The sequence below is a fragment of the Chelmon rostratus genome, chromosome 12, assembly GCF_017976325.1.
Source record: "Chelmon rostratus isolate fCheRos1 chromosome 12, fCheRos1.pri, whole genome shotgun sequence".
NCBI lineage: Eukaryota > Metazoa > Chordata > Actinopteri > Chaetodontiformes > Chaetodontidae > Chelmon > Chelmon rostratus.
The window spans coordinates 8,675,055-8,794,691 of record NC_055669.1 but is presented as its reverse complement, the minus strand read 5'-3'; the positions used below and the strand labels follow the sequence as shown (position 1 = coordinate 8,794,691).

At 42.0% G+C, this 119,637-nt stretch overlaps 14 protein-coding genes across 19 annotated transcripts; 4 read left to right on the top strand and 10 right to left on the bottom strand.

Moving 5' to 3' along the window:
• The first annotated feature begins 1,278 nt into the window (after window positions 1–1,278).
• Window positions 1,279–5,658, top strand: LOC121614728 (profilin-2-like). Of its 2 annotated transcripts, none has more exons than XM_041948757.1 (3): window positions 1,279–1,607; window positions 3,148–3,340; window positions 4,914–5,211. In XM_041948757.1, exons 1-3 carry the CDS (start codon window positions 1,479–1,481, stop codon window positions 5,009–5,011), a joined length of 420 nt encoding a protein of 139 aa, XP_041804691.1. In that variant the 5' UTR covers window positions 1,279–1,478; the 3' UTR covers window positions 5,012–5,211. The 2 variants fall into 2 exon arrangements, with proteins under 2 accessions (XP_041804691.1, XP_041804689.1); XM_041948755.1 differs by lacking the exon at window positions 4,914–5,211 and adding an exon at window positions 5,228–5,658 and having other exon boundaries at window positions 1,284–1,607.
• An 8,591-nt stretch (window positions 5,659–14,249) lies between these two features.
• Window positions 14,250–16,870, bottom strand: LOC121615503 (alpha-2-HS-glycoprotein-like). Its single transcript, XM_041949873.1, has 7 exons — window positions 16,673–16,870; window positions 15,883–15,993; window positions 15,645–15,726; window positions 15,369–15,523; window positions 15,163–15,258; window positions 14,878–14,949; window positions 14,250–14,756 (listed from the first exon to the last, which is right to left on the bottom strand). The coding sequence occupies exons 1-7, from the start codon at window positions 16,868–16,870 to the stop codon at window positions 14,250–14,252; spliced, it is 1,221 nt and encodes a 406-aa protein (XP_041805807.1).
• Window positions 16,871–18,357: 1,487 nt separating this feature from the next.
• Window positions 18,358–23,320, top strand: LOC121615351 (sentrin-specific protease 5-like). 3 transcript variants are annotated; one of them, XM_041949680.1, is made up of 10 exons: window positions 18,364–18,528; window positions 19,472–20,593; window positions 20,693–20,798; window positions 20,982–21,129; window positions 21,259–21,306; window positions 21,730–21,807; window positions 21,967–22,104; window positions 22,225–22,308; window positions 22,481–22,531; window positions 22,627–23,320. In XM_041949680.1, exons 2-10 carry the CDS (start codon window positions 19,777–19,779, stop codon window positions 22,741–22,743), a joined length of 1,587 nt encoding a protein of 528 aa, XP_041805614.1. In that variant the 5' UTR covers window positions 18,364–18,528; window positions 19,472–19,776; the 3' UTR covers window positions 22,744–23,320. The 3 variants fall into 3 exon arrangements, with proteins under 3 accessions (XP_041805613.1, XP_041805614.1, XP_041805612.1); XM_041949679.1 differs by having other exon boundaries at window positions 18,358–18,397; window positions 19,472–20,798; XM_041949678.1 differs by having other exon boundaries at window positions 19,472–20,798.
• A 705-nt stretch (window positions 23,321–24,025) lies between these two features.
• On the bottom strand, window positions 24,026–32,811 carry LOC121614849 (protein crumbs homolog 1-like). Its single transcript, XM_041948938.1, has 9 exons — window positions 32,800–32,811; window positions 30,394–30,517; window positions 29,546–30,259; window positions 27,443–27,993; window positions 27,144–27,309; window positions 25,586–26,504; window positions 25,429–25,470; window positions 25,212–25,334; window positions 24,026–24,278 (listed from the first exon to the last, which is right to left on the bottom strand). Exons 1-9 carry the CDS (start codon window positions 32,809–32,811, stop codon window positions 24,026–24,028), a joined length of 2,904 nt encoding a protein of 967 aa, XP_041804872.1.
• A 105-nt stretch (window positions 32,812–32,916) lies between these two features.
• zbtb41 (zinc finger and BTB domain containing 41) lies at window positions 32,917–39,918 on the top strand. Its single transcript, XM_041949380.1, has 11 exons — window positions 32,917–33,029; window positions 33,606–34,891; window positions 35,687–35,894; window positions 36,487–36,556; window positions 36,795–36,942; window positions 37,500–37,629; window positions 37,760–37,855; window positions 37,952–38,058; window positions 38,240–38,345; window positions 38,490–38,578; window positions 38,882–39,918. The coding sequence occupies exons 2-11, from the start codon at window positions 33,637–33,639 to the stop codon at window positions 39,514–39,516; spliced, it is 2,844 nt and encodes a 947-aa protein (XP_041805314.1). The 5' UTR covers window positions 32,917–33,029; window positions 33,606–33,636; the 3' UTR covers window positions 39,517–39,918.
• Window positions 39,919–41,462: 1,544 nt separating this feature from the next.
• Window positions 41,463–44,781, bottom strand: LOC121615577 (complement factor H-related protein 1-like). Its single transcript, XM_041949958.1, has 9 exons — window positions 44,683–44,781; window positions 44,405–44,596; window positions 43,438–43,617; window positions 43,167–43,358; window positions 42,761–42,817; window positions 42,379–42,540; window positions 42,126–42,296; window positions 41,688–41,713; window positions 41,463–41,516 (listed from the first exon to the last, which is right to left on the bottom strand). The coding sequence occupies exons 1-9, from the start codon at window positions 44,738–44,740 to the stop codon at window positions 41,505–41,507; spliced, it is 1,050 nt and encodes a 349-aa protein (XP_041805892.1). The 5' UTR covers window positions 44,741–44,781; the 3' UTR covers window positions 41,463–41,504.
• Window positions 44,782–47,814: 3,033 nt separating this feature from the next.
• LOC121614848 (coagulation factor XIII B chain-like) lies at window positions 47,815–54,245 on the bottom strand. The gene is made up of 6 exons (XM_041948937.1): window positions 54,147–54,245; window positions 53,869–54,060; window positions 49,564–49,620; window positions 48,812–48,973; window positions 48,630–48,712; window positions 47,815–47,829 (listed from the first exon to the last, which is right to left on the bottom strand). Exons 1-6 carry the CDS (start codon window positions 54,202–54,204, stop codon window positions 47,815–47,817), a joined length of 567 nt encoding a protein of 188 aa, XP_041804871.1. The 5' UTR covers window positions 54,205–54,245.
• Window positions 54,246–57,029: 2,784 nt separating this feature from the next.
• On the bottom strand, window positions 57,030–64,439 carry LOC121614847 (complement factor H-like). Its single transcript, XM_041948935.1, has 15 exons — window positions 64,340–64,439; window positions 64,055–64,246; window positions 63,502–63,681; window positions 63,116–63,307; window positions 62,344–62,442; window positions 59,961–60,055; window positions 59,739–59,853; window positions 59,553–59,651; window positions 59,353–59,451; window positions 59,214–59,249; window positions 58,930–58,986; window positions 58,180–58,341; window positions 57,919–58,080; window positions 57,339–57,364; window positions 57,030–57,187 (listed from the first exon to the last, which is right to left on the bottom strand). The coding sequence occupies exons 1-15, from the start codon at window positions 64,398–64,400 to the stop codon at window positions 57,155–57,157; spliced, it is 1,608 nt and encodes a 535-aa protein (XP_041804869.1). The 5' UTR covers window positions 64,401–64,439; the 3' UTR covers window positions 57,030–57,154.
• Window positions 64,440–67,644: 3,205 nt separating this feature from the next.
• Window positions 67,645–91,829, bottom strand: cdc73 (cell division cycle 73, Paf1/RNA polymerase II complex component, homolog (S. cerevisiae)). The gene is made up of 17 exons (XM_041948854.1): window positions 91,691–91,829; window positions 90,841–90,946; window positions 90,622–90,691; window positions 90,324–90,386; window positions 90,038–90,090; window positions 88,982–89,070; window positions 88,523–88,736; window positions 86,623–86,721; window positions 86,211–86,289; window positions 85,758–85,822; window positions 77,660–77,717; window positions 75,680–75,715; window positions 75,373–75,460; window positions 71,207–71,368; window positions 70,299–70,399; window positions 69,040–69,181; window positions 67,645–68,893 (listed from the first exon to the last, which is right to left on the bottom strand). Exons 1-17 carry the CDS (start codon window positions 91,819–91,821, stop codon window positions 68,857–68,859), a joined length of 1,593 nt encoding a protein of 530 aa, XP_041804788.1. The 5' UTR covers window positions 91,822–91,829; the 3' UTR covers window positions 67,645–68,856.
• On the top strand, window positions 80,835–84,884 carry LOC121614786 (beta-1,3-galactosyltransferase 2-like). The gene is made up of 3 exons (XM_041948855.1): window positions 80,835–81,787; window positions 83,203–83,270; window positions 83,351–84,884. Exon 3 carries the CDS (start codon window positions 83,425–83,427, stop codon window positions 84,685–84,687), a length of 1,263 nt encoding a protein of 420 aa, XP_041804789.1. The 5' UTR covers window positions 80,835–81,787; window positions 83,203–83,270; window positions 83,351–83,424; the 3' UTR covers window positions 84,688–84,884.
• Window positions 91,830–92,181: 352 nt separating the features above from the next.
• On the bottom strand, window positions 92,182–100,690 carry ro60 (Ro60, Y RNA binding protein). 2 transcript variants are annotated; one of them, XM_041949003.1, is made up of 9 exons: window positions 100,594–100,690; window positions 99,096–99,699; window positions 96,378–96,598; window positions 95,819–95,965; window positions 95,586–95,723; window positions 95,358–95,474; window positions 94,876–94,992; window positions 94,566–94,712; window positions 92,182–94,002 (listed from the first exon to the last, which is right to left on the bottom strand). In XM_041949003.1, the coding sequence occupies exons 2-9, from the start codon at window positions 99,679–99,681 to the stop codon at window positions 93,850–93,852; spliced, it is 1,626 nt and encodes a 541-aa protein (XP_041804937.1). In that variant the 5' UTR covers window positions 99,682–99,699; window positions 100,594–100,690; the 3' UTR covers window positions 92,182–93,849. The 2 variants fall into 2 exon arrangements, with proteins under 2 accessions (XP_041804937.1, XP_041804938.1); XM_041949004.1 differs by lacking the exon at window positions 100,594–100,690 and adding an exon at window positions 100,321–100,511.
• A 248-nt stretch (window positions 100,691–100,938) lies between these two features.
• On the bottom strand, window positions 100,939–104,186 carry LOC121615319 (regulator of G-protein signaling 21-like). The gene is made up of 5 exons (XM_041949630.1): window positions 103,934–104,186; window positions 103,745–103,813; window positions 103,571–103,632; window positions 102,826–102,992; window positions 100,939–102,498 (listed from the first exon to the last, which is right to left on the bottom strand). Exons 1-5 carry the CDS (start codon window positions 103,978–103,980, stop codon window positions 102,079–102,081), a joined length of 765 nt encoding a protein of 254 aa, XP_041805564.1. The 5' UTR covers window positions 103,981–104,186; the 3' UTR covers window positions 100,939–102,078.
• A 6,332-nt stretch (window positions 104,187–110,518) lies between these two features.
• On the bottom strand, window positions 110,519–111,846 carry LOC121615380 (regulator of G-protein signaling 13-like). Its single transcript, XM_041949717.1, has 5 exons — window positions 111,672–111,846; window positions 111,494–111,547; window positions 111,340–111,401; window positions 111,083–111,249; window positions 110,519–110,970 (listed from the first exon to the last, which is right to left on the bottom strand). Exons 1-5 carry the CDS (start codon window positions 111,752–111,754, stop codon window positions 110,785–110,787), a joined length of 552 nt encoding a protein of 183 aa, XP_041805651.1. The 5' UTR covers window positions 111,755–111,846; the 3' UTR covers window positions 110,519–110,784.
• A 5,359-nt stretch (window positions 111,847–117,205) lies between these two features.
• On the bottom strand, window positions 117,206–118,762 carry rgs1 (regulator of G protein signaling 1). 2 transcript variants are annotated; one of them, XM_041948794.1, is made up of 4 exons: window positions 118,697–118,762; window positions 118,286–118,365; window positions 118,041–118,207; window positions 117,206–117,790 (listed from the first exon to the last, which is right to left on the bottom strand). In XM_041948794.1, exons 1-4 carry the CDS (start codon window positions 118,705–118,707, stop codon window positions 117,614–117,616), a joined length of 435 nt encoding a protein of 144 aa, XP_041804728.1. In that variant the 5' UTR covers window positions 118,708–118,762; the 3' UTR covers window positions 117,206–117,613. The 2 variants fall into 2 exon arrangements, with proteins under 2 accessions (XP_041804728.1, XP_041804727.1); XM_041948793.1 differs by having other exon boundaries at window positions 118,286–118,370; window positions 118,598–118,730.
• Window positions 118,763–119,637: the final 875 nt, after the last annotated feature.

The following is a 119,637-nucleotide window of genomic DNA, read 5'->3' as shown; positions in this document are numbered from 1 at the left end:
TGTGTGCTTTAGCTCCATTTTACTGAATACTTCACTGAGTCTAAGGACAATGACAGAGCTGCACTAATGGCACAATGTCTTTGGTCAGGGATTCTGGGAAAATGACCATTTGTTTTCATGGCTTTATCTGACCTGAACAGAAGACATGATGCAGCCACTTGTCTTTTTAAGTAATCGGAGGGATCCTACGCTCTTGCGTGTGAGTGAGGTCATGGAAATCACTGGTTTGATCACTAGTTTTGACAGGATGGGCTTAGAGAGTGCTCTTGAGCAAGCCACCAACACTGCAACACTCCACTGTTGCACAAGATGAAATGGGACATGGAATAAGACAAACTACTTACATTTTGCTGATATTGTCTTAACTTCCTCATGGATTAGGGCCCAACAGAGCTATGTGGTTTGTGTAAAAATAATTAGAATATTGATAGCAAAAGTCAACCTTTTTTCATCTGACCTTACTAAAACTCAATATCTACTTTACACCGAAACTAGGATTGCAGATTTGAGAAAGATGAGATGAGCATAAAGCATTGTTTTTACACAGAAAAAGACCATTTTGCATGTTTTATATGTTACACTGCTATGCGTGATCAAATTTATATTCATTTTGTTTGTAACTCACATACCCAGTTATGCAGCAGTGTGGCGTTTTGGGTCAATTGGACCACAAACAGAACTAATGTGTAATTTTCTGCAGCTGACTTCTGAAACATTACTTCAAATCATATTTGTCAGCAGTTCTCATACAAGCAGAAAAAAATCAAGTATTAAGTTGATAAGACAGAATCACAGACAGAACTGGGTCTGCAGCAGTAACAGGGTTACTGCAGATTAAATTAAAATTATATTATACTTAAAATTTGGCAGTAGAAATTGTCTCATTAGTGAGTGAGGAACTTTCGGCGTTACTCTTTACGAAAAATGCAGCTCAGGTTTTGTTTTGATGAAAGTGAGAAGATCACTTTGGAGTTCATCATCCACACGCACCTCAGGGCATTTTGTTTCCCGCATGCACTGACGGTGACTGCTATCTCTGGCTAGGCTATCCAAACTGGCTGTCTGGCGGTCTCTTTCATAACTCCGACGACATCAAAATACATTCAATGAATGAAAGAATGACAAACTAAACGATTCGATCAGCAAATCCGCATTCGCCTCTGCGTGCACCCCGGCATTCCCTCAGACAGTTGACTCTTGGCTGAGCTGTTAAGTCCCTCTTTATTCCGCCGCCTGCTGCCATAAAAGCGCCGGGGAGCTCATTGTGCGGAGTGATCTGATACGGACTACACCCAGCCGCTGCCTCATTGCCCTGGCTTTCTTTGCTGCCCCAGCCTTGACGTTGGTTAACGTCGAAGTGCGGGTTAGATTGGAGACTCTAAATTCGTCCGTAGGATTTCTTCCGATTTGGCCGTCTCGTTTGGCAACCTCACTTCCAGACCTGTAGGGATTTTTAATATAGCGTCAATTTCTTGAATATGTCTTGGCAAAGCTACGTGGACAACCTGATGGCCGATGGCAGCTGTCAGGATAGCGCCATTGTTGGGTATAAGGACGCCAAATATGTTTGGGCAGCACATGCCGGTGGTACTTTTAACAATATCACGGTAAGAAGTCATAATTTGGTAGTGAGAGGTGAAAGCGTGGTTCCGTTTGACATTGTTGTTGTGTATCACCCACGCAGACGCTCAACAGACTGAATAGCGCTAAACCCGTTCCCCTCGCACTGTCTAAATGACTAGCAAGCTAGTGTCGTGCTAGCTTAGTGGGCTAGCTAGTTTATCAGTGGCCTGTCTCGGCTATTTCCTGCTAAGGAAACGTTGCGGGATTAGACCTCGTGTGGATCAGATAAGACTTTACTCATTGTGGCTTGCACGTACCAGCAAGACATGAGGCAATTATTTGCCGTGAACGAACACTGATGAAAATGTCAGGACACAGCAAAATGAACCCAACGCTGATTTAAAACCAGCGAGTAGACGGGTGTCTGACTTGAGAAAACGTGCATGCTTTTGTGTGCACGGCCGCTTTGATTAGCTAACGTTAAGCTGCTGCTTTGCCGGCTACCCGTGGTTAAAAAGGCAAACTGGCCGACGCTTGGTCAGCCTGTTATGAGGCTTCCTCATTATGAACGCGAACAATGTATCTGCACATTCATACACGGATATTTTTTGACGGGAATGACAATGTATTTTTTCTTTCTTAATTCATTGAGAGGGACGGCATGAGAGCCAGTCCGGTGAATGTACGTCACTTTACTTCCGCCACTCGCTGCAGGCAGGGACGGGATGAGAGATTGTGGTCCAAATATCAATAGATTTAAAGCTTTCCAACGACTATTCACAAACCTCCTCTCACTTAACACGAGGCTGGAGTTAATGTCACAGTTCAATATCCAGTACTGATGCCAGCATAGTTTTGGTGTTTCGAATAGGCCTCTAACTAGCATTAATTTCATTATCGATTGTCGTCTATTGTATGTCAGAAAAGAGTGAGATACTGTCAGAATAACTCCTGAGAGGCTGAGGATGTGTATTGATCTTACTTTGCACAACATATTCAGTTTACTGTCCTTTATATTACGACAGAAGCAGCAGATCCTCACCAACAAATTATTGGTGATATTGGAATTACTGGTTGATGTATAACTGATTATTGATTAAATTGTCAATTTTCTGTCAGATGGGTGATTTACAAATGGAGTAAGAAAGGAAATGAATTCCTCACAAAGTCAAAAAGCACCGGTTCTTTACAGTAGAAAAGTAAGAAAGCCTTTATTGCAATGGCAATATAAAGCCACACTATGCAGCCATGGAAAAAAGACCCTTTAACTTTTGTACATTAATGAAGCCTTGCCCTGACTTTTTGGGGCATTTACTTCCTTTCTTGTGGACATTGCATACCTGTGCATCAGGAGCACCTGCTCGTGTTACATTACTGTTAGATCCAAGAGGTGCTTCCAAGCATAATTAATATTGTCAAATTTAATATGTAGTAGTTAACAATTTAATGTGTACTAGTTAACATTGTCCCTTTTTAGACCTGGAGGAATTAAGCGACTCATTTAACTGAGAGTATATTTGTTGCACCCGTCTGAGGATCTGACTGACACTGCCCCAATCCTGTGGTTGTGTCTGTGTTTTTCAGTCTCAAGAAATTGATGTCCTTATTGGGAAGGACAGGGAGACCTTTTACACCAGCGGTCTCACTCTGGGCTCAAAGAAGTGTTCAGTCCTCAGAGACAGCCTCCAGGATGATGGGGACTGGACAATGGACATCAGGACAAAGAGCCAAGGAGGAGAGCCTACATACAATATCTCTGTGGGGAGAGCTGGAAAAGGTAAAAGTGTAGTTTCACTTCATCGCAAATATTAAAATGCTGCCTTTGTGGCTTAATATACCATAATGTTTTCTGTTATGAGAGCTGTCACACATTAGTTTTTTTTAAAGTTGTACCAACTAGGATAGGATAGCATCATCTGTCCTGGCCAAACTGTTGCTGGTTCCAGCTCCTTAAATATGAAAAATTGATTCTTTTGTTTATCAAACATGATCTTTGGATATTTTGGCTTTTTGGACTGTTGGTCAGACAAAACACGTAATTTGAAGACATTGCTATTTGTTATGCAGGGCATTTTTCACCATTTTATAACTTTATATAGACGAAAAGATTTAGAAAAAAAATCTGCAAATTGATTGATAATGATAATTGTTATGTGCAGCCTTATTGCCGGTGCATTTTCTATTGATTGACTAGCTGATTAGCCGTCTGTAATTTCAGCTCAAATTGCCAGAATTTACAATCTGCATGTAAGAAGTGCTCAAAAATAGTGTTTGTGCTATGATGCTCTCAGGCAAAGCTTTTAGATGCAGACTTGTAAGGATAAAATATTACATGTATTTGGTTATTAGTCTGAATTGAAAATTGTGAACCTCGTATATAAACCAGGGTTTGCCTACTCCAGTCTGTTTGCCTTTATGGTCCTCATTGTTGGATACTGCTCCAGTGTTTCTCACAGGTTGAGAATTTTCTCAGGTCTGTAGTCTTAAGACCTTTGGTAATTGGCTGCAAAATAGCAAAAAGCTGGAGTGCACTGCCAGATTTTGTGAGAAACACTGATTGCAATCAAACCAAAATCTGATTTCCTTCATTTTCCCAACACTGCCTTCTTTTCTATTAAGACTTTCACCTGTCATCCTTCTGCTTTGCATGTTGTACTCAATGGAGAGTAGTTAAAAGAGCACAGATTGTGTTACATATATTTAATTTTCACTGACAAGTGCAGTGAGATGCTGCAGTCCTAATACATAACCGTATGGAAGAAGGGGGTGCACCTTAGTTAGTCCCCGGCATGTATATTCATAGTCATGTTTTGATGTAGCAGAATGAGCCTGTCCCTTCTTCAGTGCTTTACCTCCTAACATTAAATGTTTTCTTTAAAATTTCCCCTGGCTCATTAGCGTTTTACATCTGGTTTGCTGGTAAAAGCAGAGGCCAGCAGGAGCTGTCCTGACTAATCAGTGCACTGATCTTCCTGCAGCTTATAATTGTTGCATTATGTACTGGAAATATTCAACCATGTGTTATGGATGGTCAGGGCTGTGTGGGGCCCACAAACTGCTCACCTTATCATTCAGTGACAATTCTGTATTTTAAGAAAAACAAGTCAGTAATAAATTACAATTTTTGGACACTGAATTAATTTTCCCATTTGTCACCACATTGTGTCAAGTGGTCAAATAACCTGGAAGTAAAATCACGTATTGCAGTCTGTGGTAGCAGAGAAACCCTGCAGACACAGCCCTGTATGACACACAGTTGAATACACTTGAAGTGACAATACTTGCCTGGAATGCCTTTCCTTCTCCTTTTCTTAACTGTCCCTTTTTTTTCCCTATCTCTTCTCTTTCAGTTTTGGTTCTTGTAATGGGCAAAGAAGGGGTCCATGGAGGCGGATTGAATAAGAAGGCTTACTCAATGGCAAAATACTTAAGGGATTCAGGGTTTTAATGTTTTCAAGCTCACTTAGATAAAATTGAGGGACAAAAAGAAGAGAAAAGAAATATTGCTGTTAAGATTTCTCCTGCAAGCAGTCAAATGTCTTGGAAACTTTTAATAGCAATGAAGAGTGGTAAGATACTGTGTCACCCTTGTTCCCCCCTTCATCCCGTAGGGGGGAGACTCTTCAATTTTGTTCATTTCTCTTTTTTTCCTTGTGTGCTCCAGTATTGGTTTTAGTCATGGGAAAGGAGGCGGTCCATGGTGGAAAGCTTAACCAGAAAGCACATAAAATGGCTGAATACCTGAGGAAGGCTGGATATTGAGCAACCTCTCCACCCATCCATCAGCTCACTCCCACTGCATTGTGTTGACACTACTTCCAGGATTAGATGGCATACAATGTTGCTTCCTCCCAGTCTACTTTTATACGCAGCCTTTTGTTTGCTCAACTCCCCCCACACTCCTTTTTTTTCTTGTTTTTTGTTTTTTGTTTTTTTTTTAATAAACCTTCCCCACTTTAACATTGTACTTCTCATGTTTATGGCACTACAGTAATGGCATGTTCCTTGAAATGTTTATTAACCAAAAGAGTGCAGCAAAAAAAAAAAAAAGATTGTGAATTGTAATAAAAGTGTAACACTAATTTGGAATAGAAAGTGGCTGATATTCCAAGGGGAAGTACACATGTAATGGTGGCGACAGTTTGTATTGTTATGCTTTGTGAGCATTAATAAAAGATGCCAGTTTTTTGTTTTTTTTTTCATCAGCATGTGGGCATTTAAAAGTTGCATGCATACCCTCTTTAGCATACAGATCCCAGCCCTATCCCCTCTCTCTACAGCATAATATTCCAGCCAAAACCATCTTCTCATCTGCCTCCATCTTCAAGCCCCCATTAAAGAAATGACAAATTCCCTCTGACAGAGTCCTGTATGTATCAATTTGTCACCATCAAGCACAGCTTCTTTTCCCCTCCATCACATGCTTTTGCTGTTGTACCTGAATGTGGTTTTAAAAGTTAATGATGTGGTGTTGGGCTGTTGTTTGAGTGTAGTGTAAGGTCAGCATTGCTGAGGTCTCAAGATATTGTCATGATATTTCACCACATCCAGGAGTCTCAGTGGACATTCCGCCTCTGTGACAGCTCAGTCATTTGTCAGTCAGCTTCTGCTATGTGCAAATTTCTGTAAATCACTACATGCTCATGTTTGTGAAGATATTTTTTTTTCCCTCCCCAAAGGACCAATTGTCAGTGTAAGAGGATTATCAGAATTACTTCATCTTATTCTGATTGATGATTGTTGGCATCACCTGTTGACTGTAAATCATTAAGACAACTTCAGATGACTGTAAAACATTTTACTGCTTCCTTAGACTTCAACACTACTTAAACTTTTCATCACTAATTGATTTGTTGCTAACTTCATATCCATTAACCGATGAAATGGAAATGTCATTTTACTACAGTATGAATGCATTTTGACTGTAAACTGAGGCTTGTTGGGCTCCAACACCTTGGAATTATTTGCCTTGTGCTTTAGTCATCAAAGGTGTATTCACAAATTGTCATAGTACGGTACTTAGAAGTATATATAAAAGAAAAAAAAAGATGCTGTGTACACTTAACATACTGAAAATGGTGTTGGTTGGAATAAGAACATTTGTAAGTTGTCTTGTGAAAATTTTCTGAGAATAGCTGTGTGTTCTGTGCCATAAAATCGATCTGATCTGTTGCTACTACAAGTTGGATTTTTATCTGCTGCCCCAGCAAGAAGTAACTTTTAATGGCACTTTCCTATGGGATATTTTGGCATCAGTAATCTCCAGACTTTGTGGAATATGTACAGAATTAAATGACAGAAAAATAAGTTTGCAATATGTTTTTTTTTTTAGTTGGAAATTCCTTCTGCCACAAAATCTGCTATTTCAAATGCCATGAATTGATGAGACCTGTTGTTTACAGACAGATCAAATAAAAGTTATTCCAACCAGAGGTAAAGCCAGTATGTCCTGTCTGTTGCCTTGTGAGTGCAAACTTGTATGCTGACTGATTCACAAGTTCGTAAGTGTAGTTTTAATTCAGGTATCCATTTGAAAGTTATTGTATTAGCATGATGTGCTACATTAGCAACAATACTGACTGATTTGCGCATGGATCTTGTACACTCAAACAGAAAAGCAGTACTCGGGCTATTCACTCTTAAACTAAGAGATTCTCTAATTGGAGAATGTAGTGTCAGGGGATGTAATCAGCTTCTCTCTCCCTGAATCCCAGAAATAACTAGCCTACCAAATTGTTTCTTTCCAGAAAGCTGGAGGAAAATCAACCACATTTTTAATGGGCTGCAGGCCGTCACTAATGAGAATTCATTGCTTTGAAGGGACTCTACCTACTCCAGTCGTGTCAGACAACTAATTTGTCAGGAACAGAAGCACATTTTCAGAAGTAGGTAGAAGGTTTCCCAGTTTCTCCCCTTTGTTTCCTCTATGTAGCTTCAAGGTAATTTCTCTGCCTCACACTATCACATGTATTCCATATCTGCTTATTGGAGCCACATGTTTAAACTGAGTGAAACATTAAAGCTGAACAATTCAAGTTTCTTACAGCTGCGCAATGGTTATGGTATAAATGTTATGTGCATCATTTTAGACACATTTTCCATATGACTTGCAAGGATGGCACACCCATGATAACAAGAAGAACCTTATCATATCATGCTTATGTATTTGTCCCATTTCTGCAACATGATTTGAGTGCCACTGCCTGAGGCCACGTGTCAGCCTCTCAGCTGGGGGCATTCTGGGCCACATATTGACGGCCCACTCTTAATTGCACCATTGGCAGCAGCTGCTGTGGTCAGGTGTTTGATGAGTTGTAATTAAGACCAAACTCTCACATGATCAGTCTTTAAAACCTCTTGTTCAGAGGGGAGTTCAGCATTTGCGGCATGCTGCTGAGGTGATCTGCCTGTGCAGTGCTTTTTCTTTGTTCTAATGGCGTGTAGAAAGAGAGGGGGCATTGAGATTTTATTATGTTTAGGATTGTTTTTGGTTGCTAGTTGCCATTGCACACAATTAACATTTAAGCTTAAGGCACTGGATAATTTGAGAAGAAACTCGACGCTTGGCTACCGTCGAGTTACAGGAAGTGAACTGCACCATGGAAGACTCTTAATCGGGCAAAATTCTCTGCAAGGTGCTCAACTCAAAGGAACCAAAGCCACAAAGAAATTGCTCGATGTTGATACAGATTACCAAGCAGACATAGGTATGTACAGTTACAATCTGTATTTCAAACCTGTACAAAATCCACAAAGTTGTTAATCCTGATTTTAACACTGTTTGACCTTTAGGCTTGTTACTGAATCTGTATGCACTGTTTGAACACTTGAATAATGATGGTGTACCTCTGAACATGATGCCTTATTTTGAAAAGGCTGGGGGCAGCCCAAAAAGCCTGAAGGCCATGGAGGTGACAATGCAGCAGTGGAACAACTCCTTAAAATGGAACCAAAGGTTGAATGTACAGGAGACTCCATGATGCTTCGAGTCCAAGATGCTGCTTCTACCCCAGGATCTCTATTCCTTGTGGACAGGGGTAAATTTTCAGTCTTTTGCATTTAAACACAATATTGGAAGCATGTGCAGGGTAGTTTCTTACAAGTGTGGTGTTTATCCTCTTTACTGTTAAATTTAATCTTTCAGGAAGTCGCCTGTCTCCTTTGCCTCTGTCCAAGTTGCCACCAAGCTGTGGTTACACCGTCAGGTCAACACGGAGAGATTTGCTCTTAGTTGCACCTTATGATGGTTGCTTTGTTGCTCATGAGGTGGGAGACTTTATTGTGAATTCATTGCATGCTGAATAATCTACACTTGTAACTTTATTCTTACTGGTTTCAGGAGGATAGCCATGTTCTCCCACTGCGTTGGCTGGGGTTGCCAGTGAGGATGTCATGTCCTTTGAGGCAGTCTTCACCTAACCCTCCAATGGTCACCTGCCATGCTGAGGGCATGGTGGTAAAACTGGAATGGACAATCTCTGTCGCTGAAATTAAAGTACATTGTAAGTTTTTGCCATTATCTCTATTTTCATGTCTTGTTTCAGGAAAGAAATGAATGAATGCTTAACATGTTTGCTGCACTCTGCTGTAGACATTAACTGTTAAACATGTGTAACCAATTGTTTAATGGCCATATAGATATATAATATAAAATCAGTTGTGAGGAAATTTTACTTCTGATTCTATAAAGCCTGAATTGCCCATAATTTCTCAATTGTTTTCTGAATGTTAAATGATGGGACTAAACTTCGATTACTGGAGAATTTGTACAGTGATGAAGGGTCTTATAGGCTTCCAGTCATGTGTTGATTAGCTCTCACCTTTCATAGTTGAAGGAGAAATACTTTGGCAGGAGGGTATAGTGTAGAAAGTTGTAACAGGCATCGACTGTAGGAATCTGTTTCAGGATTTAGTCTGTTTATAAAATTTTTTTCAAAGATGGCATATGGTTTGTTGCCATCATTCTTTGTTCGGGAACGGAAGACTGAGAATTTCTGTCATGGGACGTTGTCTTTGGCATTGATGTATTCCTTTTTACAGTGAATGGTAACTGGGAGCCTCTGATGAAAGCCTCACTTAGATGTGGGTTCAGTGTCGTTGTACATCCTGAAGGTGTGGTTATCTCTGTTCGTATGTATGCACCCTGCCTGGAGAAAAAGGTATGGCACAAATTTCTTGGGTTTAAGAAAAAATTGGTAACCAGAAGAGAAAAATGGGTAACCAGTTTTGTGTTCTAGGATGGAATGTACACCCTGGAATTGGCTGGAGATGGAGAAACTGCAATTTCCTGTCCATCACTGTCACCAGCTCAACCTGAACTCCCAAAAAACCCAGCAAGTAGTCCAAAACAAACTGAAACCACAAGCAGAGCGCCATACCCCTCGACCCCATCACATAACTCTGCTTCAACCCATGCTCCTGAACCTAAACCGAAAAATCCTGCACCATCTGCTGTTCCCCAGGTACCAGATTTTCCACAGAACCCAGAGGTGTCTAATGAGCAACCAAATAAGGGGCCAATGGATTTCTATCAGCCTCAGTTACCTTTCTTCCCTTTTTACCCCGATTTCTATTACCCTTACCCTGAAATTGCAGACCCTAAACCTACACCTGCTGTACAGCCAACCTCCCCTCTGATTAAGAAAAATGAACATTCCCAAACTGTTCCACCTGCAAAGCTGCCATTAACCCCTGAGGAACAAGTGCCCCAGCCATTTTACCCCTTGCCAACCCAGCCTGAAAAGGAACTGCCTCAACAGCCTCCAGCCACTCAACAGCTCGATAACAAAGAGGAACAACCTTTTTACCCTTACCGTTATCCTTTCTATGTTAAGCCACCTAACCCTGATGTCCCTCCTGCACCAAGGCCTGAACCAAAACCTTTACCTTCTACAGCTCCAGTTGTCAGAACTACAAAGGACCAAAGATGGAAACCTTCCTACCCTCTTCCAATTTATCCTCAACCAATTAAGCCTGAAACTCTCCCTACAGAGCCACCAGTAACTAAACCACCACCTAGTAAAGTGGAAGAACCTTTCCCTGCAATTCCACTTAACCACCCATTTCAGCCTTCACAGAAAATTGTAGAACCCTCTGCAAACCCGTCTGAGGGCCGAGAGCAGAAACCCCTTCATCTCCCTCCTTTTTATCCGTGGTACCAATGGCCACCACAGCCACCAGCATCTGAAGTTCCCCAAGTGCAACCTCCTTATCCACTGTATCCTGAAAACCCAGAAAAACCATTACCTGACCAGCCTGAGCTACCAAAGCCCCCAGTTTTTAAGGAACCGCAGGGACAAATGTACCAGCCATTCCACCTGTTCCCATATTTTCCTCAAGGTCCTTATGTGCCTATGCCACCCACACGCCAAACCCCTACACCAGCTCCAAAGGGCCAAGTTCAAACCCTCAGCACATTGCAACCTGAGGTATCTAAACCCAAAGCCCCTGAGAAATCACCTAGTAAACCAGGTCCAGAGAGCAAAGAGCCACCACGGCCCGAAGCCCCTCAAGGCCAAGTATACAATCCTTTCTATCCTAATCCTTTCAACCCTCAGCCAGAGCCTGAAAATCAACCAGCCATAAAGCCCACAGCTGTTCCAAAGCCTCCACAACCACCACGGTTTGAACCTCCACAGGGCCAAATGTACCAGCCATTCAACCCCTTCTACCCCCAGCCAGAGCCTGAAAATCCTCCAGCTGAGAAGACAACTGCTGCTCCTGTAGTAACTGAAATGCCTAACAAACATGTAAATAAACCATCTTACCCTCAATTATTCAAGCCACCAGGTGCTGGAACAAATGGTACAGGTTCCACTAAAAAGCCAGTCCAAACTGAACAGCCTTCAGCTCTCAAACCTCCAGATGGCCTGGTGCCTCACCACTTTAACCCATACTACTACTACATGAGGCCACCCCAGCACCCCAAGCCTGTAACAGTGCCCCCAACTACCAACATACAGCAACCACAACAGGTAACCGCTCCAGCCAGTGGTCAAACCTCCCCAGAATCTGCCATTTCACAGCCTAGTAATGGTGGTATAGTCAAAGTCCCTGAATTAGGCTCTTCGCCTGTGTATTGCCCTCAATTCTGCCCACCTGGATTTTCTAATTGCTGTCCACAAATTGCTTTTCATCAACATCTCCATCATATTGTACAGGCTGGGCCAGAAAGTAAATATGCACCTCCAGTATATCCAGGACTGCCATACCTGCCTTCAGTGGCATATCCTGGGTTTGCCAATGGCTTTGGTTCCACTCCTCCTCCTCCTCAAAAGCCAACTGAACCTGCCACAACTTCCTCTTCAGCACCAATTTCACCTCAGTCACTTCCATCTGGAAATGAAAAGCAGCCATATCTCCAGCCACCAGATGGCAACCCTGCTGCACTGCCTGAAAGTAATCCCAGCAAGCTGACAAATTCTTATCCAGTTTACCCTTTTGCACTTAATTCACTATATCATTGGCCATATCCTCCACAAAATGTGGATCTGCAAAATCTACCACAAAGGCAATCACCAACTCACTACAGTGTGCCCTCTAATACTCCACCTCCAGGGAATGAACCAGCAAATCCAGTGGTGCAATATGAGCCATATTCCATACAGCCTCCAAAGCAGCAAAATGACTTATCTGCTGGGGACATGAATAATCCCTCTAGTCCACAGCAGCCAGCAGCAAAGCCAAATAAACCCACAGCCAAGGAACTGCAGCCATCTAACACGCAATCTGGTGAATCTCAAACATATCCTGAAGTCCATAGTGAACTTAATCATTTTCTGGTCCCTTACTACATGCTTCAAGATGCTCAAGCGCCTATGCATAAAAAGTCTGCCCTTCCCAACCGCCCTGCACAACCAGTAGTGAGTGGCTCAAAGAAATCAGCTGGACATGACCAAACGGTGACTGCCTATTCTGAACCAAAGAGTTATGTGCTGCTACAGCATGGCCCACCAGGTAGAGAGGTCAACAGTTTCAGTGCACTGCCTTCCAGACACCTGGGTCATGATCCAAACTTGGCACAAAATCTTGCTAGGCATCATGGTAGCAGACACCAACATCCTCAGAATTTAAGGCCCTTGCAGGAAAAACCCCAACATCCCAAATGGCTGGGGAAAGGAATGTCCAGTCCCTTACCTGGTAATGTGAATTACATGCCAAGGCCTGATGATACATCAGAAAGTTTGCCGTTACCTTTCTCTGCTTCAGATGGACCTCATTTTGTGCCTTTGCCCCAGGATCCCTCTTTCAGTGTAACACATTTAAAGCCTGAATTCTTTGACCCATTCAAAAGCCTCTGGAAACACATGACACATCAAGGCTCCAGCCAAAAGATTCCAGCTCATGTTCTCGGAAATGCATTTCAACAATGGAGATCTGCAGCTGACCAAGTAAATGGTATGGTGTTTTATAATTTTAAACTTCTTAACCCAGTCTTTTAGACTAATGTGTGTGTCTCTTGCAGAACTGAACCAACCCATTCAGAGAGGAGGTGGAAATCTGAAGCAGAAATGAGTTTGCTTGAATGTGAATAAACAACTTGAAACCACTTACCAGCTTGTTATATCATTTAAATTTTTATTTCAATTTGTCTGAGGGTTAAATTTTGGGAGAGTGGGTAGGGAAAGTTACAAGTGGGCCTATGAGCAGCATGTTAGAAGTCCTTATCTTTTGTGATACAGGCAGTCAAGGACTACTTACAAAGTTGACAGTTGACTCAGTACTTGTTGGCATTATATCCACTGTTTAGAATCAACAGTGCATTGCCCTTGTTGAACTTATGTTTCTTGCTTATTTTGCTTTACCATGAACTGGTACTTCCTGAACATTGACCCATTCATGTAAATACATGAACTAGAATTTGCCCATTCATCAACAGTGGCCTCTAAGTACAGCCACCCAGAAACCTTCCGTTCTTGTTCCTAGAATCTCTTTTCAAAGTTTCTCAGTAATTCTAGTTTTTATTGATTAGTAAAATATTACCTGTTGTATATTTCCCCTTTTTAAATGTTTTTGAACTTTAGTTTTCATTTCACAGTGACTAAGTAAAAATTTGTTCATATAGCCTGTTAACTGCCTGACCTTTGGATATTAAAGGATATGAATATTTCAGATGTATCAAACATGGAGTTGTACAGGATAACAGTGTTTTTTTTTTAAGTTTTAGTGGAACTGTCAGTGTGTACACAGGAATGTCAATGGCATAAGCCAACAGAATTAGCAAACAAATTGTTTTGCAATCACCAAAAGATGGCATGAATGATTAAATGCATTTTGCTACCTGCTTTTCCTCAAAGTCCTGTGTAGAGGTTATTAGCCTTGTCAAACCTGTGAGGCCTTGGATAACTCAATTGACTGCTACAATTCAATGTACTAAAGTAGAGGTTTTTCAGTATAAGGATGCATGGTGACCATAAAGTAAGAGCAAAACAAGCTTTGACTTGAGAGATTTATTCAACATCAAATACAAATCTTGTCATTTTATATTTTACAGAGTTGTTTTGCAATGCACAATGCTTTTCTGTGATTCAGCAAATTCAAATAATGGATTATTGGTTGTTTGTAGGAAGTGTATTAGTGTTACATCTATGACGGGACATTTTCATTTATCAGTTAAAGTCACAAATTACTCTAATACCAATGCAGCTGAAGGGAGAAAGTATAGAGAGTCTGTGGGGCCTGAACACTTAGAAGAATCTGACCCTTCCTGGGCACACTGGCACAAGAGCAATAGGGTCTGTTTGAATCGCAGGGGTGTCAACCACTTCAGGAGCGAGTACAGCAGCTACATCTCTCTTCACCACAGCAACAGGCACCTCAGCACTGGCTGAGGCAAATGAGGCTGATACACTGTCAGCGGCTGGAGCAGGATCAGCAGCAGCGGCTGGAGCAGGATCAGCAGCAGCGGCTGGATCAGCAGCAGCGGCTGGATCAGCAGCAGCAGCTGGATCAGCAGCAGCAGCTGGATCAGCAGCGGCTGCAGCAGCATCAACCACTGCAGGGGCTACAGGTACAACTTCAGCTGACTCTGCTGATTCTGCAGACAGAAGGCCACTGAGGTGGGGGTCATGGTGAGCAGTCAGTTTGTGGTGTCTCAGACCATGCTTGTGTGACAGGCTGCTTGTTTGTACATGCACCACTGGTGGCACGACAGGAGCTGCAGCTGCAGTGCTGTTGGCATCTACAACAGGCATCTGAAAAGGTGTTCAAACCAACAGAGGATAAGGAAAAGTCATCAATAAAAATGTATAGTAAAGTTTGTGACTAATTTTTGCCATCAAGAATTATTTGAAGAAGTTAAATACAGTATTTTACCAGAGTGGAAAACATCCTGCAGTCCACTGAGTGATCAGCAGTCAAACCTCTGGCAGAACAAATCCCACGTACCTGGGAGAGAAAAAAGAAAAAACAGTTTGAAGAACAGTTTGAAGGGGAGCTTTGGGCTCTAGATTTGGCATTTGCCTTTCTTCTCAATCAAATTGCAATCACAGCTAGAAAGAGAAATGAAAGTGAATGTAATAAATGATTCCATGTTTAGAGAACAACTACTCCTCTGTTCTTTTTGTTTTGCGAAGCTAAACTGATGCTTTGTATACTTACAGCCATGGCATCATTCAGGGGCACACAGCCATCATCAGTGCAATTAGCCTCAACTACAACATATTCTGCCACATAGATTGGCCCGCCAGACACAACCTGAAACAAGGTATTGAGAAGTATCGATGTAATGACAGATACAATTTAAAACGTGCAGGTGCATTAAGTCAGGTGAAAGATTGAACTGAACAGATTATACTTTGGCCCACCTGGGATGACATCCTTCCAACCTCCAGAACCGTGTATGTTACGTCCACAGTCATGTTGTTGAAGGTTGCCAGAGAGGCATGGACAAAGTCCAGTGCTGTGGTGTCGTTTAGGGGAAGGAGGGTAGGACAGCCTAGGCACAGGTCCTCAGTTGACTCTGTATTTCATGAAGGGAAGACACATGCAGGTTGCTGTGTGTCGGCTGACACTTGTGCATGTTCTGAATGTATGTGTGTGTCTGTGTTCATACAGCCAAGAGAGGGATCTGAAAGATTTACCCTCTGTTTTACACTTGAATGCTGTGACAGTCAGAGCTCCGCCGACCTTCTTCAGCACCACATCACAGTCTCCCTCTACTGCCTGATCGGAGACAAAGAATCAGCTAAAATATCACAACAGTCAACCTGAACATTTTCCATTCTCATTATTATATAGGCTAAAATGATCATCATTTTTACATTTCGTTGAAATCCTGTAAATCACTTATGAGAGTGTGCTAGTGGCGTGCAGTCTTACTGTCAGTGCTTTGGGTCTGACTGTGCAGTTGGCAATAGGTGTGGGGTCCAACACATGACAGTCTGTCTCCAGCAGGTCAACTTCCAGGACATACGTGTTGTCTCCATCAGGCTGTGGACAGGTAAAATGAAACATCTTTTCTTTTTCTGATGCATCAGAAAATTATTTGAAGTAAGTCTGCAATGTGTTGACTGATGGCCACATGAACAGAAGCCCCTAAAGTGAAACGTTCCAGATGAACATGCATATGTAATTTGAGATGAGACTGAAAAGTAGAGCAAAGGAAATGTTGATTTTTGTTTGTGCAAATGTTTGCTTGAAGAGGCGCCATACAGCGGTTTGGGTGCATGAAAAAGAAGGAAAGAAAGAACAAGAAAGAATATATACAATTTAAGATGCGCAAGGATTAAGGAAGGTAAAGCATCATCCTCACCAAAATGTGCTACTTTATATGTATATGTGATTTTCTGGTTAGTTTCCAGAATGTTTACCCAAACCAAAAGTTTTTGTACTATTATTTGATGTGTTTTCCCCATTTTCATTATTCAGTGTTGTATCTACATCATACTCATACAAAGTTAGGCATTCATATCACAGTTCATAGTTTAATCTTCCAGGTTATCTGATCCTGCTATCTAATGGTCAAAAGTAAAAAAAAATGTGATGAGTAAGTTATGTTCTGCACCCAATGTTCTTGCCTCAAAGCTGAAAAACAGGAGAGGAATAGCAGTATCCATCTGTATAAACGTCTTTGCCTGTAACTGCATAAACTCTACACCTGCTGACTTACCTTAGTAAAGACCTTGATGTCCTCAATCCTGTTCAGTGCATACTTGTAGCCGTGGGCATGCTGGGCATTGAGGTAATCCTGAGCCACCAGAGCAGCCTCCTCTGCCTCAGGGGAGTCGCACTCAGGACGTAGCACGCTGACCTGAGCCCATACACCCGCCAGTAGTACCAGAACCACAGTGATGCCCAGGAGATTCATTGCTGTGAGAGATGTGCACGCAAGAGGTATCAGAGCAGTGGAGCAGATGAGGGCAAGAAGAAGAGGCAGAACTCATGCAGCCTGGGGTGTATATATCTCGTACTTCAAACCGGAAAACAGAGCCAAGTTAAACACTGTGATCATCCCTCCTGACTCCTGCGTCACATGTGGGTTGAACTGCACTCTGTTTTAGGATTGCTGCCAAAACAAACGTAAGCTGACAAAGTCTGGTGTGGGATGAGTGGTCTCCAGTTTAAATGAGTGATGGGTCACTGTTTTATGGTGAGACATCGAGAAACATCTCCACTGTCTGTGAGTTTCGTTTGATAGCTGTGCCCAGATTTGGCACGAACGTTTCCTGAATTGAATATCATAGAAAATGTGTAAGGAGCTTCATGTTCAAACACTCATATTGTGTAAGCAGCTGTGCCTCTCCGCTGAGGTCAGAGCGAGCATTCAGCTACAGCTGCAGGGCCCCACAGCCAGCAGGGGTTCAGTGACTTGCTCAATGACACTTCAGCAAAGAGGACATTTGCCAACAGGGGGGACATAGTTGAGGGACAGAGACACTCACTGCTGCCGCCCCCATATTTGCTCTGTACTAAACCATCTGCACAATACACTAGAGTCGCTCCAGGTCAGCACCAGGCTACAAACAGAGACACTGATGAGATAATTCCTAGTAAAAAGATGGAACCAATAACGCACTGACAAACAGTACTCACTTATCCACTTTTATTGTCTTTGTTTTTTTGGTTTACTTTTCTGTTTTTCACATCCCACTGCAAAAAACCTGAAGTACTGAGCCACCTGAAACGGTTGTTTTGAATTCATTTCAATCCCCACATGTCCTGGTTGCTAGTACTGTGTGGTTTTGCAGACATTTCAAAAATGTTCATCAGTGGAAGAATGTAACTCAATTAAGTAATTGGTGATTTTGATTTTTTCAAAAAACTGAAGGATTAAGTGTTTCAAAGGTTGAGGAAATTCTCCTACTTCTTAAACAAAATAAACTATTCAACCCCCCTTTGATCAGCTGTAAAATACTTCATCACAAAGCTGAAAACAGGGCTGCTTTTCTAACCTCATAAAAGTTGTTTTTTTTATAGCTTAACCTTAAACATCTACAGTTGCAGCAGTAATATTAATCCAAAAACAACCTGTATGATTGTAAAACGCTGACAGGGATCATTTTACGGCACAATGACTGCTTTTGCTGTGGACACCTAAGTACATTTTGTTGACAATATTTACATTCTTTTATTTAAGTGTGGATTTGAATGCAGGATTTTTACTTGTAGTGGAGTATTTTGTTCTATCTATGTATATATATATCTTATGACATATATCTATCTATCTGTCATAAGATGAAAAAACTCTTTCAGAGAAAACAAGTGTTTCCATCCGAAACATCCACACGTCTTTCTGGATAAAATCTGATTGGTCGGCGCAAGAGTGACGCATTTCATACGCGACTGTCAGTATGGATTGGATTGTGTACATGATGCTAAGCGAAATGGGCTGCAGGTAAAAGGGTTAAACAGCGAAACGTTTTGTCTTAAATAAGAAGTACATTAATTAGCAGGAGGTAGACATGGTAGACCTTCATCAGACAATAGTTCATCCCAAAGTTTCAACGAGACAGCGTGGCAGAAACGGTAAGGCAGAGAGCCCATGGCTACCTTCAGTTGTGTCAGCAAACCTGGCTATGCTAGCTAATTTTGCTAGGGTCGTCGCTTAGAAACACGTGTCAAGAAGAAATCCTGCCAAACTGTAATGTGTGTGTCTCAAAGCCTGGGGGAAATCAGATTTTAATGCTCGTTAACGTGTCTGCGTGCGCCATGGCGTGTTGCACATGCTGGAACATAGTAAGGTCTTAAACTGCAAAGTAAAGCTGTGACAAGTTTTGTATGGTTTGATATTCTCTGTGTCTTACAGCTAAAAATGATGCTTACATGTTAAAGCGTTTGTGAAAACAGATGTTGCTAAGTCATGTGTGCACACTGACTTAAACTGATTGCATTGGTGGAAGCAGTATTCACATCTTTCACTTACTTAGCAATAGTAATATAACAGTATGAAATACTTTGTTACAAGTAAAAGTACCACAATCAAACCCTAACTGAAGTGAAATTGATCTAAAATGTACCAAAGTATCTAAAGTAAAAGTATGTATGCAGCAGTGCTGCAGAATGGTTCCTTTCAGTGTTATATTACCATTTATAATGTTAGTATATTATTACTGATGAGTTGATATGTTAGCATCATTCTACTGTTGCAGTTGATAGAAAGAGAGCTGATTGTAACTTCTCTATGATATGTATGTGTGTTCGGTACCGCAAAGGAGTTTAAGTTTGAATTAGAAATTGGAAATATTGGATTAAAGTAGAAATATCTTAAAATTACTCTCCAGAACTTGGGTGATTGTACTGCCTAGGTAATTGGAGTATTGCCCAGCCACAACCTTCATGCATAACAATGAAAACTGATCAAAATCCAGCAAAAAACAAGTCTATTTTTTGTGTGTACCTTTTTTAAAAGCAAGATGAAAACGAATAGGAGCATTGTGTATCATAACAAATCCATTCTGTATTGTGGCAGATGTTCGGACTGCACATTTCTCTACTGAGGAAGCCGCCAGAAGCAGAAGCACATACGAGGACAGCTGAGTAAGATATGAGAACCCTGTCAAGGTGTAGGCGAGCCTGCAGGTACATCAGCACCCTACACTATTATTCACCTTTCCACTGAAGGTCTATGCTGGCTCAGCAGGTAGCATCTGACCTGGAGTTTGAAGGGAAAGTTCAATCTGAAACAGTCTTTAGAGACAGTGGACCATGGCCTGGAAAGTGTGTATCTCTCTGTCATAAAGAAGACAATAAAATCCACATTCAGCACTGCTGCATATGAGCTTTCTGACTCATAACCACAACTCCATGCTCTCATGTGACCCTCCATCACTCACTCTTAATCGCTGCAAGATGCACCGAACACAGAGCCACCGGCGCAAAGCAAAATACCTCAAGACAAAAAAAGGATTCATGTCTTCAATCAACGGAGTTTCTCATCTGTCCAGGCGAGCCAAGAGACGCTTGCATTGTAAATTACAGCTTTGGATGTGGAGGAAGCGGAGAGAGAAATGCCGCTTTTGGACATTGAGAGCAAAGAAACGAGCATGCGGGATCAACTCCAGCTCCTGCATCAGTGTAAAGACACAATCCCAGAAAAATAAAAGCAAAGCTCGTTCACCTCTTGGATATGATTTTGGAGGTTCAGAGGACACGCTTGGGAGGCAGAACTGCCTGCTGAAGCTGGGGGACTCTGTCAGCCCGTCAGAAACGTTCATTGCCTCCAGTTCCTCGCAGAACCCGGTCACAGCCACAAATGTTTCTGCAGGTAACATCACCATGACAACGGCGATGGTGCCGTCACAAAAAACAGACACTTTGGTCCAGCTTAGTGAAATTACAGACTCCTTCAAACATTCTCACACTGTTGAACCCCTGTTGAGTACAGACAGTGATGCAGGTGGGTTAACTTCTCATTTTAAAGAACCGAGGACACTTACACGAGCACAAACGCTTGAGGTTGATAACCCATCAGGACACTTAACCACTGTCCCTCGAGGTGAGGACAGGGCTGCAAACGGAGATACTGATGAGAGGAGTGAAGCGTCTTCTCAAGATGATGCCAGACTTAAAGTACTGACGAAAGACATCCATGGTAAAACCTTTTTCACTTCTTCACTATTTTTACTGCTGTGTTTTTCCCAGCTGTTTCAGATTGCTTGTGCATTGCTTGCATGTTTCCTTGTTTCTCTAGAATTTCTTGAGGACTTCTACAGAATATATGGAAGTTTCATCCCACTACAAAAGAGCGATGTGTTGACACACCTGAAGAGGAGGTTTAACTCTGATTTCAGTGACAGGTAAATCTTTTTTTAGAAATCCAAATCCGACTGTCACTGTGAATCTCTGTTTGCATATTTAAAGCCTCTTGATTCAACAGCAGTATGTTTTAGTTGTAAGTTTTTGAAGTGTTTATAGGTGGAGCATTCGGAGTTATAGTTTTATTCCCGGACTAATTGTATTTTGCTTTCCTACCTCTGCAGGAAAGATCTAATCTTCCCAGAAGTTACCAAATACCGAACTGCCATCATTCAGAAACCTGTTCCCTCCTTCCAGGTGGTCTACAAGAAACACACACTGACACTGGACGATTTGTCTACACTGGCGGATCAGAACTGGCTCAATGACCAGGTTGTCATTTAACACAGCATGAACTTCAGTTCTTCGTGCAGATTTCTGAGTGGAGAGATTCATGTGATGAGCAAAACCTGCATGTCTATGCTAAATGTAACTGGCATATTTGGTTTGTTTCGGCTCCAGGTCATGAACATGTATGGAGAATTGATAATGGAATCTGCCCATCACAAGGTAATCTTAAATGCTGTGTAGACAGCAAGAGTAGCATGTTTTCTTTTCTTATTATAATTGGAACACCTGATGGGTGAAGTTGTTACCTAGCAGGGTTATTGAAATATTGTCAGTAATTAAAGGAATAGTTTGACATTTTCATTGACATTGTGGGAGATTTTCCCTAAATGTCAAACTGTTCCTTTAATTAATCATGACACTTGCCTATAATCTAGACTTTATCTCAATCAGAGAATTGTCCTATTTTGTTGTATCTAAACAGTACTTGAAGAACTTTAAGACAGCACCATGTTGAAAGTGCTATCAGGCCCAGGTCTATTTCTTTAAAGCTTACCCATTCTGGTTAGAATAAATTATACTAAATTATTTTATTTTCATTTTATTTATTTATTTTTTTTAATCTAACTTTGTCTCTACTCTTAGGTCCATTTTCTCAACAGCTTCTTCCACAGGCAGCTCATGACTAAAGGATATGATGGTGTTAAGAGATGGACAAAGCAGGTTAGGACTAAGATGAAAGTGGTTTGATCATTTATCAGTGTTTATGATATAGATTGCTGCTGTCAGGCACAGATTTGGAAAAAGAAACACATGATCAACTGACTTTAGAAATGAAGAGAAAGCAGAGTGAGAAGCTTTAACCTGGTCTTTCTTGTACAGGTGGATTTGTTTTCTAAGAGTTTGCTTTTGGTGCCCATCCACTTGGAGGTTCACTGGTGTCTGGTGACCGCTGACATTGTTAAAAAGAAGATCTGCCTTTACGACTCTCAAGGGAATGCACTCCGGAAGGTAGCAAGGGTAACTAAAGATTTTCATGTTTTTTTTTTTTTTCCCCCACTCTAATACATGTTTCAGCTGCTTTTCCTGGAATACGTTTTTGTAACTGTGTTTTTCTTCTGCATGCTTTGCTGATAACAGAACATCCTGAAATACTTGATGACAGAAGCGAAGGAGAAGAAGCAGACAGCTTTTGAAAATGACTGGGCTGTGTCGTTCGATGAGGTATGGACTGTTGATGGCGCTGCCTGTAATGACACAAAACAAAAACTAAAGGCATAAAGGAACAAAACAGATCAGAAAGAGGCCATATTGGGGCAGAAAGCGTCATCTGCTGGAGTTTCACCTGACACACTCACTGACATGATGTCTTGTCTCCCCCTGCTGTCCTTCACAGAAAATCCCACAACAGACCAACGAAAATGACTGTGGAGTTTTTGTCTTGGAGGTACCGACATGCTTTTCAAGCCTGATACTTTAAACATTATAGTCTGTGATTGTTTCAGCTGTTCACTATTTACATATTAACGCTTGTCTTTACAGTATTCCAGATGCCTTGCCCTGGGAAAAGCTCTGCAGTTTTCACAGAAGGACATACCAAAGATACGCAAGCGGATCTATAAAGAGCTCTGTGATTGTAAGCTCCATGAGCGGGACTGACCATATTCAACATGTGCTGCTTTTGCTGTTTAGGGTAGGAAATGAGCAATCCACACTTTCTCACACTGTCTCTGTGTAGGGCTGGATTAGCTGTAACAGCCTTACAGCACTGTGTGAGTGAGTACATATGGCTGGCCCCAGTAAGAGAGTATCAGTCTTCTACCAGGTGCACTGTGCATACTAAATCATAATCCTTCTACTGTTACTGTATTTATGCGACCAATATTTAATCAGGCATGCTACTTGATAAAAGGGAAGAGCTTGTCTTGTAGTTTACACATCTACAGTGCACCAACAGAGCCTTACTCAATGATCGGAACAGATCTAATCTGTCACGGCCCACGTCTGTGTTTAGGTGCTGCTTATTTTCTGTTAACATATCTGTTCACCTTATTTGCACATTTGAAGTCTCATTTTGCATTGTTTGACGTTTGTTTGCATCATAGTTTACCTGTCAACGCCAGAACACTTAATAGAAGCTATGTGAATTTGTATTTTGTGAACTGGAATCAGTTATTTTTGTTTGTTAAATGAAAAAAAGAAAGTACATGAAGTTTTAAATAAAAGCAGTTTCCAAACATTTCACCAAGTTTATTATCTGTTTTCATTGTACAGATCAGGTACTGTATATACTGCAGAATAGCCTTCATCAATTTATATTAGGTGCATACACTTCTGTATTTATAAATACACAACTTCCTAGCCATTGACTTATTAATATTGAGAAGATTATAACTGTATGTCCCTGAACAGTTATAAAACATACACTGGTCAGAGAGCAGCACTCCAGATAAGAAGTGGAAATTTAAGGCACAGGACAAACTCTAATGTATGATTTTCAGTGTGAAAACCAGATAAAATGCATTCATATACTGTAATAAATATGGTGTAATATTCATTACCAAACATATCTGTTCACAACAGAAACATTTCTATGAATGATCTTGCCAGTACAGTGAAATGAATGAAATACAGTTTCATACAAAATGTATATTCATTACAGCTGTTCCCTGTCTCGTCTGTTCTAGTGAACTCACTCCTTTGTGGAGCTGAGATCAGAAAAACTTTCATGGGTGTAAAAAAACCCCCCCAAAAATTACAGATGTGGCTATCTTCCTTTAGGTATAAAGCATCACAGACCAGCTGAATTGTTGTGTGCATGTTAATAATAACACATTACATCATTTTTTACATTTGCTACATCTGCTCAAATGTAATCCAGTGCGACCCTCTATCCTGACCAAATGTAGTCCAGTTTGACATTTGATGGATCAGGAGGGGCCTAATCGTTCACGTGGAATCCCCACTCAATTTCTGGCTCGTCGTCGAGGCGTATGACAAGGTAGGACACCAGCTGGAAGAGGTTCTGCCACAGGCCCAAGAAGAGGTACAAGTAGAAGTCGCTCACATCAATTTGGCAGTGTATTCCTGAGTAATTCATATCACACACACACTCGAAACTGTTCACGTAGTTGACGCAGAAGCCTCCGTTCATGCACGGGTCCGAGGCACATTCATCCACATCCTTCTCACACCTGGAAGGAAAAATAAGGACAGGAGAATGATAGAGCAAAAACAAAAAAAAGCACCGTGTTAATTTTTGGAAAGTTAGGGCTGGCTTTGGCACTGAACAGTCCCAAATAAACTGACAGAGCCAATGTGTGACACTAAGCTTTTATATCCCTTACAGGTGCACTGCGGCACCTGTGAGGACTATTCTAGCAGCTGTGAATGAAGAGATGTGGATTTATTCTATGCATGTCTCACAAAGTATTGGAATGTTGTGCAAAGTAAAATCCAAATAGAGAACTTGAACTGCAGTAATTTTTGGCCACTGGGGCGTTTATTTGCATATCTAGCAGGCACACAGCAACATTATCATTCATTTGGAGTTGCCTGATCAATGTAAGGCCAATATTCACTCTTTTTAACTCTATTTTTTGTCTCCACCAACTCTTGCAAAAATATCTTGTTCTTTAGCTGCTAAATGCTTCACTGTGTTCACCAGCTACTTGATAACTTCATCTGTTTGCAGTTTGGTGGTGGACAGGTAGTGTACAGTGGGCTTTCTAGAGCTTGCATTTTACAAAAAGCTCCCTGCTAAAAACAACACTGATGAGACTGAATCAGAACAGTCGAGTCAAAGGCTGTAAAGTCAAAACAAACAGCTGAAAGACACTAAAACTAAACTAAAACAGAGAAAAACTACAAAGTGATTATTTTTTTGTAGGTTTGTCAGTTCAAATAACAGCTTCATGAAGCCATTCGAGCTATTCACAAATCCATTTAATGGCAATTATGCTATATCAAAACATAAAATTATTTCAATGCATTTGGTTTAAAAAAAACCCCCTAAAAATGCAGATCGAGTGACCCTCATTAGGTGCTGCCACCGCCCACCCCAGGCTTGAGAGACCTTGGGGTCACAAACTACGGGTCCAACAGGATTAAATATCATTATGTCCTACCACTGTCCTGTGAAACCAGGCAGACAGTAACAGGTGTTGTTTGCTTCAGAGCAGTTCCCTCCATTAAAGCAGCTGTAGTTCCATCTTGTGCCAACGCATCTTGATACAGGCAACTGAGGAAGTCTAAACAGACAAAAGAACACAAGAAATGTCAATGCCTTCCTGTTCGGTACTGGTGGATTTAATCATTTTCAGCTTTTTGTGTGAAAGCACTTACGGATTGGTTTCAATGTACCAAGGGATTTCAGGAATCTTCTCACTGTGAAAGACCAGTTTGTAAATCAGTACAACTCAGAGCTTGCTGAGCTATTTTAGATGTATGCGGCTGTAAGTTTGGTGTCACAGAGATATTAAGAAACTGTGGAAGAACTCACTCGCAGTATTGGCCTGTCAGGTTCTGAGGGCAGAGGCACGTGTAGCTCTCGAAACCTTTGAGGCACGTGGCGCCGTTGCTGCAATTGCTGTTTTCACACATATCAACTTCAACCTCGCACTGTTCGCCGCCGTAGCCCAGCTCACACACACACTGGAATCCTCCCGGCAGGTTGGTGCAGTTTCCGTAGATGCAGGGGCTGGAGACGCAGGTGTCTGCTGACTCTTGACACAGTGGCCCTGTCCACTCGGAGGGACATGCACAGTGGTGTAAGTCAAACAGGTCTACACACACACCCTTGTTCTTACAAGGGTTGCGTGCACACACACTCGCTCCCCAACAGCCGTACTGTGGGGCAGCGTTGCTGTTTATCCTCTCAAACATCTCCTCCTGAGGTCTGGGGAGGTTCAGCTCTGTGTCGTGGTGGAAAGGGAGAGGAAGGCCTCCAATCTCCACCAGGCCCAGACAGCCAGACAGCTTCACTCCAGCGTCCAGGCTCAGTCCCCCCAGGAAGATGTCTGCTCCCTCCCTGAGAAAATCCAGGTCCCCCGCAGCTGTTTCGGACACGCTTAGCTTGTCCTTGCCTTCACCCACAGCCATGATCCACCTGGAGGTCGGCAGTGTCTGGTTCTCCATGCTGAGCTCCACAGAGTGCCACTCTCCATCACTGACTGGACCCTGGCTTTGAACTGTCACCTTATGGGAATCCTCGTTAGCGCCAGCTTGGAGCTCCATGACCAAATGAGAGTCCAGGAGGGAGACGATGAGGTAGTCTGAGTCCTTTTGTGCATGCAGTATGGTGGCAGCGGACTGTCTTGTGCGGAAGCTGAGGGAGACACTGCTGAGGTTGCGCTTAATCTTCCCATTGCTCCGGTAGTGCAAAATGTTGCTTTCGACCCGAAATGTCACGTTAGACAAACCTGGAGGAGAGAGATGGAAGAGACTTAATGAGATCTGCAAACAAAACAGTGGAGAAAGGGCTTCAAAAATGTCTCAGCGATAGCCCAAAGAGTAAAGGAAGAGAGGGGAAAAGAGGCAGTTGAAGTGATAAAACATGATGTGCTGAAAATGTGTGCAAATACAAGCACTCGATGACACGAAAAACACAGAAAAGCCTTGGACAGGCTGCTGCTCTGGATAAATGGCGCCCCTCCTTGTGAACATGTGACATCTCCAGGAAGACTTGTCATCATAAACCTCCACAGGCATGTGGCGGTAGACTTAATCTGACCGGGGATTACCACGTCTTAGATGAATCCTGTGTGGGATCCCTGCCTCAACTCTGTTCCCTCCTGTAATCAGCCACACTGTAATTAATCAGTGCCTGCACCAGTGATTGTCCTGAGGGGACCGCTCATTGCACACAGTCCCTTCAGTGGATACAAACCAAGATCAAAAATGGGCTAGTATAATAAAAGGCTTACACATGTACTACGACTACCTGTCAGTTACAGTAACAGCAATGTGGCGATATACTATGCTCCTGTTCCTTGGAGAGTCCCTGAGACGCTTTTTCCCACGCTCATGTATTTGTCAGGCCTTCATCCCAGGACACTCACACTCAAAGCCCTGAGAGCCGGGTTGACAGACCGCAGTGGCAGGACAGGGAGACAGCTCACACCATTTCACCTCCTCACAGCGCTGCCCCGCGGTGTTCGGGGGGCAGTTACAGATGAAATCGTCCCACATGGAGTAACACACTCCCCCGTTGAGACAGGGGTTGACCTAATGAAGAGAAAACAGCCCTAATCAATCAAGCCCGGCATCTTGTCAGTTCTACAATGTCCTAAGAAGTCAAAGCGTGCGACTAGCTCATTAAAGATGATAATATGAACGTGACAGTGTCGATATGACTCACAGCACAGGCATTGTCACTGCTGCATCCCTGTGCAACATTGACGAGTTGCTCCAGGCTGTAAGATTCCACCAGAGTTGCAATGGGATAGAACTGCAGCCGCTTGCTGTTAATCCTCAGATCCTGGACACATCCCTTAAAGTAGCCACCAAACGACGCAGAGGCCCTCGAGTCTGGCAGCCCCCCAACGAAGACCAGATCCCCAGGATGGGCCTGGATGGGCCTAATGTGCATAGAGCCCTGGCTCTGGGCTGACTGGAACAGGAAGGTTTCCATTGCTTCCAGCTTCACGGTCACCAGATGGAAATGGCCGTCACTGACCGCGCCCCGACCAAGAAGGGTCTCGAAGTTGTTGACCTGAACTTTGACCCTGCCCTCTTCCAGCCACAGGCGGAGGTACTGGCTGGTGCTGTTGGCCAGGATGAGGAGCAGGCCGCTGGACTGTCTGGTGCGAACGAACATGGATATAGTCACAGCATCACCTGGGTCATCGTCCAATGAGAAGACAGCATAACTCTCAAGGTCTTTGCTTCCAAATCTTGCAGTGATGTACTCTGCGTGGGTACAGAGAAGACAGAGTAAAACATGACGTGCCGAAAAAACAACGTCCTGACGGCATAGTAGGTCAGTTTGGGAAATAGCCCTTTGTGTTATTTCTTAGCTGGGAGTGGTAGCTTCCAGGCATCTCCACTTGTTGCCTGGCAACTGTTCTGAGCCAAGAACTCATCTGACACACAACCCCCTGTAAACTGGCAGACTGTCATTTTCACACTTTTTGTACAGATTAAACAAATGAGATGGAATATGGTAATAATTAAGTATTTAGTTTCCTAGCTTGCTACTGACTGTGGCTATTTAACAGACAGATATGATAGCAGGACTGTATTGATCTTCTCATCTATTCCTCCACTATAAAGTGAGTATTTTTTCCAAAAGGTCAAACAATTCAAGTGAATAAAACATTTGATTGCACTGTTATCAGTGTTACGGACCATAAGATATTAATAACTTAATAAAAGCTTGTTTTGACAGACAGGTGAGGTTATGGACTGCGTGCTCTCTGTTCCTTGAAAAGCAAGAAGCTGCTGAGGACACCAGCCAACCAAAATGCCTCTGCGTGGCGTGACTCCGTAAGACTCCATGGCTGTCCGAGTCAAGGCACAGGTGAGCTGCTGAAACCCACGTTTTCTTAATCCTTGGCCCAGGTGTTGCTGAATGTCTCCTAATTGCATAACTCTGCGCTATTTCTACCAGGACTGTAAGCTCCTTTCACGTCTGCTGACTGACTTCATCATCCTGCAGGGCGTCTCTCTTTATAGCTAACCACTGAGATTTCTGCAGCGACACGACTGAGGTTGAACTTGACTCGACCTGTGGGATTTAGTGGCGTTTAGCAGTGAGGTTGTAGATTGAAACCAGCTGATGTCCGCTCGCTCAACCCCTCTCCTACGGTTGCCGCAAAAAACATTAGCTCTCTAGAGCCAGTTTTTGGTTTGTCTGTTCTGGGATATTGTAGAAACATGGCGGACAAGAGGACAGAGCTCATTCTAAGGCAACAATTCTTATTTTCAGGTGATTAAACACTAATTAACACATAAGAATGAATATTATGTTCAATTTATGCCAATAGATCCCCCTAAATCCTTCACACTGGACCTTTAATGAAAGAAAAAAACACACATAACATTTAAAAGTCAGTCAAAACATTTCTAGATATGTTCGTACAGTAAAGGATTCTGTTTTATGTAAATCTAATCCTGTTAAAACAGATCACGCCAATGAGACCTACACTCTGAGAACAGTATGCCAGTCAAACACATCAAAAACCAGTTTCATGATGCTCGGGTTACTCTCCTGTCATAGTCCCACAAACTGAACGTGTTAGAGGGGCCAAATGTGGTGATGCCTCCTCAGAGCAAAAAAAAGAAAGTTAAGCTGCTATTTTGAGATGTAACTTAAGGGTGCTTAAGTGGTTGTGGTTAATGGAGGCTCAGCCTTTTTTGAAGGAAAGATGCAAAAAGGAAGAAAAGATTCAGAGAATTTCATTTCAATAAATTTGAAATGACATACAGTGGTGTTTACAGTGTGTGTGTGTGTACATCTCACCCTCTGCACAGTTGCTCCCCTCGTGTGGCCTGTGGCACTCACACATGTAGCTCCTCCAGCCCTGGCTCACGCAGCGCCCTCGGTTCTGGCACGGGCTTTCATCGCACTTGTCTTTGTCGCTGCACCCCGCTGTGATGTTTGCCCGGGCGTCTGAATCTTCTGGCACTGCAACAGGCAACACCAGATGTGAGTCCACAAACACATCCCTGAAGCAGCCCAGAAAAGCTGGCGGGTGGTCCGCGTCATCCGCTGCTCTGCCCAAACCCCAGTCGCCCCCGACCGCTCCAATGAAGAGGCTTTGACGGACTGTTCCCGGCTTGGGCAGAGCAGAGGCTTGCTCGAGCAGCTGGACTTCAGCGCTGGAGTCTCTGGTGCAGCTTCCTTCGGCGCAGAGCAGCCTGATGAGACTGACCACACCGCCCAGCGACGCTTCCACTGTGTGCCACCTATTGTTGGACAAGTACTCTGGCAGCTCCTGGACCAGCGTGCTGGAGCCTTGACCCCTCAGGCTGCGGAGGCAGAGATGCCCATCCATCAGCTCAATGCTGAGGAGCAGGTCATCCACTCTGCGCTGCAAGAGGGTGCCCACCGGTCTTGCTGACCTGAAGCTGAATGTCACATTAAGAGGAGCCTCTGGGTCTAGAAGCTGAGTCTCTATGTACATGTAACCTCTGGACTCAAATGAGAAGACGGTGGGAGTCTGGCATTCAGGGCCTGTGAAGCCAGCAAGGCAGATGCATGTGTACGTGTGCTGATTATTGATAAGTAAGGGAGAGCATATTCCTCCATTCTCGCACTGGTGGTCATCGCAGCCTGAAAGTGCAGTTGTGCAGGTCTCTCCCCCGTACAGGCGCCCATTTTGGCTTTGTTGGGAGCAAAGGCATCTGAAACCTTCGCTGTGGCTCTCACACACGCCACCGTTTTGGCATGGCTGCTGTTCACATCCATTGATGTCCTCATCGGAGAAAGCACCTGCAGAGACAAATACAAACCAATATTACCTCTTAACACAATCAAAAATCAAACTATATGCACATTTTAAACCCATGTGTCTCAGCACAATTCACAAATGTGTGTGTGGGAGTAAAGTAACACACAAAATAAGGATGAGAAAGAACAACAGCAAAAAGAAAACTATACAAAAGCAGTAATAATTGCTTTATTTATGATTTAGAAAGAATCTATTTTTAAAGCAACTCTAAAAATGCATGTTGTGCATGCACTTTACACTTGTTAGACACCTCAGCCACACAATATTTCCAAATATTACTATGATCAGGCAAGATGACAATCAGAAAAACTTGCTAAATATTACCTTATTTAAACAACACATCTGTTGCTCTTCTGCCGAAAAGATATGATAAACATTTACAAATAATATTCACGGCCACAACATATATACTATATCCCAACATTACCTGCATAAAGCAACCATAACATCCACACATGCACGCTGAGTCTCAACATGGTCCTTAACAAGTCCTCCAGATCACTAGATTTTCCACAGTATCTTCATTTTAGGTCAAAGACAGGTGGGGAATACTTGTGTGTGCTGCTCCATGTTCAGCTCCACTCCTCCTCTGCATGTATGAAATGCTTGGCGCGCTGCAAGCCAGATAGGAGGGATTAAGCTAATGCACTTAAAATGTCTTACACATTAAACGTGTTGGAGAAGGGAGGGGTTCATCCAGGAAGCTAACGTGGGCAACTGCAAACATTTTCTTTAGACAGAACTGTGATGCGCTCTTATGTAAGTGACAGCCAAGGTCCACTGAAAACAATGAGATGTGAGGGCTTTGGAACAGACGGTGAGTCTTACCTGAGCCTGAAATTCAGTTTCTCTTTATCACAACTTTAGTCTCCTGTGGAGGGAAATACTCCCCCAATTTCACTGCACGTACAGACCCCGAAACGCGGACATAAACATGTAAAATGCACGTGTGCACATGCATGCACACATGTCCAGAGCATGTGCTCAGTTGAGTACTATTTGGCTGCAGCAGTTGTCTGGACCGAGGCCCAGCCTTTGACAGAAGTAACCTTAGGCCAGTGGTTCTAATCTGGGCAGTATCGCTCTCATTAAAACGATTGACGACGCCATCACAAGTCATTTCTCTGAAGAGCCCTAAGAACATTCAGTCTGCTCATTAGTAATACTAGTGGCTTTACTGTTTGTTGCTCAACTCAGGTTTTACAATGGCGCCTAAAGTATGTTATATAAAAATTAAAAACAACTTTCAAATATTTCATTCTGTTAGACTATCTGTTTATTTTGGAAATATATTCATGTATGCAAATATAACCAGTCTATTTGCACACATATTAAAATAAATAGAGATACTCTTATAAGTAACATTGAGTTATGTAAATGACCAGTGGTGTAAAGTCCCGCACTCAAAATCTTACTCAAGTAAAAGTAGGTAAGTACTATGAAAAAAATGTATGTAGTGTTTAAAAGTAAATGTAGCCAAAATTGACTCTGCCAGTGTATATTATACCACTGAATTATCCACAGGCCATCACTTTGATGATAACTCAAATCAGTCATAGAGTACCAGAAACAGTCCTTGTGCAATAACCCTGTAGCACTAAAACATCCACTCACCTAAAAATGAGAAATTATGCATTTCTTACAGTATAAATAAAATGTACACATGCATATACTGTACATAACCACCCATTTCATGTATATAAAGTAATTTAATATATAGTTCCTTTGCAGTATCTGTATTTCTTCATCACCTACAGAAAACTTATAGACACTGTATGCTGCTGATCATTTGTATATATATTCAAATATATTCAACTATTTTTAATTCTATGTTTAGTTTTACCTTTGTTCAGCTTTGTTGTCTTTTTTCTCAGCTGTATGCCTGTTTATGTCTTTTCAATAAATTAAGTAAATGATAGCAAACCTGTGTCAAATTCAGTGGAGTAATCGTATAAAGTAGCATACATTTAAAATACTTGATTAATGCACAAGTACCTCAGAACTGTAGAGTCCAATACTTTAATAAATGTATTTGGTCGCTTTCCACCACAGTTAAAGACAAAGTTAGTAAATTGGTTGGCAGCAGTTAATCAAAATATGCTATTATCTTTCAGACTACATTACCCATGATGCAGTACGGCGTGAACCCTCGCGTGAACCTAATGTCAGACACCAAATCTTCCTCATTGTATTCATGGTAGACTCTTCGTACGTTACATACAAAATTAACTAACGAAGGTATTAATGTTCGCATTTTTCTCACCATTTTCTTCATTTTTACGTGTGTTTGCGCCTCCAAACAAACGCTGCAGAGGACAAAAGCTGAAGCAGCCAATCAGCGAGCGGTTTGTTACGGTGTCCGACATTTGTGGTAGGATAGGAAGGTGGGGCGTTAGAGAGACTCAGGAAATAATTTGTTATCCGTTTATTTTCCACATAACTCGTATCAGCAGCAACGTACAGTGCTCTGTAAACGCGGCCCGTGTCTGTAAGGTAAGATTTATTTTTAAAAGACGTCCCTATATAAGCGTTAATGCCCGGGGTAGCAGTAAGGGTCGTTTGTCAACACTCTCCTCGGAGGGGGGCCCGCCTGTCAGACTGATAACATAACGTTAGGGGTCCTTGAGGTGGAGAGCGAATGTACCAATGCAGCCGTGTTGACCGTTAATAATTCAGGATAGCAGTACGGTGCTAGCTTAATTTCACATTTCCGTGAGGCCTGGGTTGTCATTTGAGCGCACTGTTCATAACAACTGGTTGTTCTCTCTGCTTTGCGTTAATAAATGGGTTAAATATACCTCAAACGTTAGCAAAAAGACGTTATTGTGCATCTTTTCATGCACACTTTGCGCATTTCTGATAACTTTCCACCACAATGCCCCCTTCAGGTCAGCTTCATGCTGTTAATACCATTGTTGTGTTGTTAAATCAGGTACATTTACATGCTAAGCAATTTGAATAGCCTCTTGAAAATCACAGTCCTATCAAGTCTTACTCAGACCCGTAGCTTGGCAGAGTTAGCACTCATGTGATCAATCTCATTACTGTTTCTATTCCTCTGGTTTTCAGGAGCTTTCATGGTAGCCCAACAGATGCACAAATGAAGAAAAAGCCCTGTAATCCTCTGCGTCCCAAACGCAGCAGGCAGGTCAGTGCCAGCAATGAATGTGCTACAGAGCCAGGCACTGCCCTGGGCTCCAACGCCCCACCAAACCCTGAAACCGCCTCAGAATCAACCTCACAAATCAGGCACCTGGCTATGTCACAGCACAGTCACAACCTCCTCAAGTTTTTGAACGAGGACCGGATCCGACAGAGGTTCTGTGATGTGTCGGTGTCTGTGGGTGGGAAGGCCTACAGTGCCCACAAGGTGGTGTTGGCCCACGGGAGCAGCTACTTCCACGCTGAGCTGTCCAAGAACCCTGCTGCAACGCATGTGACTCTGGACCATGTTGAGGACTCAGTTTTCCAGCACCTGCTTGGCTTTTTGTACACCTCTGAGTGTGTTGTCACGGAGACGGACCTCCCAGCTCTAGCTGAAGCGGCCCGATTCCTGGACATGATGGATATACTAAAGCTCCTGTATGAAGAAGGGGACGGCAACCCAGTATGTGTGATCCAGGCGCAAGATGAGATAAGAGGGTCTCCTGAAGTGGAAATGGCCTCCAGTGACTCACCAGTAGGGGACACAGACGTCCAGAGCCCATCTGATGTTCAGTGCACCATGTGCAGTCGCCAGTTTAGCACTGAAAACTCCCTGCAGATCCACTTGGCTGAGAGCCACACTGATGTACAGCAAGAAACCTCAGCTGAGAAGGGGAAGACGGTAGGTCAGACGACTGCTACCACACGGAGATCAGCTCGCAGGAGGAGGGCACCCACCAAGTATCAGAGAGACAATGAGGAGTACGCTATCAACACTCCTGGGGAAAAACAAAGGACTGTATCACCAAGAGAGCAAGATGAAGAGAGAGGGGAAGAAGCAGGAAAGAAGGTGTTCATGGAAAACCAAGCACCAAAAAGTGATGTAAAGGAGACATGTAAACCGGCACAGGGGGGAGATGTAGTGGAGGAAGAGGAGGAGGAGGAAGAGGAGGGAGACGTGAGTGAGGACGTGGTTGCTCAGAGGAAAGTTGTTGAAGTTTGCGCAGCAGACAGGGGTGCAGGTCATCAGGGTTCAGGTGTAGAAGGGGTGGAGCAACAGGCTGTTCGAGAGACGGAGGTGCATGTACCAGCAGCAGGAAGCTCCACGCAGAGTCCAGTGTACCCTGAGGGTCTGGCTCCAGTCATCATACAGACCTCCAGCAAGAAGACCCTCAAGTGCCCCAAATGTGACAAGACCTTTGACCGTGCAGGTGGTAACCATGGAGATTATTATTGTTCTCATGAGTCTCATCATTAATGGTTTCTCTTGTAAAGCAGTATTTGTGGTGGTGGTAGTCAGCTTACCATACCAGACAGATGTTAAACACAAGAATCATCTTTATATCTGTTTTTATTTACTTTTACTAAAATGATTAACTCTATCTCACATGGTTGCTGCAACTAACCATTATTTTTTTTTATTGATTAATTTGTTGATAATTTTTTTTCAATTAACTGATTCATGGTTTGGTCTATAAAATGTCAAAGAATAGTGGAAAAAAAATAGCTTTCTTAATTGAACCAACACTCCAAAATCCAATGATAATCATTTTACAATGATGTGAAATAGGGAAAAAAAACAGCAAATTCTCACATCTGAGAAGCTGGAACAAGCAAATGTTTTAAATTTTTGCATGATAAACGACACTTAATTATAAGAATTGTTGTTTAGTTTTCTACCTGTTCTCCCTTTTCTGTGTTAGAGATAAGGTAAAAGCTAAGCATTTAAATGGCAAATTTGTCTTTGTTGCGTCACTTGTTGCCACTGCCGGAAGCTCTCTCTAAAAGCTGTGGTTGTGGTTGTGTTTGTGTTGGAAGGGTAGAGGCTCGCCTCTTGTTTTGTCCTATTCAGAAACACAGCAGGTCTCAACCTGATGGACACCCCGTGTAAAATTCAGTTGTCACAGGTGCAACAGGGCACTCTTTATTGACAGTAATTATATAAATGTCCAAAATGTGTTACTGTTGCAATATATTCACTGATCCTTCTTTCTTACATTTAATAGGGAAGTATGAGAGTCACACCAGAGTGCACACAGGAGAGAAACCGTTCCAGTGCGACATCTGTCTTCAGCGCTACTCCACGAAGTCTAACTTGACCGTACACAAGAAGAAACACGCCAGCGATGCTCCCTTCCAGAAGAAGGAGCACAAATGCCCCTTCTGTAGCAAACTCCATGCCAGCAAGAAAACCCTGGCCAAGCATGTGAGGAGGTGAGACACAGCAGCAGTCCAGTCTCTGCAGTGTTCTGGTTATCAAGTTTACCTCGATGTATACCATCTTTGTTTAGCATGCTTGCACTTGTTAATTAGTACTAAACATAAATTACAGCTGAAACTAATGAGAATGCAAGTTTTTAAGGTATTTGGCCATAAGAAAGAATTGGACAAATTAAAATTTGATGTTATGATAGCGCCACATCAAAAGTTAAGGAATCAGCAGAGTTATTACAATAATCCTGAGGGGAACATGGATGTGTTCCAAATTTCATGGCTATCTGTCCAGTAGTTGCTGGGATGTTTCATTCTTGACCCTAGTGATCGACTGGCTGAAATTGGCATCTCTAGAGTAATGCTGTTAGCATGGCTAAAAATCTGTGTATTATTGGCTGTAGTGTAGGTATAAAAATGATGGCAATGTGAATTAAAGGGAGGATTCTGATGAAATTTAGAAATATACTTTATGACTGTATTGTGATTTCTAAGATGATTTTCTAGAGCTAACATTCCACTACATTTCCATGATGGCTGTGGTTGCTACAGTCAAATTATATGATGATGTCATGTATCTTCACTGTCTTGCCAGATTTCATCCAGACCACATTCAAGAGTTTCTTACCAAGAGGAAGAGGAAGAGTGAAGGCTGGAAATGTGCTGTAAGAATAACTTTCGGTCATATAATGTTGATCATTTTTTACCTGATAATGCAAGCTGAGAACAAACCACAGATTTTTTTAAAATATGACCATGAATGTATGTGGACTGTTCAAATATGTACTCACATACAGATAAGATGATGAATGAATGCATTTTAGTATAGATAAGTGTGCACTGTGTTTAAAAGCAGTTTTTTTAGATTTTAACAGTCTGCAACCTTTGGATTTTCTGAACCAGATTTGTCTGAAGACCTTCACCCGCAGACCTCATCTGCAGGAGCACATGATCCTGCACACCCAAGACCGCCCTTTTAAATGCTCCTTCTGTGACGAATACTTCAAGTCCAGGTTTGCCAGGCTGAAGCACCAAGAAAAGTACCACTTAGGTGAGGAATATATAGTGAAAATTATAGCTGCTGTACAGCAGTGAGTCAGTGTCAGGGAGGAGGAAGACAAATGAGAAATGTAGGAGGGTCCATCAGAAGAGCTGACCAACCAAACCGAAATTAACATTGAACCTTGAAATCATGTATCTCTAATCCACACAGCACAATGCCTGAGTAGATATTAGCATGTTTGTTCTGCATCACCCAGGGCTCGAACCTGCAACCACAGACACCAAGGGTGGGCCATGATCCAGATAGAATTCAACATACTGTCAATAACACTGAGACACAATTCTGAAATTTACCTTGACATCAGCATTTTGTCACTTATTCTCAGGTTAAGAATAAACCTTTTCCCCTGCTTATGGCCAAGTTTTTAACAATTAACTATTAAAACAGACAATTTAGAAGATAAAATGCAGTGCAGTGTTTTTGCATCTGTCCATCCTGTATTGAAATGCAAAGCTGATATCTGGTAATGAAGTACAGTAGTCAGTAGTCTGTAGCAATCGATGCATTTGATGAATGATGAATGATGTATCCTTTCTCTCTTTCAGGTCCTTTTCCCTGTGAGATTTGTGGCCGACAGTTTAATGACACAGGCAACAGAAAGAGGCACATTGAGTGCACGCATGGAGGCAAAAGAAAGTGGACCTGCTTTGTTTGTGGGAAATCAGTAAGGGAAAGGTACATCTCTTCGTCCCTAAGCTTTCCTCACATTTTCCTCGTTACCGCAATTCTTATTTTGGCATGCTGAGCTGCAAAAACTCCTGTCCAACCCTGTGCTGCCTTATTGAGAGTGTTTTTGTTCTTATAGGACAACCTTGAGAGAGCACCTGAGGATCCACAGTGGGGAGAAACCTCACCTCTGTAGTATCTGTGGCCAAAGTTTCCGCCATGGCAGCTCCTACAGGTGAGATTTGAACAACATGTAACTTTCAAGCTCCCAGTTTTATTGGCTGTGTCATTTATGGAGATTCCTGTAAAAAGCAAACTGTTCCTTGGATAGGCTCCACCTCAGAGTTCACCATGACGACAAGCGCTATGAGTGTGACGAATGCGGGAAAACCTTCATACGCCACGATCACCTGACCAAACATCAGAAAATACACTCTGGTACAGTATAACACATGCAGCAGTGTGCATTGTCTCATGCGTGTAAATTTCATTGTGTTTCTTAATACAGTTGAAGTTTATTGGTACAGTGCAGGGGGAAATTAACCTTTAACTTACTTACTAAACCTTTCACTGTGTCTCCAGTCAGTGGTTACTATAATAGAGCCCGTGGTTGTTGCAGGTGAGAAAGCACACCAGTGTGAAGAATGTGGCAAGTGCTTCAGGCGACATGATCATCTGACGGTCCACTACAAAAGCATTCATTTGGGAGAGAAAGTGTGGCAGAAGTATGTTATCATACAAATCACAGTCCTACTTATTCTCTTTTTTTGGTAGTGATGTAAAAGTGGTAATATTTCCCTTAGCTGTCCCTTCAAAGTGTGTCAGATGTTCTTGGTTTCTGTCTCTGTTCATGAGGAACTTGTTCACAGGTATAAAACTGCTGTGCATCAGTGTGAAGTTTGCAAGAAAGAATTTAAAGGGAAGTCCAGTCTAGAAATGCACTTCAGGACCCACTCAGGTAAGGAAACAAGAGGTCCTTGAAAACAGGTATGAGAACAGAAAAGATGCTGTTGATTACTTTTAAGGCTCTGCATGACTGCACCCCCGTTACATTTCTGATCCCTTGCAGTTGGATGCCCACTCCAACTGCAAAACAAAAGACGATCAAGCCTTTGCTGATTTAGCCCCACCCTCTGTAGTCATCTTGCCCCAGCTAATCTTAATCAGTTATTATTTTTAAAAGCGAGGGTGCAGTAGAAATGGCTGTCTAACCATGGTTTTGTAATACTGACGCTGATGTTCTCTTGTGTTCATGTGACAGGCGAGAAACCCCACAGATGTCCTGAGTGCAACCAGACATTTCGGATCAAGAAGACCTTGACAAAGCACATGGTGATTCACTCAGACGCTCGGCCTTTTAACTGCCCCCACTGCAGCGCCACCTTTAAAAGAAAAGACAAGCTCAAGTACCATGTTGACCACGTGCACAGCACCCGGTTTACTGAGCAGCCCCTCGGCACCCTCAGTGAGGACAAAATAGTTTCAATTCCTTTCGAGGAACCGTCTAAGGTGTACCGCGCTGAACCTAAGTCAGCCCTCCAGAGCACCGCCCCTCCTACACATGTCTGCGTGCCCGTCACTTTAGTTCCTGTCCAGATGGCGGGAGGAGCGCAGGGCGACTTGAACGCTCACAGGGCCTCGTCTCTCACCTCCCAACCTCACAGCGTTGTGAGCATGCAGGCTCAAGGACAGCAGCAGAACCCTGGCTATCAGGCCGCCACGGACCTAGCGTTCTTAGAGAAGTACACCCTCAACCCTCAGCCCGCCAACATCGTCCACCCTGTGAGGCCCGATCAGATGCTGGATCCCCGTGAGCAGTCCTACCTGGGCACGCTGCTGGGACTGGATTCAGCTTCCTCTGTGCAGAACATCTCTAACTCTGATCACACACACTGACGCCCCTCTGCCAAAAAACTGGGCCTTTAAGGCTCAGTCTTACAAACTTCATCATCATTCATTAGAAGAACAGAGCATCAGTATTCAGTATCCACGACAACAGAGGGCAGTTATTGTCAGGAAAATACAAATTTAAAATGTTACTGAAACCAAGGCTGCCGGGTTTTTTTTCAGCGTATGAAATGAAATTTCTGTTTTCCACAAGCAAATGTTTGATGATTTTATTCAGTATGTGTTACCACCCCGATTCCAAAAAACGAAATGTTTAGAAACATAACGCCCATGCAGTAACATCCTTTATCCAATCATGTGTTCACAAAGTGGTGAACCTCGCTCCATCCTCGCTTGTGAACAGCTGAGCCTTTCCAGGATGCTCCTTTCACACCCAATCATGATACTATCACCTGTTACCAATCAGCCTGTTTACCTGTGGAATGATCCAAACAGGTGTTTTTAGAGCATCCCACAACTTTCTCAGTCTTTTGTTGCTCCTGAACCAACTAGTTTGAAACATGTTGCTGCTTAAAATTTAGAATAAGCAAATATTTACAAAAATCAGTGAAGTTGATGATGTAAAACATTAAATGTGTTGTCTTTGTACTGTTTTCATTTGAGTACGTGTCAGAAAGGATCAAATCATCATACAGCTTCTCAACATGTTTGGAATCAGGGTTGTACACAGTCTTGCTTTGTGTATTTTCTTTTTAACATTATTTCAGTTTTTTTTCATAACAAGTTTCTGCTGTGAATGTTAACATTTTTTTTTTACTCATTGTGGAAGTTTTTACTGCCACAGAATAAGTTGTATTTTAAAAACTGAACATGTTTTTTTTTCATCAGTTGAGTAGAAAATTCATTAATGAATTGATGCATATTAATTGACAATGTCAAGGAATTGATGAATCATTAAAGTATAATTTAACACAGTAAAAATAGTCATTTGCTGGTTATATTTTATGAAAAGCAGTCAATATCCAATACATTAATTACAATAAATTAGTTCAGCAAATAAATAAATATCCATAGGATAACTGATAATTAATAATTTTGGGTTTGATTCTGTGTGATGCAAAGTTAAAGGTCGCATGTGCGGGATTTCGAGGGATCTATTGGCAGAAACTGAATATAATATTCGGAAGTATGTTTTCATTCGTGTATAATCACCCGAAAATAAGAATTGTTGTGTTTTCATTACCTTAGAATGAACTTTATATCAACAGAGGCAATGCGTCATGTTGCATGTTTCTGCTGTAGCCCAGAACAGACAAATTAAAAGCTGTCTCCAGGGAGGGCCTTTCATGTTTTTCACAGCCACTGTAGGGGAGGGTGAGGTGAGGGGTATTCAGTTGGTTGCAGTCTGCAACCTCACCACTAGATGCCACTAAACCTCCACACTGAACCTTTAACATAAATGGAAGAAGTTTCTTTTTTACTTTACAAAGACTAAGCATTGCATGCATGGCAGTGTTGTGGTGTTGCTGATGGCTTCATGTGGCAGTTACAGACAGTCAAATTTCAAACATTGTCACATTCTGAAATGATCAGTAAAATCAGATTTGAAAACATTGTTTGGAGTTATTAGGCCTGTGACAGACCTGCAGCCTGTCCAGGATGTGCCCCACCTGAGAGAGCCTCATCATTGTGACCCTGAGAGTTATATTCAGGGGCCAGTATCCAAAAACACAAAACCTCTGCAGGCAATTGCAGAAAGACTAGAGCTGAGATTCCACTTGAAGACTTTATTCAGGCCAGTGCTTCAAATACACAACACTTTTATCTGTTTTTGCAGCTTTGAGCATACAGACAAACCACTTGCTCTTACATCATGCAGATATTCACTGAACAATATGAAAAGCCAGAAACGGTTTGTGGTGTGACAGCATAATTATAACTTAGTTGCCTCTCAGAAGATTCCAGGCCGCCATTTTTGTTCTGTCAGTGGTGAGCAAATCCAAAGGCAGCAGTGTCGTCCCCTTGGTGCCGCAGCCTTAGCAAGTTTTCTGGTCACAAGACAAAGGTTTTACAAACAAAAACAAGAGAGTAAAATAGTAAAGTAATAGAAACAGTGAATGTAAATAATAATTGACAAAACAGTAGAAGTGCCTCATGTAAGATGGGAGAAAAGATCAGTATGTGTGTTTCTGTAAAAGGTAGATTGAGGAGTATCTTACCGCCTTATGCTCCAACCAGTTACAACCTGAAAACAATCATACGGAGGCACAGCAGTGAATATGTGGAGCAGCTTGTTGACAGGGAGCTGAGATGTGTCTGATTCACTCAATGTCTGCAGGCTTTTCACTGTTTTCAATCAGTGTTCTTGTTTTGTTCACTGAATTAACTGTTCAGGAATATTACAGTACCACAAAAATCACTGCTGTTGTCGGTTAGCAGTAGCTTAGCGTAGCATGAAGACTGGAAACACAGGTCAACAGTTGGCCCGGCTCCGTCCGAAGGTAACAAAATTTGCCTGTCAGTGTCCCTAAATCTTGCTAATGAACACATTATATGTTGAGGAGTCTTGTCCTTTCTGTGAGACTGGCAAAACAATGTTGAAAAATCTGTGTTTAATTTAATGGCATATTAATATGTGAGTTTAAAGTGATACTTACATCTGGAAAGCCATATTCTTCTGTCAGTGCACCGGCCCACAGAGAAATGATCCATCCACCAGTGGGCCATTTTCACACACTCCAGTCTCACGGTCTCACCATCTTTTATATATTTAACCCCATCAGGTTTTAACTGAGGATATCTGTCAGTGTCCACAGAACAGAAAGCGGCTGCACGAGAGAAGCAACAAACACTGTGTTAACTTTTCCAGCCAATGTCTCCGACAGACTTTGACAGCTGGTTTGTTTTTACCTCTGCAGGTGGGGACATGTGACCACGTGCCATCGCTGTAACACATCACTGTCTCTGGACCCGTCCGTTTGTAAAAAATGCTGCACTGGTACCTCAAAAACAGGACACTAGCTTCCACAACCTCACCATTAGGAACTGTTGGAGGTCTTCCACAGTTGCTGACTGACACAAAAAAATAAAAAGACCTCAACAAAACAAATATTTCAATTAAAATTTCACCCCACATTTTCATTTTGGACCAAATCAATCCTCAAACCCCACAATAAGGTTCATGATGAGAGCTGTGCCTTATGATCAGCTTTGAAGACATAGATCATTTTTCATCTGCATTGTTTTTACCTGGTATATATGATGTAAAGGAAAAATGAATGTACTTATTTACTTGGAGTGATCTGAGGTTCGGTTTCTCTCTCACTCGTTCTGGAGCTGGTAGCAGGTCCTGTAAGACACAGTGGACACACTGGTTAGTGTCACACTGGGAGGTTGTTTTTATGCACATCTGAATATTTTTCCCATTATTGAACTGAAGTGAAAGTTGCATTAAGTCTTTGCAGGGTGGAGGGAAACATAGAAATTCAATACAATATAATACATGCAATACAATATAGAAATATTGATTATAGCAGCTTTAAGAATAACAGAACTCATCAGCATTACAACCTGCCTTCAGGAAATTACTTAATGTGTTTTCTCAAATAAGGTTTGCAGGGAAACACAGCTGCTGCCTGGACTATGTTCCCTGGCAATGTTCATAAAAGTATTTTTATCACTGCACACTGTCCACTTACGGCATGCTGGGCCTTCAGACCAGGTTCCAGACATGCAAAAGATGGATTTCCTGGTGTCTCCTCCCTCTATAGTATATCCGTCTTCACATTCATACTGCACCTCTGAATCTGGAGCAAACAGCTCCTGGTAATCCTGATGAATGATGACTGCATGGGGGATTTTAGGGGGCTCACCACATGCATGGGTACTTCCTGTAAACGAGACAATAAATCACGGGCAGGAACAGGAAAAGGAGTCTAGCTTGTTTCACAGCGCATCCGACAGACTTACTCTCGCAGAAGAGCACAGAGGACCACGTCCCATTTCTGCATGTGGCTGTTGCATTCCGGTCTTTGTATTCATATCCTTTGTCACATGTTATCCTTATTACGTTTCCCTCTTCATACCAACCATTTTGGTTTTCAGTGTATTTTGCATTGGGTATAGCTGGTGGAATGCAGGCGTTTTCAGCTGAGGGGGGAAAAAGAACAGGACAACATTTTCAGACTTTACAGAATGACCTTCATGAAAGTTAAATATTGATATTTTTACAAAGTAAGATCTACTTGTGACCCTAAAGACATTAATAAATCAGTTAATAAAGGAGCAAAGAGAAAAAAAATCATTATTTAACAAAATCCTGTTTTTGTTTTTTATTTCCCATGGCGACCCCCTTGGATTCATCTTGTTACCACTAGTAGGGTGTCAGGTTTGGAACTCACTGTTAAAAACTAGCATAATATCCATAAATGTCATTATAAAGCATTATAACTACAAACAATGGTCACAAAGTGTCTGGTGGCTCCTGAAGGACGTTTAAAACTCGAAGCATTTGTTACAGGTATAATTGGCATTTTTACCCTGAGTGAAAGTGTAGTGACTGGACTTGAATAATTCATACATTTGTAGATAATATAGTGATTCAATTCTGTGTGAGCATCTTATTTAGGTAACTTTTTTTACATTTAGAGCGTGGACCTATTGACCTCTTTTAAAAGACTTCAAATAAAATGAGCAACACCGTCATGCACAAACGTGAAACGCCATTTTTATGCTGCCTGTTTATTGAATTTCTGGACGACTCTGATGTCTTAATGTCTTTTCATTGACTCTGTCTCCCTGTGTTCAGTTTATCTTGTATGTACTGAGATAACTGATGGCATCACTCCATAGCAGCAGCAGACACACTAAGGCTTAACGCTTGAAGAATTCAAAGCACCTTCAGACAGTCCTGTAGCGATATCGCTCAAACACTTACCTATACACTGTGGTTCATGAGACCATTTGCCATTTTGACATGTGCTTGTTGCCCACCAAACCTCCGCTGCTGGTTTAAGTCCTTTTTCACAGGCGTAAGTGAGCTTGGTTTCATGAGCATAAGTTTCGTTTTCAGGGACAAAATATCCACCATTCAGTGTGGGAGCAGGACAAGGCAGAGCTGCACTTTGTCCTGAAATACACGATAAACAACAGTACACAGTAAACATATACGTAACAATAACAATGTCTCTAAGTAACAGAATTGAACGTTCTTACCGTGCAGCACTCCTGGAAACCAAACCAGGAGAACAAATCTGAGACATCTCGCCCACATTTTGTCAAGAATTAGATGAAGAGGACAAAGCAGAGTGAAGAGTCCAGCTCAAATCTGGACCAGTTAATAATTGTCAGGGCATTTCCCCAAAGGGCTACGGAGCTAAGGAACAGTAAACATCAGGCTGAATCGCTGCCATCAAGCTGCTGCTCGGAAGCCAACGCACAAAAACACAAACAGGCTTCATGTACTGCAGTCAGATCGGTCACATTGTGCCAAACCGTCTTGCTCAAATGCAGCTAATTACACATGAAAACAGAGAGCACAGATCAGTGTTATGAACATTTCTTAACTTTGTTCTTCATCATTTTTCCCCACTTTGGCACACACCAAACATCATGCAGGGGTCTTTGACCAGAGTTATAATCTATATTCTGTAAAACGCTGCTCTTGTTGTTTCACATTGGTTCATTTGTTCAAGAAATACCCCAAAGTGATTCATTTGATCCCTCACACAATGTTTTCAACCAAAAATCTATGAGGTTGTTTACAGTCCAGATTTCAAGCCGACTGTCCGGACTGCTGTGATCAGAGGTCAGCATCCCGAGACAAGCACAATCACAGCCACGCCAAAGGCCAGACTTTAGACGCGGAGGTGGAGTTCTGTAAAGACGCATTTAATGAGAGAGCAAAAACAGAAGTTCCATGGTCGCTCTTAGTTGTGGGATATTTGTGGTCATACTGTTTGTTTTTGTATTCTTGCTTAAACACTGATCGCCGTCTGCTGGATCCTCACGTGCTCTGCATCGTCTTATTCAGTCCTGCAGCTGCTGTAGCTCTGTGGGTTTCACTTCCTTTAATCTTTCATCTTATGTGTCTTTAAATCTAAGAGAGCTTTCCTCAAATTGAAGCAATCGTAAAATGCAGGATGCAATAAATGCAATTGAATTTTGGGGTTTAAGTTTAGGATTCAGTTAACATCTCATCGTTTAAGACAGATTGAGAAAATAAAATGATTAATTAGCAAATGTATCGATCTTTTTCTCATTTCTAGCCATGCGAGGGCTGTGGCAGCGTCAGACAGTCGCTCCGTCCACCGCTTTGGTCCAGACAACAACGAGCAGATAGATTGAACTGATTATTGGTGCAGACGTTCATGGTCACCAGAGGAACTCTCTGATACACACAGACTAAATATCTGCCGTGTTGGCGTCATTGCGATTAAAGCTACGTATGCAGCACAGCATCAGAATATAATAAACCAGAAAGAAGTGCACTGCAGGGATAAATCACACTGATCAGTTTAAAATACACTCCTGTCAATATTGAAAGAGCAGATGATCAAATGTCATTTCTCTTTAAAAGTATTAAAGTATTCTGATGGAAAGTAATGCTGAGAAGTTTCATTCAGAATGTTACTTCCATTAAAGTGAAGACGGGTGATGAAGATATGTGTAACCTTTATTCAACATTTCTGTTTTTGAGAGAGAGAGAGCAGATTAATATGGATCAATACATCTTATACATCAGTAATTCAATGATGTATATGTGTATTATTTTTACTGAATATCTCTACTGCATTATTCTACTACTAGAGCACCTCAGTATGTGTGTGTCTTTAAAAACTGGATCCAGGAGTAGCACTCAGCATCTTCAGTTGAAACCAGTTACAGCCTGAAAACAGTCAGACAGAGGACGAGCAGTGGACGTGTGTTATGTCTCGTTGTGTCTGTTAAGCTGTTTGTTTCACTAGCGTCTAGTCTGGTCTTGCACTTCCTGTTTTATTGTGAAACCCTGACTCTCCTCTTGTTTCAGACCCTGACTTCCTGGTGTGTTTTCCCGCCTGTCTGATTGTCAGCCCCGCCCTGATTGTCTCCACCTGTTCCTTGTTACCTCATGTGTATGTATAGTCTGCGTCTCCCCTTGTCTTCAGCCAGATTGTCATGTGCCTTATGTCTCACGTCAGTCCAGCATCTAACCATTGCCTTTGTCCTGTCATTGAGAGAGTTTTTGTTTTGCCTTGCCTTTTTGAGAACTTAAATCCTTAGCGTCATCATTTCTTTTTTTGAGCCGTGCGCCTTTTGTTCTTCCTTTTGTAAATAGTATCTTTTGTTATTAAACCGGCCTGAAGCCTCTTACTCCGATCCTGTCTGTGTCGTGCATTTTGAGTCCTGAATCTCGTGCCTGGGAAATCGTGTCAACGTGTGGAGCAGCTGAGGGCTGAAGAAGAACATGTTCTCTCTAAAAATCTCTCTTCTTCCTCATCCTGCTTCAAACAATCACACATGGAGGAGAAGCTTTAGTGAGTCAGCCTGTGGATAGTTTGTAATGTTCTCCACCAGTTCTTTCTTTTCAAAGCAAACAAACAGCTCATATCACAGTCCAACACTCTAAAGTGCAGACTGCACATCAGAGCTGAAGGTATACTCTATTTCCCCTTCACACGATGAGCTGATGTTTGAACCTTGTGGCTTTCATTTTCTTGCTCTGTCGACTGAGAACTGTGAAGATACACCCTGTAACACAGTATGCTATCAGACAACGACACCTCGAGTTTCTCTCTTAATGTGTAATGAGCTCATAGTGCTACTCACATCTTAAAAGCCATATAAATAATAAAAATGATAAAGTTTCACTCCACGTTTTGGTTTCCTCAGTGTTTCACCGGATGCCTGACTGATGAACCCAGTCAACCCCCAAACCCCAAATAGAACATTTTTTCTCTACATTTTTTCCCAAATAACCCAGTGAAAAGAGATATTATCTGGTACATATGATGTAAAAGGAAAAGTGAATTCTGAAGAAACAATGTGGTTAGTGTCGCACCTGGATGTTATTTTTCTGCACATCTGAACATTTTTCCCATTGCCGAGTTGTGTTGGGTGATAACTGTTCTAAACAGTTTGTGGACAAAATAACACAAAGGTCTCTGGCAAACATTTTATTCAGACTGCTGTAGAGGCCACATAAACTTCAATTATGTATATATGTTGGTCATTAAGAGTATTTTCCATCAAAATGAAAACAAGCAATGAAAAAATTAAAATAGAAATGTGACAGCATTTTTTAGGTGTAGTTGTTTTCTGATGGAGGTATTTGAAAGCGTGGCCTTGTTGTCAGTCCTCTGCTGCACTTCACGGGCAACGTCCCTGGTTACAACGGAGACAATAAGCAGTTAACAGTTAATTATTGTAAAACTGCTAACTGAAATAAAGTGTTATCCAACATGAAATACATGAAACATTTTTATACTAATGTAATTCTTTGAAAAGTAAATGAAAGAATAAGACTTACATAGCGATGGTCATACTCGGAACAACCTAAAAAGAATTCAGTAACAGTCAATATTTCAGCAGGAGGTTTCATTCACACAGACTTTTGTTACTGAGGTCTAATTCACTTCATTTCCTGTTGGCTGCTCCTACTGAGGAAAACATATTCTGCTCTTACAGAACAACACTCCTTGACAGGATTTGTGTATGCTGACTTGTGCTGCTGTTGTGAGGCTTTTTACTCATCATAAGCTGCTCTTTGTGGGATTTCTGGGCGTAACATGGTGGAACGGTGGAGGGTTGTTTGGCTGAGATGGTGTGAACTGGGGGCATGGTGGAGGATGAAGAGAAAAAACATGCTGAATGTAATGTGAAAGGTGGAAGAGCCAGAAATGGAGGGATTCCAGAAGCTGGCTGGAGTGGTGGAGATGGAGACTGTGTAAAGTTGGAATAGTTTGGCTTTATTGCCGTTATCATGAAAAGGTTGTTGTCATGGAGAGCACGCTGCAAGAGAGCGACTGTCCAGTGGACAAAAAAAAGGTAAAAACTAAAAGTATCGTGGCAAATTGAAATGTGAAGAGCTCACTTATATACTTACAATGGGTTAAAGTTATTCTTCCATTAGTGCACCGAACAACACTGCTGTGAGTACGCCACACACATGAAATATGCTTTGCCTCTCCTTCCTTTAGATATTCAACTGCAGGGATTAAAATAGTGGACCCAGGATAGTTAGCAGGATCCAGGACACAGAATGCCTCTGCAAAACATCAACAGAAGAGAAAATATGTCTAATTATTCGGGTGACATCTTTGATGGAGTTTTGGATTGAAAAAATACACTATTGGCCTGTTTATACCTTTGCAGATGGGTAGTTCTGACCAGCTGCCATCACTGTGACACACTACGGTGTCTAAACCGACTTGTGTGTAAAAAGCATTACATTGGTATTTCAAAAATGATCGCTCGGCTTGCACAACAACACCGTTTGGAACCACTGGGTGTGCTCCGCAGTAACTGACTGAAAGAAAAGAGAGATTATTTATCCCAGTGAATTAGTGATCACAGCATAAAATGAACATAACGGAATCAGGCTTTTTTAGTTGATCTAAAACCTCACTGACTGGCTTTTGAAACAGATTAAATCCTTGTTTTTTCCCATGTGGAATACCTAATCGACTGCACTGTAGTCTTTGAGACCACATGACCTCACCGGCTGCTTCTCTTCACCTGCCAGCCATGAGCTTCACAGGGAGGATGTAGCACACAAATAATCCACACTGTCCCTTCCACATGCCACCCTCTGCCATGCAGGCACCAATCAGCGGGAGTCATTAGTGCAATGAGAAAGACATGATCCCTCACTGGCTTCCCACTAACAAACACTGCCAGTTGTAGTTGTCTGAATGCACTTCAAATCCAGAGGCACCACTGCCGACAGCCAAAAACCAGGTCTCTGCAGGAATGAGCAAAGGTTTTGACCCAAGCTATCCCCAAACGATTCAGTAAGGCTGCACTGAAATTATACAGATTTCTTCTGAATGTAAATATATAAAAAAAATAAGTCTAATGCATGCAATGTGGAAGAAACAATGAATCTGAATGATTTACTTGGCATGACATTCGGAATACTTTCTCTCCCATTTGAGCCAGGGGTGGTAGAAGATCCTGTAAGACACAGAACAAATAAACATTTTTCCAAACATTTTTCTGAAAGTTTAATATTGACTCTTTACAAAGCAAGATCTACTTGATCTTCATCACAGGTTTCAAGTTGTGAATAGTTGAGAGTGACCTCAGTTTAATGTGAATAATTTCTAGATGCCTAAAGATGTTAATAAATCAGTCAATAAAGGAGCAACAACTAGAGAAGAAAAAAATCATTGGATAACAAACTTCTGTTTTTGATTTTTTATTTCCCACAGGCGACCCCTTGGATTCATCTCGTTACCACTTGTGGGGTCTCAGGCTTGGAACCAGCTGTTCAAAACTAGCATAATATCCATAAATGTCATTATAATAAGGTAGCGTTTGAAATAAGCCTATTTACCGGACAACATTCAGATCTCCTTACTGATTTTCAGCTATTGAAATGAAAAGGGTTTTTGACCACCCAATTAAGGGCCAACAAGCTGTTGGCCAATTACTAGATTTACAACAGGGCACCGAGTCAGCATCTCAATACGCTATCAGTTTCCACATTTTGGCAGCAGAAAGTGGGTGGGGGGACTCAGCATTACAAGCAGTGTTCTTCAAGGGGCTACCGGGTGAAATAAAACACGAGCTACCGGTACGTGAAGACATCTCATCTCATAGACTTAGCCATACAGCTTGACAACAGGTTGAGGGAAAGAGACAGGGAACGGGTGGATAGGAGGAGAAGACGGCTCTCCACTGGTCCCCAGCCCTGCTCTCCAGAGTCGATGCCGGCCACCCACTGCTCCAACCATGTCACCAGCGAGACTCGCCTGACCCTGGCCGAACGACAATGATGGATGCAAGAAAAACTTTGCCTCCACTGTGGCCGGGAGGTACATTTCCCTGCCCACTGTCCGGAGGTGCCAAACGGCCAGGCTCACCAGCGACCTCCTGTCTGCTGGTGAGCCGAATCTCCCCAGCCTCCGGCTCACAAATCACAGGTGGTTATTATGCAGTATCGGCCTCAAAGGCCACTCAATAACCCGCAGGAGGCGCTGTGTATCCATTGTTATCAAAGCTCATATCGACGTGCTAGTGCCAGCTACGATCCACGGTCCCCAACAGTCTCTCCCGGTCCAAGTCCTGGTGGACTCGGGAGCTGATGACAACTTTATTGACATAAATTTTGCTAAGACCTCCCCGTGTATAAGATAACCTCTCTTAAGGAGGTCCATGCCATTGACAGAAAGTTACTCGATGCTGTTTCACACAAGACTGAACCGCTTAAATTAATCCTCTCCAGCAACCACCACTAGTACATGGAACTGTTTGTCTTCACCCCTCCTCTAACCTCTGTTGTTTTGGGCATCCCCTGGCTAAGAAGCATAACCCGCATATCGACTGGGCGACAGCCACCATCCGCAGTACAGTCCTCCGTTCCATCCCAGTCACCAGAGGTAATCGACATATCTAATATCCCCACAGAGTAGCACAACTCTTTAGCAAGACCTCCACTTGCACACTTCCCCCACATCGACCTTTTGACTGTGCAATAGACCTACTTCTCTGTGCACCTCTCCCCACCAAATGTCTGTATAATCTCTCCAAGCCTGAAAGGGTGGCCATGGAGAAATATATTACTGTACATTTTGTCCCCCTCCCTAAGCTTCCCACCGCCTTGGAGACCGGTAATCTACTAGTAACCCATGTCTTCAGACTTCATGGCATTCCCCAGGGCATAGTCTCAGACTGGGGCCCTGAGTTCACATTTCAAGTATAGAACGCGTTCTGCCGAGCGCTGGGGACCACGGCCAGCCTCACCTCTGGATACCATCTCCAGTCCAATAGCCAGACGGAATGCGCCACCCAGGATTTAAAACCACCCTATGTTGCGTTGCCTCCCAACCTCCTGGGCCACGCACCTCCCCTGGGTTGAATATGCACACAACTCACTGATCAGTTCAGCTACAGGTATGTCCCCCTTCATGGTCAATGCCGGCTACCAAACCCCCCTGTTTCCCAATCAGGAGTCGGATGCTGCGGTCCCCTCAGTGTGAGCTCAGTTCCACCGGGTCCGATGAGTTTGGCGAGAGACCAGAGCCACAGCCATGCGGATGGCAGATCATCATCGGATCCTTGCGCTTAGCTTGCGCTCCGCCTCCCTGCTTCCCTCAACGTCCACGCAGTGTTTCATGTCTCCCTCCTCAAGCCAGTCACGGACAGCCCTCTCCAGCCCCCAGCTCACCCGCTGCCCCTCGTCTCATTGAAGGCCACCCTGCTTACACCGTGACACGCATTTTGGATGTCTGCAGGCGGGGTTGAGGATTCCAGTACCTGGTCGATTAGGAGGGGTACGGTCCCGAGGAACACTCTTGGATTTTGCTCTCCCTCATCCTTGACCCACAGCTGCTGCAGGATTTCTACATCAGGTTCCCAGGTAAGCCTGGTAGGACGCCAGGAGGTGTCCCTTAGAGGGGAGGTACTGTCATGATTCTGCTTTTTGTGTTTTCCCTCATCCCTGTCTGACAGTGTTTTCTTTCCTCCTTCTCTGTCAGCTGGTAAGGCGTGAGAGAGAGGCTGGGCCGATCTCCTCAGGAGCGAGCCTCACTACACACACCTGCTCCTCATCTACTAATCAGCTCAGCTTCTTAAGCCGTCTCCAATTTGACTATTACCGATGCTGCCTTCTCACCAGTCTCCAACTGAATGATCGCCTGCCGCATGTTCAGCGTTCCCATAGTTTAACCGTGTTTTTCTCTAGTGAGTTTTCTCCAGGGCACTGAGCTTATTCCCCTCTCAAGTAAGTTATCTCCCTTATGGTGATTTTGTGTTTTTTCTTTATTTTGCTGCTTTCCCCTCTGCACTGATTTTTGTTTTTGTTTTAGAGTGTTTTTCCCTGCGAAGGTGATTTTCTGTTCGATCAAAAACGTTTTCAAATGACTCTGCAACTGGGTCCTGGCTCTCCTTGTGCGCACGCAACATATAAAGCATTATAGCTACAAACAATGGTCACAAAGTGTCTGGTGGCTCCTGGAGGACTCAAAGCATTTGTTACATGTATAATTTGCTTTTTTAGCCCGAGTGAAAGTGTAGTGACTGTACTTGAATAATTCATACAATTGTCGATAATATTACAATTTGTCAGGCCGGCACTGAATAGAGGACTCAGATGCAGAGTTCAGCAATACACGAAGATTTATTGATAGTATTCGGAGATCTCTTTCGTGGAGTGTAACCAAACAGGCTATGAAATTATTCTAGATAAATCTAGACAAGGAAACAAAATAACAGAAAACACTCCACAAGGAGGAAGACAAACTATTAAGAATAACAAGAATAATGAACAGAAAACGCTCCCGAAGGAAGATAAGTAAGACTAACTATGAATGAACAATATGAACAGAAAACGCTCTCGAAGGATGCAGAAACAAACGGCTATGGAAGATCAAAAGACTAGGTACCAAAAACAACAGAACAAAAGATCACTCCTAACACACGGAGGCAAAAGAACACTTCTATGAACAAAAAAAAAAAAAAAGAAACAAAAGCTCTATCTACCAAAGAACTGAAAATTGGCTAATCTAGCGAGAAAAACAAACAAAACTAGACTATGGAAATTACAACAAAAGACACTCACGAAGAGGATCAAACGACACGAAGCAATAATCTATGACTGTGGCTGTGAACAAGGGAAGCACGGGTGAAGTCGACCAAGGGATGAAGACACACTGGCACAAGACAAGGGAGACGCCGACAATTTAACACGTGGAGGGTAATCAGGAACAGGTGGAGACAACAGGTGATCGGGGGGCGGACACACAGGTGACACATGAGGAAGGGCAAGTGCTCTGAAACGAGAGGAGAGTTAGACCTTCAAAATAAAACAGGAAATGACAAAACAACAAACCCAAAACGAGACAACCTCACCACGGTGTGACACAATTCAATTCTGTGTGAGCATCTTATTTTGGTATTTTTTTTACATTTAGAGCGTGGACCTATTGACCTCTTTTAAAAGACTTCAAATAAAATGAGCAACACCGTCATGCACAAACGTGAAACGCCATTTTTATGCTGCCTGTTTATTGAATTTCTGGACGACTCTGATGTCTTAATGTCTTTTCATTGACTCTGTCTCCCTGTGTTCAGTTTATCTTGTATGTACTGAGATAACTGATGGCATCACTCCATAGCAGCAGCAGACACACTAAGGCTTAACGCTTGAAGAATTCAAAGCACCTTCAGACAGTCCTGTAGCGATATCGCTCAAACACTTACCTATACACTGTGGTTCATGAGACCATTTGCCATTTTGACATGTGCTTGTTGCCCACCAAACCTCCGCTGCTGGTTTAAGTCCTTTTTCACAGGCGTAAGTGAGCTTGGTTTCATGAGCATAAGTTTCGTTTTCAGGGACAAAATATCCACCATTCAGTGTGGGAGCAGGACAAGGCAGAGCTGCACTTTGTCCTGAAATACACGATAAACAACAGTACACAGTAAACATATACGTAACAATAACAATGTCTCTAAGTAACAGAATTGAACGTTCTTACCGTGCAGCACTCCTGGAAACCAAACCAGGAGAACAAATCTGAGACATCTCGCCCACATTTTGTCAAGAATTAGATGAAGAGGACAAAGCAGAGTGAAGAGTCCAGCTCAAATCTGGACCAGTTAATAATTGTCAGGGCATTTCCCCAAAGGGCTACGGAGCTAAGGAACAGTAAACATCAGGCTGAATCGCTGTCATCAAGCTGCTGCTCGGAAGCCAACGCACAAAAACACAAACAGGCTTCATGTACTGCAGTCAGATCGGTCACATTGTGCCAAACCGTCTTGCTCAAATGCAGCTAATTACACATGAAAACAGAGAGCACAGATCAGTGTTAAGAACATTTCTTAACTTTGTTCTTCATCATTTTTCCCCACTTTGGTACACACCAAACATCATGCAGGGGTCTTTGACCAGAGTTATAATCTATATTCTGTAAAACGCTGCTCTTGTTGTTTCACATTGGTTCATTTGTTCAAGAAATACCCCAAAGTGATTCATTTGATCTCTCACACAATGTTTTCAACCAAAAATCTATGAGGTTGTTTACAGTCCAGATTTCAAGCCGACTGTCCGGACTGCTGTGATCAGAGGTCAGCATCCCGAGACAAGCACAATCACAGCCACGCCAAAGGCCAGACTTTAGACGCGGAGGTGGAGTTCTGTAAAGACGCATTTAATGAGAGAGCAAAAACAGAAGTTCCATGGTCGCTCTTAGTTGTGGGATATTTGTGGTCATACTGTTTGTTTTTGTATTCTAGCTTAAACGCTGATTGCCGTCCGCTGGATCCTCACGTGCTCTGCATCGTCTTATTCAGTCCTGCAGCTGCTGTAGCTCTGTGGGTTTCACTTCCTTTAATCTTTCATCTTATGTGTCTTTAAATCTAAGAGAGCTTTCCTCAAATTGAAGGAATCGTAAAATGCAGGATGCAATAAATGCAATCGAATTTTGGGGTTTAAGTTGAAGATTCGTTTAAGACAGACTCAGAAAATAAAATGATGAATTAGCGAGGGCTGTGGCAGCGTCAGACAGTTGCTCCGTCCACCGCTTTGGTCCAGACAACAATGAGTAGATTGAACTGATCATTGGTGCAGACGTTCATGGTCTCCAGAGGATGAAGCATAATGTCTCTGTTAATTTTTCTGGCCGAAGTTTAAATTTGTCCAATATCTGATTAGTGGCCAAATACCTGCCAAACTAATGACACTGCCATCATTTTCTAATCAGCAATAGCTATGATGCTAACACACTAAACTAAGATGTTTGGCTAAACAGCATTATGTTAATACTGTCATTGTGTCCAGGCAAAGAAATGAACCACGTGCTTCAGTTTGGAGTTCTCCTTAGTCTTCTTGTTTTATTGATGAAAATGTCTCCCTGCCACAAAAAAGTGATCAACACATGAGAGAGAAACCAAATCCAATATTTAGTCTGATGTAAATCATCCCCAAACTCTCTGATACACACAGACTAAATATCTGCCGTGTTGGCGTCATTGCGATTAAAGCTACGTGTGCAGCACAGCATCAGAATATAATAAACCAGAAAGAAGTGCACTGCAGGGATAAATCACACTGATCAGTTTAAAATACACTCCTGTCAATATTGAAAGAGCAGATGATCAAATGTCATTTCTCTCTGAAAGTATTAAAGTATTCTGATGGAAAGTAATGCTGAGAAGTTTCATTCAGAATGTTACTTCCATCAAAGCGAAGACGGGTGATGAAGATATGTGTAACCTTTATTCAACATTTCTGTTTTTGAGAGAGAGAGAGAGCAGATGAATATAGATCAATACATCTAATACATCAGTTATTCAATGATGTATATGTGTATTATTTTTACTGCATATTTCTACTGCATTATTCTACTACTAGAGAACCTCAGTATGTGTGTGTCTTTAAAAACTAGATCCAGGAGTAGCACTCAGCATCTTCAGTTGAAACCAGTTACAGCCTGAAAACAGTCAGACAGAGGACGAGCAGTGGACGTGTGTTATGTCTCGTTGTGTCTGTTAAGCTGTTTGTTTCACTAGCATCTAGTCTGGTCTTGCACCTCCTGTTTTATTGTGAAACCCTGACTCTCCTCTTGTTTCAGACCCTGACTTCCTGGTGTCTTCCGCCTGTCTGATTGTCAGCCCCGCCCTGATTGTCTCCACCTGTTCCTTGTTACCTCATGTGTATGTATAGTCTGCGTCTCCCCTTGTCTTCTGCCAGATTGTCATGTGCCTTATGTCTCAGGTCAGTCCAGCGTCTAACCATTGCCTTCGTGTTATCATTGAGAGAGTTTTTGTTTTGCCTTGCCTTTTTGAGAACTTAAATCCTTAGCGTCATTATTTCTATTTTTGAGCCTTTTGTTCTTCTTTTTGTAAATAGTATCTTTTGTTATTAAACCGGCCTGAAGCCTCTTACTCCGATCCTGTCTGTGTCGTGCATTTTGAGTCCTGACTCTCTGGTCTCTCATAGTGCTACTCACATCTTAAAAGCCATATAAAAATGATCAAGTTTCACTCCACGTTTTGGTTTCCTCAGCGTTTCACCGGATGCCTGACTGATGAACCCAGTCAACCCCCAAACCCCAAATAGATCATTTTTTCTCTACATTTTTTCCCAAATAACCCAGTGAAAAGAGATATTATCTGGTATATATGATGTAAAAGGAAAAGTGAATCCTGAATGAATGATATGGTTAGTGTCATACCTGGACGTTGTTTTTATGTACATTTAAACATTTTTCCCATCGCCGAGTTGTGTTGGGTGATAACTGTTCTAAATAATTTGGAGACAAAATAACACAAAGGTCTCTGGCAAACATTTTATTCAGACTGCTGTAGAGGCCACATAAACTTCAATTATGTATTCAAAGTGTTGGTTATGTTATTGCTGCATTAAGAGTATTTTTTCCATCAAAATGAAAACAAGCAATGAAAAAATTAAAATAGAAATGTGACAGCATTTTTTAGGTGTAGTTGTTTTCTGATGGAGGTATTTGAAAGCGTGGCCTTGTTGTCAGTCCTCTGCTGCACTTAACGGGCAACGTCGCTGGTTACAACGGAGACAATAAGCAAAGTTAACAGTTAATTAATTAATTTAAAACTGCTGACTGAAAGAAAGTGTTATCCAACATGAAATACATGAAACATTTTTATACTAATGTAATTCTTTGAAAAGTAAATGAAAGAATAAGACTTACATAGCGATGGTCATAATCGGTACAACCTAAAAAGAATCCAGTAACAGTCAATATTTCAGCAGGAGGTTTCATTCACACAGACTTTTGTTACTGAGGTCTAATTCACTTCATTTCCTGTTGGCTGCTCCTACTGAGGAAAACATATTCTGCTCTTACAGAACAACACTCCTTGACAGGATTTGTGTATGCTAACTTGTGCTGCTGTTGTGAGGCTTTTTACTCATCATAAGCTGCTCTTTGTGGGATTTCTGGGCGTAACATGGTGGAACGGTGGAGGGTTGTGTGGCTGAGATGGTGTGAACTGGGAGCGTGGTGGAGGATGAAGAGAAAAAACATGCTGAATGTAATGTGAAAGGTGGAAGAGCCAGAAATGGAGGGATTCCAGAAGCTGGCTGGAGTGGTGGAGATGGAGACTGTGTAAAGTTGGAATAGTTTGGCTTTATTGCCGTTATCATGAAAAGGAATGCTGTTGTCATGGAGAGCACGCTGCAAGAGAGCGACTGTCCAGTGGACAAAAAAAAGGCAAAAACTAAAAGTATTGTGGCAAATTGAAATGTGAAGAGCTCACTTATATACTTACAATGGGTTAAAGTTATTCTTCCATTTGTGCACCGAAAAACACTGCTGTGAGTATGCCACACACATGAAATACGCTTTGCCTCTCCTTCCTTTAGATATTCAACTGCAGGGATTACAACATTGGACCCACGATAGTTAGCAGGATCCAGGACACAGAATGCCTCTGCAAAACATCAACAGAAGAGAAAATGTGTCTAATTATTTGGGTGACATCTTTGATGGAGTTTTGGATTGAAAAATTACACTATTGACCTGTTTATACCTTTGCAGATGGGTAGTTCTGACCAGCTGCCATCACTGTGACACACTACGGTGTCTAAACCGACTTGTGTGTAAAAAGCATTACATTGGTATTTCAAAAATGATCGCTCGGCTTGCACAACAACACCGTTTGGAACCACTGGGTGTGCTCCGCAGTAACTGACTGAAAGAAAAGAGAGATTATTTATCCCAGTGAATTAGTGATCACAGCATAAAATGAACATAATGGAATCAGGCTTTTTTAGTTGATCTAAAACCTCACTGACTGGCTTTTGAAACAGATTTAATCCTTGTTTTTTCCCATGTGGAATACCTAATCGACTGCACTGTAGTCTTTGAGACCACATGACCTCACCGGCTGCTTCTCTTCACCTGCCAGCCATGAGCTTCACAGGGAGGATGTAGCACACAAATAATCCACACTGTCCCTCCCACGTGCCACCCTCTGCCATGCAGGCACCAATCAGCGGGAGTCATTAGTGCAATGAAAAAGGCATGATCCCTCACTGGCTTCCCACTAACAAACACTGCCAATTGTAGTTGTCTGAATGCACTTCAAATCCAGAGGCACCACTGCCGACAGCCAAAAACCAGGTCTCTGCAGGAATGAGCAAAGGTTTTGACCCAAGCTATCCCCAAATGATTCAGTAAGGCTGCACTGAAATTATACAGATTTCTTCTGAATGTAATACATAAAAAAATAAGTCTAATGCATGCAATGTGGAAGAAACAATGAATCTGAATGATTTACCTGGCATGACAATCGGATTACTTTCTCTTCCATGTGAGCCAGAGGTGGTAGAAGATCCTGTAAGACACAGAACAGATAAAGGTCTGTATACAGAACAGAAGACACACCAGTCAGCATCAATTTGGGATGTTCTTCGGCATCCATTTTTTTCCAAACGTCTTTTATTCCAACAAATCCTCATGCTTTTTGGAAATATAAAATAAGTAAATTTAACTTTCAGTCGAGGATTATGAAATGTCTTTTAAAATGCAATTTTTTGAATTGTGTCCTGCTGCCAGATGTACCTGTCCCTTGTCCAGTCCCTGGTCTGGTACCTCTGTCTAACAGGAAGAGAGAAAACTCATTAGACATATTTAACACTTATTCTATGGAGGGATTGGATTGGAGAGATAAATTGATACTAATACATATCCAATAATCCACCTGCAGGTTGTGTCCCACTGCCAACAGATGAAGTGTGTCGCCCATCTGTTCCACCAACTGTGGATCCGCCATGTCCGGTACCTGGTCTGGTACCTCTGTCTAACAGGAAGAGAGAAAACTCATTAGACATATTTAGTACTTATTCTATGGAGGGATTAGATTGGAGAGATAAATTGATACTAATATGTCCAATAATCCACCTGCAGGTTGTGTCCCACTGCCAACAGATGAAGTGTGTCGTCCATCGTTTCCACCAACTGTGGATCCCCCATGTCCGGTACCTGGTCTGGTACCTCTGTCTAACAGGAAGAGAGAAAACTCATTAGACATATTTAGCGCTTATTCTATGGAGGGATTGGATTGGAGAGATAAATTGATACTAATACATATCCAATAATCCACCTGCAGGTTGTGTCCCACTGCCAACAGATGAAGTGTGTCGTCCATCTGTTCCACCAACTGTGGATCCGCCATGTCCGGTACCTGGTCTGGTACCTCTGTCTAACAGGAAGAGAGAAAACTCATTAGACATATTTAGTACTTATTCTATGGAGGGATTGGATTGGAGAGATAAATTGATACTAATACATATCCAATAATCCACCTGCAGGTTGTGTCCCACTGCCAACAGATGAAGTGTGTCGTCCATCTGTTGCACCAACTGTGGATCCGCCATGTCCGGTACCGGGTCTAGTATCTCTGTCTAACATGAAGAGAGAGAGTCATTCAACATATACAGCAAATTTTCTATGGAGGGATTGGATTGGAGAGATAGTTGGAGAGAAACTGGTCTTGGTGAACTTCTACATCGTCTCCAAGAGTTCTTCTTTTGGGTCCCGAGGCATGACTGTCTACATTTCCCATGCCTGCCAGGTTCTGTAGTGTCTTCTGGAGAATAAGCTCTTTGTAAAGGCCGAAAGTTACGATTTTCACCCCAAGACAAGTCAGCTTCCTGGGGTATATCATTGAGAGCGGGCAGGTGAAGACTGATTTAGAAAAGATAAGTGGTGGAAGTTTAGCCTAAAGTCACAACCTGCAGGCCTCCAGAGGGTTCTGGTTTGGCCAACTTACTTACCATCTGCTCATCAAAGGCTTAAGCAGAGTGGCTCCACAGCTCAAGAATCTCTTCACTTCTCTTCACCATCTCCCCTTGTCCTGTGTGGTACTGGCAGCTACTTGGGAAATCGAGTTGTTGATGAGAGAGGCCCAAAAGTCTCAATCCAGGCAAGGGGGGCTCCTGTCTCTTAGTTCCTAACTCCATTCATTGACAGGTTCTACAATGGGCTCACACTTTGTGTTTCGTCTGTCACCCTGGAATCATCTACATCCTCAATCTGCTTAAGAGGCACTTCTGATGGCCTACTATGGAGGTTGGCACTTTGTGACTATGTCTCTGCACCCAGGGGAAAGACCTCACATTGTCCTCCAGCTGGCCCGCTGGGTCAGCTGCCCATCTCCAGTCATCCTTGGTCTCACATTACACTTGACTCTTTCACTATTTTACCTCCTTCACAAGGTAACACAGTTATCCTCACCATAGCGAACTGTTTCTCCAACGTAGTTCACTTTGTAGCCCTCCACGGTATTCCCTTTGATATTGTCTCAGCAGAGGTCCACAATTCATTTCCCTAGTGTGGCAAGAGTTTTGTCAAGCCTTTGAGGCCACTGTCAGTCCGTCATCTGGCTTCCATCCCCAGACAAATGGCCAGGCAGAGCCATCAAGGACCTAGAAAAAGCTTTGAGGTGTGTCACAGCCACAAATCCCTCCTTCTGGAGTTGCCATTTTGCCTGGATCCAGTGTTTACAACATTCTCACTAGTTCTGCTGCTGATTGTTCTCTATTTGAGTCATCTCTGAGTTACCTGCACCTCTGCCGTTGCTGGCAACTCTAGAGGGACCGCTCCCTCTACGAAGAACTGCTGATGCTTAAAAGCACTTAGTCAACCACCACCAAACCCAGCACTGACATACAAACCAGTTCGTAGAGTTGTTTATCTTCCAAGAAGTCTGACCCTAACACTCTAAGAAACTCCAGCCTCGCTTCATTGGCCCTTTTTGGGGGAGACTGCGATTAACCAGTCTGCAGTCAAGTTGATGTTGTCTAATACTGTGAGGATCCATCAGTATTTGATGTGTCTCAGCTCTTCCAGTCTTCTATGCTCTCCTTCTGACCCCCGTTCCTCCTGCGTGGGTCATTGATAACCATCTCTAATTCACAGTCAGACCACTTCTGGACGTACGCTGATGGGTTAGAGGACTGCAACACTGGTCAACTGGGAACGATATGGCCCAAAGGAGTGGTCGTGGGTGCCCCTCTTATCCTGGATGCTCAGATGGTCATGGATTTCCATCGTACCCACCTGGAGAAACTTGGTGGGTTGCCTAGGCTAGGCCGTTAGAGCAGGGTACTGTTAGGGTCTTGCAGGATTCCTCCTTTATCCCTAGTGTTTCTGCTGTTTTAGTGTGTCCTGCTTCTTTCTGCTTGTGTGTAAGGGTGTGTCTATGTTTATCAGGGTGTGGTGACCTAGCTTCCTCTTCTCTACTACTCACCTGTATGCCTGCTGCCAATCCACTCATGCAATGTATAAACCCTGGTCCTTTACGCTCTTTGCCAGATCATTGTGTCATAGCGGTGCTGTGATTAGCCGACTCTTGCAGCCAGTTCTCTGCAGTCCTTTATTGCTCTCTTTGAACCTGCCTAATCCTATTTTGCCTTTGTTTTATGTCCATTGTCTCCTGCTTTCCTGATTTGTCTGGTACGCCCTGATCCTCGCCTGTCTCCAGTGTTCTTCCTGAAGATTCCAGCCACCAGCCTGTCAGGTTTGCCTCTGATTCACAATACACAATCCAGTCAGCCTACTCTTGGTTAAACTTTAACATGGTCTCCAAGTCCGAGCTCTGCTTTTCAGTCCCAAATGGTTACCTAAAACATAACATACTGTATACTAATTCATAATACAGATATAATACAGATCGGTAAGCAACCTCCACCTGCAGGTTGTGTCCCTCTGGCAGACAGTGTAGGGTCCCCCCCACCGGTTCCCACCTCTGCTGAACCAGCCTGTCCAGCACCTGGTTCAATTCTTTTGCCTAAGTGGACAAACAATAGGACAATAGGTATACAAACAGTATACTTTAGTTGGATATTTGATAAAATGAATATACCACAAATTCTCAAATTTACATTTGTAATAGCAGAGAGAACCAGATCTCTATTTTAAACAGAATTAAACTAGACACAGACCATTATTTTAAATTTTTCTTGTTTTACAAATGTATCTTACATGTTTGGTAAAATGTCTCCCTGGTTTTAAAAAGGCTGACTGATGCCTTCTAATTCAAGGGCAGAGTATCTCAGGGTATATCACAGATTCTTCACAAATCCACAAAACCCCACAAAATAAAAGTTAATGGCATGCTTTACCTTGCCCCTTAGGTTAGGCTAGTAAGTAGGCGTGCTAATGTTTGTGGTGTAGTAGATAGAGACACAGTCATCATTTCTTTCCCCTTTTTTCATTTTTGGTATTGGAAAGGTGGATAAAAGACACGTTCCAAACTTTACATACAGAGTATCACTCTGATTACAGCCCCATGCACACAGTTTCAGCAAATCCAAAGGTTGACAGGCCTGTCATGCCCAGTTATGGTTTCCACAACTAGATATGGTTGGAAAACAGCTTTTCAGGAGGGTTTAGTGAGGAGTCAAATGTCTCTTTCACATTCAATGAAAAGGATTTTTTATCACTGCACACTGTCCACTTACTGCATGCAGGGCCGTCAGACCAGGTTCCAGACATGCAAAAGATGGATTTCTTGGTGTCTCCTCCCTCTACAGTATATCCGTCTTCACATTCATACTGCACCTCTGAATCTGGAGCAAACAGCTCCTGGTATCCCCGATGAATGATGACAGCATGGCGGATTTTAGGGGGCTCACGGCACATGTGGGTACTTCCTGTAAAAATATATAATAATAATAATAATATTAATAATAGTAATTGTCATCAGTAGGTACAGTAAAGGTGTTCACATGAGCGGTCACTTGGTTGCTGTAGTTGGTGAGAATTCAAACCGAAGACAGTATAGACACATTATTCTGGTCACTGCTAGTTTTACAGCTGAAAGGTAAAGAACGTCTGACAGACTTACTCTTACAGACTGGCACAGAGGTCCATGTTCCATTTCTACATAAGGCTGTGGCATCATGGTCTTTGCCTTCATATCCTGCTTCACATGTTATTCTAACTGACTGTCCATCCTCATACCAACCATTTGGGCGTATTGTGTATTTTGCATTTGGTATCTGTGGTGGAATGCAGGCGTTTTCATCTGAGGGGGGGGAGAAAGAAACAAAAAACAGTTTTGTCATGGTTTTCCATGGGAGGTATCTGCCCATTGACAGCCATGGAATTCTCACCAAGTATGCTGTGATCATTTGGATGCTTATCACAGACAGATAATATAACAGTTTAATTCTATCAATATAAATATTGGTATGCTCAACACTGAACAGCATTATTTGCAAATGTACATTTAAGTTGACTTTTTACTCCATCGTCAAGCAGTGACAGATGGCTTTGCCCTTTGTTTTTAACACCATAAAAACCCATAAAACAATAAAAGGTGACATACAGTTTAAATTTCAGCATTCAAAAAAAACAAAAAACAAAACAAAACAGTGGATATATTATAGAACACTTACCTATACACTGTGGTTCATGAGACCATTTGCCATTTTGACATGTGCTTGTTGCCCACCAACCCTCCGCTGCTGGTTTACGTCCGTTTTCACAGGCGTAAGTGAGCTTGGTTTCATGAGCATAAGTTTCATGTTCAGGGACAAAATAACCACCATTCAGTGTGGGAGCAGGACAAGGCAGAGCTGCACTTTGTCCTGAAACAGTTATAAGGAAGAAAGCATGTCACTGAAAAGCTTTTAAAAAAAAAAAACAACATTTAAATGATTGAAAAAATGTAATGCTCTTACCATGTAGCCCTCCTGGAAACCAAACCAGCAGAAGAACGAATCCAGGATATCTCATGCACATTTTGTCAGGAATGGAAATCAAAGCTGAGTGCAGAGCCCAGTTCAGATCAGAATCAGTTAATGATTGTTGAGGGCATTTCCCCCAAAAAGTGAAGAAATGTGGAGTAAACACACTCTGGCATCACACTGCTGCTCTGAAGCCAACATGCTGATAAAATGCACTGAGCATATACACTGCAAACACAGACGCATGGGTGGTGGAGAGTGGTTTACATGTGAGATATACAGTATGGACACTGAACACTGCCCATTTCTAGGAACACCACATATTAGTATTTTTTTGTCTCATAATAAGACTTACTCTACAATTATAATAAACATTTCTCATATAAGAATTAAGACATATAAAGTAGTTTTCAGTACCTCATAATTACAGGTTTCTGTTAAGTATAAGAAGGTAATATTAGCAGTCATCATGAGTTAGTACCTCTGTAATCATGATATTATTTCCATATTGTGACATTATTTTACAAGTTATATAAATGAGGTGTCTTAGTAAACACAGTACACCCTTTAATATGGCTCCCAGGTCAGCATTATGACAGTTGCTTTCCTGATCAGAGCTGAGACTGAAGGCCTTAAGGCTTTTGTTTAAACCCTAATTTTGTACATTTTCTGTGAATAACATTCCACCAAATGTTGGGTCATTCTGCAATCTTTCACCTGTGTTTGTTTACACATTGTAGCACCAACAACCCTGATTCATTGTTTGGAGTCCAGATTTCAAAATGATTTCCCGGACTGCTGTTATCAGGGGTCAGCATTATGAAATACCAAACATAGACAGGTCAAAGGTCAAACTGAAAGTGAAGTGAAGTGAAATTTTCCAAAAAGATGTATTTGATTATACAACAAACAGAAAAGGAACCGTCCTCCATCTCATGTTTTAAAATTTAGATTGATATTTGTGATTTTGATGCGATCATACAGTTTGCCTTTGGGACGCCATGACACTCTTTGACTGCCATCTGCTGGATACTCACGTGCTCTGCAACATTACCCAGTCAGCTGTACTGAGACATGCAGTTATATCACTGCACTGCTGGCATCAGCCCCTGCTGCTCACAGACATATAGTTAACTGAAACTACTCACGCTGCATATTTTGTGGCTCAGTGGATCACTCGCTCCCAATGCTGTGCAGCCACTACTTTTGAGCACAGTGGGGGATTTTTGACAGCTGTCACTCCAGGCACAAACATCTGGATTTCCAGCTGATTGCAGTAAATCAGTTGATCGGTCCTGATCCAGCATCAGGCGCAGGCCACTGCCTTGCGGCCCTGCACGTTAACAGAATGGAAACACACCTGATAACAACACAACTGAAAACACACTGACATTTCTACGAAGCCGACAACAGCCGTGCTTGCAATAACTTTTATTATCTTTAGATCACAAGTTAATTATTTTGTAATCTCAAGATAGCAAAGCTTGATTTCTCAAACTAATTTATCAAAGTTTTGCAGATGAGTGCTTCTTCTCCTTAAATGACGAGAACTGACCTGCTGTGAATGTTACCTCTGACAGAAAGACTCACTGCACCTCCTGCCTGTGTTGGACCATAACTGAAGTACAGTCTGACGCCATCAATAACAGGTGCTCCTTCTTCATCTTAAATCAGTTGCTGCAGTTGTCAAGATGCCAACACGCTGACACTCCTGAGCTCTGATAAACATTATAACTAATAAGAGGAACCTCTTATCTTACTTTTACACATACATACAGTACTTTATTGTACCACTAAAACACCAGCGTTGTTGCGCTTTCCCCCTGTGGGCCACCGTACTTTAGAAAAAAATGCTGACCTTTCAGAGCACGAGTGAGTCGAGAAATTTCTAATCATGTTCGCCATTTCACTTTTGTAATTTTTTTTTGTCTCGCTGGAAACAACGTCAAAAACCAGCAAAGACCAATTATTGGCCCCTCGACGAGTACTGTATGGCCTCCAGGGATGACTTCAGAGAGTGAAGCGGGATCAGATGTTGTAAAGGAGGAAGTTAGAGTCTGGATTCAATTTGTCCTCCTCTTTGTGTGTGAGACCCTCCGTCTCCAGAGGTTTGTATTGATTTCTCCTCCCACTGTCTGCTTTAGCAATCTCGTCCTGCCCTCGCTGATTGATGAGAAAGGTCACTTGCCAATTTCCTCCTGGGGTTACTTCTCCTTCATCATCTGTCTTGCCCCACCACGTCTTCCTTCAGCCTAGATTTTCCTCCCACGCCTTATACCGTGCACCCATCAAAAAGCAGTGACCTGAGAGGCTGAAGGAAAATATAATAGACACTGTGACTGATTTAGCTTAAAAAAAAAAAAAAAAAAAGATTGCCACCAGATTCCTTCTATTTGATGCATGTTCCAAACTCAGCCAAAAGCCTTGGTGAAGTTGCTGTGTGGACTGAGCAGTGCTGATGAAGTGCTCATTGCTCTCCTTTTAGGAAACATCCCCTACAGACCACATCTGCCAATAAGCAGCTAAATAATTACTGGGGTTTCAACACCCAGTAAGGGTTTCCTGGTAAAGCCTTTGCAGTCAGTCTACATTTGCTGTGGAAGGAACACAGTTAATGTCTCCACAGTTCATCCTGACCTTGCAGCTAAAAGTCGTCAGCCAGAGTCAACTGACAACTTTCAGGCTTTAAACACTTTTTTCTCTACTAATCTTTGAGAGGCAAAACGAGAAAGTCTGTGAGCTCTGGCTGTGGGCCCCCGAGACGTGAGATCCATGAGATGAATATTTACCCTCATGTGTTAGACTTTCTTCACTCATTTCTCACCCTGTTATTTTCAAAAAGCTTCTCTGGAGAATAAATATTGGTTTACTGTCAGACAACATGTGTTACATTTTTTCACTGGCCATTGTTTAGGAACAGTCAGGGTTAAATTAGTTGAATCCTGTTATTTATTAGATGTAGCATTTATAATTGTAGTCTTTTGAGGTCAAAACTGTGAATGAAAACTTTAAACCTGCATTACCTGATTTTCAGGCCGTTCAGCAGAAAAAAAAAAAAAACAAAAAAAACTAAACCCAACACTGACATGAAGTTGACATGGTGAACTTCTTAGCAAACAGATGCGTTTTAGCTTTCATTTGATGTTGCTTTTTCTGTCCTCGGGGAACCTAAATCTGACATCGGCTCTTCCTTTGAGCTATATTAAAACACTGCATGTTGTCTGATACATCAACTGATATTTATTATTCAGATAACAACAATTTGCTAACAAGTTCGCCACATTAACTTAAAAGTTGAGGTCACAGCTCATTTCTGCCGACTCCAAGTGGCCAAAGCAATCGCTTATTGTAGGTTTAATTCTGCACCATTTTAGCACAATATACAGTAAACTACAATGCTAGAGGTGTTACAACTAGGTTTTGACACAGGGCTCCTGTTACAAGGCAGGTGCACAACAGTACGAGGTACCGCATGAGCCAGCTGATGTTGTACTTTAGTGGTGCAAACACACAGTGGAGCCGAGACTTCTGGGTGTAATCCAGCCTGGTTTCCAGCCACCTAAAGCAGGAACTCCTCTCAGTCACATTGATCTTGCATGTGTTAACACTTCTCCGATCAAATAAAACCGTGAAGTGAAGCCGTGAAACAGATGATGAAAGTGAACACTAACCATCTACAACAGGCAGTACACAGACATTAGTTTCTCTGAGGCTTTATTGTCTATTTTCATGTGATGACTTAAAGCAATACTTTCCATCACTTCTCTCCTCTAGCACAACACCAACAAAGAAGAAAAAAAAAAAGAGACTTTAACAAGGTCATTGCATGACCAAGACAATGTGCTGATCTGTCATAAACTGAGCTAGGAATTGTCTGAGATCATTTGACTGAGCCAGAGCAGAGCACAAATCACTTACCTGCTTCCTCGTCTCTGCTCCAAGAGCTTTGGCTCCGACGCGTTTTCATCACATATGTACATTCAGACCACAAACACCCGAAATAAAGAAGGTAAGTGTAAAGGAAGTCTCTTTCCTCAAACTACGTGGCCACTTGTTTGTACCGAGAGTTATTTTTATGTTTCTCTCAATCTAAACACTTTAGAGTTGAATTCACTGACAATTCATGAACAAAAATGCAAACGTCTCCCTCTGACCCCTTTATGATACTTAATATCTCACATTGTTTCCACAGTATGTTGCCTTTTTTATATAAAACATATTTTGATATTGTTTTTTAACTACATGAAAGCATTAGAAAACAATTACAACAAAAACACAGAAATCCCCTTAATCTCCTCTCCAGTGTCCAGAGCAACATATCCAGCGCACGGCATTAGGAGTCCTCGAGGACGTGTTGGAGGAAGTCCACTGGATCATCTGTCTTCCTTCTCCTGTTAAAATGGGGATCATGTTGGAAAATGTGATGGCAGCTTGGATGAGAGGGGCTACGCCTCTGCAAGAGGTGGGCCGAGAAGAGTTGGAAGGTCGGGGATGGACGCTGTTATCTGGGCTCAGAACCTGAGGTGAGATTTGTGTTTCACCATGTATCTGATCGGCGAGAAAGAGAAGGGAGGAAGGGTGAGTTTGTCTGATCGCAATTCTACATAACTGCTAAATGACAATTTACAGTGGCACAGGCGACAAACAAACGGATGGATACACTTATGTAAACATGCAGAGGAATAAAGACGGACCTGTCGAGGGTTTCCCAAAAGCGCAGGAAGACAGGCCGGTCCAGATGGCGCCTGTGGCGGCTCAGCTCCAGGACGGTCACGTCCCACTTCTGCACGTTGGGGTCTGTCTTTGCCTCATCATACTTCAAGTGAAAGGCTCGAACTGGAGAAGAAACGCACACGGACACACTCATACAGATGAATTTGGGTTGAGGGTAGAAGTTCTTTCCACAAAATATATGTTTTTACAACTGCCGACTGAACCGAAACACCAAAACATCTATTTTCTCTGTCAGTGAATGCATTCGATTTGATTCTGCCACCACAGTAATGGTGCTGTCACTTTACAGAGAACACATGAATCAGCTGGATTCATCTGCACAGAACATTATGGTTTGCAGTTTGCGGCACTCACAAACCGAATTCTGTGCTGGGTGCTCATGATTTTGCTGGCAGAATGGAGACATGCCTTCTGAATTGTGTTGTTATTCCACCAAGTTCCAAAATTACATAAAAAAGCAACCTACATGTATTTCAATCGGTCCCTGAATGCAACACACACAGAGCGGCTGATATCACGAACACGCATCACGCCATCGGTCAACAAAACGTTAGTGGTGCACAGTGTTGTGCTTTCCAAGAAAAATGGACAAACCATTTTTGTGGCTAAATTGGCTTGTGGGGACGAAAAAGGCTAATCTCAAGAGTCATCTTTAGCTACAAACATGCTAAACTGGATGAGCTGCGAAGACAAATGCATTTACATGGGTGAGGGTGACAAACAAGCAGCTTTCACCAGACCACACTCTGATAGAGACGGTGATATGAAGACGTGCTCTGAGCTGAGCGAGCTAATAGCTGAGAGGCTACAACTCAAAAAAAGGAGAATTTGTGAAGGAGAGCCTTGTTGCTGCTGGAGCTGCAAACATCACACAAAGTAAAATTGTTCCAAAGTGTCAGTTTGTCTGGAACAATTCATAGAGATGAAGGAAAACCTGACGTATGAACTCCCTTCCACCTTCATGGTGGAAATTAAGTAGCTCTGAGAGCTGAACCTCGAGCTCCAGCAGCTTCTCAGCTCTCAAATGTGAAACCTAACTACTCGTCTGTGATTTAAGACGGGTGGGAAACAAGACACTGACACACTGGACCCATTATAACTCAAAATTACAACCCATTTAAATGTTGCAGCCACTCTGTCAACGTTAGCAACCACAAACTGATGTCTTGTTAGGAGAATGGTTACATTTCTAGAGAACGTCACAGTCTGCATCACTTACTTTTGGCGAAAATGTCGACAGGGGATCCATCAGGCAGCAGCCACGGCCAGCCTTTGAACTGCCAGGCAGGACCCTGCACAAACACGGCCACCACTCGATCCCTGCAGGAAGACACGTTCACGGGTTGGTGTTGTTAACATGCATGAGGTGTTTGTCTGTGAACTGGGTTGTTAGTTGGCAGATTTAATGCACTTTATACTGTATGATTTGCATATTGTGGACTGTCATTTAAATAAGCCACTATTCCGACATCATGAGGGAAGAATGACACAACACACACCACTGTGCCACCATGATGACACCAGGATGTAAAGCCCTGCTGCTACATGGGTGGTGTAAACATAACCAAAATCCAACTCAGAGGAAATGGAAAAAACACAAACCTCTTCACACGTAAAACTTAACAAACGGAACTACAAAGAGGGCAGGATTGTGCACTAATTAGATTATAACACAAATTCTAAATATCCTCAAAAACAAAACTTGCTTATAACACAGACTGCATGTGCAACCCTGAGTCACATTTGCCAAACACGAATGACTCAATCTCACTGACACTGATGTCAACAACTGAGCCATCTGAGGAGTGGACTGACAAGTGGTCTTTTCATGCAGTGATGAAGGCCGACAACAGGCTGTGCAACTGTAATTACTCATCTCCAGATAGACAGAATCTCAAGGTGGAAAAGATTCAAACCCTCTGAAGACTACACAATGCAAGAATATATGTGATTATATTACACAAAAAAAAAGGACCAGAGTTTCTCATCAGACAAGCTCATAATAAAGAGGCCAGTAAGTTAAACATTTCACACATGCTACGTAAACCCCTGAGCCCCTGCGGACTCTCTTCACATCAGCTTCCTGTTTGGTGGAAAAATGTTATTAAACATTAAAGAAATGCTCACCAGTCCTGCGGGGCCAGTTTGAGCGGCTGATCAATGATGCGGTACGGCACGGTGACACTCAGCGTTGTGCCACCAGGCTGGATCTGGTCTTTGCGCCTCTGAAGCAGGACCTCATTGTCGCGCTGGATGCCCTGCTTCTTCTTCTCTTCTGGTGTGACAAACCTAGCATGGTACAAGCAAAGTGTATACTTTCTCATTAATATTTCTGTTTTTTAGCTTTACTTCATTTCATTTTTGTTAGTGTACTTACTGGTTTACTTTATTTTTTACTCTTTCCAAAACTAAAAATACAACAGTAAAATTGTAAGGAACAGTGTGTTTTCCTCCTCTAATATTAGCTGCAATCATTAGCATGTCCGGCTCACTAGCTTACCATCAACAGTAGTGACCGACAATTATTTCTGAGGCCAAGAGTTGGCACACCATTAACTACCTTCATTCACAGCAGCCACATTAGCTAGTTTAGGCTAGCGTGAGCAGCTCCGTCCTGATGTTTATTGGTTTCGGAGAAGTTTACGCTTCATCGTGCATCACATTGTTGCCAAACCATAATAAGAGCTTACTTACTGCTAAAAACTACAAACGAAAATGAAGTTGCATTTATTTTAATTAGTTCAGTAAGCAGGCAATATATTTTGTTTTTTAAAGATGTATTGTTCTTATTTGAGTTTCAGTTTACAACCATTTTTTCACTGCTTATTTTTTATTTCAGTGTCAACTGTAGTTTATGATAAAAACCCTGGGTGACGGCTGTCGTGTCAGTGGCTGCTTTTGCCTCAAGGGTGACTGTATTAAAACTGTGCGTGATAGGTCGGCCATTGTTATCACTGCAACCTGCTTTTGTGCTGTGTGAGAGCAGAAGGCACGAGTAACTGAGGGGGTGGGGGGCTGGGTGAACGGTCATTTTGGCTGCCACTAACTCATTTAACATTCTTTTTGTTGGTGGCATCAAAAGGGCATTATGTGATTCACTGCCTGCAGGGCTGGTTCTTTGCACGTTCCATGAAAAGGCATGGGTGGCATGCTGAGCTGGGTGACACACTGTGTGATGTTATCACTACTGAAACCCTCTACCAATGCTTTATCTGAAAACAAAATTATTTTCTTATGCTGTTCTGAACAGAAAGAGAATTACGGCGTTTTCTCTTGCATGTGTTCCAGTAACAGCTGCATAATAATGTAACCTGTTCTGAACCAGGTACTAACACTCTTTATCTTATGGCCAGTGTACAAAAACACGGCATTAGTCGTCATTTTAAAGGCTCCTTTTTATTGCCCATTTTACAGAAGCTAAGCTAAGTTAGAGTAGTTTTGTTTCAACTTCGGTTTGGTATTTGATGATATCACATTAATGAGTGTTAAACTGTTTAAAAATTCTGTTTTTGTCTGAACTTTAACTTTGTTTAACTTTTCGTTAAGCCAATTAAGATATGAAACCAAATCTTCAGGGGTTTTAAGAGAGCTTGTGTAATGTAATGTTGTAGGCTTCAGTTTTGTTTGTTCTATTAGCATTAATAGAGACATTGGAGATTGTTTTGTTTAACATGCACATATAAACAGACAGACGTGCTCGCTACATTGTGGTTAATCACGGACAGTTTCCACAGATGCCAGCTGGATTCAGAAACGGGTCAAGTGTATAATATGTAAATATGTATTTGTGGCCATTTTCCAATTTTGATATGATCTTGTCCTGGCCCACTAATTACCAGCGTCTCGGCTGATTGTGAACGACAACTGGCCGCCCCACGACATCCGATGAAAAGACTAGCATGTTGGAATTTTTTTGTCTTGACACGCCTAATGTGACAACTCCCACCACATGTTCCTGGGTGTTTACCAATCAAGTGCTCTCTCCAGAGCGCAGTCAGGTAACCATGGTGATGGTGAGGCTGCTGCTGTCAGGTGGGACAACGAAAGAAAGGAAAGTTTGTTGAACCTATTTGATGTTTCCTGGAGGGAGAACCATGACCGAGTCAAAAAAGGCAAATGTGGATGAGAAATAGTGGAAGCACTTCATCAGCCGGGCGAGTTCAGAACATCATTCCTGGTCCTAACCGCAGGAATATGCTTATCATTACTACAGCCAAGCCTGCTCCTTGTAGAGTAAATAACTATGGAAATAAAATGACTATTAGTGTAAGTCATTTTATCTGTCCTAGTTGTTATCCGGATGCTGCCCAGTAGATGTATAAATAACGATTGAATGGGCTTAAGTTTAAACCGCCTCCTGCATTTACTTTTGATGTTATAGCTCATCCACTGCCGTTCTTTCCTGTTTTTCTTCTTCTTCTTCTTCTTCTTTTTTTTGGCAAACAAGACTGCCAGCATCAGACACAACGCCTCTGTCGTCATAACTGACAGTTGCCTCACCAGCCTCCCAGATTACATCTGAACTAATTCGTGATGGTGAAATAAGACGTGCTGTGTTGAACCTCATCATAGCTGCTATGTTTAGTAGTTACAGTTCAATTAAAGCTCAGATAATGGGCTTCATTAAGAAGAAGATCTTTTCCCGTCCTGATTACATCCCCGTCAGATTCAAAACTGGACAGTCGTCCTTTGTCTTATCTCTTATTACATCAACGCTTCAAATGAATGATAGTGTTAAAAGTGTATCTGTCTTTTCTGAGCTCCTGTGTATGACCAACATCTCTCATGCAGCTGTTATATAATCAGGAACTGTCCGATTGTCACGACTCTGTTAGTGCAACACTTAATTGCTGTAATTACAGAGGAAAGGAACTAACTGTGCCACTGGGTGTATCAAGGGACAGCGTGAACTGACTACATTATCTGCTCATGTGTTCAATTAATTCAATTTAATAACTCGGAAAGAGTACAGCTGGTTTTAGTTTGCTGCCATGACACCTACACTGATTTTATGATAAAAAAGAAAAAAATTCATGCAGCATTATATTAATCTGATTGCTGTGTGAGTGTGACCTCATTAGTAAACATTTTCAAAGTGTTTTGATATGAAAGGTTTTAGTCTGGAGGATAACAATCCTCCTTAAATCTCTGCCCGTAAACATTCTAACTTATCTTATGCTAGAACGTTTGGAGCCTGTGGAGTGCCACAGAGATCTATTTTTGGCCCTGTCCTGGTCACCATTTGATTCCAGCAGCTTCTTCCCTGATGGTGCAGCAGTCTCATGACTTACAAAAACAGGGTCACCTCAACAACTTCTGGCACCCATTTAACTTGTTCATTTCTATTGGCTTACATTTTTAAATCATTCTCTGTAGTTTTGACATTAAAAACTAAAAAGCACATAAGACATTTGTGTTACTATATACGATACTGGAATCTTATTGAGGGCATACAATTTTGGATTTATATTAAAAGATGAATATTACAAGGCTATAACATGACAATGAGGTATGATTTTTCTTTTCTTAAATAGTAGCAGAGGACAGCAGAATGAATGGAGTAAACATCAAATATCACAGTTTTTTAGAAACACTTTTTTTTCCTCTTTAGACCTGACCTTTAACAATAATTAAATTATCTGATCAACTTATCTTAGAAATTAAACAGCATTGTGTGCTAGGTGAATCTACTGCTGAATATGAAGTATTTTCCTATCAGCTGAAACTCTGCTGTCTGAGATTCCTCAGGGTCGATGATCTGAGCGGGATCAGCTTAGCTTTGAGAATTACAAATAGGTGTTGGGCCAATAACAGGACAACACACTTAACAGCAGTTTACTCTGCCATCTTGTTCAAAGCTGCTCTGCATATATGCATCACTTACATATCTTTTTTTTTTTGGGAACCAAAACTGGTCACAGAGGCTCTGCACTTGTCATCTTTAATGGGCTAGCACCATAACAAAACCTGCAATATACCACAGGCTGTCTTGAGCTAACTGGAGTGCATGAGGTGAGTGATGAGAAGAAGACAGCGCTGCAAGTGAGTGAGACGAGGTGCAGCTGGTGCAGCTATATTGATAGTGCTGAAAATGAGTAAGGAAGCCAATTTTAAATATTCAGAATGCATATGTAACGAAAATTTGGTATTTTTACCAACACTTAAATACATTCAGGAAATTATACAAGATCCTATAAGAGACTTGTTGCTGTGGGGTCATGAAAGTGAAACAGTGAGCAGAATAATACATGATAAACACGGAGATAAAAAGAGCCATAAGTATGTACACTTACTTTAGATCCTGCAGAAGATCCTTAGCATTGAGCATTGTGATGAGTGAGGTGGTGGCGGCGGGGATGATGACGATGGGTGTCCGGGACCCTGTGCAGAAATCATACGAAAAGCTCTTAAAAACAGTTTTTGGGCAGATAGTCAAATAAAGGCACTTATATGACAGACAAGTTATTCAGAACTATGAATAAAAAATAGACACAGATCTATAAATTAATGTTGGTTTATATTACATGACATTACGTAACGTATAGAATACCGTATTTTATATGAATGCCAAAAATATCCATCTGAGTGAAAGTAATGTACCTTTCTTCTGATTTGGTGGAGGTCTGGCTTGTGAAACTAGAGGGAGAAAGACAAAGAAAATGTGAAAATTGCACATACACATTCACATGTGTAGACAGCGTCTGATTACACAGAGGAGGCACAATAATGCTACAAATGATCCTCTGCTGTCCTACAGCTCTCTTACAGGTTACTCTTGTTAATATTCATTTTCCCCTGCTGTTATTTTCAAATGAACTGGATAAGGTTGAAGGGATCCAATAACTACTAAATTCCAATAACTAGCATGTAGTATTAAAAGTCCAGTGTGTTGGATTTACAGGGATTTACTGGGAGAAATGGAATATAATACTCATAATTGTGTTTTCATCAGTTTATAATCACCTGAAAATAAGAATCTTTGTGTTTTCGTACCTCTGAATGAGCTCTTTATATCTACAGAGGGAGCAGGTCCTGTTCCATGGTGTCTTGTTGCACCACCATATTTCTACGGTAGAACAGAACCAACAAACCAAACACTGGCTCTAGCAACCTGGCAACCACTGTAGGGGGGGTGAGGTGAGGTACTGTAGTGTATTCAATTGGTTGCAATCTGCAACCTCTCTGCTAGTTGCATATAAATCCTACACACTGGACATTTAAATGCTGCAGCTGGAGGAATACCTCAGATGCTATTTGCTGCAGATGGCTCCAAAATAAAATCCAAAGCCAGAGAGCTCCAGGCAGCAAGGGCTGAACTCCTGCATTCCTTTCTCAACACCTTCTTCGTCTATTATGTCGAGCTCCTCTATTAATCTGTATCACTGCTGAGTCAAATGCTTCACTGTCGACCAGTCACACTCTCACGACACACAGACTGATGCTGCTTTGATGTGCTCTGGCATACTCTCGGACAAAAAGCAAAGAAAAAAAAATCTTGGGTCAGTATCTGCTGAGGAGCGAGACAGACATGTGATTCTTCTCACCAAACAAAAGTCCCTTTCACAGAGGAAGTTTCATTCCAGACATTTTCTGGGGTATGGTCATGTGTAAATGTGAAGCTAATTTTTCAGCTCCTAATCTTTGTCTGTGGGTGAGAAAAAGCGTGGCAAAATTGTCAGAGTACAGAACCTGGTCATGAAATCCCCTCAAATGTAGCAGCAGCTAGTGTCTCAAGAGTGTGACTGATTGGTTGGTAGGATAATGCAGTGGTTTCTCCTCTCACTGTCCCTGTTGAAGCTGCGGGTGATGCATCCAAAAGACTGACACAAGCAGACTGCTGCCCAACTCAGGCAGCACTGGGAAGGAAACCCCCCACAGCGAGGACAGATGGGACTTGGTGACATTGGGTGAAAATCAGTTAGTTCAGTTTATAAAATTTAAATGCAATTTTTGGGGGAGTGCAGAGATTTTGATGCACATTTTTCGACCCTTGAGAAGTTGAGGGGGGGAAAGAGAACACTCCGCACAGGCCTAATTGGAAATAACGTGTACTTGTGCAAGTGTAGTCCACTGCATGGAAACGGACTGATTTTACATTTACATTATTGCATGTTAATAAAGCTAGATTTCTAGAGAGGAAACCCAATTACATGACCATGTACACATCTATCAAGTTATAACAAGTACAAAAAGGTATCACTCACCATCTACTACCACTACTGGGTGGTTCACATCTTTTATTATTTTGCTGAACTGTCATGCACATTAAATCCTAAAAATGGGATGTTTTAATCATGTTCGAGTATTCCTGCATTTTGCAGGGAAAAAAAGATATCTATTTTTTCGCCATATTACGCAGCCCTACTTGGCCTGTGACAATCTTTCATCATGCGCATCTTTTTTGTTTTCTGACAAATACTTTAAACGTTGGATTGTTTGGGGGACACAGTATGCAAAAAAAAAATTGTCTCACTTTTTCCCTCTAAAACAGAACAAGATGTACGATCCAAAAAAGCACTTATTTAAACAAATTATCATTCTGCAACCTTGTAGGCAGACAAACCGTGTGTAGATACTAACCTGGACGAGGGACAGGCTGCAGCGCTGGGGTCTGGGCCTTCCTAGCAGAGGCTCCTTCCTGGAAAACACAAAACACGAGTCTTTAACCAAGTAATTGTAGTCATTTGCTTTGGTGTGCATGTGAGCCCAAAGGCTTAACTGAATAGTAATGAATTGCTCTGACTGCTCAACAACATTCATCAAGTTATGAAAAGTGATAAACAGTCACGTACAGTCTGCGAAGAAAATGTGGTTTCAGAAAGAAGTCATGGGAAAATGGTAGAAGCTCAATTTAAAAGCTGCAATAGAATTCTCCTTGGAAAACACGGTCCTTTCCTGATAGCTGTTCATCCTCCACTACCTCCAGGTCACTATTGATTCCCTCTAGAGAGGCAAGTGTGTGTGGGAGTGTGCCTGTGCGTGTGTGGTGGATGGAGCGATGGTGGCTTTAAAGGGGGGCTACACTAGGGGTCACAGTCTAGCAGTAATCCATCATCCAGTGACATTCCCGCAGGCTGGAGCTCCTCTGACAGAGGAGCTACAGAAACGTGCAGACCTGGTTGGCCTATGGCTGAGGCTAGTTCAGTGCCAATACTGTCAGGGTGTTGTGCTCGACAGTCCATGCCATCCCAAAATTAGGAAGAAACAACAAAACATACATAACCACAGCTATGTCGTAAATGAATAACAGTAGAAAAAATAACCTGCTGATAGATTTGTGCAAAGGCTGAGCTTCTGGCTGAATGCAAAGGGAAACATTACAAAAATAAAGATGACTACAAAATTTATTTAATCAGCTTGACAACAAAGGGAAAAAGAAATGAAACTGCTCTGTTTTAACAGAAAGAGGATTTTAAATCATACTTATGTAACTTATTGAACTTCATATCTATCTATTCTATCTCAATTATTAATTCAACACACAATACGATTTCAATAATATTGAACTTTGAACGTACAGAACATGGCCTGTGCACTTGGATCAAAGTACATCAACCTGAGCTGCTGCATAGCGCTGGGTAACCTAATCCTCCAGAAAAGGGAATTCAAAATATGCAGCTGTCGCTTGCAGCACTAAAGTGATCGATCCCTTTCTCTTTATTCTAAGGCTGCAGCTAATAATTGTTTTTGTCATCTGTGAATCTGCTGATTGTCTGTTTGTCTATAAAACGACAGGCGTGTGAAAACTATCCATTAAAATTTCCCTGACCTGAGTGAAGCCTTAAAATTGCTTGTGCTTTCTGATCAGCAATCAAAGACCTGAAAGATACCTTGTTTACCAGAATGTAAACCAGCAGCTGCTTTAATAGGAGAAGCTGGAACAAACGTTTGGAATTTTTACTTCATTCATTATTTACATGACTAATCAATCATAATAACGATACATTTTCCGTCAGCTTGTGGTCTTTTCAAAAGAAGTGTCATTAGGAAGACAAAGTGAGACAAATCAACCAGCGCTGAAATGATTAGTAAACTAACTGATTAGTGTGGAAGTGGTTTTACAGGGGTACGGGGAAGATAAGGTGTATGTTGCATGTGATTGAGAGATACCACAAAAATGTGTTCAAACACTGTTGGAGCTCTCCTAAAGTGTTAAAAGTACAAAGATATTTGGTTTGGATCATAATATTGCTAATATAATATATAAAAATAACTTCAAAATGTTATACATGTAAGAGACCTGTGTGTAGTTCCTGTTATCATGCTCAAGAGGTCCTTTGCAATACATTATTTAAGTGTCCTCAGTAAAAATAATGAGCACTGAATATTTCATAAGGTTAATATAGACCAGGCATCTCAAACTGGTTCCATAAAGGGCCGCGTGGCTGCAGGTTTTCATTCCAACCCAGGAGGAGCACATCAGGCCAACCAATCAACATCAAGGGATCACTTAGTTATCAGCTGAAGACTGAGATCAGCTGATTAATTGATTCCAGCCTGGTGTGTTCCTCCTGGGTTGGAATGAAAACTTGCAGTCACACGGCCCTTTATGGAACCGGTTTGAGATGCCTGATATAGACTTTTCAGCATCAGCAATTAAAAAAAATCTCCTGCAGGACCTACTAGACCTCGTCCACATGCTGTCCATGGATTCGAGGACAGTTCATTCCCGCCAATCAAAGCAATGCTAATGTCAAAACGGCTGAGCACTGAGGATACCATCTGCACATTGTCAGCACTTTCACAATATAAAAGAATTAGTAAACAACCAACTATTAGTGGGCCTTAAGCTCTCTTGATGAGTACCAAGTTTATTTTTTCTCCTTTCATCCCACTAGCTGCAGGGCAGGGTCTATCAGCAGCACTGCAGGATCACTGTCAATTACAGACGAACTGCTTGTCTGCAGCTGAGCCGCAGCTTGGCCACTTCTACTTTCTCTCCAATGAAAAAACATTTTGCACCAAGAGATGCTCCACATTACAGCTTTTACAAAACAGTATTTTAGGGATTGCATGATTAAAAGAGCCGCCCATCTGGGATGATAGCCATTAAATCAATGAAAAGTCTTACATCTGTACCTTAAAGCAGTCCTGCTCACTGAGCTGCAACGTTGCCCACAACAATAAAAGATAATACCAAAAAACTAGGTAAAATGATTTGTACAAGACAACTGTGCTCGCTTTTATAGTCCAACAACAAACAACATATAAGCAATGACTGTACATACAGTGCTTGCAAAAACTGAGGTAAGATTAAGTGCTGGGTAATAGTATGGAATTCCTGTTAGCAGCCAAGAACTGTGAAATATGTCAGCAGTATGTCTGCAGACATACAAAAAGGTGTGCAGAGAGCATCTGAAGGGATCCCAACCACCAGTGAGCACACATGCAAAAACACAAGCACCTCCTCCTCCTCTACCATCCGCGGGAGGAAAAATAAAATAAAAGACAATAACTGAATACCTCTCCCAGTCTTACCGTGGCAGAATTAAAATGACAATGCCTGAATGGGACATGTTAAATGAATGAGTTGCAGACCACCACGGCTGAATGAGGGCAGCACAAACATTGCTTTAATTATCTGTATTTTAATCATCATCCCGTAAAGGAGACACATTAAAAGACAAAACATGGTTTTGAGTTGCACTGTCAGTGTGGTCACTGCTCAAGTAAGAGGGTGTAACATGATGTTTGCTATCTTTCAATCAGTTCAGCTAGGCAATCCGCGAACCTGGAAGTGGCGACATGAAGGCTTCTCTCTCCTCTCCTCTTACTTCACAGCACGGCAAGCTGAGATAATGCTTTATTCCTCTTTCTGGAGAGTGGGCGTGAATACAAATAGGTCAGCAGCCCAACTCCCCCTCCCCTTGAACAGAGCAGGCAGCAACAGCAGCAGAGATGGCGTGACGTGGTGGGAAAGCGTACTGCCACCAAGCCTGGAGCTGCCACACAACACACAGCACTACCTCCTGTTCATCTTCCTCCTCCCCCGCTGCTTTCACCCCTCTAGCCCTCTTGCAGACAACACAACAAGCGGGGCTGCTGAATGAGGAGGGTGAGAAGACGAAAGTGGAAGCAGAAAAAAAAGGACAGAGCAGCACATGGAGGGGAGGGACGCTGACATGATGGCATGAGAATCAAAGAGGAAGACGGCGGGGATACAAGGATAAGCACAGAAATAGAAGAAAAGATGAACAGAGATGTGCAAGGCTTATACATCATCCAGAGATGCTACCCATCTATCCACTGCTGCTCTGATTTACAAAACAATGACAAGTGACGCTAGCGAAAGGACCCAGGGCTGCAGCTAACTGCCGACTATCGACGCTCTACTGCCTTTAGCCAAGAGGAAGCAGCAGCGCAGCACCGTTAGCATCAAGCCTCTGGGGACAATGCGCCAAGGAAGATGGAGAGACTGCAACACCTTTGCATGCACACACAGACATTTGTGGATGCCTGTGGTAGATGGCTATCAAAGCCTGAGGAGGACTGAATTTGCGTAACAGCCACAAATGGGTTGTGTTAGATGAAGAGGATGATTTGTCACACACTGTAGAGGAAATAACGCAGAATCTGAGTCGTCAGGCTGAAGCCTGTTCTGCTCAGTGGGGACATTGACCAAGAGGGCGATCACTGTGTGACAGTTATATTTCATCACACTCAGGAAGGATGGACGCCAGAAATAGATGAGTAGCTACATTGAAACGGGTGAGTTTATGATGCGGAAGCTTAAAGAGCAAGCGCAGACATCAACATTAATATGCTACGCTGAAGAAATAATTTATGCTTCAAAACAAATAGTTTTTTGTACCCTACAGGATGTGAAGGGTGCGCCTTCAACAAGGAAATACTAGTTTCTATTTCTGTTGATGCATACATAACCGCCAACAGGAGTCTTTTCAGCAGTGCTTCTTTGAGCTCTCACAAACCACTCTTTGTCTTGTTGGGGTCCTTTAAGAGGGTTGTGTGTAATTCAGTAAAAAACTGAGAGAACACACTCCACTTCAGGGCGCTAGCAGCCTGCAAGCATAAGTTGTACTTTCAATAACCATTACTCATCTGGATACTGTTCAAGAGCAAAAGACTACAGAGCTGAGAAAACACTGAAGCGATATAAGATGTTACCATAACTAAATAACTGGAGACTTGTAGAAAAGCATACATTGTACACAGGGGCTAGGATACGGCTCTTTCATGTGATGCAGACTCCAGAAATCCATTTTTTTAATATACAATTATATTTTCTTTGCTTATCGTAAAACCAGAGGAGGGAACTGAGACTATGGGAGACATTCAAATTAAAGACTAGGATCATGAAAACTGGGGCACCTGGGGGCAGTGAAAATGAGCTGTAAACATGACATTTTACCTTTTAAATTTATAGGACTAATGTGTTAGGAAACAGCTGCTTATATACACTTGCAGCAGTCACAGAGCAACATTATCATTCGTGTGGAGTCACGTTACTGGCCACCTGAAGGACTTCAGTCCAATATTCACTCTCCTTTTAGCTCTGTTTTGGTCTACAACAGGCATCTCAAACCGGTTCCATAAAGGGCTGCGTGGCTGCAGGTTTTCATTCCAACCCAGGAGGAGCACATCAGGCCAACCAATCAACATCAAGGGATCACTTAGTTATCAGCTGAAGACTGAGATCAGCTGATTAATTGATTCCAGCCTGGTGTGTTCCTCCTTGGTTGGAATGAAAACTTGCAGCCACACGGCCCTTTATGGAACCGGTTTGAGATGCCTGGTCTACAACAACTCTACATCTGCCTGCTAAATGCTCCACTTATGTTCAACAGCCATTCACTAACTTTGTTTGTCTGTAGTTTGGTGCAGCTAGCGTGCAGTGGTAGTTATTAGAGCCTTTTAACTTTTTCTACTGAAAACAGCTGCCTGATGATTGATGAGAGTGAACAAAGACAGTAAAGATGCCAAAACCAAAACAATGAAAGATGATAAATATCACCCTGTAGAGTTGAGGGGAACCGCAGAGTCATGTCATAATTGTCCACAAAGAGCAACACCTTTTTGAGAACATGATTCTAGCAGCTTAAATGTGAATGTGACATGCTGTATCAATCTTATTGCTGAAATATATTCTCTCCTCTGTCTCCTAGGCAATCACTACAGATGACACATTGGAGTGGAATCACACCATACAGCTGGCTTGTCACATCATTATCAAGTGATTTGAATATCTTGCAATGAGATCTCAACATTGGGTCCTGTAGACACACCATATATACATATACACTTTGCTTCCAGGGATCAAGGCCTGGGCAGAAGCTGCTGACGACTAGCCTTCACAGTGCAACCTGTCTGGGTGAACTGCTGTAACCATGCAGTTGCGACGACGCCACTGCTGTACACACACAGCTAAACTTTTCTATCTCCTCTCTCTGTTGGGTGTACTGGTCTTTCTGGTCCACCAGGTGTGGCTGCCTAGGTTCACAGGTATGCCATGGTGGAGAGGTCATCCCGTGGTGTATGGAGGTGGTGAACTTCATACCACCAAAGCCAAGTGGAACATGAGCACCCAGCATTCAGCGTGGAGGTTTGTCATTGTTCCTCAGCCAACCTTCAAGGCTGACGCTAATATTAGCTCCCATGAGAACGAAGGTGTCTCCTCTCCTCCAGGAGACCCACGTTCTGAGAACTCTTTGGCAGCCAGTGTAGAGGGAGAATTTAGTGGTACTGTAACCCATGGGCCTTTCTCTTATATCATCAACGAGCCAGACAAATGTGCAGAGAGAAGGCCGGTGCCATTTCTGGTGTTGCTGATAGCCACTGAAGCTCGGCAGGTGGAAGCAAGAAATGCTATACGGCAGACATGGGGTAACGAGAGTGTGGCTCCTGCTCTGGGATTCATCCGGCTGTTTCTGCTGGGGAAAAATGAGGGAGAGCTGGGAATTTTACAGCAGAGAATGCTAGAAGCAGAGAGTCGGAGATATCACGATATCATTCAGCAGGACTTTGTGGATTCCTACAAAAACCTGACCATAAAGACATTGATGGGAATGAACTGGGTGGCAATTCACTGTCCACGAGCCAGCTATGTCATGAAGACGGACAGCGACATGTTCGTCAACACAGAATATCTCATTTACAAGCTGCTCAGGCCAGAAATTAAACCTAAGAAGAACTATTTCACAGGCAATAACATGAGAGGCTTTGCACCCAACCGAAATAAAAACAGCAAGTGGTACATGCCCCCTGAGCTGTACCCAAGTGAGAAGTATCCCACCTTCTGCTCTGGGACTGGCTACGTCTTCTCCGGAGACTTGGCAAGAAAAATCTACCGAGCATCCCTAAGCATCCGCCACCTGCATCTGGAGGATGTGTACGTGGGGATATGCCTGGCTAAGCTTCGGATCGAGCCCACTCCTCCATCCAATGCATTCCTATTCAACCACTGGCGGGTGTCCTATTCCAGCTGCAAGTACAGCCATCTGATAACATCACATGGGTTTCATCCCAATGAACTACTTAAATACTGGCACCACCTGCAGAGCAACAAACGCAATGCCTGCATCAACACATTGAGGGCAAGAGCAGGCAGGACACACTCAAACAAAACGTACAGAGAGAGACCAGTTCGATAACTGAAAACACTACTGTTTAACTCTAAGTCATTATTTACATCTCCTTACATATTCTCTTAACTTGAAGTGTTTAAATCACACTTTTAGCATATAGAAATTCTTCAGAAATGTTGTGTAAAAACTCATTAAGTGCTCTGAATGAATGTTTGCCAACTTTGTAAAAAAAAAAAAAAAGAGAGAGATGAAAAATATTTATATGTATAAGTAAAACCACTAGAGAATTTATGTATACAGTTACATCTACAAAAGAATAAGCTGTGCTTAATGTGGTGCAAAAGCTACTTTTTGTAACAAGGTAAGATTTTCTGTATGTGGTTTATACTGTACATGTAGAGTGACAGGGTACAGTGCCAATAAAACATTCAACACATTCATCAAACAGTCAATGAAGTCATTTCAAAAGAGGTTTGTTTACACATGAAGTGAAATAATAGATTGAGATTGTTGCAGGTTGACAACAGCCACTTCTTATGTATCAAATAACCCAAAGCAATATATATTTCTGGAAATTACATCTGAAAAAGTATATTGAAGGACTTAATGTGGCACAAGCATTCCCCTTATTACTTTAGTTAATTACTGTCTAATGAAGGTTCTAAAAGCAGCTAAATGATATGATTTTAGACAATGCACCTCTAAAGGTGGTCATAAAAACGACAAAGGAAAACTCATCATTTTCTGTGGTTCATGCTAGTTCTGTTAAAGATATTAAAATGAAACTAGAAAGACCAGCAGATCACCATTTCTTCCATAGATTGTTTACGCTACATTTTAAAATTGTGATTTTTTTAAAAACAATTTTAGAAACAGAGAAGTGAATGCTGTGAGTAATTACATGGCAACAACAACAGGCATCATACACTACGTGATTTTGTTTGTACTGCCTCCAAAACACAGAAGTCATCGTCAAATAGGTCATACCGAGGCTCTGGTTAGCTGCTGCTCTCGCAGACACCAATAATTATAAACAGATCTTTCCAGGTGTGTTCAGCGTGAAATTCGCATGCGGTGTAGCTCTGGCATTAGTTTTCTTACAACACTGTCGACAAACAGCAAATCTCTCATCTTACCGTCACTGACTTCAGGGTCATGCCGTGGTAGGTACCCATGGTATCGATCTTGAAACCCTCCGTTTCTAAGAAAACAACAGACAATAAGCTGCAGATTACTGGCAGAAGAAAATGGGTTATTTTCAATAGCGTAAGTATAATGATGTATAATGATCAAAATATTTTGTAACAAGTTTGCACCTTTCAATTCTTACACTTAATGTCATCGCTTAAGGAGAACTTTGCAAATATACAATGCCTTTTTCATGCATCTATACCTTGCGCTAACATGCATTTGTGATTTGTTTTGGAAAAGTCATGGTATAAATCATATCTATACGCTATGTTGACACACAGATCAAAGTGTAGGCAACTCTGTATATTCTTTAATTGCTAAACACACACGCAAAGACACCATCTCCTTTGTAAATGTTTGATCCTATAGTTAGCTCCAAAAGCACAAGTAAAACTCACCCTCTTTTCCTTTGAATCGCTCCTGATCGTATCTGTTGTAGGCAGCTGGGACAGGCTGCTTGTTCCTCAGGGATGGGTCCTGGAAAGAACATGAAACAATTACTTCTGGTACATGCTTGTCAGTAAGCTGTACGGTAAGTCTAAGAAGTCATTTATAGACTTGCTGCTGCTTTTATTAGTTAAATAACTATTGATTTTTTGACACAACCTCTCAGTTTATTTCAAGCTTTCTAATTATGTATTGTAGAAAATGAATGTGTAAGGTAAAGTAGTACCTGACATGATCATGTCATGCCCTATTAGTATACAGCTATAAGAATACGCACACATTCTCCATATTTTGACTGGCATCTGGCCAAATTTAAACTTCCTTGAAATATAGAAAAAAGTGTACATGAAATGTCGTTCTCACCGCTTGAGTAGTGTTCTGTGCTGGTCTCTGCTCTGGTGCTCGTCCTTCTTCTCTGGCTTTCACTGACTGAAGGATGGCAAAGATGTTCTTGGAGAAGTTCTGTAGTGGAACAATACAGATCAGGACACGATGAGTTCATGCTAGAGCTAGCTATTTGCTACTTCCAGCTTCTTACATGTAAGGATTTGCTGCTTGTCTTTGTCATCAATTACAGTAAAAGAAGAGTCTTTGGACTCTGGAAACTTGATGCGCACATTTTTTTTTACATTTTATAGACTATACATTTTATAGACCAGATTAATCGACAATGAAAATAACCGTTAGTTGGCCAATAAGTTACTGCTTTTCTCATCATTTAAAGAAGAGAAGTGATTTGAGAGTAGAACTGAGGGAAGACCTGTCTACAACTTCAGCATCTCTTGACCTTTATAGCATCCTGTGCCTGAACTCTACAGCGTGCTGAGTGTCACATCATGTTGCCTCATGACAACCAAACATCACACATACCGTGTATCGCAGCAGGGGGACATAACACGACAAAAGCTTGAATGTTGTGAGAATAAACACACAAGTTGTCCTTTGCACAGTTTTCTGATGTTTCAACACATTCCAAGAAGCACACTTTGTGAGAAATGCCCCGCATAAAAGGGCAAAACACAGACAAAGGTATGTTTTCAAATTCAGGTATGGACATTATCCAAAGATTTGAGAAATTATTCATATTCTGTCAAAATAATTTCAGCTGATCAACACTATGATGGCTTTGAGATGATCATGTCAAAGTCCTTCAGCAGCCTAGTAAAAACTGACATTTTGAGAGTACACACTGGATGAAACTTATACCAATGCTGCCCTCTGTTGGTTGAGATTTTAACCAAGCTACACACTTTTTCATTTTCACACTTGGGCTCTTGGTAAGATTTTCCCACACCCAAGGCCATTGTCCTGAGAGTTCAGCAGGTTTTGGAAAATAGGACAGCTGCTTCCAAACTCAGGTGTGTACAGTTAAGTGACCTTAAGTAAAGATCCAAAATGGTGGTCTGACATTTGTTTGTAACGAGCCCCACAGCCGTCTCCATGGTTATAAAAAAGGCACGTTGAAGACCTGAAAATCTACATGGCTTACAATGTTAAATTTATCTGTTGGGAAAGATTCTTACAGCGATGTTTCCCGCTTCCAAATGACTGAGTGACAACCGTAGCTGTGAACTCAAGCATTTGGGCCAAGAAATCCTTGACTTGAAATCAAGGCTCAATATTGAGCCAATGTGCAGGTAAGAACAGAAAATCCAGAAATTCATTCTGTCCAGCTAGGGTTACAGTGGTTTGTGTAATCATGACGAACCACCGTGGTTCAGAGATCACAATCAGGTGCACGCAGCTACACAGACTACATGGTAAGTAGATTGATGCAGGTGATGCAGAACCGAACTTCACAAAAACGAGTTTCATCTAGAAACTTGAAGCTGTACGCTGTTAACAACGTGCTGTAGTTAGCACAACAAGCTGATTGGCACAGGTCAGTCACACTATGGCGAGCGCAAATGAAACGCCTATGCTGAAAGACCTCTCAGTGTGCCCTTTAAATCAGATGTTCGGGAACAATCTAGGTACCTGGTCAGCTATAACAGCTATGCAGAGAGCGTTGTGGATAAGACAGTGACGGTGTGTTAGCGTCTTCAGCATTGAAAAGGAATGCATCCTTATGTATTTGGGTTTTTTTTGCCACACTGTACCAGGCTCGCACCCAGCTACCGGGGCATGAACTTAATTGGGACTTCTGTGTGCAGTTACATCTCTCGCAGAAACCGTTTGACATTTCGGGAAACACAAGTGATTGCTGACAAGAGAAAAAGAAAACTGTTTGGTTGGACAGCATTAGTTTAAAGTGGTCTCGGACCTTTCCAGTGCTCTGGAGAATGGTTGTCCTGGTCCTCCAGACTCTCTCTCTGCTGACAATATCTCTGGTGACATCCACCTCAGCATCCACAAAGCTTCTCTGCTTCAGGGTTATGTCATCATCCAGATCTGTTTTGATGGTGGAACGTTTCTTGGCCATAATCTTGGCTTTGATGGCTGCGATTTTCTCCACTGACATGGCTTCAGACAATGACCTGGAGAAGGAGGACAATAGTTTGGATCGTTGCAACAGTTCACTGCTTTAAGGAACAGGTCTGTGGGTGTCAACGTGGAGTAAAAAATGGCACCCAAAGCAATCAGATTAATACTGATCAGTTAACACTGTGACTACAGTACATCGAATTAACATCTCAGTGGTGAAATTATTTACACTTGAGAGGTTTTGCTTCATGCAGAAAGCACATTATATATAAAGGCAGGTGGGGCAAATATATTATACCTGATCTGGTCGGTCTGCACGATGCCCTCTTTGTGGCCCTCCAGACGGGCAGCCAGACGCTCCTTATCCAGCCGCACCCGCTCTTCATCCTTAAAATTAAAGCAATATACACATTATTAGCAAACATAAACTGTGCATTTATAAACGTTCAGTTTTCTGTCATCTACACTCATTGTGCATTGGTTAGTGGTATTTTGTGCAACTGTTTGGACTTTTGTGACTTGATCTAGGGATGTAAACATTCAAGTCACTAGTTTTTCATTGACATTCACTTTGATCAAATTTGAAAACAATCAATCATATTTTTAGTCAGTTACCAACACACTTAATGTTTTGGAAAAAAGGTAATAAATTGCACTGTTCACCACAAGGGACCTTACGGTGCACAAAACATGCTGATGTATTATGTTTTTGTGTTTTTAGGTAGACCAGAGAATATTCGATTAAAACAGATCAGTGATGATGTTATGCCCTCTTCGTTCTCCGTGAAGTAATGTAGCCCCGGTGTGTCTTACGTGGAGTGAGCACAGCACCGGACTCCATTTGAAAAAACTGTCTTTTAAATACTACATTGCTTGTCAGCAACTAGTCATATGGTAACATAGGAAGCAATTTGGCCTTGTGTGCTCAGATTAATTTGCCATGCAGTTCACACACAGGCATAATTTTGTTTTGATGAAAACTCAACATCTGGCATTCCTGGTGTTCTTCACCACTGTTTTGGCCTCTTTGGAGACCTTGTCAGGCCTTACAAATAAAACTAGATTGGAATGATGTTCAATACTTCTAGCTGTTCTTTTACATTGTTGTAAATGTTTTGGTTTAATTCAATTTGACTGTGGTGGAAAACCACAAATCAGGACGAGAGCTCCTTACTCACATTTGTATTGGTTCACTTTAGTGGAATTTATTGATTATCCAGCTGTTACCAATGAACAAAACACCTCAGTCATTTATAGCTTCTCTGTCTACCTGAACTGTTCCTGCTTGTGGAATAGATATAAGCGAGTAAATATTCTACAGCTAAGCAACTAGCAATATTTTATGTCTCTTTACCTCAATCCTTGGTTTTTTGGCCTCAGAAGATACCTCATCAGCTGCTCGTTTGACTAAAAAAGCAGAACAGTGGTATTATTTCACAGCACAAAGTCCATTTTGTTTTGTACAAACTTTCCCGACTGAGATACTACCACTTTCATAAAAAAAGTATGTTGGAGATCGCAGCAAGATACAATTCATCAAGTTGTAATCACAGTTTTCAAAAACAACAATCAACATGGAATGAGCAATCAAGTGAAACGAGCTCTTCAAACTTCATGTATCAAATATAGTGTGAACTCACCTTGTGTTGGCCTTTGCAAACCTATTTCTATAGGTGCACTTCTGTCAATACTTGTTGATGTAGCTGTGAAAAGACAAAATTAGAACCTGCATTAACAAGTTGCCAATTAGAGCACACTGACTCTCCTCCTCATAGGGCTCAATCACTGAAACCTGTGTATAAATGTATAAACATGTATAATGTTTTAAACCCATGTAAAATCGGGACAGAGTATAAATAAACTGGAGAAAAACTAATTCTTAACACTGTATACACGATAAACACAACATACAAGACAGATCTCTCAAGTGCTACTTACAACTCTCGCCATTGAGATATGACAGCAAGCCTTTTCGATCAGGTCGTCTGACAACAGGGATGTTCTCCGTCTATAAACAAAATACAATCATGTCACCCAAAAAGACTTTCAGGGCATAGGGGAATAGGGGATTGCCCTAAAATAGGTCGTTACTAAGTAATTACTGGCACAGACAGGATAAGGCAGTTTGATTATCATCAGTTATTCCAGAGCACTTACCGCAGCTCTTCGCACATAGGATGGATGCGGGAGATGCACATTGTTGAGCAGAAACAAGATCGAGTCCAAAGTATAGTATTCTTTGGGCTGGCCCTCTTTACCCGTACTGAAGGTAGAAACACAAGCAAAGAAATACATAAACATTACTCAAAGTTCAAGTGCATGTGACCACCAAAAATGTCAAATGTACACAGATTGCAGCAGGTGCCACATTTAACTGAATCTAAATTGCATTAAGACTAAAATATGGGGGAAGTATGGTTAAATTGCTTGATTAAAGTTACGAAACATTGGTTCTGAAATGGCATAACTTAAACACGGAACTATCAACAGTTAGCCGGCTAGCTAACGTTAATCTACTAAACCTTGTGCAACTACATTTTCTGCGTTACATGAACAAAGTTTGTTTTTTTGGCACTGTAAACAAAGCTGCTTTCACTCATGACAGTAGAAACTAAAACATAATTCTTTCCCCTTGGGCCACTGGACCCCTGACTCCATGGGAACACAAGTCAACGCTAGCTAAAGCCGCTAATTAGTTAGCATCACATACTACTGCAAGTTTAGCTGTAGCACGTTCTCTCTCATAAATACATTTTAAGTTTAAAAAAGAGACGACTGGCGGCTGGAGAAGAGGAGCTGTGGTCTAGATCACAATAGTCAAGTATCAGCCCAAGGTAACCAAAGAGTGTTTAAAGTTTAAAGTACAACAACGGGAAGAGGAGTTAGGTTAGCATCTTAGCATCTAGCAGCTAGCCTGCCTTACGTCGTTACTAGCGCCACAAGGCACCGATTAGCTTCAGCTGTGGGCCTACAGATGTGATTTACAGATATGTTAGCACTAACATACCCCCAGATTATGTAGTTTGTCTTGACATTCTTCGGCCAAGAGAACTCTCCAAATATAACTTCATCTCCTTTAGCGACGATTTCCTTTTTCTGGATGTTATACTGACGGAGAACACTCAACACATCCGCCATCTTCACTTGTCTTGATGTAGTGTGTTTGCGAAGCCCTCAGTTATCAACATGATGTGGCCTCGCAGGATGCCTGATCTCAAGAAAAACTTTTTTAGACCAGTTTCCCTTGGATTGTCAAAGCTGGCAGTAGACACATTTGCAAGGTCGAAGTAAATACCACCGTTGCTACGAAATTGTTTATTTTGGCTAGTTTGTCCACTGGCAGACAGAGATGGCAGGGTCAGTGCCTTGCTCAAAGACACTTCCACGGGATGCACACACAGTCAGTGATATATCCACAATAAACTGACGTTAACTGCGATGAACGCAGCTATTTGTGACATAGAAAGCCAAAATCACACTAATATTTTAAGAGCAGCAGAGAGTTTATTAGGGGTTTTCATTGCCACTACAGTCAAGTAAGCAAAATGGATACAACAGACAATATGATGGCAAAGATGTTAATCGTAGTGGTAAAACACTTGTGAACTACTATACCTCATAATAACTATCTCTCGTGTCAGACTTTGAACTACAATCATATCAATGATCATATTATACAAATACCGTCATTTTGAAAATGACAGTATCGGCATGTTCGGACAAAAATCCTTCACCATAGACATGGTCAGAAATGTATTTTCTGCCATTAAGAGTGCATTACACCAGAATGGATGAGTGACAGGTTTAGTGAATGCTGTCAGCAATTACAGCAACTGCTGTTGACTAAAACAGCATTTCCATTTCGCCAAAATGAATTGGTCCCTAAGGTCAGAACACTGCGAGCAGTGTGTGTTCAGTTCAGTGTGTACTTTAAATCTCTACTGTTACACGTTTAGAAAAGTACATTCGATTCATTTTATTCCAGTAGCAATTATCTGATAGTTTTTGCATAACAAACATTCTTACATCAAAAATACAGGAACATTACTGTGCTCGAAGATTCAGTCTTGGTAAACAGTTGATGACTAGCTATGAATTGTCCTCCTGGACAGAATAATACTGCAAAATCCAAATTGTAATGCATAGAATTCAGAAGAAAATATGAGAACAAGTCCATTTCTCCCACTTGCAATCATCTGAGTTACAGTCCAAAACATTGGCATTAGTGTTTAACAAAGGAAAATCCCAACTATTAAGAGCACCAAGGGTATTTACTTTTAAAGAATAAATTCAACAAGAGCAGAACAGACAACTCAGGTTTAAAATAAAATGGGCTTAGGGGAAAACAGATGTTAATACAACAACTACAAATTGTAGTTAGACTAAAGGCAAGAGTTGGAATGGAGCTCTAGACATTAATGTTACTATCAAAAAATATTTTCTGAACAAAGAATTTGTAAGGTCAACAGACAACATAGCAGTTTTCCACTTTTGGTGCTTTCTTTCAGTTTCCCTCGCTTATAGTATATCTGTTTATACTATGTTTATGTATGTTTATTTAATAATTTATAAAAATGCTACATAACACAGAGGGACAGGCCTTCAAATCTAAACTGCCTCTAGCATCACGTCAAACCTTCTAAAATCAGATCGTAGATACATACTAGAAACTACTGTAAAAAACCCTACAGTTGCACTAAGCCTCAAACATTCTGACCCCTACACTGTTCCTCTTATTTAATTTGCGAACACCTTGCTATAAATGAGTGGAATTTATTGTTCAGTGGGTTAGTGTCTCACCAAGAGCCATCAAAGCACTAAACAGCCCGTCATACAGAGCGCGGTTTGCCCATAAACTCTTGACAGCATGATATGCAATGACATATCATGTCTTCATATCACTTCCTTTTCACATTTCAAAAAAAAAAACAAAAAAAACAAAAATGCATATAACATTTCCAGAGAGTTGTCCAGCCCGCTGGACACTTTGTCAACTGACTTGTGAGTGACATTATACAAAACGAGAAACTGGAATCGTAAATGTCAACATCTTTTGGATTAGTGCTGTTTTAGGGCACTCTACATGCTAAGTGAGCCACGTTGGTCCACTTTGTGCCTTCTTTTTGAACTCTAACCACATGATTCCGAGACAGTCCCAACACTTCGTCAGATCAGATCCTGGGCGAGGTTACGGATGACGCTCAAAGCTCCGAGGTCAAAGCCGCAGATGCTCAGCAGTCCCCTGTCTTCTGAGTCTGCGATGGCGTGTCCAATGGAAGTCAGCCCACACATCACCAACTTAGAATTGGCTCCTGATTTCTGAGGAGAAAATACACATGTAAGAAAAGAAGAAGTTTTTTGTTATTTGGTTAATTGCTTTGCAAAAAGCGTGTGTATGTATGCTCATGTGTGCTTAACAAAACTGGCAATGATTTGTCTGGTACTGATGAAAAGCCAATATGGGTCAAAATCTTTTTTTCATCACATTTTCTGTATGTGATGCACAATTTAAAAAGGAGCAGATGACAGTGTTGTAAGTGTTTTGGTGGATTGATAGAAATCCTAGTATCACTTTGTAGGACTCTTGGACAGAGGGATGTGCATGTGTTTGCAGTAAGTGTCAGTTCCACTCGTTCAACCATATTATAAGTGTCCATCTAACATAACAACATGGATAACATCCTTTATGACATAAACTGTACAGCACTGGTCAAATGCCACGCCAGTCTTGAAAATGAGAGCGCAGGGATCAGCTTTAATATAAATGTGAAAAGGAAACACATCCCGTTTGCTGGGTTAGGTCACTAAAATGATCTTTAACACAGAGGGACATTATTCAGTTAAATCTCCTCCCCAAGCAGGCATGAAGGAAATGAACGCACTTGTCTGTGCTTCTTCAGAGACTCCACTGGGCTGGCGGAAAACGTCCACAACGGGTTGTTGGTCAGAATGATGAACACATCTACTGCTTTCCCATTCTCTGTGGCCCATCTCATGGGAAGGGTGCAGTCTGTGCTCCCACCCGGGGTCTGGAACATAGTGTTAGTGGAAAGGTCAGAAACAGAGATCAAGAACAAGATATGGTCAGTGAAGTGTACGCTCAGATGGTTGTAAAATTCTTATTATTCCTACAGCATATTAATCAATAACTGTGATTAAACTCCTCTTGTTTGATGCTGTGACATGCCTTACCTTGACCAGCTCAACTGTTGCTTGTGCGAGAGTCATATCAGCAGAGACAGAGCATGGAACCAAAGCTCCTTCGGAGTAGGCCAGCACATCTGTGTCCGCCTCTGTCCTCGCAAAAATCTGAGCCAGACGACAGTTCAAAAGAAAGGCGTGACATCACCGGTACAGAGATTCATCTCCCACACATGCTTGCACACACAATGCTGCAGAACAAAACAACTGCACATGCCACAAGTGTTACAATTCTGTCATTAAAATCTGAGAATCATGATTGTGAGGCACAGCTCTCAGCTAGTGCGTCCTGGAGGGCCTGAGGACTGAGAGAATTGCAATGCAGACGGAATTTCGCAGGAATCTACAGTATGTATCAACAGACTAATTCCCTGACCCAGGCTTCCTCTGAAGCCCTGCTTACAGATGCAGCTGTTCCAACTGCAGCAACACTTACTCACACACTGCGTAGCTATCTAGCTCTATTATCTTACCATGGTGATAGCTGCAGCAGCGACAGCGGTGCTGATTGACGTCCCTGGGACAATGCTGCTCAGCGATGTGCTCACGTCTACGGCTACAACAAAGCGTTTACCCACAGGCTCCACGTTCTGAGGACAGAATTGCAACAGCACAAGAGGTTAGGAGTTTACTGATGCTACTGATTGCCGCCCTCTTTGATTATCTGTGAGAAGCGGGGGGGGGGGGGGGGGGAGACTTACTGTAAAACTCTTGTAAAAGGCAGAGTCCATTGCTTTGAGGATGCTGCTGTCTGGTTCCCACTTCGTCTTACCCTGATAGCCTTGGCCTCTTTTGTAGTTTTCAGTCGACAAGAGTAAGCTGAAAGGGTGGATCTTTGCCTGGTGATTTCAAGACAGATGTTACTTTTAAATACTGACTGCAGTTCAATTAATAGCAAAACTGTAAATTAATCAGCCAGAGCTATGGTTCCTACCTTCTTTAGTGATGTCTCGCTCTGGATTCTGTCACATACGGCTTGTGTTTCTGAACTTCCTGGTTCAAGAATTTTGTTGGAGGTCATCTTACCCAAGATCCTTAGCACTGATTGGAGAGGCATTTCCTTCAACAAAGCTCTCCATACCTCCAGAAAGAAAGAAAAAAACAAAACAAAACAAAGCACGTATCCCCTTAATCAGATTCAGGCAAAAGGTGCATGGTAGTACAGTTGCACATATTTGGCAGCTCATTCAAAGATGTATTCCCTTCTTTGTCTGTAGGGTTGGAAGTGGAACCAGAACAGCAAATTTCCCAGATGTGCTGATTCACAAAAACAATTTCCAAATGACAAATACCCATTTCAATGCTTCAGTGTTTTGCAGCTGATTCTGAAGTGTTGGAAGTCAGAGTTTTCCACCAGCATGAGAATTACTACTCACTGCCACTACACGGTATTATTGGTGTATAATGTCATTGTGATGACGACAAAGACAAAGCTCTGAAAATAATTCTCCAGACTAGATTTCATGAAACAATGATGATTTAAAAGCACTCACCTGTTTGGACTTGAGGTGGTCTGTCAGCAGGTGTTCCCTCTCCAATTTGTGTTCCTCTATTAAATTGATGACCTCTGTTTCATCACAACTGTGTTTGACCCTCTCCACCACTTCAAGATACGAAAGCACTTTGACAACCTCTTCCGAGTTCTCTTTGTCCGCGTATGCAGCCTGGACGTCTTTCCAGCCTTTTGTTACATATTTGCTGATCAAGGCAATTGCTGGGGAAAAAAAAGCATAACCATTAGGGATGCACGATAACTGTTTTTAAAACCGATACCGATAACTTTCAGCTCCTAAAGGCCGATACCGATAACCGATAACACACACATATACCTAACATCATGACATCAATACCACAAACAAAACCAAAAACAGCGGCGCACAGTGAGAGGCGGTTGCTACGCAACGTACGTGTTTACTTTCAGAGCCGCTGCGCAGTGAGAGATGCAACAGACGAGAGTAGGCTCATTTTAAATCAATAAAATGTGTTTTAATCACTATTTTATGTCACATTATTGAATGCTTTAGTAGTAAGCCGTGTTCTAAGCGAGATAACGTATAGTGAGCATGTTCCTATGGAGAAATAAACCCCACCGCTTCGCGTCGGGCTTCTATGTCATTCTGAAGAAAGATACATTATCCCTTACTTAGACTTATCTATGTAAACAAACTGAAAAAAGGCAGTCCATAGTAAGTCAAGCGGCATCATGTCCATGATTAAATCTTCAATAACCTGAGCCCGTGGGTCATCTTTGGCGAATTTCTTGGACTTTTCGAAAGCCTCGCCGACGTGTGTCAGTCCCGGTGGCTTCTTTGCGGCTGCCTTGCTAACGTTAGCGTCTTTAGCAGGCCGACCGTCCTCATACGCTTTCCAAACTCTGTCAAAGCGGTGGTTATATTTCACGTGACTGATCAGGTATTAAAGCATGTGCCATTTCTCGCTCCTAGTGGAACTCGCTTGGAACATTTGTTACGAATAACCAGCGAACAGTCTTCTTCGGAAACTTTGAAGAAGTCTGAACTCTGTTTTCATAAGCACAGTGTGCCGCATGCTGCATTCAAGGTGTAACGTACATTCCCCCGTTCCCTCGTTTGGTAGCCGTTCTTTCGGTCGGCCTTTTTAAGTTCATGTTTCTATTCCTTATGTGTAACATGTGTAAAAATGCTGCAAATGTTAATTCAAGTCAGCAACTACCAAAATTATGACCGAGTTATCGAGTTGTTTTCTGGCATGAGGGGGTATTCTTGATTTTTTCCCAGTGACAAAGAGTTTTTCTGATTATGCCAACGTCACATGAACGCAGCATTCACTGCAGGCCATTCGGGTCTCATAGTGGGAGCGAGGCACTGCCGTGCTGACAAAAACACATATGTTATCGGGGCTGTTCGTCATGATATTGGACTTATCGGAATGATGTCATAATTTCCTGTTATCGGCCCGATAACTATCGGCCCGATAACTATCGTGCACCCCTAATAACCATTATAGTCTTTTTTCATCTAAGTCACGAGTCAGCATTGAAACATACTGTACATCTTACAGACTGTTAGTCAGGACAGGATTACATATGTACTTGGTCAGGCCAGAAGTAACAGATACATCTTACAGTGTAGTAGTACAGTAATGCAGTAAATAAGAAGCTGGTGAATAAGCCATTTGTTTTTTCATTAATTTAACTTGTAAGTTTGTATAACGCCGAATCCAAAAAAGTTGGGACATTGTGTAAAACAATAATTGAACAGAATGGGATAATTGTGTAATTCTTTTTGACATACACTCTACTGAAAACAGTACAAAGACAATATGTTCAATATTAAACCTCATCAACTTCATTTTTTTCTGTAAATATATACCTACTCTGAATTTAATGCCAACAACAGGTTGGTTCAGGGGGCAACAAAAGACTGGGAAAGTTGTGGGATGCTCTAAAAACACCTGTTTGAAAATTACACAGGTAAACAGGTTGATTGGGTATGAAAGGAGCATCCTGGAAAGGCTCAGTCGTTCACAAGCGAGGATGGAGCGAGGTTCACCACTTTGTGAACACATGATTGTATAAAGGAGATTAATACATGGACTCAGGAACACTTTGTAGAACTGTTGTCGGCAAACACAGTTTGTTTGCAATTGACTGTATTCTGTTTTATTTACGTTTTACCCAGCATCCCACCTTTTGAATCAGGGTTGCAATACTAAGTAAGTTTGTGTCATCGCTGCTTCACTTTTGTATTGGAGTTTTTCTGTTTATCATTACGGCTTTTTCCCTTCCCAAATCACATAACTCTGCAGCATTTTCAACACTTGGCGAAAGTCAGATCAATATCAATTGGTCAATCGGCTAATTGGTATTTAACTCCACTGCCTTTCTACAACTGTTGCGGATCTTGTAGCCACAACACTGCACAACTGCTGTGTGTAATATAACACGTAATATAAATAGTTTCTGAAAATATGACAGTAAATTCTCCATCCTCCAAATTCAGCCATTTCCACCATTTAGACATTTAAATACTACATAGCATATTTCCTTTGAAATTCTACATCAGATAGCCTAAAAAAACACTGCATTTAATTAATGCCTCTAGTGCCCCTCTCGTCATTTGACCTTCACAAGTTATTTAGTGCAAGGCAGGGATACTCTGATGTGAAGTGGATGATATTTTTGCAAATCCCCTCTAAACAGCTGCGTATAATGAGGGTCTGTGTAAACTCACCGTCATTAGCTGGTTTGGAGTGTGAGAGCCTGAGCAGATCCTGGTGTGACCATCCCTCTCTCTGTTTACATTTGGTCACAGCCGCAGCCAGACTCATGGCATCTTGCTCATTGTACCAGTCAGACACTGCTTTCCTCAGGGCACGTCCCCAGATCCCGCACTTCATGCCCTCTTTCAATTCCTTCTTGTTCTGGATGAAAGAGAACAGGTGGGCAGGGTCCCGACAAACTTCCTTGAGGGCCTTGAACGCCGCCTGTCTGGTCTTCAGCTCTGAGTGCTGGGAGCACAGAGCCAAGGCAAAAAAGGAGGGGCCGAGTCTGACAGCTCGACCATCCTGAGCGAACCTCTTTATCTCCTCCACCACCTCCGCACCTCGACCCTCCTGCAGCAGGCACAGCAGAGCCCCGGCGCTCTGCATGCTGACATGACCCTCCTCTCTGGCAGTGTATATATCTCCCTCCGAGCCATAGCAGAGGAAACGGCACAGTCTGGCCTTGTCGTTGACCTCCCAGGGACAACCGCCACCTGTTGAGTTCAGGGTGTGGTTGCTCGGTGAAGATATCGTAGTACTTCCCGATGGCTCCATTGTTACACAGTAAAAGGCCTGAAACAGAGAGCAGAGGAATTTAATTAACTTTTATATTCACTGCTCACAGAATAAACCCTTTTAACTTTGTTACACAGAGCTAAACAAAATAATCAGTGGGCTTAAATATGGGAATCGCGGCTCAGATTTATTGGAATAATGGCAGGGTCTATTTCCCATTCAGGATGCTGGTGTGTGACAGGACCAAGCAGCTTGGACTCAGCTAATTATGCAGCTTGCAGAGCCCCAACGCGTTTGGGCTCCAGTAAATCGCTGAAGAGATCAATGGGCAAACAGAGAGCCTCCATAACGTGGACTTCACCAGCAACATGACTTTCTCTTTGCCTCAGGGCACCGACAGAAATAACTTAAAGCCGATTACTGGACATGATGATACACATGAGACAGATACGAGCCACACTGAGATATTAACAGAGGATCGTAGAAAACGCTCACTGCAAACCAACTAGTCAATGTTAGATAGTTAGTTAGCGTTACCGGTTCAGGTTTGTTAACTTAGTTAAGGTAGCACAGGCGGCCAATCTGGGCAATGCAAAGTTAGTTAACGTTAGCAAACTGGCTTAGCTAATGTTGTATTCATGGTATCTAGGTGGACAAAAAAACAAAAACCCAACCTACTCCTGGCGTTTCTCAGCTGCAGCTGTGTAGGAGCGATCGCCATCCGGTCTCCTCTGACCACAAACTACAAAGTCCCACATCCAAGCTTTTTCCTAGCCGGACACCGGAAGGCTGCGCTAGGCGGCTTGATGCAGCTCGCCTGGGATGGGCAGCTGGCTAATGATGCTACGCTAACCTCAACCGGACTGAGTTAGCTTTAGGACAAACGTGGTGTTCGCCAGTCAAGACATTTCGGTCAACAAATACATAAGAGACAACGCTAAGTGAACTTACCACGATGTCTGCGCACAGTGCTCAAGTTTTGTATGTGTAGCGTTATCTAAAGGGAAAGAGGCCTCCCCTCTGACCGAGCGTCAGCGAGATAACCAGGGGCCGGGCCGCGATGGATGCTGGGATGCAGAGTACCAGCTCACTCTCTCTCTCACTCACACACACTCACTCTCTCTCTCTCTCTCTCTCTCTCTCTCTCTCTCTCTCTCTCTCTCTCACACACACACACACAAATAGAAACACGCACACTTACATTTTAGAGCCTTCAAATTCATAAAAAGATGATTTTGTTTAATCTTATGCATAAAAACAATATTTTGCACAAGTTATTATCACATGCAGGGTAACACATTTTTGGGGAGGGACTCCTGTTTTATCTTTTTTAATGACGTCTCCAAGGAAAATCCAGCATAGCTGCACACAACTCCAACCTGAGCAGGTCTAATCTGTAAGATACACCTGCGATGACATGTGGGGTCTTCGGTCCACAGCAGAGAATCATATTTATGTAATAAGATGGACATGGTCAGAGTTATATTTTTGGTACATTTGGCCCAAATATATCCTCTCGCTTCTACTTCCTTCTACTCCAATGTTTGTATGCCTCTCCGAGCCCTCCTACATTATTTATCACTTTGTTTCCTCCCTTTTCTCCTGCCATTCTTTTTAAACAACTATTTCCATAATCAAATTAGAAATGCCCCAGGTAGGCTGCACAACATGGAAGGAGGCACAGAGGAGAAGGTGACCCATTGCTCAATATGAGGCCTGTTTGGTCTCTGACACCATGATGCACCTGTGACAGCAGCCATCCTGTTAATGTCGTTTCCATTTTCAAGTTAGTTTTACTGTTGTCCACCAACAGGCCTTTTCCACAGAGGACATTTGACGAGTCACAGGACGAAGAGGACAGGTATCAGCTTCCGGAAACCAGGGACCCTTCTTTCAAATAATGACCTGACTGGTTTATTTGTGGAATTTGGCGAGGATATTTGATATACAGCAGGGTCGAGTTGAGATGAAACCTATTCATTCAGTATTGCTGGTGGTTACATCTTGTTAGGGTTTCTCTGCCAGTGTCTGACATCAAGTGAAGAACAATCAGGGAGTTAATAAATAATAATCTGCAGTTAACAATAAATATCATAACATTGTTAACGTTTTTTCTGTCACTATTGCGCACAACCGTTACATTTTTTTGCAGCTACTTAACTTAATTTTGGTTGTAAGTTTTCCCAGTCACCACTGGGTGGCAGTAGCGCACCAGCTGTACACAGGATGCAGTTCTATGACGCCCATGACGACACAGACAGTCTAGTTGATCAGTTTATGAGTTGGAGCAACAGTTGAACAATTTGTGCAAATTTACCACCAAAAACTTATCAAAATCATTTATATTTTTTACAAATATTGTTCATGTGCAAACTCACACAACACTCAGCAGTGCACAGCCTGCATCATGTTGTGTCCATTTCACTGACACAGCTCTCAGTGCTCCCACAGGTTATGTTGTTGAGGTGACATTTTGAGGATAGAGGAAGTGCCCTCCCAGTGTCTGTCAACAGCAGCTCCTGAGCCGGTGTCTGTGCAACACTTTACGGCATTACCATGCATGATATCAGCCCTTGTGCAAAGATAGCGCTCACTCTGCAGACTGATTGGTTTTGAATTGTGCTGCATTAGAACTCCAGTGCTCTTTATCTTCAAGGCTTTTCTGTGCTTTCGAAGGCCTCTCGGCATAGAAGCTGCATCAAATAGGACTTTGTATTGCTCAGACTGAATAAAGCGTGGGAAGGAGCCGTTCTCCATCAGGCTGTAGATTTTCCTTTGTGCCACGACAAAGCATGACGGACTTGGTTGCTGGAGACTCTGGCTGATGATCTCTTTTGTGTAGAAATCCAGGTTTACCTGCAAAGACATGTTAAGCAATTAGACAACAAGAATAACAGAGCATGCTGTTCCAATTTTCTACATTTATGGTATGCACAGCATGTGCAGCCACCTGCGTGATTACCACAGTCGGAAAGTCACTATTTAAAATGCTGGTTGCTATGGTTGAGGTATGGTTAATTATACAGGTCGGTGCTTTTTTAGGACTTTTAAGTACTTTAACCTTTTTCTCTGTCTTTTCCATTGCACTTGTCATTCTTGCAGTAAACACATTGAAGTTTTTCTCATGTTGTCTTATGTACGCACATTTTGCTGCTTTTTCTATTCAGCCATCTAGAGTCATACCTGCGTGGTAGAGTCAACGCTGATGAACTCCTCATAAATACTTGCTGCTCTCCGTTTCAGCTCCTCTGGACTGTCAAAGGTTTTAAATTCTTGACAGGCGAGCCAGAAGTCCAGATTTTCCTCACAGAACTCTGACTTCAGAAAGTCCCGGAATGCTGTTTGTCCACCTTTTACACAAGGGAACATAACTTCATTATGAAGATAAACAATAACCGGCCATGATAGTACAACCCTGATTCCAAAAAAGAATGCGATCATTTCCAAACGAACTGTGTTTACTGCCAACGGGTTTATGAAGTGTTCTAGAGCCCATGTAGTAATCTCCTTTATACAGTCATGTGTTCACAAAGTGGTGAACCTCGCTTCATCCTTGCTTGTGAACGACTGAGCCTTTCCAGGCTTCCACCATACCCAATCATGATAATATCACCTGTTACCAATCAACCTGTTTACCTGTGGAACGATCCAAACAGGTGTTTTTGGAGCGTTCCACAACTTTCCCAGTTTTTTGTTGCTCCTGTCCCAACTTGTTTGAAACATGTTGCTGCATCAAATTCAGAAAAAGTAAATATTTACAAAAATCAATGAAGCTGATAAGGTCAAACATTCAGTATATTGTCTATGTACTATTGCTGCGTGGGGTTAGCAACTTGTCACAGTCTGTTTTACTTGTTTAACACAGCGTCCCAACTTTTTTGGAATCAGAGTTGTAGTTTTGTATTTTTTGAAAGTAGATGGAAATTACATTTCTGGGAAAGGAGCGTCTCAAGAGATTGTCCCAGTGGGCTCGTTTCATTTGTTTCGTGCCTGCAGATGGAGGAAAGGGAAGGTTTTTGGATTTGTTCACATTTTAATGGAAATTAATTTTAACAACAACAACAATTTCAATATGCAGTATGATTTAAAAAAAAAAAAACACCTGTTAATTTTCGTCCATGGTAATGGACTGTGGATGAAGTTATGTATTCTGGACTTCCACGCTTTATGTCTACAAGAGAGGATAACAGTAGGAATATTAGGATAGTCTAACTGTCCCAGGTGTATAAAACCTTCAAAAAGCCTTCAAAATAAACTTCATTGCATTGCAAATGAGACATACTGTACTTACATTCTCTGTGTGTCCAGGTCCTGAGATGTCTTAGAGAGCTCATTCATTTTTGAATTTGAATCACACTGTACCTCTTCTCTGAATCACAATTTGACAATATCTCTCAGTGTGCATGATGATGAATCCTCAGAGGAAGTTCCCTTAAATTTCGGTCAATTTCCAACCTCACAGCGTCGCCAGTGGATCCCGACTGCCTCCTCTCGCGGATGAGGCTCAAATCCAGAGTGGAGTCTGGCTGTGATGTCAGGCACCACTTTTGTCCTCGAGCTACAGGTCTCAGCACTTTTCCCCCCTTGTGTTGCTATCTTTAACCTCAGTTGACATACAGCCTCATTGTTATGCAATTAGAAGGCGCCACGTGAATACTCAAAGTGCGTCAAACCTTGTGCTCTTCCTTAATGTATCACAACCCCCTCCACATTCTCCACAGTTAAATGCGTTATGTAGGCTTTTGGAAGTCATTCAGTCTTGACGTTCTTTAACTCACCATTCAAGTCTGTGCTATTCTTAGTCACAGGTCAAGAAGTCACAAGTTTCTTTTAGCAGTTTATCTTTATCTTTCTTTGCCTCCCTCTGTCTGTCTGTCTGTCTTTCCCACTTTCTGGATTTTTTTTTTTTTCAATTTGACCTTCATTATAACGTTCTTGATTTCATGGCTTTACTGAAGTAACATTGTAAATGGGTTTTCCTCAAAGACCTTGTCAATTTTGCTAGAAATGCCAGAAACCTCTGTGTAGAATCAATATTACTTAGTTAGGATCATTAAAATAAGCACGATTCTGTATTTGAAATTGTCTTTTTGAAAAGTAATATTATTGCCAGTGGAACATCAGAAGTTGTTATATAGTGAAAGTTTATTTCTGGAAGGTACAATTCAATATATATTTGTTATAGTTCAGTGGTTTAAAGGCCACATCTGTCGTGTCTGACCACTGAAAGAACAGGTACAGTATCTTAAGACATCCAGTATATCTGGAGCCTCTTTAAACACTGTGTTTACACATATTGCTTGAAGTAGAGCAAACCTTTAACTTAGATGTAGCTTTGAACAGAGGACCAATTTAGCTAAAATATGGATATTATATTTCAATGTGCACTCTCTTTGGGGCCAGAGCAATTACTCCTGAGTAAAACACTTCGGCTTCTTTCTCAGCACTCTGATAATTACCTCTTAAGAATTTTAAGGGTAGCAGCACTTCAGCAGATAACCAAACATTGGCTGAGACCAAGAGCAACACAAGTTTACAAAATGAGAACTTGTAGGAATGGGAATTCAGTTAACTCATTTGAATTTAGATGAAATAGGGGCAGAAAACCCAGACATTGTACACTGAGAAATGGAGATGCCCACTGAGATCCTAGAATTAAGGTTTCACAGTTAATATCTATAGAGGAAAAAAAAAGAGGATACATGATGTACGGGACGCAAACATGCAGATGCACATGCAGTACTTTCTCTCATGCATTCGGTATGATATGTGTCTGTTTGTTGAGGGATGCAGGGGTGAAGAGATGGGTGTGGAGAATAACACACAAAAATGTTCTGATTCCTTTGGGAAGCAATTACTCTAATGATTAATAACTATTAAATAAAGAGTACAACAAGACTTAGAGTCTCCAGCTAGCAGCAGTGGCACCCCAGAAATATTTCACAGAGGTGGGCCGAAGTGAGTAGCAGCCCCACCGATCCAATAGAGTGAGCAGTGAGTAATGATGTAAGCGAAGGACTAACGTAGCCTACGGGGCCACAGGAGACCAGGCTTCAATTCCAAGAGTCACTGTTGATTGTTTTAATGAAGTAGTTATTTTAACTTAAACTGTGATCTCCATGAACTGAATCAAGCAGTTTTGGTGCTTAAACCAAATCAAACTGAGACCTTTATCTGAAATGTTTTTCAGCAAGCTTTACGTGACACTGGCACAGTGGACCGGAGGGTCTGTTACATGCTATGGCGAGATACTGGATTCCACTGGATGAAAAGTCAGAGGACCAACAAAGTTATCATGATTTGTTGTCTGGGAACAGTGAACGTCTGTACAAGATTTCATGGTAAATAATTTCATAATTAGCAACCAACATCCCGAAACACGTCATTACCATCCCCACAGCCGCGCCATTAAGATGTTTGGGTCACAAGCTCAGAAAACTGAAAAAGCGCCACTCTAGTTGTTTGGTAACTATAGCAACCGACCTTTGCAAGAACCCGAACATGATAATTACTTCTTTTTTCCTGTCTGTCTTTCTGTTTGTTAGGCTACGATTAAAATGTACATGTGGGAGGGCAGTTCTTTCAACTGAGTTCAAAATAAAACACCATCAGTGAATGAAGGCTTTGCAATGAGCGGAGCGTGAACTGTTGAAGAGAGTCCTTGTAAGTGAGATACTACCACCAAACACAAAAACTGGTCTGGACGAGGCTGAACTTGAACATGCTACTGAAACAAGGTCTTGATGTACATAAACTCACATGAGGTTCGCAGGACCACGCTGGGCTGTGTTGAACAGGAAGTAGCAGTGAGAGGGAAATCCTGCAGCCTCACACGTCCAAAAGTGAGCTGTCGAGTTTTTACAACCTGTACTTTAAATGTGAGAACAAGTAACCAACTGAAAACAGTTATAGTGCAGAATACAGCTGCTAACCCCCTGTGTGAGTATGCTTATGTCCTACATAGGACCATGCTCTAGCACCATTACCAGAGAGATCATGCACAGTAGACCCTCACTCAGTAATAACAGTCACAATCAAGTTTAATTCTAACAATTTGAGCAAATAGTCAAATCTCCTGTCCCATTCTATTATGTATGACTATATACTGACTGTGTAAAGATAACTAGTGTAGTCACTTTGAAATTTACCACTACAGTTCCAGGTCTTGTGACCGCTCAAAGCAAAGCAACGTCTGTATCTGATCTACAATGGCCGACCGAAGGGTAATTTTCTTCCTTTTTTGGTATGAGCATTATCAAGGTCACTGGTTGGGAAGTCATATAAACACAGGCGGAGCAGAGAAGCAAAACAGGTTATCTAGGTCTGCTTTTGCTTGACTGTTGCACCATTACCTACGTAAAACTAACGTGATTACACTAATTCAGGCCACAGGGGACAACAAATTTGCCTGTCGAACCTGTCACTTTTTGATGTATGAATAGTGGGTCATCATCGTCTTTGATCGTTGCCATCATCATTTTAAGCTTTGTAGTCCACATGACTCACAGATTATTCAGTAAAATGTTGCGGCATATAAAACTGCGTTGTTCTAAATTAAGATATTATATAACCCCTATTGCTCTGTAGATAAAAATATAGAGCCTAGATTTGCATTGATTGGCTCTGAGCGTTGAAGCCATACTTTTGATTCTGATTTTTACATAATACAGCTCTGTCAGCCAAAACCAAGGATTTACATCTTTCCATTTGCAGTTTCCATCAGGTCTGCGTGGTGGTTCAGCGGGTAACAGTTGGATGTATTGTTGGTTTAGTATGGTCAAATGACTGTTAACATGCACGGTTAAGTGGTTTTTCCACCTGCTTTCTCTGAAGACCTGCAGATCGGATGGACATTAATTAAAAAATATCTGTCAGTAACCCTGAATTCACAGGTGAGGTTGTGACCTGGTAGATTTAACACCAAAGGGTTGTGTGAACAGTCTGCCCTTCCTTTAGTTTCACAGAAAATGTTTATCAGCATGAATCTATCCATGAAATCCATGAAATTTCATGATCCTCAGAGGATAAATCCAACCCAGTCTGGTGATCCTCTTACTTCACATCCAGTACCACTACCAGATTGATATTTTTAGCTTGTCATGAAATATCCTGACAGCTTTTGTGTGGTTGTCATGACATTTGCAATAGACAATATTTGAATGAACTGAAATAAGTTTATGTTTCATCTAGTGCGATCATCAGGTCACAATGTGTCCAGTACTTACTTCAAACCTAAATGACCAGCCTCAACTGCACTAATTAGCAATTGTTAACATAATATGTTAAACAAAGACGGTCAAGCTAGTAAGCATGCTAAACATCAGCTAGCACTGCCACTGTGAGCATGTTAGCATGCTGATGTTAGCCTTTAGCTCAAGGCACTGCAGTGCTGATGTCACCAGCTGTACAGCCTCACAGAGCTGCTAGCATAGACTCAAACTCATGTTTGACTGAAGTACACTTTAATCTGTCAGAAAATTTTCACATCGGAGCGTTTTTAATCTGCCTCAGAAATATACCTGGAACAAAGTCTCCTTTGTTGAACTGGTAGAGCAGCATCACACAGTCATGCAGTGACCTCATGTATGCAGACCATGTGGCTCCGACAGGATGACTTGTCTCATGACACACAACATGGCAAGTGGTGATGCGACTGATCTTTCATCGGATCATCTTGTCACCAATAAACGGAGCAGTGCAAATAAGGAAATGATGATCAGTCAGGCAACGGTCCATCCACATCAGTTTAACACCTCAGCTGCATCTGAATTAAAAAAAATAAAACTAAAAAAACAGTGAACGATCTGTGAGAGAAATAAAAAGGATGTTCTCATCCTGCTGAAAGCTCTTCTGGCAAAAACACGAAATTACTGTGGTGCCTTTATACTGGCAATTTCTTCTCTATTGCTCTCTGCTCTCACAATGAGTTGCAGAGGCATTATTACTTATGTATGTGAATCTGCCTCTGTGAGCTCAGGCAAACAAGGATGCATAAGTGAGATTAAAAGAGGATGTGGTACAGCAGTTCGGTTTAAACGCTTCTCCCTAATTTTATATAACCTTCAACAGAGTGATGCTTGATGGATTCCAAACAGACAAACTTCCTTTTTGGTGTTTTTCTTTTGTCATACAGATGCACTTTCAGTTTTAAATCCTTTCTGCTTCATTAAGAACAATTTATGAGGGTGAGGTTGGATTGCCGCAGCATGCTGATAAATGAAAGACTGGATGGTGAAACAAAGGCTGAATGAATGGTGGAAAGTGCTTGAAACACATTCAGAAGCATGAAAGGCCAGCGATGACACATGAAGGGTGATGTAAGAACAGATGCTGCGTAGGTGGGAGCATTATGCATCTTATTAGTATAGCCTTCACTGTGGTCCGGGCCCTTAACCCTTTACACCTCACTGATCTGCTTTACAGCCTCATGCTGCACAGCCTGACACAGTTTAAACCCACACAACGTTTTTCTTTGCTTCCTTATTTTAAATTCTATTCATGACCTCAAAGTTCCCAAAGATGTGTAAGGCTGAATGAGGGAAATGTGCATAAAATGGTGTACAAGACATCGTAAATATTCCAATATGACTGAATGCCACTTCAATTTGAGCATTTCTCTCAATTTATGAACCTTATAATGTGGCTTCAATGAGGAGCAGAGACAAGCTGATACAAAATATAAAATAATGTCAATGAAAATAAAATTTCTTTCAACCTTGAGCCCTTTTAAGTGCAAAAGGTGAGACGCTGCATGTTAAAAGGAATGATTTGAAATTTGGGGAAATAGATTTTCACTCTTTCATACTTTCTTTCTGAGAAATAGATGAGATTGATACACACTCAAGTACACTGAATATGGTCTCGCCAGCTGGTTAGCTTTGTTTCGCACAAACAAGGGGCGACAGCGAGCCTGACTCTCTTCAGAGGTATTCTATTTTTGTATGGTCTAAACAAATGAGGCATTAAGTCTAAATCAGTGAGCTTTAGAGGCGCTGGCAGGTGGATTTTGCTACCTTTGGACACAGCCAGCTGCTTGCTTTGTGCTAAGCTAACTAGCCGCTGGCTGTAGCTTCAAAGTGACTTCACAGATATGAGAGTGGTAGGCCTAATATTGTCATCTGACTCTCAGCAGGGAGAGGAATAAACATAGTTGGGGGGGAGAACTCTTCTTAGTTAAGTGGAACTGTGGACACAGTTTCACTGCACACCGTTCAGAAATGCAGGAGCGTGAGTAAACGCTGCTGCAGGCATTTCTGAACTCATGAAGGCCACCAGACGGTAAACATTGCAATGCCGAGTACATAAGTGAATGAACGCAGACGTGAATGAACGAGCTGGTGACTAAGATCTAAACATTCATGGGAACTTGGCTCTGTCTATCTGATAAGGACAGACTTCAGAATTGAATAATTTTGTAATACAATGTTTATTAAATATGTACGGATCCATCTTAATTTTAACATTTCAAAACCTTTTCTCAAACTGTGGAATACATTTCAACGTATAGCTTATAGCAGATCAGTTATTTCGGCGTGGCAGCGCTGATGTCAGAATGTCAAACTTTTAAATGCGTATCCCAGCTCATAAGGCCTCTCATCGTCTTTTCTGCTGTTTTAGTGAGATAACAGTAAACCTTAAGGTGGTGCACATGTAGACACCAGCTCATGCACATGCAAGCTGCGTGGAAGGCCTTTCTTGCACCACATACACTTCCTGGCGTCTCTCACAGAAAGTCCCCAGCATTTTCGTGACATAACCGTGGCATCTCTGGGAAGTCTTTCGCTTTATGACAGCATCTACTGTTGGTTGTGTACGGCTGTAGCCATATTTGGCATCAACCCATCCTTTTCCATTATATCAGCTGGTTATGAATAAACCCTCCTCAGCTTTTTTTTCTTTTTTTTTTTCTTTTTACAACTGAGCTGACTTGTCCTCTTTTATCAGAGTCCGATGTGGCCATGGCATGTCTTCAAAGCTCCAGGAGGAAGGCACCAATGTGTTGAAAATGGCAGAGTTTTTGGTGCTTTTCGAGTTAAAGAATTGGCTCAAACACGCAACATAGCTTCTCTCAGGTAGTCCAGCGTTTGGCTCAGCCTCACAGTCCAGTGTCTGCAGACACAATGTCTCTGGTATCTGTTTTCTTTACATCTTCGTCGATGCTGAGGCAGAGTCCAGTAGAGCCTGATAGATGTCAGACCTGAGGAAACGGGGGTAAGAGTCCCTCTCCATCAGGCCGTAGACGATCCTCTGGGCATCGTCAAAGCACACTGTGGTGGGCGCCTTAATGCTCCGCCTGATCGAGTCTCTGGTCTTGTGATCAATGTTGATCTGAAGGCAGAGGAGAAATGATGAGAACAATGAATACTAGAGTAGTAGAAAAGGTGGAAAGAATACTGGGGGGAAGAACTGTATCTGCATTATAAAAAACCTCTGTGCATACCTCCCTCACAGCCTCAGCTTGGATGTAGCGTTTGAAGATCTTTTTGGCCTTGGAGGACATCCTGAAGGAAGCCTTGATCTTCTTATAGTCCTCACACACCAGCCAAAACTCAATGTTTTCGTCACTGAACTCTGACTTCAAGAATGCCTGGAATATTTTCATGCCATCTGAACGGACATGCAAAATGAGCAGCAGTTAGCCAATGCTGAGGAAGCATGATGAATAAGAAACTTGACTCTGTGGACTAATTAACTTACATTTGGACGAAAGGAGTCTCTCTAATGAGTGTGACCACTGGGACATCTCCTCGAAACAAAGCCTACAAAAGAGGGATGTGGTGTCACTCACATGCAACAAGTGTGTTAACAGTTTCAACGTTTAGTTTCCAACAAAGATGTTTTCTCCACTTACCCGTCAGCGTTAGGGGCTTGAGATAACTTAAGCCGAGACTTCAGGTTTCCTCCCCTGGTTAACCGAACAAACACAAAGCAACAACGCCTTATTTTACTGACATGTTCTTATACTAAAAGGTTGATCACCAATAACACAAAAAGCTGCTACAGCACATCAGTTAGATTATAATATTTACCTGATTTCCCCCCTCTTCTTGTTGTCAGTGTCCATGCTGAGGTGCTGCATCTCCCCTGTTGTTGATGTGACTAGACCTGGCATGGCAACAATGCCGTGTTCGTGTGCGCTGGGTTGCTCTTAGAGAGCTGTGAGATCTGCGGCGGCCGCTGTGACTGTTTGACGAAGTCGCTCGGCGCCAAGTCATATATGTGCAGCAGAAGTCTGAAACTTGGTTGGGTCGGTGAGTAGCGTCACGACATCACTTTGTGCTAACCGCAGAAAAAGAGGAAGCTGGGTGTGACGCAAACGTGCACGGACTGCCACTGTAGCTGTCTCTCTGTGCTGTGCTTGGACCTGCATTGATAATTGTTTGGTTCAAAGTCTGGACATGCAAATGGGGCAGTGGAAAATCCTGCAGCAGATAGGCAAATGCTTCTGTCTCTCTTCCAGTCTGCCTTGAGAACCAATGTCACCAATGTCAGGTTCTGGAAACCTTTTATGAACTAAATGCTGAGGCATTGTGCACTCGCACAATGAAAATTAATTAAAACTGGTAAATATACCCTCTTAAGCTTCATGGAGCACTTGTATTAGGTAGTGGAAAAACAATTTCACCACTTTCAAACAACCCAAAGAGCTAATGATTGCATCTTTGCAGTAAGATTATCATCCTGACAATAGCTACAGCTATTTCTCTGACGACATGTTATCTTTACAGTGAGACTGTTTCTGATGGCTGAGCGATAAAATGCATCCTCACTCAGTTCAGCACACTGGATCTGTTCTCACAGCCTTACTTGGCCTGACCACTTGCTTTTGGTTCCTGAATGTTGGCTTGTTTGTTTTCTTGCTGTATGCTAATTATGAAGCTACAATCTACAGCTGGTTATCGTATCTTAGCATAAAGGCTGTCTGAAGGTATCAAAATCTGTCTGCCAGCATCTCTTCTAATCTAACATGATTCACTTTAGCGGCTATTGCCCAATAACAGACCTGACTTAAGACTCTTTCCTCTTTTGCTCATGTTATATGCTATGTTTTAGCATTTAAAGGTATCTTGTAATTTTCAGTTGTGGGCACAACGACAGGTGTTCAGCACATGTTCCACTGTCTCACTCTGAAGATGCTCTCACATTATGGTGCAATCAAATTCATTCCTGCGTGTTCTTTGGTTTCATAAATCTCTCAGCTCATGTTACTGAACCTGTCTGGAAATGACAAATTGTTGATAACGAGTATTTTTAACATCCATGTTTGTTGCTCCAGTAACACCTTAGCATCTGAGTTTCGAAACGCAATTTCTTCCTTCTGCTCTCACCCACTCTGTGGGGACACACTCTTGACTTGGTGTCTTATCAGGACAACTAACAAGCAAATATCATGAGCTTGTTTTTCTGGCATCTCTTCTATCTTGGGTTGCATCTGACAGAAATACAGCCTCAAACAGCACAACAACACAAGTTCAGTCTTGCTCTGGGTCAATTGCAACCTTGTCTTTCTTCTAATGACCTGTTACGAAACTCTAACTAGACCTCTGCCAAGGCCAATAGACCACTCTCTATATTGTGCATTCTGCAAGTTCTACCACTGTATATTTCTGAATATCACATGGATGTGACTAAGAGTATATTTACTTGCATGATATGAAAATCCAGCCGATGATAGTAAAATTTGATAACTCTATATCACAGTCAACATTCAGAGGTACCAGTAATCCTCTGGGGTAGCTTCACATGTTGTTGCTCAAACTTCATTCAGAAAGCGGTCGTTACGAAGCACTCGGGGACAGCGGTTGGACGCTTTTTTCTCAAACTTTGAAAACGTAAATACACACACGTTTCCAAAGCCACTTAGTTTGAGAAAAAAGCGTCCAACCACTGTCCCCGAGTCCTCTGAATGTGGACTGTGATATGGAGTTATCAAATTTTACTACCATGGGCTGGATTTTAAGATGTATGGCAATTATTCCTATGTGACAATGTTAACAAGAGTGAAAAATAATTCATGCATCTGCCCTGTGATTCGCATCCGCTCCAATATTTAGTGGGTTCGTCCTTGGCCTATGCCACACGCCTCCTCCAAGTTTCATGAATATCAGGCCTGTAATTTTTCTAAACCGACAAACCAGACTGAAAACTTCACCTCCTTGGTGGAGTTAATAATGTCTTTGTTTCCATTCTATAGCTTCTTGCCATTGTTTGATCTTTGAGTCAGACAGGAAATGCAGGGGGGAACAGAGAGGGGGATGACATGAAACTCATCTCGCCCACCGGAACCAAACCAGGGGATGTGTGGTATGTGTCTCAGACAGTTATACCACTGCAGTGTTTCCATTTTTGACAGGACTGAAGCTTAGACACAGAGAGTATAACACCATCACCTTGTCATATGCGTAACATAAGATATATGTGGCTTAAAGCTCTGCCGTAATACTGCACATATATATATATATATATATATATATATATATATATATATATTATCTAAAAATATTATTACTGCAGAGGTTAAAGGATGTAGATCTAATCACTTTGTCATCATCCTTGACTAAATCCCCAGCAAACACCCTCAATTCTCAGTGCTGTGAGCTCTGTCACTGAAGCTCCCCCTCGTCCCACAGTATATATGCTGAGAGAGGGAGGAAGCTGTAAGACTGTTTTATTCACTTCAGTGTTGACGGGAAGTTGTGACAAAACCAAATCTTTCACCTGTCATCTGGACATTCCTCTGGAATTTCTAGAGTTTTTAAAAGAGAACATCAGTCACGATCTGTCCTGCAAATGTCTCATATGTACTTCCTTTCCTTTCTGCCGCAGTTCAGCATCATTGATGTAAGCAGTACGACACTGATTAGAACTATCAAGGAGGAAACTGATGCCGATCGAGGCCTGTTTTTTTTTTTTTGTGACTGATAACTTTATATCTAAAAAACATCATGTTTCACAGCCACAGTCACCAGTAGCCAGTCCTTAATTATCTCCTTTTATCATATGAAATATGAGAAATTTCTAATCCATGTACATCTCAGTGCAGCTCTTGACACAAAAAAACATTCATCACTAAGCTGCACAATACTTTCTCAAAATGTTTTATTGGCTGATTGTATGTTGACCATATCACATCCTATGAATTGCGCAGGCAATTAAATAAAGGTGTGAACTAAAACCACTGTGCATCAAATTTCCAGCATTTCCGATATAGGCTCCCTCTGATGGTCTTTTAAGAAATGTGCTGTGGCTGTCAGCAATGAACCCCAATTCCATCCACCCCAATATCTCTGTCTATCTTTGCGGTTTGAATTTGTGGTCCAGCTGTGTTGAAATCTGGAGTTGGCAAACCTGCTTCTTTCAGCTCACGAAAACTTGAAATTGAAAGAGGAGTGTTTATCCCTGCAAAAACCCAGAAACTTTTATACATGCTCTCCATCCTATCTTGTGTGGACTAATTTACTGTAATTCTCTCTGCTCAGACAAGGCTGAAAATACAATTGTTAAGGTTATTTAGTTGCACTAAAAATTGATCCAGATTACTCTTAGAAAGATAAGGTTAATTTTCAATCCTTTCAATAGTTACCTGCAAATCTTAGGCTCAATTTGAAGCTTTTATTGTGCAATTTTTAAAGCAGATACATGTCTGGTGCTGAGCGAAGATGATGGAGCTTTAGCCATCAGCACCCCCAGACTCTGAAACAAAACTGCCTCTGTAAGTGAATGACCATGACATTTCATGGCAATCCATCCCGTAGTTCATTCTGGACCAACGTAGTAAAACAAGTGGTCAACAGACAGACTGACATTGTCAATATCAGAGCTGCTAGCATGGATAAAACCCACCTGTGGAGATTAATACTGAAACATCTGTTAAAGTGCAGAGAAACTTTGCCATCTGCCATTATAGTGCACTGTTTTGCTCTCAGGAACATAGAAATAAATGCATGAGCTAAAGCATGCTAAAAATGTGGAGGCCCTTAAAAAAATGGATTCTTACATCCATTTTTTTGTATTAATATTACCTCTTAATTGACACAACTTAAGCTAAGAAGTATTCTATAACTGTATGTAGCACATAGGTGAACAACTTGCAAAATAAATGTAGTGATGCATTAATTGTAGTAAACTTAGTGAGTTGCTTTTGAACCAAAAGTACCGTTTTATCACACACATCGCACATTGTTATGCTCATGTTTGGCAGGAAATGTTGATGTTGATGGGTCGCTGTGGTGACATGAACTGTTCTCAGGCATGTTTTTTATCGGTGGCAACACCCGTCTGTGGGTTTCCTCCATCAACTGCTGTCACTGAGTTTCTTTCATTTTCATGCCTTCTACACTTCCTGCAAGCAGTATCTATGCGTCATAACTACGAGCGCAGGTTAAACACGTGGTTTGTCATAAACTGTTTTTTTTACAGTAACCCATGAACACAAGCCTTCTCCCACAAAGAGGTGGCTGTAACCAGAGTTGTCTCAACTAGCGGAAGCTGCGGCGGGCTGTCTGCACAACAAGTGTTGTGCAGCACCTCTTAAAATAAATCATTCAATGCCACCAGCACCAACAGAACAAAATGTTCATCTAACACTCAGCAGTCACACGGAGAAACCACGCTGTGCCTACTTCCACTTTCTAAATGTAAAACACACATCAGAGAATAAACACATTATGGTTGTACGTGCAAAAGGAGAACAATGCAACAAGCATTTGATGCTTCATGCTTAGTTTAAAACCATAATGCTGAGTTAAACCTCATTTGTGGATGTGAACATCATGTCTATAAAGTTGATATCTTAACCCTGTTTTTTGTATTTACATGGTTTTTACATAGACGATTATATAAGCTTGTAAAATTCACCCTGTCCTCACTGGAAATGACAAACAAAAATAAGATAAAACAGGGAATAACTATTTAAGCCTACACTAATCTTCCTTTGAAGGCAGATTTCCATGAAGGACATTATTAGAGATGATTTTTGCATGACATCAGAGTCAAAGTTGTGATTTGAATCCTCTCAGATACTTTTTCATGATGAATGAACCCGCCTGGCAACGTGGAACCATCTGAATCACCGCCAAAAGCGCGCTCCCGCCACCCACCCTGCATCTGGCGTTTCAGGCAAATTTAACTCCAGACAGAGCTGATTAATTCAGTTCCTCTTCGCGTTATATTTAATGTACCAACTTCTTCTAACGGCAGCTGAGATGTTGCAGAAATAATAATAAAAAAACACACACACAGTGAGAGTCAGAGGAAGTGTGAAGCGTTTCTTCCTTCTTCTAGTTGTGGCTTTTTGTTGGCTCATTGATGTCGCTTGAAGGCCTCTGTTGCCACCTGGTGCATCTTCTGACCAATGACTATGCTACAGTCGTCTGTGACAGCAACAAAGGTGATTTGCATTATATTCAAAAGGACCACACCCAAATGTCAATCAGAGTGCATTCAGTTTTTGTTTTAACGATATGTCAAAAGCGACGATGCACTGTAAATGGACACCAAAACATTTGATAGAACACAAAACAAAGACACATGTTTTAAGAATACGCTCACATTTTTATTTGCATGTGAAGGTTGAATTTCTCAGAGCATATTAGGATTTATGTTTGCATACTCGAATAGATAAAGTGTTGATAATACTTTACAATAAAGGAATTACTATTAACCTCATGGGGTGGAGGAGATAATAGATAATCATGGAAGAATTATGTGCACAATCTCTTTAAAGACTTTTTTTTTTTAACCTGAACATAATTAAAGAGATAAAGTATAATACAAGCCACAAATTCACTTGAGCTGTAACTGTCTACTGTGTCACACAGGTTGAGAAAAGCTATTTCTGCTACATTTAAGGATCTGGATTGTACGGCGTGAGCCCATTATCCACACTGAAATGAAAGGGTGCTACAGCAGATCAGAGCTGGAGAGACGATTTCGCGAGCCTCCGTCTGAGAGGCTGTCAGTTTTAAAAGAGTCACCTTGAATCGGTTCTCCTCAGGAGTCCCTGATAGATGTCAGATTTTAGGAACCGCGGGTAGCAATCCCTGGCCATCAGACTGTAGATGAGCTTCTGTGCTGTATCAAACGAAGTCAGGGTCGGCTGGGAGATGTTCTTCGTTATGTTTTCTCTGGTACTGCAATCTATGTTGATCTGGAATCAAACAATATTGCCCAGGGCCGTCTTACAGCAGCTCTTTTCATCGTCCTTCACCATAATATTCTTGGGGGGATGTACACTTAACATAAAGTTCTGCAGTTTTACCACCATAAAATGCAGAAATACACAGCTTTACAGCTTTACAGCAGTCACTATATCAACAGAGGCGTGCTAAATTCAGATTACAATCAATGACCCTGTTGGTGCATTTGAATTCCTAGAAACTGCAGTCACAGTCATTTACCTGTTTGGGTGCTTCTGTTTGGACAAACTCTGAGTAGATCCTGTTGGCAGACGAGATCATCTCTGGGACCGTCTTGATTTTCTTGTACTCCTCACAGGCGAGCCAAAACAGAATGTTCTCCTCACTGTACTCAGACTTCAGGAACTCCCGGAAAGCGATCTGTCCGGCTGGACATCACAGGGGACAATAAGCGTGGGAGCAAATGTGTATCAAATAGCACCTGTATGATCAGAAGAGACTCTCACCTTTGCAGCTGAGGACCTTGTCCACAGACTCACTCCAAGTCTCAACATCCTCCAGTGGATCCTTGGGGAAGCAACACAATCTACCCTTGAAAAGAGCATCAAGATCTATCACTAGCCCAGTTACCTGTGAACTCCACAGCAAACAACGCCTGCAAACCACACTGGCAGGCCAAATTATTAATCATTCATAGCTGGTGATCCTTATTAAGATGACTTGTAAACATTCATCTTAATGCACCGAGCACCTGACAGCAACCTCCCATCCCTACGAGCCCCTTCAGAAATAACGGCACGACGCCTGGTGTGACTTACAGTGAGTGAAAACCTCGTTGGTATTTTCCACATGGCTGCTGTAAGCTGTTGCCTGCTGAAAATGGTAAAGGCCCAACAATCAAATATGCAGTAACTCACTTTATCGCCATCTCCTCGTCCTCTACAAAGGGAGACAGAGATAAGATCCTGCCAGACTGAAGACGAGGTTGTGATTGTTTGGAAATAAGGGAGTCAAGTGACTGAGCAAATCTAAATGACCCCCACCCAACATGAATGGAATATATGGAAATCTGTATGCAAAGTGCTGTTGCTGGGAAAGACGGGCCATCCTTCCCTGTCTGTTGCACCTCCAGGAGAAAATAAGTGGGCTGTGATTTAAGATGACCACACCTGTTGTCCAAAACAGTGATCATCATTAGCATGAATGTGACAATGTGAGGATGGCAGGTAGTTAGACGGAGGGATCACTGAAGAACAGATAAATGAATTAAGAGTATTTAAACTATTGACGACTTCATTTTATTGTCACTCAGTAGGGACTATTATTTAGTGTTTTATGTGTATAATGGCAGCATAATGGCCTGCTGTGGTACACACTGCACGTCAAATTCAGAATAAGATTTAACTAAAGCAATGAGCGATGGTCAGGAAGCTGCGGGAGAGATCCTGACCATAAACAAATGGCCATAAACAAATTCACTTTTAAGGAAAAGGCTTGTCATCCTGCCATTTGAATATCTGCAGTGTTCCTTATTAATCAAGGTGACAAAACGAATAAAGACGCACTGATTTACTGACATGCCTCAAGGCTTCAGTTGATGTTGATCGCTGACTCATCAAACAGAAAGGTTGTGATTTGGATTTTGCAAGTGTTTATAGATTAGTCGGCGCCTGGTGCAAATCTGCGCTGGCTCTGGAATACATAAAAGTAAAAGTCACGAAAAATCAGTAGCATCTGCAGCCCTGCCAGCCTTTCTGTGACGCTGCACTCATGATGCCCTCATGTCGACAACTCAGGAGGGCTGCACGATTACAAAGTTAGCTGAGTCAGCGTTAAAATAATGTACATCGTCTGTCAG

Coding starts and splice junctions, on each gene's coding strand:
- LOC121614728 (XM_041948755.1), top strand. CDS start 1,479: ATGTCTTGGCAAAGCTACGTGGACAACCTGATGGCCGATGGCAGCTGT. Junction 1,608..3,147: donor GTACTTTTAACAATATCACG/GTAAGAAGTCAT, acceptor TGTGTTTTTCAG/TCTCAAGAAATTGATGTCCT. Junction 3,341..5,227: donor TGTGGGGAGAGCTGGAAAAG/GTAAAAGTGTAG, acceptor TGTGTGCTCCAG/TATTGGTTTTAGTCATGGGA.
- LOC121615503 (XM_041949873.1), bottom strand. CDS start 16,870: ATGAATCTCCTGGGCATCACTGTGGTTCTGGTACTACTGGCGGGTGTA. Junction 15,259..15,368: donor TTGGAAGGATGTCATCCCAG/GTGGGCCAAAGT, acceptor ACCTTGTTTCAG/GTTGTGTCTGGCGGGCCAAT. Junction 14,950..15,162: donor CCCTGAATGATGCCATGGCT/GTAAGTATACAA, acceptor TTTCTCTCCCAG/GTACGTGGGATTTGTTCTGC.
- LOC121615351 (XM_041949679.1), top strand. CDS start 19,777: ATGAGCTTTCTGACTCATAACCACAACTCCATGCTCTCATGTGACCCT. Junction 20,799..20,981: donor AACTCTGATTTCAGTGACAG/GTAAATCTTTTT, acceptor CTACCTCTGCAG/GAAAGATCTAATCTTCCCAG. Junction 21,130..21,258: donor AGAACTGGCTCAATGACCAG/GTTGTCATTTAA, acceptor TTTCGGCTCCAG/GTCATGAACATGTATGGAGA.
- LOC121614849 (XM_041948938.1), bottom strand. Junction 27,994..29,545: donor GGGGAGCAACTGTGCAGAGG/GTGAGATGTACA, acceptor GTACCCACGCAG/AGTACATCACTGCAAGATTT. Junction 27,310..27,442: donor GCAGTGACAATGCCTGTGCT/GTGAGTCATATC, acceptor TCTCTTCATTAG/GTCAACCCCTGTCTCAACGG.
- zbtb41 (XM_041949380.1), top strand. CDS start 33,637: ATGAAGAAAAAGCCCTGTAATCCTCTGCGTCCCAAACGCAGCAGGCAG. Junction 36,557..36,794: donor GTGAAGGCTGGAAATGTGCT/GTAAGAATAACT, acceptor TTTCTGAACCAG/ATTTGTCTGAAGACCTTCAC. Junction 38,059..38,239: donor ACATCAGAAAATACACTCTG/GTACAGTATAAC, acceptor TGGTTGTTGCAG/GTGAGAAAGCACACCAGTGT.
- LOC121615577 (XM_041949958.1), bottom strand. CDS start 44,740: ATGTGGGCGAGATGTCTCAGATTTGTTCTCCTGGTTTGGTTTCCAGGA. Junction 44,597..44,682: donor GTTTCCAGGAGTGCTGCACG/GTAAGAACGTTC, acceptor CGTGTATTTCAG/GACAAAGTGCAGCTCTGCCT. Junction 42,541..42,760: donor CGAACCTCAGATCACTCCAA/GTAAATAAGTAC, acceptor TTTTTGTGTCAG/TCAGCAACTGTGGAAGACCT.
- LOC121614848 (XM_041948937.1), bottom strand. CDS start 54,204: ATGTGGGCGAGATGTCTCAGATTTGTTCTCCTGGTTTGGTTTCCAGGA. Junction 54,061..54,146: donor GTTTCCAGGAGTGCTGCACG/GTAAGAACGTTC, acceptor CGTGTATTTCAG/GACAAAGTGCAGCTCTGCCT. Junction 48,974..49,563: donor TATTCCGAATGTCATGCCAA/GTAAATCATTCA, acceptor CTTTTCTTTCAG/TCAGTTACTGCGGAGCACAC.
- LOC121614847 (XM_041948935.1), bottom strand. CDS start 64,400: ATGTGCATGAGATATCCTGGATTCGTTCTTCTGCTGGTTTGGTTTCCA. Junction 59,854..59,960: donor TTGGCAGTGGGACACAACCT/GCAGGTGGATTA, acceptor TCTTCCTGTTAG/ACAGAGGTACCAGACCAGGT. Junction 57,188..57,338: donor CCGATTATGACCATCGCTAT/GTAAGTCTTATT, acceptor CGTTGTAACCAG/CGACGTTGCCCGTTAAGTGC.
- LOC121614786 (XM_041948855.1), top strand. CDS start 83,425: ATGCAGTTGCGACGACGCCACTGCTGTACACACACAGCTAAACTTTTC.
- cdc73 (XM_041948854.1), bottom strand. CDS start 91,821: ATGGCGGATGTGTTGAGTGTTCTCCGTCAGTATAACATCCAGAAAAAG. Junction 88,737..88,981: donor GTGCAGACCGACCAGATCAG/GTATAATATATT, acceptor CTCCTTCTCCAG/GTCATTGTCTGAAGCCATGT. Junction 77,718..85,757: donor TGACCCTGAAGTCAGTGACG/GTAAGATGAGAG, acceptor TGTGTTTTCCAG/GAAGGAGCCTCTGCTAGGAA.
- ro60 (XM_041949003.1), bottom strand. CDS start 99,681: ATGGAGCCATCGGGAAGTACTACGATATCTTCACCGAGCAACCACACC. Junction 95,966..96,377: donor ACCACCTCAAGTCCAAACAG/GTGAGTGCTTTT, acceptor TTCTTTCTGGAG/GTATGGAGAGCTTTGTTGAA. Junction 95,475..95,585: donor CCTTTTACAAGAGTTTTACA/GTAAGTCTCCCC, acceptor TTCTGTCCTCAG/AACGTGGAGCCTGTGGGTAA.
- LOC121615319 (XM_041949630.1), bottom strand. CDS start 103,980: ATGAATGAGCTCTCTAAGACATCTCAGGACCTGGACACACAGAGAAT. Junction 103,633..103,744: donor CCATGGACGAAAATTAACAG/GTGTTTTTTTTT, acceptor CTCCATCTGCAG/GCACGAAACAAATGAAACGA. Junction 102,499..102,825: donor GCGTTGACTCTACCACGCAG/GTATGACTCTAG, acceptor ATGTCTTTGCAG/GTAAACCTGGATTTCTACAC.
- LOC121615380 (XM_041949717.1), bottom strand. CDS start 111,754: ATGCCAGGTCTAGTCACATCAACAACAGGGGAGATGCAGCACCTCAGC. Junction 111,548..111,671: donor AAGAAGAGGGGGGAAATCAG/GTAAATATTATA, acceptor TCGGTTAACCAG/GGGAGGAAACCTGAAGTCTC. Junction 111,250..111,339: donor GAGACTCCTTTCGTCCAAAT/GTAAGTTAATTA, acceptor ATGTCCGTTCAG/ATGGCATGAAAATATTCCAG.
- rgs1 (XM_041948793.1), bottom strand. CDS start 118,630: ATGTGGAAAATACCAACGAGGTTTTCACTCACT. Junction 118,371..118,597: donor CAACGAGGTTTTCACTCACT/GTAAGTCACACC, acceptor GCTCTTTTCAAG/GGTAGATTGTGTTGCTTCCC. Junction 117,791..118,040: donor AAACAGAAGCACCCAAACAG/GTAAATGACTGT, acceptor GTTTGATTCCAG/ATCAACATAGATTGCAGTAC.